Below are 144179 nucleotides of genomic sequence, written 5' to 3'. Positions count from 1 at the left end.
TTAGTTAGTGTTGGAAATTTTTATAGGTTTTATGGGAAACATTGTCCTGAGTTGTTGAAATAGTGTAGGGGGAATCAATGCTTCTCTTTTGCTCAAACTCCACCAAAACAGAACAGCAATGTAAAACATCAAATATAGTTTGCCATCTGAACAGAAACCAGCCACTGAAGGAAAAGGACAATTTTCCTGTGCAAAAAATGCTTTCTTAGTTTTAACCCTCATTCCCAGCTTCACTGGAGGAGCATCTTGCTCATTTTTACCCTGTTCTATGTATTCATTGTGCTGTCACTTTGCTTTTATTTATTACTATTACAGCTTAGCCTGTAGTTTGAATTTCACAGACAAAAATATAGTATCCTATTTTTCCCAGAAGTCCTGTATTCTGGAGCCTGAAATTGAGAGGACAGATATAAAAATTCAAGATTACTTTTCTGACACAAGATTGCACTTGGTGTTTTTTCCCCAATTTGCAAAGTATACTGCTATGCATTTTGCAGAACCAGGGAACCTTGTGGAAAACTGAGTTATTTCTCCATTCTGTATTTAGGTATATTTATGCTCATCAGTGTCACCTGTGCCAACTTACTTGTATTGTAGAACATAGGGCTTTTAATTTCACTGCACCTGTCTAAAATAGCTGTAGAGCTGCTGGCTAGAACATGCAAGGTTTAATTAGCTTTGATGGTCTCACTTGTGAGGAGATGCATAGTTGTCAATACTGTGTGACCCAAGGACTTGGACTTCCTATTTAAAACCAAACCTGCCAACTCACCCTTACAGAAACCATACTGGGAAGAAGTGAGCCCATGCACAGCATTTGTACAGTGACAGTTCACTCCCTTAGAAAATCCAGCATATAAATTCAACAGCTTTGTTTTATGGATATGAAAGATGGATAATACAGACATAGTCCTTAAGTATTTTACATATTTTTGCAAGCTGAGCCACAAAGACATCACGATACTCAGCTAGGGTTCTGCTGTATGTAAACTCCAGAAACTGGAATGGACCAGCTTAAGTAGTTATTGATCATTCTTCTGAAAATTGCTAAAGTACTGTGGCATCACTAGATCCAGATCTAAGTGTTATCTGACAGTACCATGTAAAACAGATTTTAGATTTTCACATAGTTTTTCACTTGTAGTCACTCAGTGAATTGCAGCAAAGGCAACCCAATGTGTTTCATTAGAAAATATTTCACAGAAATAGAAAATATTTCATATTTTTGTAAGCTTATTTTATTTCTTTGCTGTACAGAGGCAGAAATGCAAACCATCTCAATAAATGTACATCAGTAACTACCCAGAAATGATACAAGTATGTACACAAAGCCCAATTATTTCACTTCAGTGTTGATACCATAGTTCATGTAGAGGTGGATACAAACAGCACTTACACAGTGTAAAGCATAGCTCTTGGGATATTTACATCTTGTTCTTCATATCAAAGGCTTCCAATACACCAGTTCTTTGTTACACTTGTGTTTGACAATCCTGCTTAGTAGTGCTGCCTCAGAACTGAAAAGTGCATTTCTTCATTTTATACATTCTCATGCAGATGGTGAACCGCTCCAGAAATTGTTCTCCAATCTTAATTTTTGGAAGTAATTGATTATCTTTGTTTTCTGTCAATTAAAATTTTAAGGTAAAAAACCATTTTCCCAAAGCTCTGTAGGTCATATGCAATTAAGAAAACAAAGCTCCTAAATGCAACTCCAGAAACTGTTGTCTTTTGACTTGGGAGGATAAGCAATCCTGTGAAAACACTAAACTAATCCACTGCTGGATTTTTAAAACACTTTGGAACATTTCAGGTTAGGAAGTTTGCAGATCCAAGCAGTTTGGAAAAGCCCTATAACACAGATATTTACATTCTATATTAGATTCTTGTGTTGCAATTAATCTGGCATCTCAAATGGGTTTTTTTTCTTCCATCGGAGATCTCACTTCAAAAGGAAAGTAAAAAAGGAATATGATTACTCTAATTGTAGAAAATACAATTTTGAGTTATTCCACAAGCAAAATTAATTTAAAAAATACCTGGGATGAAAGGACAACTCTCCCCTTCACCTATAAAGCAGCACTTCTAAAGACAATTTCTTTTGCTGTGTTCTGAGCTACTGCAATTCCTGCCAGATTTATTTTTATGCCACAACATCCTGCAGCACTAGGCTTCTTCAGAATCTCTATCCCATCCAGTCCTGTTTTAGGAGACTGAAATACGACGTCCCCTCTTCTGTCTGCCCTCCCTTAGGGCAGGAATGAGCAGCAGCAGTCTTGTTTAAAACAGCATCATAACCCTCATGGCAACAATCTGAGCTGAGCAGGACTCTGTAGTGCAGCAGCTGAGAGCTCCATCCACGGGCTCTGACAGGAAACCAGCAAGGAGCAAAGGAAGGAAAAGGCCAGGGAACAAGAGTGCCTTGCTCTTTGTGCACGTGCCTCACTCTCTGACATCCTGTTGCTGTGAGGTAACACAACAGCACAGACTTCTCTTCCAGGCATTTCCTATACTCCCACACACCTTGGCCCACAATCTATGCTCTGAAAATTACACTTGTTCAACAGCACAGTTTACAGCTTTATCAGAATGATATGATAATCTTAAGAAAACAAAAAAAATACATGTGGATAAAAATGGAAAAGGAGGATGTTACCTTCATCAGGATAAAATGATGTCTCAGTTTCACTAGATATGGACAGTATCCATATCTTCACAAGTTTCAGCACCTGGATTCTCTTTTTCCACCTCACATAGATACACGTCAATGGGTCCTTTCGTGCTCTTCACATGTACTTCTATGTGATCCTATAAAACAGCAACTTGTATGTAATTCAAAGAATAAAGCTTATACATTTATTTTTGCACTTATTTTAAAGACAACAGATTAAAAACAGAACAAATACAGCTATTTAAAATTGCTACTGCTTCCACACAAATTATGACATTACATACATTTGTAGAACAACTATTATGCAGAATTAAGCTAACAAGCTTTCATTTTTAATGAATGTGCATTTAAGTATTTGTTTAGTCTTTCTATTGACCTTCAGATATATGACCAAGACTTACTTATGTTTAGGAAGAGTAACAAAATTTAAAAACTTGACAAAACATTGCCATGAATTCGACAACAAACTGGAGCACAAAGGTTTAACAAAATAGTAAAGCAACCAATCCTTATCACTTCTACTGCTTTCCTCCCACAGACACCGTGTGGCAAGACACAGAGCAAATAAATCTTAATGCACAATGGAGAAAATATTCGGTGCCAATGTACAACTTTTGAAATTCTGCCTTTTTATTGCTTCAGGAGGCATCTGGAATTGTATCTTTTTCATCTCCACTGGATGACAATAGCTCCTTTAGACCAGGGAAACTACTGGAGATCTATATAGGGGATCTAACTCTTTGGTTCTACTGATTAATTTCCTTTTCCTAAGATATCCCCACCTTTCTATCCACATAGCAAGGCAACTTCAATGACTATGCAATTGGGAAGATTATAAAAAATGCTCAAGCAAAAAAGAAAATGGAATTAAAGCTCTGTTTGTTATCTTAGGCTGTCTTCCAGGATTTGCCCTCTCAGAGCACTACCAACAGTGGGCTCCCAGTACACAGGCCCCACTAGCAGCTGCAGCACTGCTGGGTGCAGGGGGCAAAGGTCTGGCTCCTCTGTGAGACAAGAATGGAGCCTGTGTATTGCACCGTGGGGTGAGGACAGGGCACAGCCCCACTCCATGAAAAATCCCTCTAGATATCATCTACTAGAGTGACAAAAGGGTTTTCTTTTTCCAACCATACTGTACATTGCATACTTTATTACAGCTTTTCCGTTCTCTCTAACAGAACCAGGTAACTAAAGCTCAGATACATTTATGGCTTAGTAATTTAGGCAAAAAGAAAAATACAGCAACTAAGCTTCTAAGACTACTATCCCTGCAGCACTGTTCAGTGGAACACAAGAACATTTAACTACCACTATCTGCATGACAGAGTAACTGGAAATCAATTACTGACTGCTGCTGCAAAAAATCAAATTTATAAACTTTTGTTTCTTTAGGAGAAATGCATTAAAACTTACGTCTTTAGGAACTGGTATTTCCAATTTGGTTTCCTCTGGAGCTTTGATTGCAATCACAATCTGTTCCTGAAAAGCCTGAATGCTTCGGATATCCTGGTACGTCACATAAGCTAGTGTATACATTGGTCAAGGATTATGTAAAGTCATTTGCTAATGGGCACAAGCAAGAGTATATGATATGAACACATCAAGATATGTTGAGGCAGAATACCAACTTCAGAAAATTGATTCAGCAGAGGTTAATATTAGCTTTGTAAAATGAAGTATCAGCTAATGGTAGAAAAATACCTTTCTGTATTTCCAGGAAGGAAAAAAGGCTTTTAGAAATATATTCAATGTTATTAAAAAACCCCAGTCTTCACAGATGTTGTCATAAGTCTACAAAGCCGAAGGAATACTGTTCTTCAGAAATTACACTCTGTTTTCTAATTGCATGAAAATAATTTCCTAAGACACTGTAGAACTATTTTCTTAAGCAGTAAGGTATAAAGAATATGAGCACATTTCATTTGTGCACACCCCTTAACATCTTGCCAAACAAGGGAGCGAAATAATATTTTATTGTAACTCAAAGCCAAAATTCAATCTTTATGCCATATATTAAAATCAATCTCTTTTCTATTGTCAAAACCCATCTGGAAGTCAGAACTGCACTGGAATCTCTTTCAAGAGAGAAGAGTATTAGGATATAACCAACATACCATTGTATCTCCTTGGCAACAGGCCACTGGGACTCCATTCTGAGTCCTCTCTGTCATCTCACTAAGCATCTTGAGCTCACTGGTGGGTCAAAACCTGCCCCTGAGGTGACTCAAATGGAGAGAACAGGGTGATGGTCAGGGTACTAAGACTATTCCCCACTTCACTCTTCTGCAGTGGAAAGGACACACAAGCAACACTCCTCCGAGGACAGGCTAGACTCTCCATGATACTGCAAAGCAAGGCACAGGACAGGCCTTCTCAAATGCAAAATAATCAAAAGTCTGTTATCATAAAACTCATTATCAAGCAGTACTGCATACCTGTGGTATCAGCCTACACTTCTTACTAGATATGTATGTGCAACCAAAATCATGTGTTAAAATAATGCAAGAGTTGAAAGGATATTTTGCATTTTCTTTGTCATCTATTAGTTCAAATATCTGATGAGCACAATTCTTGATTAATTCATCCAGAGCTTCTTCCATGGTTGATAAGTCAGAAAGTTCCTCTTTAAGGTTCTGTGGCTCTGGTGCTCTTCCAATAAGTTGGTCAAGACTGTTACCTCTAGAAGAATATGAAAATTGTCTAGCATGTTTGTATAAATAAAAGCACATTTATCAAACATCAAGTATACTAACAGCAAACAGTAAGAAAGTCTGGCATCCTTTTTTCTGCTGAAATATGCTTCCATGTACTTACACACTTGATACTTGTTAATGTATTAGGTAATTCACATAGCATAAGGAAGGAAACAGAACTTAAAATACTATCTATGAGAAGTAACTGAATATGCTTAAAGATACTCTCAAAGTTATAAACATTACTCAACACTGTTGGGATTTACTGTTTCAGAAACTAGAAGCTTCAAAGCCAACTCACATCCACTGGATATGATTCTTAGATCTTTTCTGAATCAAGTCGATGCCATCCAACACATTGGTGATGTCATACACTCTCCGTTTTCGTACTCCTAGTGTTTTTGCTACTTCATTTAAATCAAGGACACCGTCTGGAGCTTTTCTGAGAAGAGCCATAAATTTTCGTGTCAAAAGCACCAAGGATGCATCAAATCGAGGCCTTTTGATGTCCACAGTTTCTGTAAAGATTTGGTAGAATATTTTAGAATATATTAGGGTAAGCTACTACATAAGCATGAAGTAAAAAATATGATAGTGATGAAGTAACAATGAAGGTAGAAGTCTGGAAGCACTGCAGTTTTTAATGCTTACATTGCAATGGCACCATATAAAGCATATTAACTACACATACCTTCATTTGTTTGCAATGCTTTTATCTAAATAGCAAGCATACATTTTTGTGCTTTCAACATTCATGACTCCACACTGCTAGTATGGATATTAATAACTGAGTAACTGTATGCTCTACAGGACATGGGATCAGATCACTGACCAAACACCAATGAAACCTTTGGTTAACTATAGACCGTGCTGAGGTGCAGCCAGAGAAACACAGCTCTATCTCTGCTGCATGACACTATTAGAGTATTTTTTCACATCTTTTTGGTCCAGTTTAACCAGCAGACCTCACATGTAACCATTAGGCATGGTTCACAAGTCAGCTTGGCTTCGGGACTGTTTCAGCCTGCACAGGACCTATCTGCTCTGGAACTGAAGAATTCAGTATGCAGACAAACTTTTTGCACTATCTGTTCTCAGGGCAAAAGAACTAGTCATTCCATTGCTTGATTTACTAATACAACAAAGATCTACAGCTGCCCTGACACCCTGGTTTAAGAGATCCCTGCGCTATGTGTATTCATTACCACCATATTTGCAGAAAGAGCAGAAATCCCTGATGAATAACTTGAGATTGTTATTTATGTATGCAAAAAGCACAAAAAAGCACCCACTTCTGAGTGAAAAAGTCATGGTATGCACACGCTTATTTGATACTAGCAAATAAAAGATTGTCAAATTCAGCTGTTACTTGTCTTTTCTCCTGTAAAGCAAACCCAGTATTTAATCTGATCAACCTGTGTCCCCAGCAATATTCCAGTCAAATGCTTCAAGAAAAGGTGAGTGTGTAAACAAAGTACCCTAGACAACACTTTTACTTCAACCATCAGTATTTTTCCCAAGATGAATGAGATACACACTTTTACTCATAACATATCACACCCATTCCATGGCTGCAAGTTTGTGCACTCCTTAACACAAAGTGACAGGCTCAACAACTCAGTTTTGGACTGTGCTACTGTCAAAGGTGTGAAGTAATTTAGCTGGTGAGAAAATAAACAAAAAAAACCCCAAAAAACCCAACACCCAGAAATTCACTCAAGTTTATTTCCACATTTATTAACACCAGATGAAATGCAACATTTGGCAGTATGTTGTTCCAGTTTTCCCTCACTTTTCCTGTGCACTATTTTTTATATAGCAATGGGAAGGCATACTTGCAACAGATCTGAAGAGAAAAAACTATAAAGAACCTATAGCTTCACATCTGTTATTTCAGTCAGTGTTCAGCATTCTTCCTGCTCTGCTAATATTAAATATAATTTTTCATTTGTCTACAGCGTTGTAGTCACATTGTAAAAAGGCATGACATACTGTAAGATTAATTTTTACCCATGACACAGAGCAACTTACTTTTCACAAGCTGGGTGTCCTTGTGCACATTCAGGTCAATCATTGGTGCCTGAGGATAAAAAAGGGGAAAAAAAACAACTGTCATAAAATGCTTTCTACAGAGGGAGCTTCTTTAGCAGAAATCCTCAAATCTTTAGATGTTACAGCCATCACAGTTCTGACAACTCAACAGCTATTACTGTGAAGTGTCATTAGATAAAAGGAATAAATGTTTTTTAATTCCTGCCAGAACTTTAAGCCCTTCATCTCAGCACAACTCACTCTGTTTTCAAAAACAGGAAACACCATTGAACTCGCTGATGCCCAGGCAAGCTGCAACCTCTCTTGCTTCTTCTGCTTCAATTCACGGCCATTTCCTTTCAGCTGCCCATCATGTACAACTGTAAAATACCTGGTAACCTTTAAAGTTCTTAACTTGCTTGCAAATATGGAATGAAACTTGTCTGGGGAAATTTGGAAATTAGATATTAGAAAAATGGATCTTCACTCAGAGGGTGGTTGGGTACTGGAACAGGCTCCCCAAGGGAAGCAGTCACAGCACCAAGAGTTCAAGAAGCTCTTGGACAATGCTCTCAGGAACATGGTGTGACTCTTGGGATTGTCCTGTGCTGGGACAAGAGTTGGACTTGATGATCCTTATGGGTCCTTTCCAACTCAAGATATGCTGTGATTTTACTGAAGGGCTGCAGTAGTTTAACAAGTTCTCTCAGGAGCTTATTAACAGCCTTCTGGTCCTAGTGGGCCTAAAACAGGAACAGCATTCCAAGGGCAATCTAACATATGCCAAGGAAAGAAAAACAATAATTTCCCTCAATTTACTGTTCTCCTGCTAAGACAGCCTCATATGTCTCAATGTCAGGACACAATGCAGGTGCACATTTAGCCCACTGTCCATGAGGACCCCCAGGTCCTTTCAGCAGGGTAATCCCCAGCCTGTACCACTGCAGGGTAAAGGCAAGGCTTTAACTCTTGATTTTCAGCTTCCTGGGTTTATGAGGTGTTAGATGACCCCTTCCTCCAGCCCATAAACCTCACATCCTCCACCTAACACCAGGCCCTAGGACACACCCTGCCAGGCACCCACCAAAGCTGCTCTATCACTCCCCTCCACAAGTGGTCAGGGGAGAGATGTAACAAGAAGTTCATGAGCTGAGCTACAGACCAGAAGAGATCACTCCCCAGATACCATCATGGGCAAAACAGACTCAGCTTGGGAATATTAATTAAATTTATTACCAATAAAATCAGAGCAGAATAATGAGAAATAAAACATATCTTAAGAAAACACAATTCCCCCATCCCTCCCCAAGCTCTACCCCATCCACACCAGCAGCACAGGGAGAGGGGAATGGGGGTTATGCCAGTTTATCAAATGCTGTTCCTGCTGCTGCTCAGGGTGGAGAATCCTTCCTCTACTTCAGTGTGGAGTTCCCTCCCACAGAAGAAAGCCCCCCATGAACTTCTCCAATATGAGTCCATCCCACAGCAACAGTTCACCAACTGCTCCAACATCCATCAATTTCCCTCAGGGTGCATCCCTTCAGGCACAGCCTGCTCCAGCAGGGCTCAAGGCTCACAAGTTCTACCAGAAAGCCTGCTCCAGCATGGGCTCCACAGATCCCTCCAAGGAATCTGTTCCAGCATGGGCTGCCCACAAGTTCACAGCCTCCTTTCAGGCATCCACCTGCTCCAGCCTGGCTCTCCTCCATGGGCTGCAGCTGAGGCTGCAGGGAGTCTCTGCTCCAGCACCCAGAGCATCTCCTCCTCCTTTTTCTCCACTCACCTTGGTGTCTGCAGAGTTGTTGTCTCATATATTCTCACTTCACTCTTCTCTGGCTGTAATTACAACTGTATAATAACTTTTTTCCCCGTTCTTAAAAATGTTATCACACAGGCACTGCTACTGTCTCTGATGAACTCTGCCTTGGCCAGTGACAGATCCATCCTGGACCTGCCTGGAATTAGCTCTGCAGGACATGGGGGAAACTTCTGGCAGCTTCTCACAGAAGCCACCCTGCAGCCCCCCACCTGCTATCAAAATCTGACCACAAAAACCCAATATAGATTTACACAAGCCCAAGGTTTCCTTTGTTTGGGGTCCCTGTTCCAGCTGTTGTACCAAGACTAAGATATTTTAAGGGTCCAAATGTCTGAGGCTCTGCTATGGGAAACCTGGGGTTAATCTGGTGAGGGGACCTTGGGTGTGTGAGTGTGGGAGTGCAGCTGCAAAGGGGCCTCAGTCCCAGCTCAGGTGGTGTGAGAGTGACTGACAAGAGTGGCTCTTGAATGGTCAGACAGGAAAATTTCTTCAGTACTGTGACCTTTGACATTCCTTGCTAGTTTCAACACCACAACTTTGGCTTTCCAAGCATCATATCTGCGTGTCCAGGCACTTTTTATCCTTGTTCGTTAGGCTGTCCTTCAAGTCTGTCCTGCTCTTTTTGCCATGAGTGTCATGATGAAACGTGTTTCTCCTTACTGATCCCAATCTCTTCAGCTCCTCCAGCTTCCAAAGCTGCCTTCCCAAAAATTTCAACCTACCTCTTGGCAGAATAAGCTGGAGTCTTGAAGACTGAGTAAGCTGGAATCCAGGTTCTGCACTTTACTACGAACCTTCCTTGAATATCCCACTGTTAAGAAAACTTCCCAGTCTGACCATTCATGAGATTCCCTGTAAGTCTCATGCTGTCACTGCTGGGACTGAAGCCTCTTCATGGTGGACTGCTTCAGTGAGCTACTCTTCAGTGGCTCAACCCCAGGTTTCCCACTGCAGAGTCTCAAATGTCTCTCCATAAAGCAATTTATTCACGGTGAATAAACAGCCCAAGCTGGTATCTCCAAAGAGGGATTCACAATAAAGGAAGCTCTAAGTTTTTATACCTCATAGTCTACTCAGGTAAATGTTGCCCTGAGTTCTCTGCTCCTGCTGTGTCTCCCCATGCATCTCTCTTCATCCACCCTGGCAGTGCCACCACCTCTGTGTCCTTTTGTTACCTAAAGGGTTGGCAGTTCATGGCTTCTGCTGCGTCCCTCAGTTTCCACTCACCTGGTCAGTGCCACCTTCTTCCTGCCTGCCCTTTGTCATCCCAAAGGTTGGGCAGTTCATGGCTTCTTGTCCAGGGATCCCACCCATCTGCTGCCTGCAAACCGAGCTACCTGCAGAGATGTAATTCCCACCCACTATTCCATGGCCATCACAGGCAAGGCTGTTAATGATTACCACATCTTTGACCTCCCTGTTTATAAGAAGCTGATTCAGGAAAGTATCACCCACTGTAAACTCATCTAAGTATCCACATAAAGAAGCTGTGCCAAACACTATTTGCTTCTTACAATCATCACTTCAATTACCCACCAAAAAACTTACGTGAACTCTTTCACGGCTTTAAGAAAATACTACCAAGTAACCTTTAGCCCAACTGACAAGATTAATTTAAGGAAAAATGCAATGTATTTAAAATATATCACAAAATTAAAAGCATGCACCGTCACGATAAACTAAAAAACATGTACCTTTTTTTTACAGTTTTACAAAATAGACTTTTTTGCAAAACACTTCATAGCATTGCTAAAGGTAACGGTGGCAGCTGCATGTAAGACGATCACAGACGTTAAGAGGAGAAAACACATTGTGTCCCCTTTTCTCATACTTAGCTACACCATACTTAGCTCGATTAAGAGGCTGTAAGTGACACAGGCGAGAAAAACCATCCTTTAGCGTTCCAGCACCTTTCCCGGGAAGCCCGCCCCAACGCCACGAGGGAGGGAAGCACCCCAATGCTCCTCTCGGCTACCACGCTGCCCGGCCCGTCGCATCTTTCCCGCCCAGAGACGTAGGCCGGGCTTTCGGCCGCCCCCTCACAAGCTCGGCGGCAGGAGCGCAGCTGCAGCGCCGTCCCGCCCTCTCCGCATCCCCGGGCAGCGCCTCCAGCCATGTACCTCACTTACACGCAACGCGTCCGGCTGCAGCGGCTGCAGGCTCTCCCACTGCTCGGGGCTGGCCATGTCGGCGCGGCCCCGCGGCGAGGCGCTGGAGGAGGCGGAGCGCACAGACGCCCTCACGCCGAGGCTCCGAGCCGCGGCCGGGCGCGGGGCGCCGCGGGGCCGCTCCCGCCCTCATCGCTGCCCGTCATGGCCGCGGCTCCCGCGCGCGCCTGGGGCGGGAACGGGCAGGAGCCGCGCACGCGCCCTCCCCTCCGCCGCCGGGGCGCGCGCGCGGCGCCGCCGCCGCCTTCTCCCTCTGTTACCCATCGGCCCCCGCGGCGCCTTCCCGCCCTGCCCGGCTTCTCCCGGCTTCTCCCGCCCCCCGGGACTGCCCCCGCCTTTCCCAGCGCCGGCAGGAATGCGCCAAATCAGCTCCTTTCCTCCCCTCCCGTCGGCCTGCCAGACCGGCGCAGGGAGCGGTCCCGTCGCCCCCGCCCTCGCCTTTGCGACCGCGGGAGCTCACTGAGCGCTGCAGCGGCCAGCGTGGATAAAGGCAGGAGTCACAGATTAGGCTGAGTTCGAAGGGACCCACATGGATCGTCGAGTCCAGCTCCTGGCTCTGCACAGGACACCTCAAGAGTCACACCATGCGCCTGACAATGTTGTCCAAGTGCTTCTTGAGCTCTGGCAGGCTGGTGCTGTGACTATTTCCTGAGGAGCCTGTTCCAGTGCCCAACCACTGGTTCTCTGGGTGAAGAAGCGTTTTCTAATATCCAACCTAAACCTCCCCTGGCACAACTTCAGGCCATTCCCTCAGGTCCTGTCCCGGCCACTGAAGAGAAGCGTCGGCCCCTCCTGTGCCCCTCCCGAGCCGCTGTAACTGCGGTGTGCCCTCCCCTCGGTCTCCTCCGGGCCAGGTGACCTCCGGCACACGGCTGCCCTCAAGGACAGGGTCCTCACTGGTTACTGCGAGGAGGGAGACTTCTCTTTCCTCCAGGTAACACCATGAGCTAGGAGAGAGCATTCTGGCTGAGCATTGCCATGCAAGCGTGTGTGAGAGTAATTATTATTGACTCCCTGCCAAATTATCTGGTTTTGTCAATACTTGCTAGTATGAGGCAGCCAAAGCGATGTGTGTCACTCACAGGGGAGACATGGATAGAATGCCCATGTCAGGGATAAGTTAATTACAAGAGGTTTGTGAGTGAAGGGCAAGGTGTATTCCTCTAGGGCCAGACAGGAACCATCAAATGTGGCATGTCCAAACTAATCCTGTCCATTTACCGTGCAGCAACATCCTTTCCCAAGTCCCAGTTCCATCGCTCCTGCTCTTTCCTCCATACTTCTGATAACATTTTACAAAGCACTGATGCCTTGTCATTTGCCAGCCTCAGCAGTACTCTCAAAATTTCCAATTGCTTACATAACTTTTGTTTGTCAGACAAAAACATTTCTTTAAAACACAGCTCCTTGTTAGGTAGTCCATTTGTTGCTTGATTGCTCTTCATGGCAATTAACTCTCTTCTACAGCAGGTACGTTTGTCATGGAATTCTTTTGCTTCAAGAATTATGAACTTTTTTGCTTCTCCCACCCACATTTCAGGTGAAATTTCTAGTCCTGGTTTCATCAGACATGTAAAACTGCTAGTCTGATATGAGGAATTCAAAGCCATTAAGAACTTTGTTCATATTCTGCCAGACCAAACAAGTCAACTAACACTCTATTATCATGAATAAATACTGAATTAATTTCCATTTGCCATGCGTTTCATAGCCCTTCCAGTTAGACATTTCTTTAGGGTAGCTTATGGTATCACCAATGATGTATCAGATGCCTTGATAGAGGATGGAGTTTTCTTCATAGCAACCAATTTTCAGTCAAGTACTTGCATGGTAATAATTGACCTTGTAGGGAAGTGTAGAACTAAGGTGAATTGTTCTTGTGCTCTAATGAATCAATCAGAATAAAAGAGGGAAAAATATATTACAGCTCCTCAAAGGCAAAATGTGGTTCAGGAGATTTGGAGTTGTGCATTTAATGACATAATGCAAATGCTGGTTGTCAGTACTGTGAGGCAAGGTTGGACTGATGCAGGTGCAGGTTTTCCTGTCATGGAAGGGGCACATGATTACACCAAAATGTAAAAATGCTCATTTTTACTGTGTGCAACATAACCTAATTGCTAATTTCTCTGTGGTCATATATGTAATTCCACAAGGAATGAATATTACTCACTCTTCTTTTGTATTCTGGAAGATGTATTTTATCATTGCAGTTCCAGATTGTATAAAGCCACTGTGATAGAGCAGGTTTGTTCCACCAAAGCAAAACAGTTTGGAGTAGATATTTAGAGCCATGTTAGTTTGAGGTGATGTAAGGAATGTGCTGAGCAGTGTTAAAGTCACTGAACAGGAATTGGTGGCTGTTGGCTGCTCACACACTAGGAGGATGTTAACAACTCATCATTTGAGGATGAGGATACATGAATTCCTGTATTAACCCACGTGGAAAACATTGCATCAACATTTAACTATGCTGTTGTTCTAGCCAGTCATAAGATCAAATCCTATTGTTCCCGTGCTTCTCTGTCCTTGCCTGCTGACGTTATCTGAGCGAAGAAGAGCCCCATGGGGATTCAGGTTCAGAAAGTGTTTTCTGTATTTATATGAAAATTAATAAGACTTATTATTCTTTTAAATGAAAATCAGATGTTGAAGTAACTTGCTTGACTATCAGGAGTTTTTGCTGTGGTGTTCTACTGATAAAGAGTTTTATTCTAGTATGTTATTACTTACATTTTACAAAGCTGATCATTAAACATCACACATTCTTTATTAGAATCATCTTGGAAATGAAAACATAAATTATACCCCATTTACTCTTATCTTAATGCATATTAAAATGACTGTGCATTCTTTTAACCCCTCCAGACATTAATTGTACAAGACATGATTCTTCAAATAAAATATTTGATTGTTTATCTGTAATTGGTTTCTTTTTCATTACACTGATTCTTAGTGTGCCACCAGGGGGCAATAATTCATTTCCTAAATCTGATCTTTTACCATCAAAACCTGCCAGAATAGTGAGTGGATTTACTAACATTTCTTAATGACTGTATGTCAAAGGCAAAACATGAGTTTCTTTAAATGATTCTTAAATTACTTGTGTAATTTAATATTTTACCGTGTACTACTTAGGTTTTACTTTTATTTTGAGCAGCTGAAATTTGACTGCTTTGTAAAAGTTTTTACTAGTGAACTTCATGCAGCACTGAAATGATGAATGGTTTGTATTTCATGCAGTGTGGGATTTTTTTGGTATTTTTTCTATTGCCATTGTAAAATTCAAAATTTGTTTAAATCATATTATTTTCCCATTCTTTTACTTTTTGCTGCACTAATATACTATTAATATTAGCTCATATATGTGATCCTGAAGTTGGAAATACATCCATTAAAAAGTACCTTATATCCTTATATGATTTTTTTCTTTCTTTGTGTACATAGTGGTTACAGCATTCTGCAGTTAAAGCCAAGGCTGCCTTCTGTAAAACCCCACAGCTCTGTATCAATGCAATCTTTCAAGACAATAATCTTGTAATTGGATCTTACATTATGTGCACATGTGTTCCTGAAAAGATGAGCCAGAGGAAATATATTCCTGCAAAAGAGCAAAAGTAAAATGTCATGAAAGACAGCAATTTCTGTAAATATCTGCTTTAACTACATGGGGCTATAGAGTTCTCTAATTTTTGTATATTTGTGTGTCAGTCTGTAGAAGCTTCCAGGCCTCCCTAGGGTCCTCACCACTGCATAACCATTAGGCATAAAGGTGTACATTTTATGCTGTAAAATGTAATGACTTAAATCTGTTTCTGGCAATAGTAGAATTTTTCTTCATGTGCTCAGCTTAATTTGCCTGAAAAAATTCTTCCTGTACACATGGCAAATAGTCACCCTTTAGTCTAAGAAGGCAGATCTCCTCTATTTCTTCACTTTGTTGTGTGAGTATGAGGAAGATTGAGTCAGTTAATCAGAGCAGCACAGTGCTAAACAGCATTTGTTTTTTTCACGTCCTGAATGACACTTAAAAGTTATGGATGTGGTATCACATTGGGGAATAGGGTTTAATTCATGATATAAACTGAAGCTCCTGCTTCTTCTGCCTGTAATTCAGAAAAAAGAGTATATAGATGGAAAAAGGACCCTTAAGGTGACATTAGGGTTGTGTAAATAGCAAGTCCTTGCTGTATATGAACACTGGTGTCTTACTGAAAAAGTTCAGAGAATATTGTGTTCTTAGGAAGGTTTGGAAATTTGGCAGTAAGCCATCTGCCATGGTCTGACAGAGCCTGGGGGTTTCTAGGCAAAGGTCTTCACAGAGCCTGCTGGATGTTTTCATCCATGCTAAGGAATTTATCAACAGGAGAAGATTCCTGTTGCAAAAGGTCATTATTATATTTTTTGGTTTGTATCTTTTCTGTGGCAGAGGAGGTGCAAAATTCCCAGATATATTTAATTTTGTCAACTCTAAACATATGGAAAAGTTGAAGTATGTTCTTGTAAGGCAGTTATTTTCATATAATGAGTTTAAAAGTATCCTTGAAATTAATTGGATTTTTTTGTTGTTATTGTTTTGGGGTTTTTTTAATGTGGTTTTGTCTGGGTTTTTGTTTTAATTTTGGGGGTTTTTGATATTTTGTTTGTTTTTGGTTCGGTTCCGCTTTTTTTGGGATTTTTGGATGGGGTTTTTAAAATTTATTTTATTATTTAATTTTACCTTATAATGTGAAAAAGTGTTATACAGTACCTACTTGAATTAAGAGTAGCTTGCTGTTACATGTGCAGTGAGATTTATGATTTAGCACAAAAAGCATAAAAGTAATTCAAGCCTAACACATTAGCCACTTCCATCCTTTCCTCCAATTTCTCACTCTCTAATAGCAGTGAGAACTTGAAATGGATGAGAAATGTTGGGGCACCTGTTTGTGCTGAGGGAAGGTGTAGGAGAAGGAGATTCTGAGAAAGTGGGTTACCTGCTACTGCGAGGCAAGTTGTAGACAGATGCTGGAAAAGCAGAAACCACTGGAGAACCTCAGGTACTTGTTTCCATTTTTGAGGCATCTGCATTCCTCCATGCTGTGCTAGTCCAGCCCCAGTGCTTCCATGTCTTACCATCAGGGAGCAACACCCCTTGTGAACAGACCCCAGGCCTCCAGCAAGATGAGATCACCTCCAGCCCCAGAGGAGTAAAGCTGAGCAGATTTTTCTGCCTCTCTTCTCATCCCTCCCTTCCTCTCACATTTCCACCACAAGCAAAATGGAATGTAAGTGTTACCACTGAATGGTAATACCATTGTTTTACCATTGAGGAATGGTAAAATGCAGTTTTGCCTACAATACTGAGGAACCTTAGAGATTCAGTTAGGTTGGAAAAGACCTTTAAGATCATCAAGTCCAACCATTAACTCAGCATTGCCAAGTCCACCACTAAACCATGTCCCTGTGTGCTACATTGGCACATCTTCTAAATATCTCCAGGAAGGGCAACTTAACCACTGCCTTTGACAGCCTGTTCCAAAGGCGGTCAACCTTGCTTGACAACCCTTTTGGTGAAGAAGTTTCCTCTAATATCCAATCTAAACTTCCTCTGGTGCCACTTGAGGCTGTTTCCTCTCATCTTCTCTCTTATTACTTGGAAAAAGAGGCCAACACCCCCCTCACTATGACCTCCTTACAGGTGTTTGTAGAGAGTGATATGGTCTCCTTGAGCCTCCTTTTCTTCACCTTGAGTTGGTTCTGATCAGAAGGCAAATTCTAATAAGTAATAATAAATTATTAATTGCACTGACTCTTCCTTGCCCTCACAACAGCCACCTGACTCCAGTTCCCCTCAGCCACCCAATCCACTCTTTTATAACACTCTTCAGATTGGCTACAGCTGTGGCCTGTTAACATCAGGCCAGCTCCTAATCCTTAATAATTGGCTCAGCTGCAACTCTTTAGGGGGTAAGATTACCTTCTATACTACCTTTATTTACTTATATTCTATCCCCCTACAAACAACAATTTATATAACTACAGGAAAGCAAAAATGATCAGGTTTTTACAGCAGTGACTTCTATAATTTTAACTTGTTAGAAAAAATGAAGGAATTCTTTTTTCAAATATGTTCCCTAATCATGTAATTTGGTACTCTGCAATTCCTGTATTATGGGAAACTGGAAGAATTTCTTTTCAGTGTGCTTTTTCCATATTATTCTCAACTAAATATCTCAATAGATATTTATCAGCTCAGTCACCAGTTTTCCATTTGAAGACTCTTAACCTATGTAATCTGTTTTGTGTGGAAGTTATTTCAAATCTCTAGTCACTCTTGTATGTTGCTTTTCTGTTCTGCTGTAGCCTTTTCAAATGTGACATTTGAAAGGAATAAAATGGTAATCTGAAAGGGGAAAAAAAAGGAGGGTGAGAAAAGGAATTTTTTTTCCCCAGCATGAGAACAATAAAGCTGTGGATCATATTGTCTAGAAATGTTGTATAGTCTTGATCCTTGGAAGTTTCCAAGACACAACTGGGTAAAGCCCTCAGTAACCTCACTGCGCAGCTGACTTGTCTTTGTGAGACTGGGTTAGACACAGCCAGTGGTCCCTTCCAAAAGGCTACCTATGATCCCATGATCAGATACCCAGTCAGGGTACCAGAAGTCTTAAATGTAGACTTAATGCAATGTCAAACTGATGTTTTCTTCTTTATTCTCTATTCTTTCCCTAAAACATTGTGTGTGCCTTTTTGCCAATGGGTGAGCATTGTTTAGAGAAAACTCTCTGTGGTGCTCAAGCCCCTCTTTACTAAGTGGGTAGGAGACCATTATTATGCACATAGTTGGCGGTTGTATCCAGAGCAGGGAAAAAAGCATCAAAGGGTAGTATTGTGAAGTGTGGCTTTGGGAGCAACATCCTTCCCATCTCTCTGTGCCAAGTTACTTCGCTGAATGTGGACAAAAGCAGATAGTAAGGAGAAAGTGTGTTTGGGATTGCCTGGATCTGTGGCTGCTGCTGTTGGATAAAGCAGTGGCAGAAACATTGGTTCAGAGAGGGAGTTGCCTGCTGCAAGGGAAGAGGACTGCACTTCGTGCCTCTGGCGTGTCTATTGCCCCTGGTAAGCTCCTGCACTGGAGAGACTCAGCAGAGTTGGAGCCAGTAGCTCCCTGACCATTCTTCTTCTGCTCTCTGGATAGGTGACTCTTCTGGCGAGCTGCTTTTGTTCTTCCACTGATCTCCAAATCTCTGTAGAGTACCCAGACTGTCAGCATGTTGGCTCTGAGTGCCATGGTGGCTTGTTAGAGCCACAAGGCAGATATTTTCTTGGACACCCATTGTTTTGCATTTATTAGTACTAAATTGAACCTGGCCTTTCAATAATCCACTGTTGTGAGATATGCCTGCAACATTTCACTGTCTATGTTTGTGTAGCTTGAATAGTTTTCTGTCACTTCAGTGTTCTGTGCTGTACATGGTATCAAGCTTCATTAAAGTCGTGTTCACCTCTTCAGTCAGCCATTGGTGATCCACTCTTATATAGCATACTTCTACTACTGAAGTTGGTTTAAGGTATATATATATATAGGTCTTAATCTTATAGCTGGTAGTTCAGGAGTTTTGTATTTTGTGTAAAAAACCTCTGGTCCTGATGATACGTTACTTCCAAGTGATCTGTCCGTTCTAAAGCTTCCTTTGCTTTAGAAAGAAGTTCTGACCTTCAGAAATTGTGCTGACAAATGTGACATCTCTGGAGTGTTCTAGAAAAGAACATAGATGATTTTTTTTATAGAGATATTTTAGTACCAAAATAGTTAGAAATTTTATTCTCTCTCCCTGTTTTAACTTTTTTTACTTTTGAAGTTTATCTGTTCTTAAAAGAAAACCTCTGACTTAGTACAGATTAGGAGTGCTGTGGTTTGGTGGCCATACATCACTGGCGAGAGCCAGAAGCATCTCGAGACCTCCAGAGGGAGACCCTGTCCAACTAAATAAGGTGTGCAACCTTAAGCAGTCAAGATTTTTTAGAAGTCTTCAGCATCACTTACCTCTCTCCACAGTCTTTTTAACAAACATAAACACTTTATAAGGACTGTTTTGTCATGTGTCTAAAATTAGGTCCTTAAGAAAAATATTCTGGTTAGCTGTAATTACATGTGACTTTTGGGAGCCATGTACTGATTGCCTGAAAGAGCTCCTAATCAACATAACTGCTCAAAGTGAAAAAAGACCCCTTGAACACATTTGTCATTCAAGCTGAAAAGTCAGAGTACTTGTTCTGGTGTTTTCTGTGATCTTAAAGGGGTTATTTCATAGCTCATAACCTTAAAAAATATTACTGATTACTTTTTCCCTTTCATTCTCCATTGCATCACGAGAGTATGCTGCTATTTAAGTCTGGCTTTGCAGGGGAAAAGTTTCTTTACAAAAAAGCTATTTAGCATAAAGCTTGAGAAACAAAGAGCATAAACAATAGGTAAACTGGATTTGGGAGACAACTAGCTATCCGGGGCACTTTTCTTTATCTGTATAGATCTCTTAAACTAATCTCCAAGTGGCAGGCTTTGGCTACTGTGACTTGATTTTTAAATTTTTTTATTTTTTTAACACACAGATAAACCCCCAAAGTTTCCAATTTCCCCAAAACGCTTCCACTTTCCCTTTGTATCCCCGGTCTTCCCTATGCATTTTCTATTTTACAACTCTTTTTTCCCCGGGGCTGGTGAAATTGTGTGCACTTTAGATCCCAGAGCCGACTGAGGCACGTCTGGGTGGGAAGATACCATATTCCGTGGGAAGCAGGGGTGGGGATGCCTGGGCGCAGAGGAAAAGGCGGGGGAAGGGTGAGGGCTTGTATTCTTGACCTTAGGTAGCTGGTGCTGAGAGGTAGCGCATTGTGTGGGAGCGCACAGAGAGCTGCAGCTCTCTGGGGATGGGAAGGAGGGAGCGAGGAGGAGGGAGGAGGAAGCTGGGACAGCGAGGGGGGAGGAGGAGGAGGAGGGAGCAGCATCTCTATCTTTCTTTGCAGACCACGCTGCTAAACAGCGAGGGGAGGCTCATGCTTCCCTAATGTTCATCACTCCCTGCTTCCAGCGTGGTCGCACACAGAGCAACAAAGAGAGTCTCAGAGGTAAGAGCCGTGCAACCTGCAAAGCTGCAGCTTCTGCCAAAATAAGGGGAAGCAGCAGCAACAATAGAGAGAAAAGCTTATCAGCACCTGGGAATGCTCCGAGACGGCAGGGGGGTAAGTGGAAGCGCAGGGCTCCTGAAGGTTAGGGCAGTGTTAGTCCCAGCAGCAGCAGCGGAGCAGGGCAGGTCCGGGGGGATCGGGACAGCAGCAGCGGTGCTGAGCTGCGGGCAGCTCCAGTCCAGCTGCCTGGTGGGAAGAGCAGGGAATGGGTATAACTGGTACATGGATAAACGGGACTTAGCAAGGGCTAGAAATAATTTATTTTTTATTTACCCAAAATATAGTTTTGGAGTGAACAAAACAATCCATTACTTTGTGCGTGTCCGAAAAAAACAAAAAGTGAAGTTAAAGTCTGCAAATTGTTTTGACTTTTTTTTTTTTTTTTTAACCTGAAAGTTTGATTTTTCATTTTAGGACAACGTTTCAGATCAAAAATGCACTTAATAGCAACAACAAGGAAAAAAGACAACATTCCAAAAATAAATGTGCTTTTAAAGTCAAACAAAATGGGCTGTTTGACAATTATTTTAAGAAAATATTTGTGATACCAAAACAAGGTATGGTGTTTGACTAGAGAAATACTGTTTCATTTCATTTAGGAAAAAATCAAACCACAATTTTATACTTGTCTAGTATACTTGACTAGAAATGAGATTTCTAGTTTTGTGTTCAGACTAAAAAATCAGCAATTAGTTTAGGTGTATTTGTAAAGTGAAATGTTTATTTTACTTGTGGATACTGGGATCTTAAATGAAGGAGACAGAATCTATAGCATCTCTACATTGCAAAGATTGATGTTTGGTTTTTTCTTGTGCTTTGTCTCATTTACTTTACTTTTTGAGGTATGGGCTACATTGGTTTTGATCTAATATTTCATAGACCCTTCTGAAATTATTAATTAATAAAAGTTATAGTATCAGTGCTTGTAGTTAAACATGTAGAACCACACTAACCACCAGTGGTTAGTATGTCTTATGAATGAGAGTCTTTAGGACCTAATGTTGGGTTTTGTTTTGTTTGGTTTTTTGTTTGATTTTGGTTCTGTTTTATTGGAGTTTTTTTCTGTAAAACATAGATTCATTCTCGGAAGCTGGACATTCTGCAATATTTGTGCTTAATTGGAAGTTTCTGTGTTTTCATCTCAACATTAGGTAACTAAAATAGCTGTGGTGAGTTGATTTGTTGTTTGAGGGAGGAAATTGGAGCCACCTCTCTGGTGCATTGGGAACTTGGAGGTGGTAGAGCTACATTTGATTTGCTTTTTTGTCAGTGTAAATTTACTGCTACATGTGCACATCAGATCACCATCAGGGTCTGTACTGGTCTACATTGCCTCATTTTTCTTATACATGAGAGAAAAGCCACATCACAGCAATGAGACTTCTCTTCCACCAGTTTTTACAATGATCTTAATTGCTGTTTCAGGGCTTATTTCATTTATATTATTTTCAAAATATAAATAGGAGTCTGACATTACTCACCATGTCTGGTGTGGTAGTTGTCACCTCTAGCTTTGAAATTTACTTAAGTTAGTAGACAATGAGGGTTTTATTATAAAAGAAAAACAAAATAACTTGCTTTCCTGTCAGCCCACCCCCTTGCTTATACAACTAATTTGGCTTTGTTTGGGGGGTTTTTAAAAAATTTTTTATTCTGTCTTTTGATTTTCTGACTTAGGAACAACTGATACATTTTTGAAACCTCTTGTTCTGTTTTGTCCTCAATGTACAGCTGTTTAAGAAAATATTGAATTAATTGAGGCTTTAAAAGTCATCTTTTGTTTCCTTAGAAAACCTAAATGTACTGTATACAAAATGATAGTTTTATTTTTACTTTTTTTTTTGGTTTTGACTACAGTTTTGATTTTCAGTGGCTTCTGTTAAAAACTCACTTTGGAAAGTTTTAGCTGTGTTAGATGCATAAAGAAACAGTAAAAAAGAACCCAAATGCAAATCTACCATTGCAGGTAAATTTCATTTGAAGTTAACATTCTTTTCTACTTAGACAATAGTTAGCTACTGTTCTCTTAAAACAACTTTCCATGAATTGTATTGTTCTTGAAGTGTATAAGGGCTGGATGCAAAGCTCCCTGAAGTCAGGAAGAGACATTCCATAGACTTCAAATGGCTTTGGATCAGGCCTGTCATGTGAGATTAGCTCCTGACAGAAGATGTAATAAGCACAAGCCCAGAAATGAATAATTTAGGGATGGAATTTCACTCAGGCTGTGATCATCTTTGTGTTTTGAATATCTCTTAGTCACAATGTTTTTATTTTCTGTTTTTCCTTGGTATCTGAAATATAGGGTTTTCCTTCTCACTTATGCCTCAAGTCTGTTGTCTGTTTGTGTCTGTATTTAAATTCCTTGTTAGGGTAGTCTGTCTTTGGATACAATAGCTCTGAATCTCTCAGATGAGATTTCGTGTTACTCAATAAAACTATGCATAATATGCACAAAGGTAAGGCTAGAGTTTTCTAATGTGAAATACCAAGTTAAAAACAATGAATTGAATTCTGTGTTTCCTTGTTAAACCAAAAGAATGTATTCTGTATGAGAAATTACTGGCTTCCATAGTTTCTCTTTTAATAAAACAACACCTGTCCCCAAAACCCAGAAGATACTGCTCTATAAAATGTGAAAAGTGACAAAGCAAGACATTTACAATTTTTCTGCATTTGAAGCTTGTGGAGCTTGCACTCTGTAAAAGTCACCATGAGAAAAACAGCAGAATTTTGTTTAACAAAATAAAAGGAGGGCATTTTACAGCAGAGTTAAATAAAGTGGCATTTGAATTAGGAAGTTGTAAACTTTAAAAGGTGATTCTTACTAATAAATCAAAGCCTGTGAGACTCCCAGACCCTCTAGTGATGCTGGACATAGTTATCTTTGGGGGAAAAGTGCCTTTGATTCTTATTGATTGTGGTTTTTCTAATGAATACAAAGCCTGCAAGGTGAATGATAAGTGATCTCTCACTCCTTTTTTTCTCCTTCATACAAAATAAAGCATTTACTTACTATCAGCTGAGATCAGGCAGAGCCAGAGATTTATTTCATGTGAATGAAAGCTATAAAAGGCTAGTGGAACTACAATCGTAGAAAATCGACATGAAAACATGCCTACTTTTACAAAAACATGCCTGCATTTGTATATTCCACATGTGCACAGGGAAAATATTGCTTCCTGAAGTACAGCTGAATAGTTCTTTGCTTTTTTCCCCACACAGACTATGGTTCATGTTTCAGTCAGTTGGGAAATCTGACTAAATCTTGAAAACTTCTTTTATACAGATTGTGGCAGGAAACACTATAATTTACTAAGGAAATTGAAATGTATCCCTAATGCTCATGTTATAGATATTTGTAGCTGTAACTTTATAATTATACTTAAGGATTCCCAAGATTGTTGGTTTGTTTTCAGTTTGTCTTTATTTGCCATTGCCCATGTGCTGCCTTTCATGTTTAAATATTTATGTGAGGAATAAGGAAATCTAAGAAGTAACATTGGCACTGGTGTATCTGTGAAGAAACGGTAATAGAAAATTGCCATTTGCCTACATTGTATACTGTAGAAAAAATGTTGTAAAATATAAATACTGATCTAGTGTTATATGAAGAAAATACCTTTTTTTTCTAGTTGAACAGCACAGCAGTACATCATGTACTAAAAGCAATCTATAATTATGTTGATGGCATATTTATATAATTATGCAGCAAATAAAAATGAAAAAAATATTTGTAGAAAGTTTATTAACATCACAGGAAAGATGTATAGTAAAAACATAGAATCATAGGATATCTCAGTGGAGAAGACACTCATACAAATCATCAGATCTAACTCCCTGCTCCTTGCAGGACGACCTAAAGCTAAACCACTTAAGTAAGAATGTCATCCAGACACTCCTTGAACTCTGTCAGGCTTGGTGCTGTGACCCTGTGCCAGTGTCCAACCATCCTCTCAGTGAGAAACTTTTTCCTAATGTCCAACGTGATGCTGTCTTTCCCTGGTTAGCTTCATTCCATTCCTTCAGCCACTCCCCTCAATTCTTGTCTTTGACACCATCTTGTCACCCTCCTCAGGACAGACTCTAGTAGTTTGATGTCTTTCCCAAGTTGAGGCACCCAGAATTGCACACAGCATTGGAGGTGGGGCTGCACTGATGCAGTGCCCAGAGGGACAATCACTGCCCTCCACAGGCTTGCTATGGCTTGTAGGACATGGCTGGCCCCTGTGGCTGCCAGAGCACACCCAGATTCACATTTCCATTGATCCAAACCCTCAGATCTCTTTCTGTGGGGCTGCTCTCCAGCCCAGTTTGTATGTTTAACCAGGATTGTCCCATCCTAGATGGAGAATCCAGCACTTGCTCTTATTAAATTTCCCTAAGTTGGTGACTGTGCTGCTTCCTAATCTCTGTAGGTGTCTTTCTATATTAGGCCTCTTGACCCTTGACTGATTCCACAGCTCCTCCTGTGTTTTTCAGCAAACTTACTCCTGTGTTAGATAATTTATACAAATGTTAAATAACACTGGCCCTAAAATTGAGCCCTGTTGAACCCTGCAGTTGACTGGCTGCCAGCCTGATGACACCCCATGTACTATAACTCTTTGAGCCTTCATTATGTCCTCCTAGAAAAAGATGTGATCTTACAAGGATCTTCAAGAGACATTTGTCTTCAAAATGACAGTGACTTTTGTTCTGTATGAAATAGAAGTTATGTAACTGTCTTGAGCATATTTGAAGTATCATCTGGGAATTGCACAGTATTGTAACTTAGAGCAGACAACCTGCCTTTTTCTCCATGCCTAAGGCAGCAAGGAAATCAAGAAAGGCATGAAATCAGAATTATAACAACTTCAATTTTTAGAGTATCTCCTCTTTGCCTACACTAGCCCACTGATGAACATTATTACCTATATGTTCATGTGGCCTCAACTTGATCTATACACTGTTTCTTTTGTAATTTGTGCATAAGCAACAGTTTACAGCCTAGACAGGCAACATGTGTTTTAACTTATGTAAATTACCCTGGCCTAAGTGCATCCATGCCTCTTCAGCTGCTCCATCATAGCTACTCATGGCTAAAAGCTTTTGTCTTTGAGGCCTTAAGAAACAAGGAGACCTTCAGTTACTTTGCACTAAACCACTTCTATTTTGAGAGCTGCATTTCCAGTTTCGTGCTCAACATATCTTTAATTTTTCTGCCATTTACTTCCTCTTTCATCAAACCTAATCGTAGTCTTATTTTCTTTTAGAGGGTGGGAAGGTGGAAGTGGAATTTTTGCAAAGCTGTTAATTTAATGTACTGGTCTACAATCCTACATCTACCAGTTCAGCTATGACATGGGGAGGTTTAATACAGAAGGGAAAAAAGCTCCTGCTCAGAGAAATAATAGGAGGAACAACTAGAAAATCAGGTAGTGTTGCTGTTTTCTGGGGAGATGTGCTTAGCACTGGTGACAGAATAAAAGGGAAATACTGTCTTTTCCTTGGGATTATTAAGCAGACATTGGGTTTGCTGATGCAAAAATTAGTATTACTCATACCAGTTCAGATAGCTGTGTTAATGAATTTCTTTGGTTAATGGACCTGACTTTGCTCTTCCACTGATTATTCATTTTTTTCTGATATGTTCTTGCCATATATTTCTATAGCTTAATTCACGTATGTTTTGTATGATCTAAAAGATTGCTTCATCTGGTTAATTTTGTGCTTCCATCCATCGAAGTCATGACGCCATAACATCACTATGCATATGGATGTTTTTGTATGGAGGCTCAGTCTATCTAATGGACTGCCTTCCCATATGGGGATGCCAATGATTCCAGGTACTGTACATATCAAAGTAGATACATGTCTTTATTTGTAGTTTGGTTGATTACTAGAGAGCTTAGAAAATTACAGTATTCTCCAGCTATAATGCAGGTCTTCTGAATTTCTCACTGCATATGTTATAAAATAGATGTCCCTAATGAAGACTGAGATAATGACTTTAAAATACTCAGAAAAGGCAAATGCTTCATTATACCTGTGCATTTCTAGCATTTAGTTATTACTGTGCCATAAAGGATCCATACAATCTCCAAAGGTCAGGTCACATTTTTCAGTTAAAATACCAACATCTGTACATTTCAGGCAGTGATTGTGCATAGTCTTCTATAGATTTTCATATGTCTTTCCTTGTGTGTATGTCTTGTTTTATTCAATGAAGTTTCCCAATATGTTCTGATGCTTATTTTATTTTATTTTATTTTATTTTATTTTATTTTATTTTATTTTATTTTATTTTATTTTATTTTATTTTATTTTTCCAGTATTTCATATGCACAAGGGAAAGACAAAGGCAGCTGAGGGATCCAATTGAGAGGTGTGAAAAAGAGTGCAGCAAGGGGGGAAGGTGACTTGGCTTGAGTTCATTCCCAGGTTTCAGCCCACTGACAATGTTCACTGTGTGAATTGTGTTCTCTCTTGGGTTCTCTTTAAGGGAAATCTAATGATTTCCCTCTGAGGCAAAACTTAAGCATTGTTCTGGAGCTAATTTATTTCAAAGGCTGCTCCCACTCAGCAAAGTGGATGACACAATTACCTATGACTCTCCTAATCCCACGTGATTTTCTAATACTGTTGAAGCAGGTCTTGTATCTTGTGTGTGATGTGATGCAACATCCCCATTCATGTATCACAAGCTTTTAGTTCTATGCCAAAAAATGCTGCTCTGATAAAAGCTTCCATACAGCCTGCATAATAATGAAATTAAACTGACTGGGGGAAAGACCACACAGAAATATAATGTCAGGGCCATGGAGGCCCAGCTGAGGCCCAGAGACACTTTGGCCCAGCATCAGGTGATGTGAACACGGTCCTGCATTGTGAATGCAGGCAGTTGTCCAGCCCTGGACATAAAGACCTGGCATCTTTTCCTGAGCCAGATGCTTGCAGCAGTAGAGGTGTAAGGTCATGCTGACAGGTCAGTCTGGGTGGGAAGTCATGGTGTATAGGATGGCAGCAAGAAAACAAAGCTTCATGGATGGAAGCTATTCCCATTTCAAATTAGCTATACTGCTTAACTGTATTTTCACTGCTAGGTGGCATTGCTTTTGGATGTAATTTGGTTTCTTTGGAATTGTGCTCACTTTCTAAAGACAAAAGGCTGTCTTGAATTCAAGCTAAATCTTACTCAGTTGGAATGATCCCTTTAAACCTTGCAGATGAGATCTTAATCTATAGGGAAAACTTTCTGAGGTAGGTTGGTTTGTTTGTTTTTCATTGTGTGCTTCTGTGGGTCCAGGATGAAATAAAGTTTTCTTTTTAAGGTGCAATTTTTGATACATCCAATTAGAAATTTCTTTCACATTTGTATTTTTTTAGGTTATGTAGTAAGAGTCTGGAAACTTCTAAAGATGATGTCACAATGGAGAAAGAATAGTCTGACAAACAGCAGGACTTCAAAGGAATAATCTATTTCTTGTATCTTCTACCTAGATCAGAATTAGGCGTAGCTGCAGCCACAGAATTTGCCAGCACTCAGGGCTGTGTATAAATGCATGCACATGAAAAGCTAGTGTGTTTTACTAAGGCTTTATTCACACATCCTCTTTGGACTGCAACTGTGCTGGCTGAGATGGTTCCTAATAACCATAGTTCTGTAAAGCTCTGCCCCTAATAACTCCTTACTGCACTTCTGCCAGAGAGGTGACTGTGCCAGCAGAGCTGCTCCTGTGCATGGCTCCTAATCCATGCCTCTTGAATTGAATAGAGCTGCTGAAGCTCTATTACTGTAACAGTGTTAACGTTTTTTTACTAAAGAGGGTCAGAGATTGCTTGCAAGGAAAACAATGTATATATATATATATATATATAACACTGGCAGGGCAATAATTTCCAACATCAGAGCAGTAATGAGCCTCTATAAAATAGATTGTAATCTTCAGTGGGTGCTGCCAGAAGTGGAAGATTTGTTGATTGCCATTTAATTTATGTCACTGATTTTTCAGTATTTTCCTCTTGCTATATAGGTATGACCTTAGGTTTGTATACATGTTGCTTGTTCACAGGTAATTTGTGTTAGCCATGGTCAGGATTCAGTTAAATGGTAATATTTATAGACTTGGGGTTCATTAGGTTTTTTTCCCCCCTGTTTTAACTTTATCTGTTTTACATTCTTGCCAGAGCTGCTCTGAGGGCTCTGTACTGATTCAGAATCCGAGCTCCTGTTCTGTTTAAACACATGCAATTTATTTTAAAAATAATGAGATTAAACATTGAAAATAAATCATCAGGATCTATCACTGAACAGAAATCCTTGGGGTCTGGTTTAATTCAAAATCCACCAAAGTCAGAAAGATCCATTAGAACAGCCCTTATGTCACTATTATCAGCATTTTGTCTGAGAACTTTATGAATTCCTAAACTCCTTAAAAACAACTTTTTTCCCCTCTTTGCTACTTTTTTTTCCTTGTTGGTTCATGCCCTATTTTTTATGGTAGTAAACTAATACAGAGAAGAGAGTTTTTGAAGATTTCAGGATTCTTGGCTGTTTGAATCCCATACAATTCCTTTGTGAATTCAGTTTCACTCTTTTCTGGCAGACATTAAAATAAATAAACATTGGCTGAGCTGAGTAGATAATATTAGGTGATTTAGAGCTGGCTTTGAAACAAGCATTATTAATCCCAGTGTTTGCATAACAAATGATGAATAGTTTGGTTTTTAAAATGTTGACATTTATCTGTTTTTCTCTATCTGTTGCATTAACACTGGTACATCATTGACTTTTAAATTATGAGGAATATTGTCAGTGTAGAAAACAATAGTATTGATGCCAGTTTGAAAAAAAAAAATCAATGCAAAACAATTTATCATTTGGGCATAGTTTATTAAACTAAAGATAGTTTAGAAGCTTGTATACTGTGAAATCCATCACATTTTGGACCAGACTTTGTCCTCATTTCAAGCTAAAGAATTTCATGGCAGGATAATATTTTAGCACTGTGTTACAAAAAATTGTTGTCAAAGCACAAGAGACTGAATATAAATACTAGTTTGGCTGAACTCCAAATTTGTGCATACATATGGATTGTCAGCAAGTTGGTCTTGTTAAGAGGTTTTACATGTATATGTGATTTCACTTACATATTTGGGGTGGGTTTTCAGCAGGACCTCCCAGAAGAGTAAAGGAGAGAAGGGTGTTTCTCTAGGTGTTTGCTTGACTTCCAGTGTTTTAGCTGGATGTGTACTATTTCTGTTTGACCGTTTTGTTCAATTTCAGTCCCTCAGAAAGGTGAAAAATGAAGTTGTCTAAAAGCACCCATGATAATCTCTGGTAGTTTCGTGGAAAATTATTCTTTAAATATTCTGGAAAACAGGGGAAAACTGATCCAATTATAAATCACATAGGTGTGTAGGGAGCAAAACAATTTGAAAAAATGTTAAAATCACCTTTCTTTTTAAAATATGAATGAATAGAAAATTATATCAATCCTTAACATACGGCATGCGCACCATTTAAAATGTATAAGTTAATTGAGTGAAGTTATGTCTGCAAGCAACATCTGCATGTTAGAAGTAGAAATCTGTGTGACACTGGCTAGGTAGAAATACTATGGGTGCATGTGCACATTATGATGACAATGTCAAGGCACTTTAGACAGAGTGGTTGGCTTTTAGAAGGCAGATGTTTGAGAATGGTTTCAAAACCAGAAAATCAAAGGTTTTTTTTTTTCTTGTTGATGCTTTTCCTTCTACTCTTTTTGTAAAATCTTTGGTGTTCCCACAGGTACATTAGGATACAAAGCAATTATGAAAAGCAAAATAAATCCTTAGTTTATTGGGTAAATTTGGAAACAATTTTTTTGACATTTCTGACCATCCTTCAAATAAGGATGTCAGAGTGCAGAGGTCAGGCTATAGAAGCCTTGGGATATCAAAAGGTGGTGAGAAGAATGGCTGGGATTTCCAGCAGCCTGAGAGTGCTCTTTTGTCTCTGGTGGTCGGTTGTCGAGGATGATGCCTGTGGACATCAAAGAAATGTACAAACAGTGTTATCAAGGCCTGTCCTTTGCCCCCTGCCATGTAATGGGCCTCTTTTCAGGAAAACATTGGGAAAGCTGAGAAAGCAAGCTGTCCTATCATAGTGCTATTAATTCAGCAAGAAAGCGGATCAATAACATTTGCACCAACCAGTAAAACAATCAGTTAGTTTCTAAAAATGCAGATTAGTCAAGCTTATAAATTAGACACTGCACATCCAAAAATCAATTTTTCATAATGTGTTTGTAATGAGACCTTAGTTTCAAAGAATTTTTTGCCTTCTTGGAAATATTATGGAGAACTGGTCTGAGAAAATGAAACAAAACAAATCCCCTGTCTTCCTTTAACACTTGCAAAGAGGTTTGGCTTGTGGGTTGTTTTGTTTGGTTGGTTTTATTAATGTGTTATATGTACTGAGGTATTGTTTAAAATAAAAAGGAGCCAGTATTTAATGCACTTCATGCTTGAAATATTGACTTTGATGCCTGGAAGAGTTATGCCAACATTTTAAAAATAATGTTTCAAATCCATTCAACCTTTTAATATACTGATGAAGGAACAGCTATTGTTTGTGATAAATGCAATAAAATGTTATGAGAAAAAAACCAACAAAACCCAACTGTTTACTTCTTGTAATTTTGTATTTCTTTTTAGAGATCAGAGCTTTTTAAACCCTCAGTTTTGAAAAGAAATATTGCAAATTTTAGTGGACGCTGGGGTGGTAATCTGGTCCTGAACCATGTAACAGCTTATTAAGCCTAAAATAGGGACTAACAGAGAGGAAGGCAGCCTAGAAATGGGCTTGTGCTGGTGATTCCTGTGAACCAAACTCTGGGGTTTTTTAGCTGATTCAGAGCCAGTGATATTGCCTGTGTCATTATGCAGTGCTGCTGCCATTCTTGAACTAAGTAGACACCATGTAAAATATATTCTTCACAGGACTGAGGGCTGAGAAAAATTTGTGACTATGGATCAGTCTCTATAAATATTTGATAAACTCAGTTTTTAGGATTCACTGCTGCGCACATTTTGCTAAGAGTATATTGTTAATTAAAATGTACTTGAAATCTTTAATAAAATTAGACCACATGAATACACATAATTGCATTATTGTCATAAGAAAACTACATGAAGTCAATATGAAGATAATAATGTAAATATTAGTAATGTAAATATTAAATATAATTAAGATGGTAAGGTAAATATTCAATATAAAACTGTGGTCGAATTGACAGCACACCTAAATAGAGGAAAATCGAGCTGTGACTTTTCAGCACGTGGTTATGTGACATCTTTAAATACAGCTCAAAGTGTAAGTGCAATGTGCTTTTGAAAGTCTGAAATGAAACTGTTTAAGGAGCATGTGTTTCTCTGCCATACTTCATTTTACTGTAATTTAGGAGTGAAGAGAAAACTTTTATATAAACCTATGAGTTAAGTTTAACTAGGAGAACATGGATAATAATATCATTGTTGCTGCATTAAAGTTTATAACAAGCAACAGATGTGCTGGCATAATTGTTTTTTATTTGGATGAATATTGCACTTGAAACCTGGCATTTGGGGCTGCTAATATGACTCATCATTACTATCTTCCTGAACCCTCATTTAGTAAAGAAGATGAAGAGCTGCAGATTTGCTTGTGTGCTTGAGTGACCATAGAGAGGCTACGTGGTCATACTCATTTTCCTTGCTCTGGAAAGAGAGTCCAAATGCTTTTTACTTTCAGTGTATGGATCTTGAACACAGATACTATGTATTCCATAGTTAGTATATTTTATAATAGTTCATATAGTGCTACCTCTAGAAAAAAACATGGAAAACAAAGTATTGCATCTCCTATAGCATTTGAACCTTTTTCTTACATCTGTGTATTTTTTCCTTGTCATAGTTGCATCCTGATTTTGCCAACTTCTCTGTCCTTAACTTTTCACAAGAGAATATTCTCAGTGAGTGAAGAACATCCTTCTCTGTTAATTGGAGAGGTACAGATTTGGTGGATGGAGTGTTCAATGCATGAAATGTTAGTAGGATCTGTTGTGATAGGACAAGGAGCAATAGTTTTAAAAAAAAGAGGCTAGATTAAGATTAGATATATAAGGAAGAGGTTTTTTTTTAATAGAAGTGGTGAAACACCAGCATAAATTGTCCAGAGAGATGGTAGTAGCCTGTCTCTGGAAACATTCAAAGTCAGGTTGGATGGTACTCTAAGTGACATGGTCAGGTTGGAGATATTCCTGCTCGTGGCAGGGAGGTTGGGCTAGATGACCTTAAAAGGTTGTTTCCAAAGCAAAACTTTCTGTGATTCCATGGTTCAATGTTTTTCTTCGTGAAAGAAACAGGATATCATGCTTCTGGAATTATCAGGAATTATCATGAAACAGAACTGAAACTTGCTGTTATTACTGCTTATCTTCTGGCATTTTGTTTTTCTTCATTTTTGATATGGTACAATTAGATTAAATAGTTAAATTTGAATTTTATGATAATTTCTGAGAAAGTGGTCTTCTATGGTCTGATCTAACAGTTTTTCAGAAGAGTTTGATTTTGGATATCTAGAGAGGTATTGATTAATAATATCTTTGAATTCTGTCACAAATTTATAAGAAAGAATCCTATAAGAAACCTGTTACGTACTATGGGAAAATGCATGAGAATTTGGGTAATATGAAAGAAAGTGAAAAGCAAGTGCTGCTGGATAACACACGTTTTGTGTTTGGAGAAGTTGCAGCCTATGTTTGGATGACAGTGCAACAAACAGTATCACCTCCCATTCAAGATGAAGTTCCTGTCTTTAATTTCTGTATTTTAAATTAAGGCTCATTATTACTTAGCTCTTCCCTTTAATGTGTGCTGAAACACATGTTTAGTCTGACTTGCCTCAGAAAATGAAGAGTACAGTCAGTGCTCATTGATACTGCACAGTGATGGGACAGAGTAAGAGAGAGGAAGTAAAAACAATTTAAAACATATAAACTAACAAGGATACACATAAAAAATGTGAACCTATTTATGAAGAGAATGGGAATAGCCTAAAGAAATTTGCTGCTGAGTGGCATGAGCAGCATTACCTTCAATAGTGTTGTGTGTAACCAAAGGCAGGGAGCAAACACAAGGCTTAAATTATAGTTTGGACAATCTACCCACAGCAAATCAGAAGCTGATGTAGAAGCTTTTCTATTATAATGAACCAGATATTCAGCTTGCTCCTGTATTTACTTAATCTATGAAGTTTAAAGGTAAAGAAAACAATGTCTCTTATTGTCTCTTACATGTGTATATGTGCAGCTGCAATACCATGTTTCTTTTTAGACACTCTTCATCTCTTCAACCTCTTCATCTTTTTAACAATGATAATTTTAAAGCCTAGTGGTGCCCAAGTGTCAGCATTAGTTGTTTCATTGTTGAATATTCCAATTCTTGGAAAGGAGAGGTAGGTGTAAGTGGAGTATGTATATAGTTTTTGGGGAGGGCATTGAGAGTAAAAAGTTTTAAAAAGACAGTGAGTAAAAAAGAAGTCAGAGAAAGGAGGACAAAGGAGGGAAAACTGACCAGAGTGCACATAGTCTTGAAGGCAGAGTCTGAAAAGCTAAGGGAGGCAGTTTGTGGCGGGCCTGAGCTGGAACTCCCAGTCAGAGTGGTTCCCGGTACAGTTTTGGCCTGTGGCACTCAATAGTCTTCCAGGCAGTGCTTGGGCTGGGAATGGCATGCACCAGGGACTGCTCCCAGAGCGCATGGACCTCACATGCTGTCCCAGCAGCCTCTCCCCACGAAAGCATTTCCACAGCCATTCCCTTCCACACTGAGAAAGCTCCAATGTGATGACTTGCAGCACAGCCCTGGCACTGGTCAAAGTTCTGACTCAAACCACACTCAATATGCCCACAAAGCCACAGGGCACTACATGTTTTCAGGGGAGTGGGCATAACTGTGCCAGCAGCAGTGGCCTGGTTTTATCTAGCAGTATAGACATGGCAAAGGAGCAACATTCCCTGTTTGTATGTAGCTGATAAGTGGATGGGGTTCCCGAGAAGCTGCAACCTCACCTGAGTGGGAGTGGTTGCCTTTTTGAGTAGTGCTAATGGCAGGGGCTTCATTTGTATGTGCCTTCTGATAAACTCATGTCTCTGGAGTCTATTGCTAAGGGCTGTTGAATGGGGCATACAGAGAAATCACTAACAGCAATATCTAAAAGTTACATTTCTGCATAAGGGTCATATTTTGCCTTTGCCTTTTATGCAAAATTCTTGTGAGGTCATGCAAGTAGAGTGATGAATGTCAGTTAATGAAGGAAGCAACAGTATGTACACAACTAAGTGGTATGCATTGATAGCTGAACCTCAGCCTGAGAGCACATAAGATTCTGTGTTTGTGTGTGTGTGTGTGTGTAGGTATTAATAGGTATGTATGCACAGGTATTTCCTACCCACCTGATTTATTTTTATCCATCACTGGGATGTAGCTATTGCTCAAAAAGAACTTCTTTGTAGCATACTGGTACACTATTGTGTGAAAAAAACAAACCAAAGTCATACATAGAATTTATTTGAAGGAAGCAAAAGCTTCAAAACTGCTTATAAAGTAAAAACCTATTCAGTCAGAGAAAGTTCTGTAAAGCTCTGCTTTGGTAAAGGATATCACCTTAATGGGAAGAGGCTATTCATGTAGTATATAGACTGGTAATTGAATGCAGGAGATGACGAGGCCAAGATAATTATGCGCAAATGCCAAGTTCATAATGTTAAGTACTGAAAGAAGTCATCAGTCAGAGTGTTAGGAAGAGTGACTTAGATAACAGAATTCTAGAAGAGGTAGGGTTATTTTCTGTGAGCCAGTTATTCCTACCTTTTCTTCTTCAGAAGTTTTAGCACAGGAGACAGTGAAAAAGGATAATATTTCAATCTGAAAGTGACCTGGGCCCTCCTATGGGCTTGACTCATACTTTTCTTTAGGCAGAGATGATGTTCCTGAGTCTAAGACAGCTTGTAAACAAGCAATAGTTATGATTATTCCCCAGTAATTTTTCACATATTTCCCTGCATAGGATAAATTCTTGAGAACACTTCATTTACAGTTCATCCCATATTCTGTCATAGAGGTAGTGTTTGGGTAGCTTTGATAGGATGTTTTTCTTTATTCTTCAGGCAGGTGAACTACTCAGAATCAAAGACAGTTGAAGCTTTCAAAGTTTTTATTAGAAGTTTAAATTTTTTTCCAGCTGATCTTGTGCTAACATTTCTGAATGCATCATCTTCATGCTTTCAAATTATACCATAGATTGTGATATTTTTCTGAAAGAGCCTTTATCAAATGTCTAGAAAAAAGACTGTCCTTTATGTGAAATGATTACTGCTATTGGAAAAATGATATGTGTGTGTAAAATATCCTGGATATATAATTATGGGGAAAATAGATGCTGGCAGTTGTGTAAGAGCCATTCATTAAAGGCAAGAAATTTGCTGTTACATAAAACTTGTTCCTAGCATGTCAGTTGGTGCAATCTGTCCAGCTGTGCTGTTTCAGACATACCATTTTGTACTGTTCCTGCTGTCTGTTTAGAGTGCTGTTCCATTCTTTCATCCAGTGACATGAACTCTGTTCTTTAAGTCTCTCTCGATCGTGAGAGACTGTTCTCTGCTGCAGGGACAATGTACAATGGGTAATTCTCAAATGTGAGAGCAATGCCCAGCATTTCTGAAAAATGTGAGACACTATCAACCAACTGAAATAATACTGTGTACAATTTGTACTGCTTTTTAAAATAGATCTATTCCTCTGGATTGCCTTTCCTACTAATACTTCTTGTGTATGTGTTGCAGAACATAAAATCATGATTTCAAAAAAGGACAAGGCAAAATGTCAAACGAGACAAAAATGTCATAATGACAGTGTTTGCCCTCCAGCTTCTTTTCTGTAGTACGATGTGTCAAAAATGCTATAGATTTTAACATTGCTTAGCATAATTTCAGAAATCACACATCTGTCAAACTGAGTCCTAATATTGTTGAAAATTTTATCGAAAATTTCATCATTCTGGCAGACTTGGGTCCAGAATGGCTTTTTGATAAATACTTAGAATAAAAGAGCAAACATTATACTTGATTATGTAATTATGTAAAGAATACTTGCTTTTAAAACTTTTTACTACTTTTTCCAAAGGTCAGCAGCAGCATATATAGTCACTATGCTATTGCAGCACCATATTTTGGCTGTTCAGAGTGCTAAACTAAAGTAGATTTTGTAGCACCTTTGCATTTGCAATTTGACACTCAGTATTCTGTTTAAAGTGAAGTTTTGAGACCTTGGAAACTGCAATGAATTTTATATGGTGGTAGCATAATGAAAATATTTTCACACTGTAATATGTTCACAGTAGGTAACATTAATGTTAGTTTAAAAATATCAGTTGAAAAGTGCAATTATTTTAATATATGAGAAAATTATGAAAAATTTATCCCTTTGTATTTTTTGCTTGGGGTGAATTGATAGACTAAACTTGTTTAAATGGCTGTGCTGTTTTGAATTAGGTATAATAAAACTTAAAGTAAAGATGAATTGATTCTTAAGAACAGAATGAGGAAAAGGATACAGAGTTTGCAAAATAATGTCTATAGGTCCTCCAAATAAATGCCTGTTGTTTTTATGTATGGAAAAATAGGGGCAGCTGACTTCCCAGTCCTTAGTGCTATTTATTCTATTTGCAAATACTAGACCTGTTAAAATTTTGGTTCTTAATGTTAGAAAAATCCCTATGTTTGAGTCCCTCTTCCAGCTTTCTTCTAATGCCCCTTTAGGCACTGGAAGGTATTCTGAGGTTTCCCCAGAGCCTTCTCCTCTCCTGGGCTGAACAACCTGAACACTCCCAGCCTGTCTCCATGGCAGAGGTGCTCCATCCCTCTGAGCATCTTTGTGGCCTCCTGTGGACTCACTCCAACAGGTCCATGTCCTTCTTGTGCAGGGACCCCAGGGCTGGGTGCAGCCCTGCAGGTGGGGTCTCAGCAGGGCAGAGTAGAGCAGAGGGGCAGAATCCCCTCCCTCCCCTGCTGCCCACGCTGCTCTGGATGCAGCCCAGGGCACATTTGCCTTTCTGGGATGCAAGGGCACATGGCTGGGCCATGTTGATTTTGTTACTGCAGTGCAATTAAGGAGCAGTAGAGAAACACAACAGGAGATGTGAAAACTTTATGCTTTATTTTCCCTCATCTATGGCTTATAGTTTTTCAAAAGTGACAGGGAATTTCTAGCACTACCCAAATAAGGAAAAAATATCTATTTTTTATCAGAAAACTTACTTTGAAGATTGTTTTTATGTGACCATACAGTTGGGCTTTCCAAGTAGAATAACAGAAATAGAAGGATTTATTTCTCTAAACTCAATATGTATTTCAACATTTAAATTAAATAATAAATGAGCTGCACTCAGATCTGCACTTTTCCACGGTTTGACACTGATTGAAATTTTTGAACTCAGACTCTTAAAATTATTTAGATAATATTACCTGGCATGGATTTAATTTGTAATTAGAGATTCAGATGCTCATAGAAGCTACACTAATTTCACTTCAGACTGTAAATCTGAGTGTAAGTCAGTAATATGGAGGAAGAAGATATCCTTACTTCCTTGTTGTTCTCTGGGGGTGATATTAAGTAATCACTGAAGTATTCAGGAATTGTGATGCATAATCCATGATCTGAAAGAAGAGAAATTGGAGGTTGTGGTGGCTCTCAAAAGTAACATGGTACAGTTTTTAAGTGAGATTGAGAACTATACTGTTGTGAGCATTCTCAATTAATGCATCCAATATACAGCACTAAGGTCTTTAGTATTTATAAGTGACCAGATGGTAGAATTATTAAGAAAAAATATACAAACCCAAGGTGAACTAAAGAGATTAAAACTCTAATGATTCATAGTGATTCCTTCCAAAGAATATGTGGGGCTTGGAAATATACATAAATGGCAAATTGGGAAATAGGTACATGTCGCAGACATCTTTTGTGAAAAATCTTTTCTAGGGATTTTTTTCCCTTCTGAGAAGCTGGGGCCTCAGAGACAAAATGTGAACAATGGTTATCTGCTGCTGTGGAATGCAACAGGTGGATTTTTGATTGGGTCATCTTGAATGTTTATAATTAATGGCCAATCAAGACAGAGCTATCTCAGACAGAGACTGAGAGAGCTGCCTTTGTTATTCATTCTTTTCTATTCTTAGCTTAGCCTTCTGAGGAACCCTTTCCCTTCTATTTCTTTTTAGTATGGTTATAATGTAATATATATATCATAAAATAATAAATCAATGCTTCTGAATATGGAGTCACCATTCTCGTCTCTTCCTTCACCTGAAAACCCCTGTGACCACGGTCACAGGTACAAAGCAAGGCAATGAGTGGGGATGGTATGAGTATCTTCAGTAGTTTGCAGTGGAACAGCCTCCTGGCTGGCTCAGTAGCTGGAGAGAGCCAGTGGGTTAGCACAGGCATATCAAATCCCACACCCTGAGCACAGGATTTGTTCAATTAGTTTCAGTTCACGTTCGCAGCAGAATGCAATGTGCCTGTTCCCCAGGTATGAGATGGTGCCACATCTCATCTCCTGACCCAATGTACTGTACAGCATCCTCCATCACATGGCTTGGTCTTTCACAAAGAGAGCGCAGAAAGTTGAGAGTTCTTAAGAGCTGTTTTTCTAAGCACTCAAAGGGATGTTACTCAGCCTGGAGGTTCAGAGGCTTTTTTGCCCATTACAACAATTACTATAGATGAAGGAACACTCTTAAAGAACTGTTTTGAACAGTTAGAGTCTTTAATAGCTGCAGAAGTATGGGTCAGGCTGTAGCTTTCAAATTTTTAAAAAATGGTCTGTGAAAAGTCATTTAAGATTTTTACACAGATACAGTATGACTGAATATGTGGTGGATGCTTTTGTGCAGTGTGGGAATAAAAATTAAATGTGGGTATGACATGAAATCAGCAACAATTTATGACTGATAAGAGTGATGAAGAAACAGGTGTGACATTCTGAAATATTCCTGTTGTGCCCTGAAGAAAGGAAAGATTTTTCTGGTGTAGGTTGTACTAGTTGTAAAACAATGTGTCTGATAAATAATACATTCTGTTGAAAAGGAATGGGAGGTTTGCTGAGATATGATTCATTGTTGTCTGTTGCAGTAATTAAGTCTGTTGCTTGCCTTGAGGTCAGCATGACCCTGTTTATTTTAATTTTTCAGTCTCTGGGGAAAGGAGGGCCTTATTTAACTACTTGTGGAACTAAAGCTGAGTGCACAGTGCCTGGGTGTAAACCAGTGTGTACACAGTGTGATCAGCTGATGGGGAGCTGGAAGCAAACTGGAAGCTGAGTCTCTTAACAATGCAGATGTAGCCATAGTCGTGCCAGTTTTTGACTTTGAGAGTAGGTTTTTGAGATGGAGAATGTGATTCTGTGTCTTGTTTATGTGCTTTTGCAATTTGAGATGCCCTCAGGTATCCTGCCTGGCATGGTCTCCTACAGGTGTGTTGCTGCCTCAGATACCCTGGAGCATATCAAAGAGCACTAAACATCTTTGTGTAAGCAACTGAATTGAGCCCCAAGACTCCTCAATGTAGAGGTCTTCCTGCAGCTACAGCTGCAGTGCCTTGTGGCCAGTGAAGCCAAGAGTGGTCAGTGGAGCTGGGGGAGGGAGGTTATGTTGAGCTAAATAGACACTGGCAGCTGGTCAGCTGAATCATCGTCAGCTGATCAGATCTCTATCAGATCCCTTGGTTTTATTGGTTATAATGGAAATTTCTGCCTAGTGAAACAGTACATATCTGGAGTCTCATTCACACGTAGGTGCCTGGTTTCATGGTTTGCCCGCTGGTTTACCTGAGGTGTCGGTAAAGGACTGGCACAAATGACAGAGGACTTGCTGCAGAGCTCTGCTTCTTTGGAGCAGCAGTCAGAATGCAGACAGAACTGCCCAGAACATCTCAAAGTTAGACAATGCCTGTGGTTAGGCAGCTGAATTGCAGTCTGTATTTCTAGGTGATCTTGAAGGTCTCCTTTTGTGCATCTTCTAAGTACAAGACTGAGCGTGTTTCTCTTGGAGGAGACAGTCTGGGCTCCACATAAGTACCCTCCATACCAGTGTGGTATGTATTTTTAGCTTATATGGATGATGTATTTTATGTAACATTTTATACACACTCCAGTATTATTTCTGTATAAACACAAAAGGCAGGTATGCCTACAGCCATTTTAAAAACATTTTGAGAAAAAAAATAGTTGTCTCACAATTAAACCAGTCATTCTGATTGGCAGGACCCAGTTTTAGTTCTTTCATGCACAGTCTGCATGCAGAATGCTTTAAATACTAAGTTCTATGGGACTTTTCAAGTAACAGTCTCCACTTTACCTGTTAAAGCTGCTGGCTAAACCAGTCATTTGATCATAAATAACCTCTCATTTTCTTGGGGAAAAAAAACCCCAAAACATTAAACTTTAAAATCATATCTTAATTTTCCTTTCTGATTGCACAGGGGACATCTCTTTCCTCATTCTGCCTTATAAATGCATGTCCTGGTGATGCCATTTATCATTTTTGTGCTCATGTGCTTTAGACTTTTGGAAATCTTGTAACCCTGAGGTTATAACCCCAAGATACATGCTGTGTTTCACTTCTATTCCAGTGTTCTCAATATGTGAAAAACATGTCTTATAGAGTCCTGTAAAATATTATTCTCTTCTTTAATGCCTAGGGTACAAGGTTACAATTTTACATACCTTTTGTTGGGATAATTATATGATCAGCTTTCCCCTAACAACTGTTCTGTCAATTCATCACTTACTTACATTACTGACTCATTTCACACAGATTCAGCAGCTCATTTCAGCAGGCAGAGCCTGTCTTTTCCAGTCAATGTGGTATCAGCAGCTGCATTGTGACTGACTCTTCACTGCTTCTGTATACAAAATCTCTCATACATAAACTCCATGCTCATTGCCCATTCCTGGAATTCCTGCTCTGGCTACTAATCAAACACAATAGAGCCCTTTGTGCCCTCTTGCCCTTTCTCCTCTGGAACTTCTTTTCCATGCTTATATCCAAAGCAGGCAGGCTTCCTTTCTGCATTCCATTCCTGGATATCAGGTTAGCATGTTCTTCTTTAACATCTCCCCTATGCTAATATTCCTAAACACTGATGTGGTGTTTCCAGCCACAAAACAAAGTCAGAGGCAGACACTGCATCATTCTAGATGTCATTCCAAAACCATCCTGGGCAGTGCATCCTAGAGAAATTTTGCTCATTAATGCACTACAGCTATGGGGCAAATATGTTAGGCTGGCATTAGTCAAGTTATACTTCTTTAAAAGGTGAATTTCCTGGCTTTTGTTTTGGTTGGCCTGGTAAATTATTAAAAGTGACTTTCAAAAATCACCTCTCACACACATATCTATTTCTTGCAATGTTTGTTTTCCTTTTGGATTTCTCTAAACTTTGGATATCAATATAATACTTCAAGTGCCAGTTTGGTCAAGCTAATATATTGAAGATACACAGTTGTACAGTGCTGGTAGGAAGCCAGTCAGTCATTCCTGCATTTCTTGGCTGAAAGAATTTGTACCCTACTTGCAAATGCATGGCTGAGGTCTCCTCTCTCTGGTGTCAAATATAGAACATTTATAAAGCTTCTAGTTCGCTTCCATAGAAACAGAAAAAAATACCAATCACTCTCCTAAATAATTATTTACTACTTTCTGGACAGCTTCTCTTTCAGGTTCTTCAATGGAGTGCTTTTATCTAAAATCTAAGAATAGAATTGACTAGACTAGAGTCTGTCAGTTGAAAGAGATCCACAGTGATCATCCAGTACAACTACCTGACCCATTCAGGGCCAATCTAAAATTAAAGCGTGTTGAGTATATAGAGAGAGCATATATTAAAAAAAAATTACTAAATAAACAATGAAAACTTGCAATTAATATGAAAATTGCTTTCAGTGAAAGCATTAAATCACCAAAGTTCCTAACATTTTAAAGCTTCAAGGAGCTTTAAAATTCAGGTTTTCCCCTCTTTTGTTACAGAAGAATCGGAAATTGTATCTTTCAAATTTTAAAGTGTTATTAAGCATTTTGATAGAGAAAGATACTGTTCTCACTACCCTCTCTAGCCATGTACTGGTACTTTCCTTTTGCATATATTAATGGCCATATACTTTATGCATAGCTAGATGAGGGATCTGATCCAGCAAAACATGACCCTACAAAAACTACGAGTCTTCAGTTATATCAGCTGACATCAATGCCACTGAACAACAGAGGGAATATACAATCAGCAGGGAGAGATGTTGCTTTTCAGCAGTAACCTGAGTACGGAGTAGCTTGAGCCAGTCTTGAAACCATGTCCTGAGAGTGAAGGGTGAAAATCAAGTTTCACAAGCTGTACCAAAAATACTCTGCATATAAGGTTACACAGAAATTTAATTCCACTGGGAGCCAAGACTCCCAGTGCTTGATTCAAGTAAAATCAAGTGTTTGATTTTTACTAATTTCAGTAATATTTAACTGAGTTTGAAATCAAGCATGGATCTGAACCTTGCATGACTTGGAGATGCAAGAAAAAGAAGAATTATTGCTTTTATCTTCTGAAATTATTTTGTTACCTAAAGAAATGTTTGATAAATATGTTTTTACAACATTTTATCATGTACATGTACTTTAGCTGTATCTTGAAAAGATGCAGTGTTTGTTTAAATATGATGCAACAGCTGTTTCTTTGTATATCCAGTGTTGTATTGAACATGTTCTCTCAAATATTGTTTTGACTTCCTATCCTTTTGTACAGGAGATATGGGCACAGTACCAACACAAAGATAATATTGCTACATACCTGATTTCATTCTCCTGTTAATCTTTTCTTCTCTTAGCAAAAAAAAAAAAAAAAAAAAAAAAAAAAAAACACAAAACCTACAGTGCATACTTCATGCTTTCTTTAGTGATTTTCATATCTATATAGTACAGAAGGACCCACTTATTTCTTAAAAACCCCAAACTGTTTCAGTCCTTCCAAAAGCCTCCAACAAAACTGTTGATTTTAATAATGTTTCAGACTGATAGATTCCTGTGTGCCTGGCTGGGAGCACCATGACCCAGCACAGCACTTTTGTGTTAATAAGACATAAAGTCAGACCATTTATCATTTAGTATAGCCAGTACACAAATTAGAGAACAGCTTGCCAGGGTATATTGTGGTCTCATTACTTAGTTTTTGCCACAGTTGCAGAATAGATAGCTTTGAAATCTTCTTGTGCTCTACTGTGACAGGAGAGTGTTCGTGTCATGGTGACCCGACTGGGTTGTTCACTTGCGCACTGTGCTGACTCAGGAGCCTTAAGTGTGCTCACCAGTTTGCCAAGCAGCAGACTCTCCTAAATGAAACAAAAAAGAAAATTCCACAAAGACCTAATCACTGGCAGTTAGCACAGGTGTAAGGTATTCAGCACTGCAGTCAGGACATGAAACTTCAGGAGTCATTTACTGGAAGTCGCTGAGGAGCACACGCTTTCAGTACGGTACAGTATGTTTTCTATTGTATATTTCCGTGCTGAAAAATACTGTTACTATTTAATAACAATATTAATATATCATAACGTATACCGTCTTATATTGATTACTGTTCAAATATAATATTTGTGAGACATTTTACAGCTAATGTTAATGCTTTAACTATATGAATTTTTCTGCATTTTTTGTCTCTTGTTTGCTGTTCTTGGTTTGAGTGATTTCCTCTTAGGAAAACTTTGAAATACTAAAAGTTCAGACAACTTGAATTTTTAAACCCTCAAAGTAGACAACTCATATATAAAACTGCTAAGTTCACTTTCTTAAGTGAATTAAATTTGAGGATTCTACTGATACTTTTAACTAAAGATATTTGATTAATGCTTTGGATTGCATATTTTTGTTTGCAAATGTTTCTTATTTAATGTATTTTCAACATATAATAGTGGTGCAATCAATCTCCTGATTGAGTAAACCTTGAGGTTCAGAGCTATTTGTAATGTGGTACACTCATCTACAGATGTATTTGCTATCCACAGATGGTGAGGTACATTTTAAACTGTTCCCATTGTATTTGTGTCCAATCTTTGTTCATTAGATGGAAAATATGACCTAGATACAGTAGAGTGTGCTCTGCTAGTAGAAATCAGTGAGGCTCTCTTTCAAGCAGTGGGGCCATTTGCTGCGAATGAGGTGGAGCCCCTGAACCTGAGGGCATGTGATGTGTGTGCATCCTTGGAGAACTGCCACAGGCGCTGGCTCTGCCCCTGCTGCCCTGGCAGACAGCTCCAGGGTGTGTTTAAGCTGTCCATTCTGGTATCTCTGTGTGCATGTGGCTGCTGCACTGCTTCCAGGGGTGAGCCTGGAGGGGTGGGGATAGGAATGAGTCTGGAGGCTTTGGGGAAGGAAAAGCAAAAGTCTGGTTTTGAGCATGGCTCAAAAAGCTAACCTGTACAATCAGTACAGCATTACTCTTTGTACACTCCTTTTGGACTTGGAAAAGATTCTTGGAAACACTCTATAGCACCAATAACCAAAAGAAAGAGTAGTATTGGTTTCCTAGAATTTTCTTCAGAAAATATGCATTTCAAGATTATCTCTCTCCTGACTTGCCAATCTGCTGCCTGCTGCTTTACTCTGAGATCTCAAGTGGCTCTTCTCAAAGCACTGGATGAGATGTCTGAGACAGTTCTTGGAGAGGGAGTTGTGTCTCTTTAGGTAATAGTGAGAGAGCCTTTGCACTTACAGCAAGGCCCCAGACCTGTACAACTTGGAGATAATTTTTACTAATTTCCCAGTCACCACTTTGATCATTGCTTCCTAGCCCCGATTTGTGGCACCTCCTTCCCTCCCTTTCTCCTCCCTCTACTTGACTTCTTCCTGCTGCTTAACAAGCTCAATTGGTTTTATGTATGTAATTCTTTTTTTTTAAGAGAGTTTGAAGGTGGCCTCTGAAAGAATTTCTTTCATCCACAGCCAGGAGCTGATCAAAGCAATGCACAAAAGGCAAATGGGAGCCAAGGCAGTGCTGTCTGACCAGCCACAGGATCAGGGATCTGTGCTGGAGAAATAGTGAAGCAAATCACCTGCACTATATTGGAAGCTGCTGCTAAGAGATTTTCTCTCCAGTAACACCTGCAGTTTATTAGATCCTGTAAGAAAATCAAGGAAATCTGTATCAGAATACATTGTTTCTTGCAGAGAGGAATGTGAAAGCATTTACAGGATGAAGTGCCACAGCCTAAATTTATTTATTGCCATATCATGTGTTAGGCTCAGTCTGCATTATGAATACAACACTGGACCATCACCCAGCTCACATTTATTTTTATCAAGTGGCCCCTTGGCCCAGTTGTCAGGATATAAAGGAATGACAAGTCTTTGAAAAGAAGGTTCGTGCTAAAACAAGAAGCAAATAAATGAAAACCAGTGTCATCATTATATCTAAAATAGACTTCCAGTGGAAATTAAAATATATTAATAGTAGATGCTAAGTCACTTTTTAAAAGTCTAAGATTTCTTCTGAATTCTTTTTGCAGGTACAGATTTTTATCAGACATCAGTCCCAATAGTGCTTATAATTATGATTTTTTTAAAACTTGAAAAGTAATCCAATATATAGCTTTTAACAAAGGATTTCTGTTATGAGCAATTTGAGCTTTGGCATTTTTTCTTCTCTTTAAAATAAATTAAAATATAGTGTCATTTTAGCACAAAACAGTACTTTAAATGTCTCAAATCAGCTCTGGTTTGAGAGTAGGCGTAAGAGTTACTAGGGTGAAGGAAGCTTAAGTTTTCTGTCACCATAAAGAAAGACCAAACTTTGTGTTAAAACCAAAACAGTCTTTCATCCTTAATTAATTACAGGAATCTGATTGCAATTGGAGTTTTCTGTTTCGCCAGAAATCTACAGTGTAGGCTGTTACAGCTTCACAGCTTGGATTCCTTGTCATTAAATTGCCAACATGCCTTAGTCCAGATCCCCCAGCATAGCTGTATATTTAAATGAGTTTATGACAACTTAGATTACTCTGGATTTCGTCAGGCTTTTTTTTTTTATTTTGGTTCAATGTAAAGTTGAATTTGTATGAGAAGTTTTTTTGTTGTTTCATTTTGGTTTTTCTTGGACTTTTTCCCAGACATATCAGGAAATTATTTTTCCTTTTTCTATAGAAATTATTAATTTAATTTCATTCATATGTTCCCTGCATGAATTATGGTATTTAAATTGAAAAAATGAACACTCAGAAATAATGCTTATTGGATATGCAGTTGAAAAATTTCAGCAAAAAAAAAAAGAAAACACTTTTTTTTAAAGCTGTCTTTATTATGGGCAAAATGGATGTGAAATAAATCCATAATAAGAGTGATGCATTAAAAAAAAATTATTTACTTCCTGCCTGAAAAAAAAGGAAGCAATAGCTTTTTTATAGTATTTTATTGAGGTGGTTTAACACTGATTTGTCCAAGTTTGTTTTCATCCTTTTTTTGTATTGATCAGTTAGGAAATGGACTTGATTTTTCAATAGGTGGGGGAATTTTCCTGTATTGAATTTCATTGCAAAAGTGTCTGTATTAATCTCTGCAACAATCTCCTGAGAATAAAGACATTTCCCAGTTATTTACTTGTGCAGTGAGTGAGAGAACTGATTTCAGTGATGAATATAAGGAATGTGGCTTGGAATCTAGAGTTGCCAAAAAAAAAAAAAAAAGGCTTGACACCTTTCAATCTGTGTTCTTGTTCCAACATCCTGTTGCTTGGAAACATGAGTCAGGGGAGGAAATCATCTCACTGTTGATGCGGGAGAAAATCCCTGTCTGCAGTCAGCCTGATTTTCAAAATCAAAGAAGAACTCAGATAAAAGTTAAAAGCAAACAGAAGGTAAAAAGAAGTGGTAGAGAGATCTGGCTAGTCTTGTTACAGTATATTTGTTTTATGGAAGCAGCAGCAGAATTGTTCTTGGCTGTGTGAAGGTGGTAGGATTAAATTCTCTGTGACCTGTCATCAACCTCAATCAGAGCCTCTGTGTTTCATCATGAGCTTCTAACCAAATTTTTTGGAAACCATTAAGTTTCATCTGGACTGGTGTTTAAATAACATTTCTCATGTAAGTCCACATTCATATGGAAGTTCTAAGATTTGGTAACAGAGAATGCGCTAGAATTTCTGGCAAAGGTAACTGTGGTTTTATTTAAAGGTTTTATGTTGCATTTAAAATGTAATGGGCCAAAAGGGGTCTACTGAACTACCAAACTTTTGTCATATATGAAACATGGAATGACTAGAGACTTATTCATTTGACAACTTTACTGCTGAGGAATAAATTACTTCCCTGAAGAAGTGGATTTCAATCAACAGATCCATAAGTGACTACTGATTTTATTCTTGTTGATATTGGTAGAGTTGGGCTCAGGAAAGAATTGTAATTTCATTTCTTAGCATGTTTTGAAGCTTGAAAATTTCTCTTTCAGGGTAATACTAACAGATAAAAATCAAACCATTCTTGAAGATTTTGGTGAAAATCATTTTGGTAAAGTGTTGGTCTGGAAGTAATCTCAAATGAAGTGATGGTTCCCATGCTCCAGTGTTATATTATAAACATCAGTCTTATGAGCCCTTTTCCCCCCCTCTCTCTTACTGCCAAGTCAGTCTGGCAGAACAGTGAGGAAACAGATTTGACTTCCAGAAACTAGCATTTTTCTCAGAAACTGGCAATAATCCACCTCTTTACAATGCTTTTAGATGGTTTTATACTGACAGAGAAAAAGCTTTGTAAATTGCTTCTACAAGGGATAATTTTGTGGTCCATGAACAACTAGGTTGATTTCTGGAAGAATAACTTTTAATTTCTCTTTGCCCATATGGTCTGTAGCTGTATTACTAAATGAAACAATTGAAGGAGATATTTCTGTGTGCCAGAAATCAATTTTCTGTTGTAATGTCTTGGCATAGCTCTGGTGCTTGTACTCCCTCTCTTCAGTAGTTCCCAGACACACTTCAGGAGTCACGATGGACCAGTAACTGTTCCTGAAGGGCATTTTGGATGGAGTAGCCTTATTTTGAGACTAGTAGTAAAGACATAAAATATAATACTTTATTGTGTCTTGTGGGGGCTGAAAATCGGAGTGTCTTTTAGTTCTCCTGAATCAAGAATTCTAAATATCCTGTGGGAATAGATTTTATGTAACCTATGGGAAATAAATACCACACAGTATCACTTCTACATGTGACACACATTAATATAGGAGATTATAAATAATTTATCCTTCCAAATCCAAAGCTAGAGATAACACTGTAATTACAGTTAGCTTCATGAAAATAAAGGAGTAAATTGTGATTTTTCATGGCTGGACTGAATCCACGAGGAGGATTTTGCAGGATGTATTGCTACCATTGAAGAGAATCAGTTTTGTGCTGTCTCCAAATTTATTTTTCTTCTTATAGTTATATTTACATATGAGTCCCTACCCTAAGGTTTCTTTTTTGTTAGACTGATGTTTTTAATACATCAGTAGAGACTTTACTGGACTTTACAAATATTGATGGATTTTGGGTATTACTTGATAAATATAATTATATCCAAAGGGCAAAAGGATCACAGAACTTTTTTGGTACTATTCTGTTAACAAATTGTTAACCTGCAGTAAATAACACTTTCTCCTCCTTACAGAAAAAATTTGATAGATAGCCTTTTAGATACCTAAATCCCATGTCCATGAAAACAAAACCTTTCTTTCTATGCAAGCAAAAAACTGCCTTTTGCCATAGTGATAGCAAATTCTGTTGGAGAGCATGACAACATCTTGCTATTCTCCTCTTAGAAATGATACAATAGAAATTACTCTGTTAAACTATTTCAAAAGAATGAAAGCTGGTTGCTGAAACTTGGAAAACATATTCACTGCTATAAGGCAATAATGAAAGGATTAATATAGTAAAGTAGCAGTGTAAATTATGTTGCATAATGCAAAAATCTTGCAACTTAATATGAAACATTCCCACCTGTAACAATTTGTAACTTGTATCTAAGGCTGAATTTCTTAGTAATCAACCAGGTCTTCCTAATTTCCCACTTAATTACCTTGATTATTGTTTTAAGTCAACATAACACAGCCCACATATACTCTTTAGTTTCCTCAGTTTCTGCTGAGGGCAGGCTTTATTTATCAGTCTGTTTCAATGGGAGTTGTTAAAAGCCCTGGATTATTTGCCATGCTTTAAAGTCCATAGAATTCCTTAGGATACTCAATCTGTCCTAGGTGTAGGATTAATTTTGTCCAGAATTGCTGTGCTAGACCTTCAGTCTTCACAAAACCCTAGTGCTCCTCACGGCAAAAAGTCAGTAAAATGTTGCTGTCTGTTCCGCTGTGCACAAGATCTCCCTGTGTGATCTGGCTGCTGGCACTGAATGTCCTCCTGCTGCTGGCCAGTCATTGTCATGGCCCTCCTGGAAGGGATTGCCCTCGTGGCTGAGGGAGCTCCTTACTGAAATCACAGCACAGAGGGCAGGCTCATAGCAGGTTTTCTTAAGCCCTGACTGGTTCAACTGCAGTTGAACTTGAAGTTGACTCTAAACTGACTGACATTCACCCTTAAGAAGGTCCCAATTTTTCTTAATTACACAGTCCCTGCTTACCACTGAAATGCTGATGGTTCTTTATTTGGAATTTGAGATGCTTCTTTAAGTGACTAACAAAATTTTGCTCACATTTTCAGATGCCTGGACTTAGCATCTCTCTTTACCAGCATTATCCATGGATTTCTAAGGCATTGTCCTGACCTGCTTCATTTGTGTCTACAATTTTTTCTTAGGCTCCCGAGTGGCTCAGAGTGTTTATTGTCTTTTTATCATGCTTTTATGAGGCTCTTCCTGGTCCAGCTCTTTGCCTTTTTTCTCCTCCTTATATTGGCAAGTATTTTCCTCTGCCTGCTCTCCATGGAAACTGGCCATATGACAGCGAGATGCCCTTTGATTTATCAGTAGATGGGGTCGAGGGCCATCCTTCTGTGTCAGTGTATGGGGGTTTTTTAGTAGGTCTGGTGTCCATCTATGTGCATGGCTTGGACTTTCACAAGTGTTTGAAAGTTTAGCCTGTGGCACCCTGTTGTATCCAAGAGAAACATAAATCAAGGCTGGGAGTGATGAGGTCATTGCAGCAGGGACACAGGACTCACTTTTTGCTTCCATGGAGTCAGCAATTGTCAATTCAGATACCACAGTCTGAGCAGCTCTGAAGAAAAGAGAGGATGACAACTGTCTTATAGCTAGTGGGAAATGGTTTCTCCCTTGCTTGTTTTGGAGAAGTAATTTCTTTTGAGAGTAATTTCAGTTGAGAGTCAGTGGGGCTCTGAACAGCAGAGACTAGTGCTGGCAAAAAAGCTGCTGTGATGCCCATTTTCTGGTTCCAGTGGTGTGTGTTTGATGATAAAAAAATGGCTAAAAAATTATTTATCACATCTTCCAAAATAGGTCTCTGGGTATCTGATTGTGTTTACACTGTGATTTAAGATCACACAAACACATGAGATCTTACAAATCCAGGAAGTGTATTTTTGTTTCTTTTTAACAACCATTCACAAAATTAAATTAGCTGCCTAATAAGCAAACAAACATGCTTGTGTTGCAAAGAATTCCAAAACCTGCCTCTTTCACAAATAATATAATCTTAACTGATTCCTTATCTGTAACATCACATTGATAAGATGCTGGTTTCTGCCATCCTCAGGATTAAATACAGGGTTTCTCTTCTGACCACTTGTGGGCTCTGTAAATCCCGAGCAAGCATTCAGCATTGGATAGAATTAATTTCAGAGCTGACCTGGGGTTTCCTGCATATACCTTTGATAAAGCTTGTTAAGGACATTTCTAATGTCAGGCTTTTCTCATTCTCTTCAGCTGCCTTTGGTGTAGGGGGAAGCAATACTCAAAAGGAGCCAGAGGGTTCCTACCAGTGTGGGATGGGAACTGTGAGAAGTTTTCTGTGTTGGAGAAGATGCAGCCTGATTTCCATACCAACAGTGAACATCTCTAATAGGCTTTGCAGCTTCCTGTTTGCCCCTTACCAAATATAAATATCAGTGCTATTCAGTGCAACTCTTCTGATTTTGTGTATCTACATGAATATTTTGTTGGTAGTGCCTTCTTTAGTCTAAATAATTTCCTTCAATACTGCCTCCATTGTTTTATTTTTCTCATTATGGTTCTGTTAATACTGTATATATCTATTATAGCAATTTTATATCATGTAGTACTAGCTATACTCTCTATACAGTATTAACATGATTCAAGCAAGTACACTCAAATATAATTTTATATGTAAAATATGCTTTACAAAGTCATAAAAGGATATCCAAATCAACAAGTTTGTATGTTGTTCCCTTCAAAGCCCTTTTCCCATGACAAGCAGTATGTGGTTTCACAGTGGTTTTCCTTTTGCCTGACTGATTCCTACGGGATGCTTCTCAACAGGGGAATTTCCCAAGCGGCATCCAGGGCTGAGGAGGGGCTGTTTAGGGTTTAGGAATTACTGCCACAAACAGGAAGCGTTTCATGCTTTCTATTCACAGTTACTTGAGGAGGGAAAGGACATGGGGCCCAGGGCAAGAGCTACTTTGTAATAGGGAAAGAAAGCTGACATGGCTTTTGGTTACACCAGTTCATTGTGTTCCCTGTAGAAAGTAGGTGTCAGTTAATGCCATGGAATATTCAGCTGGAATAGACTGCCTGCTCAGTGACAGATTTAATAAATTACATGGTTTCACTAAAAGTAAAGTCCTAATAAATAAGTGAATGCAATATCAATGCATGTGGATGGATACTGTTTAATTAAAAAAAAAAAAGGCAAAAAAAGCACTGTTTTTTACAAGGAAAAATACTGTTTAGAGTGAAAAGTAAAAGTTATATTTCACCCTCTGTGGATTACAGCAGTGCTACATTATTTATGAGACAGCACCTCTGAAAGAAATGTTGAACTGCTTTAGCCAGGTTCAGCCATGATGGGCCGTGCAAAGAAAAGTACACAAAACTGCTATTGCCCAGATCATTTATTCTGTTCAAATTGGTTGAAATAGAAAGGCTGTTTAACAATAGACTGATGACTATTGAAAGTACCTCACCTCAATTGCTATATAAATCAAGGAATTACTTGAATCAGATTTCTAGTCACTTTTTCAAGAAGGTGCCAAAGCTTGCTGCCTTTCTGCTGAATTAGAGAAAGCTGTTACTTTTAGATAACTTCCTGTAATTTACCAGCAGGATCTGCTCAGTGACTGCTGCAGTCAGCCTTTCTTTGTGGACAATGGAGCATTTCTCTTTCATGAGAAATGTTGAGCCTGGCGTCAGCATGCAGTGATGGAGTTCTGAGTGCTTAAATTGTAATATCTTTCTTTCTTTTTTTTTTTTCCCTCTTCCTGTCTCTTTTGCCTTTTTTTTGTTTGTTTGTTTGTTTTTGGAGAAGATGGGAAATTCTTACGCTGGCCAGCTCAAGACAACACGGTTTGAAGAAGTGTTGCATAATTCCATCGAGGCCTCTCTCCGCTCAAACAACTTGGTTCCCAGACCAATCTTTTCTCAGTTGTATTTGGAAGCAGAACAGCAACTATCATCGCTGGAAGGTAGGAAAAAATGGAATTTCTATTTCTGTCAAAGGCAATTCTGCTATTTACTCAGCCATGGCCAAGACCATTTTAAATCATAATATGGATAAGCATAAGTTTTTATTTGGATTTTTTTATTATCTGCAAATATATATGCATTAGAATTGGATTAAAAATACAAAATGCACTGTCTTTTATTTTGACAGAATTAAGCCACTTGCTCAGATTCATCTATACACATAAATTGAAGTTCTAGGAATTGTTCCGTTACATTTGTGAGAAGTCTTTGGAGATTTGGAAAATAAATGTTATCCTATAATTTATTATATACTGCTGAAAGTCACACAGTTAGTGGTAGAAAACCCATAACAGATTTGTAAAACATGTATGCTAAGACTGATTTTCAATGTGCATAAATACAGCAGAAATATTTTTTAGCTTTTGAGATGGTTTATAATTACTTCAGGCATAATATTTGTAGTTATTCTGTGGTTGCAAAGGTAAAATTTAGGATATGTACTCTCACAAACTCTGCACAAGTTGATGTTTAACGAATAGGATTTCTCACTGAATTTGTGGGTGTGTTTACAGAAGGCTACTTTCTCAGTAATGAACTGTATAGATCTGCTAAACAAACTCATGATGCAGTTTGGTGTTTGGTGTCTGTTACTTGTAGTGGTCTCATGGTTTCCAGTGACTTTTCTGATGTGTGCATAACACTGGCATGGTGGTGTAAGGTTATGTTTAATAATATGATTTATTTAGTCATTTCTGTAAGGAGAATGGAGTTTCACATCTTTTGTCCACACCTACTTTGCCTGTCATACTTAGCTGCTGTTAGTGAGAAATGCATGAAGGTCCACAGTAACACACACGCACACAAAATTAGGCCAAGGAGTAGTAACAGATAACAGTATTTTGCACAGATTAAAGTCTTTGCTATTACCACACAGTGAAAGCTGTGAATATTTCTTGAAAAATAAAATCCGCTTGCATATCATTAATAATTTCCTCTTTTCTTCTTTTTTTTTTTTGCTAATACAGGACAAAATAATGAATATACAATAATTGTTTAAATATATTTGCTGTTTATTCCCTGCACAAAATGATCCTTCTATCAAACCCTTCCCAAAGAATTTTAAAAAGTTCCGTGGTAGCTGTGATGTCACAAAATTGATTATGACATCATTTGGGAAAGATAGCACAGGAGCAGATGCATTGTTCAGGAACAAAAGTGCAATTTCGCACTTCTGTAGTTTCTTTCTTTCTTTCAAGACTTTCAAAGAACTTTGCAAGCCTTGAGGGGCTGATTCTGTGTTCGTTGTAGTTAATGGAAACAGAGTTGAAGTGTAATTAAAAGTCTCATAACAGCCTGGCAGAGAGCATTCCTTTCATGAAAGTTTCAGACAAGGGGAACTCTGAAGTGACCTATAATAGAGTGCCTCCTAGGTTGTTCCTCAGGTGGAAGAGGTCTTCAGGCTGCTCTTACCTACTGTAGCCTTGTCAGAAATTGAATCTTCCACTTCTAGCTACATGAATCCCTATGCTCTGAGGGACAGGAGGCTCCTGAATGAGAGAGACATCCTAGGGGGCTTGGGCAATGCTAATGAAACCCTTTACAGGTGGCAGCAGCTCATGCTTGAGTGCTTTCTCTTTTACTCTTTCCACTTTTGAACTGAAAATGCTGTAGGTCTCTTTTCTTAGTCTCCACTTCCATTTTCCATTTCTTTCTTAAATCACCTGTTATGGTTAACAAACCTCACAGTTTAACTCTATCCAAAAGGGAAATAAAACATATCCTGTTCTGTTCTCTCCATCTATCCATACATGCCTGTTTTCTCCCTTTTCATGAATTTTGCCATCTTTTGGATATTCCATTCTGCTAATTTAATACATAAACCCAGCAAAAAGAAAAGAGGAAATAGGTCACATTTTTTTCCTTAGCTGGATTTTTTGCTGGTTAGCAAGCTGGGATGGCTCAGGAAAGGCTACATTAAATGTCAGAGCTGGTACAAAGAGGAAGGAAGGAAGTGGCAGAAGGAAGGAAGTGGCGGAAGGAAGTGGCAAAGGAAGTGGCGGAAGGAAGTGGCGGAAGGAAGTGGCGGAAGGAAGTGGCGGAAGTGGCGGAAGGAAGGAAGGAAGGAAGGAAGTGGCGGAAGGAAGGAAGTGGCGGAAGGAAGTGGCGGAAGGAAGTGGCGGAAGGAAGTGGCGGAAGGAAGGAAGGAAGTGGCGGAAGGAAGGAAGGAAGGAAGTGGCGGAAGGAAGGAAGTGGCGGAAGGAAGGAAGTGAAGGAAGGAAGGAAGGAAGGAAGGAAGGAAGGAAGGAAGGAAGGAAGTGGCGGAAGGAAGTGGCGGAAGGAAGTGGCGGAAGGAAGTGGCGGAAGGAAGTGGAGGAAGGAAGTGGCGGAAGGAAGAAAGGAAGTGGCGGAAGGAAGGAAGTGGCGGAAGGAAGGAAGTGGCGGAAGGAAGTGGCGGAAGGAAGTGGCGGAAGGAAGGAAGGAAGTGGCGGAAGGAAGGAAGGAAGTGGCGGAAGGAAGGAAGGAAGGAAGGAAGGAAGGAAGTGGCGGAAGGAAGTGGCGGAAGGAAGTGGCGGAAGGAAGGAAGGAAGTGGCGGAAGGAAGTGGCGGAAGGAAGTGGCGGAAGGAAGTGGCGGAAGGAAGTGGCGGAAGTGGCGGAAGTGGCGGAAGTGGCGGAAGGAAGGAAGGAAGGAAGGAAGGAAGGAAGGAAGGAAGGAAGGAAGTGGCGGAAGGAAGTGGCGGAAGGAAGTGGCGGAAGGAAGTGGCGGAAGGAAGTGGCGGAAGGAAGGAAGGAAGTGGCGGAAGGAAGTGGCGGAAGGAAGGAAGGAAGTGGCGGAAGGAAGGAAGGAAGTGGCGGAAGGAAGTGGCGGAAGGAAGTGGCGGAAGGAAGTGGCGGAAGGAAGTGGCGGAAGGAAGGAAGGAAGGAAGGAAGGAAGGAAGGAAGGAAGGAAGGAAGGAAGGAAGGAAGGAAGGAAGGAAGGAAGGAAGGAAGGAAGGAATTCAGCCCTTTTGCATTGCATTGGGATATTAGTCAAGGTTATGTCATAACACATAACTTACCCGTTACTTTAGTAGCATAGATGAAGAGTTTCATTCTTCCCTTCATTCAATTGCAGCATTTTTGTCTTTAGACCATACCCTTTAAATAGTTGTGTTTAGTGTTCTGTTCTTAGTTGTGTGCACCACAGAACTGGAGCTTAATATTCAGAGTTCAAAAGTAAACGTACCCTTCAAATCCTCTTCTAGATTGGACTGTAAATCTGAATGACCTTGACAGATAAATCTTTACACTCCAGATTTACTTTCTCTTCTCTAGCTCTCATTTATCCTATAGTAGTTATTTAGATGATTGCACAATAATTTGTCAATAAAATAAAAGCATATTCTGAGGAGAGTCATAGGAAAGGAAAGAGAAATCCTTGATGATATCCTATGGGATTCTGAGTACCTGATCCAAAGTCAATTGAAGCAAACAGAGTACGTCCAGTTGTCACTGGGCTTTGGAGGATGACTGCTCTGCTTCACTTTTTTTCTGTTTCAAGACTAAAACCTGGATCAACGGTGTAATTTCAGTGCCTAACTGCTCTTTTACTTGCCCAGGTACAAGCAGCTATTCAGCTTCCTGCTGGTCCTCAAGTACCTGTAGCCCTTCATGACCCAATTTTGCCAGGGGAAGCTCTTGCTGTGTTTGCTGCAGGCATGTCCATACTGACCCCTAGAAGCCTACAAGCCTAAGACACAAACCCCACTGGGTTCACTTAGTACTTGTGCTCTGTCTCTCGTGTGTAAAATGTTCCTCAGTCCTGTCTGTGGAAGTGTTTTCCCCTTCTCCAGTTAATTGCTCTCCTCTGCTTGCAACATTTGTCCCTTTTTCCAGGAGCATGTCTGAGCCAGAAGAGGGGATAGAGCCATTGGTCAGTATGGTCAGTTTTGCTGGAGCTGTTGAATCATTCATGAAAAAACCTCTTTGGGTGGAAAGAAGAGGCAGTCTCTAGTTGAAGGGGTGAAACACACAGCAATAAAGCCCTCTGAAAACACCTAACACATTCTAAAAATTGAAGCTTACATCATGTATTCCTCTCCAGCTTTTAGTACTACCTCCATAGTGCCTCCTGGACTAGCATGGTCCAGGTACAAGAGCAGGCTGGAGTGAATCATCTTCCTGAACCTCTGCCTTCCCTTGACACTGTACAGAGAGTGTTGGTGCATTACTTGGAGCTCTGGATTCTGGTAGGAGACAGACGGGCTGAGAATTAGGTGTTCTTGTCATGGCATCATCTGTGGTGAAACTAGTTTCTAGCAGGAACTGTTTTTTCACTGTCCTGTACAAAACCAAGGACATGGTCAATGCCTAATTAATAAATTCTGTACTTGGACTGTAGCCAGGACATTCTAAAGTGCCAAGAAGTAATGACTTTGGGTTTTATTGCCTGTTAATATTCTAAACAAAGGATACAGTTACACTGTTTTGATCAGCAAGAGATCAAGCATTAGAAGCTAGTCCCCTAAAAATTGTGCACTTATATTAAAATAATATGATTTAAAAATTAATACGTTGAGACTTCTTCTTATCTGTACTTAAGGGTGTTTTACTTTCTCAGGTGCAGCTGAGTCATGTTTTTTAACTTGTTTTGCACAGGAACTAACATCTTTATTTTCTTGGTTAAAGACATTCTATTATAAGCATGACTGGAAGTTGGAGCTTTAAGGAATAACAATTATCAAGAGTTGGCAACAGTAAAGTCATTGTCAAGAGAAGAGAATCCAGTTTGCTGTAATACTTTCTGTAACTGGGTCACCCTGTTCACTCACTGGTTTGTTGCCAGCATTTTCTGGTGTCCAAGTAATTTATACTATGATAATTTGCAGCAGGCAGCAGAGCAGATAATGAGGAAGAAGAAGAAGAGGAGGAGGAAGAAGAAGGCTCAGAATCAAGTAGTCCTCCTGTTTCTTACCAGGTGAAGCCTCCCCCAGAAGGATGTTGCACTACTGATGGTAAGAATACCAACTGTGCTGTCAGAAGCATTTGCCCTACTGAAAAGGGTAGAATTTGGGCTATTTCCCCTATAATTTGTCAGAATGACATAATCTATATGATACAAAAATCCTAAAAATGTCAGTGTTCATTACCTGCCTGACAAGGCTGGATGGGTCTCAGTTGCTCTTCTGTTTGACAGGGTCTTTGTTCAGTGTTAGATAAGCATTTGTGTTGGAATGCCTGGCACAAGGACAGAACTTCTGTTCTCTTAGGCAGCATAGCCTTTAAATTGCAAAGTTTGCAGGTATAGCATTTGCTAAAATGACTGTGATAATTCTTATTGCTTTATCACCACTCTTTCCTGTTTAAAGTGTATTAAGTGTCAAAAATATTTGAAAACCCAGGAAAGGCTGGTGAAATTGACCAGATTTTGAGACCTGTTTTCTCCCTTTTTGAATGTCTGACCAAAGTTATGGTGTTAGTGATGACAGTAGTCCTATAAATATGTTGGTTACAAACTACCACCAAGAGAAACTTCATTGTGCGTTTTGTTTATGACTGACCAAAACGAGGAAAGAAAATTCCCTTTTAGCATGCCCTTGATCTTAGAGGGTAAGCCTTTGGCTTTCATTAAAAATATAGGAAATTCTTTAACAAAGACAACTGTGAGCAGGAAACAAAAAATTAAAATAAGTTGAATTTTTTTTCTAGGTTTCTGCCAGGCTGGTAAAGATTTGAGACTGGTTTCAATTTCTAATGAACATATTGAGGTGCCATCCGGATTTTTACTTGTTGGTGCAAAGTCACCAAATTTACCTGATCACCTGTTAGTGTGTGCTGTGGATAAAAGATTCCTGCCAGATGACAACGGGCGCAATGCCCTGCTGGGTGAGTGTCTGACTGCAGTAACTGGGTTCTTCTGTGGCTTCAATTAATAGCTACTTGTGGTTTTGAGTTCAGCAGGTCTTATTTCTGTTCCACATCTACAGCAATGCTCACAGGTCATGCACAAGAAGATAACAGGTCAGAGCTGGCTGTGTTTGCTTTGGAAAGATACAGAGTGAGCACTTCATTAGAGATGCTTCATCACCTTCTGTCCATCAGTCCAATGCTAAAGTCATTATTTGGCTGGTGCATGTCTGAGTTGCTGGAACTGCACATCTGGTAACTGGACTGGTTAAACTTCTGCCTGTGTCTATTGTGGCTTTCCAAATATGGATGTATACATACTGTAGGCCTGTCAAGTGGAAATTTCAGGCTCTTATATACATATAAACAGTTTAATGATAGTTTAGACGACAAAAAATAATGACCCTTTCAATTTACCTCTTTGAGATAGGGATAACATTCTCCCCTGTGTTTGAACAATAGCCTGGGTTCTGTTCCTAACCTATGACTTCTTGCTATCATCATAATATAAAAAAATGAGTGATTATAAGTTAAAATATTCCCCATATGTGCAATCAGTTAACACTGTGTGTTGGAAAAATACTCTTAGGAGGATGCTTCAATTTATTGTGTTTAATCTACTTAAAAGTTTAATTTCTGACATAAAAAGAGATCCTTCTTCTGACATAAAAATAGATCCTTCTATCTATTTTTATTATAGTCATTCTGATTGCCATTAAATTTGTCCAAATCAAGCCAAATAGGGAAAATCTCAATCATGTGAATTACTTAAATGAATATTAATGTTATTAAAATGGAATATTTTTTATATTGGAAAAGGTGGTGCATAATTGGAGGGGGAACTCATTTTTCAATCAGGCACTCTCAGATATGTGTATATTGTTTTCAGAGTTCACAAAAAAAGATGCATCATATATTTGTGCATCAGCCTGAGCTTTGAATAGCAAAAGGGAAACATTTCCCAAGAATTTTAAGAGGTTTCTTTCACAAACACTGAGGGATATGACATGAGCTCAATTGTTATCTCAGTTTGAGCAAGTCTCCAAGGCATTTGGGTTGACAGTGGAGTGTGAAGGTGCATAATGTGATCCTATGTACAGTAATTTCTTTTCCTATGTGATCTTGTAGAGTTGGATTGGTCACAGTGCATTTGACCAGTGATTGTAAAAGAATTAGGAGGGTTGTAAATCACCCACGTGTTGTCATTTTAAAGATAAAGACAGGAATGTTGTACCACTCAAGTCATTCAGTGCTAGCACTATTAACAGCTTAAGCTCCTTAGGCTGTTAGCAGAGAGGAAGTAGTGTATTTGTTAATTGCATGCTAAACAAGAACAGAAAAAGGCAACAGGAACATAATTGGGAGGGTTTTATGCTACTTGCATCCTCAGTTTGCTTATTTAATACATTTTAGTTTCCTGAAACCATTTAAATGCTTATTTTTGACTGTTGTTATACACTTAAACCCCAGTTAACCATATTCTTTTGCAGACAATTCTAGTAACTCTGTAGTATGACTTTTATGTGTTCTACAAGCTCAAATACAAAAGAGCTTACATGCTTTAAGATCTGAGGTCTTCATCTGGAAGGTGGAGATAAAATAATGTTCCTGGTCCCTAATCTAATGAAAAAATTATGTATCATAATATATAATTTAATAAAAAAATATCATGCTAACATGGGGATAGTACACCATTTGTACAATAGGTCACACTGTGGATAGAAATGATTGTTTGATTCGGGTTTTCATATCCCAGTGCAAGTCAAATCAGGGGAAGTAAAATTAGAAGTAGACATGAGTATTCTGATGGTTTTGGACAATAGTGGGATATAAACCAGAACCATCATTGCTGTAAATAATCTCCTAATGTAGCACAGTGATCTCTGTCTGGCAGTAGATTTAAATTGAAAACACGCCTTATGAAGAAGGGAAACAATTTAGTGTCTTGCTTTTCAAGACAGCATAGAAGCTTTATTTTTGGTATTCTGAGTTCTGTCAAACATGTTGGCCTTTTGAAACAGCATGGAAAGTGGTCCCTTCAAGCCTTTTTAAGTTTAGAGGGAAATTTATTTGGATTAATTTTGAATTGAAATTAACTGTCATGGGTCAGAGTATATATCCCACACTTTTAGTAAGGCTTGTTGGTGATATAGACACAGGATTTGTAACCCTTCAGCCTCACTGTTTTTTTTTTTTTTTACCTAATTTCATGTTTTTCCTCTTAATATACTGTATTTTTGTAAGGCAGCTGTTCCTCAGTACTGTCGACTTTTTCAGAAGAGTTTATTTAAATAGAGAAGACACCAATGAGTCACCCAATAGTGTCCTGGTTTCTTATGGGTGTTTGTGAGGCTGCCTGTGGATTGTATAAAAAGACCAGAAGAAAGCAGGAAATATCTTAGTAGTTTCAGGGCCAGATTTTGACTTCAGATCTTGTTCCCATTTGGGAATGTTGATATTCCTCTGAGGCATGTGCCATTTTATTGACAATGCTACCAAGTTGTCCCACCAATCAAGGCAGATGTGCTTCCGATTTGAAAGTAATTTCTGTTGGAGGTTGTTTTGTTTTTTAGTTTTTACAATTAATGTATTGTTCCATAGGAAGACAACCTCAGCAGTTTCTGGAAAAGACTATATTTTTGATAAGGAAAATGTCTCTAGGCATGTTCCTCATCTGATTCTGTTAATCACGTTAGATCACAGATTTAACTGCTTTGCAAAACAGATGCAGGTTTTTGCCTTTAGGAAGCTGTTTCTTGAGTTTTATGCAGTCTAAAGGAATGCTTAGATGGAGGAAGTGATCTGTGATAGTGAGATATTTATTATTTCCTAATTAAAGCAGCAAACATGTATCAGTCCCAAAGGTTTTTTTTCTCTTCTTGTTTTATTTTTCTTCCCTAGTCTTGCTATTCAGGAGTGTCTCTCATGATAAACAAAGCAGCTATTCACCTATCATCTTCCAAAAGACCAAACAGCTGCCTACTTTCCTATCAGGAAACAAGAAATGTTTGGGTTTTTTTTTTTTTTCTGTAGGACCTTGAGGTCAGAAGGACAGAGGAAAAGATTAGTTTGCTTGCATTGTAAGCTGTATGTAAGAGGAAAACATTGTAGTATAAAATACTGTGACTGCTTCTTATAAATATGCAATGATCTGTTGGGCTTTTGTAGCAGTACTGAGTTGCCATACAATGGAGCTCTCTGCCCTGACCATATTGATTTTATTCATTTTTTAAACTTAGGACTTCAGTCTTCAAATGGAGTGGTACTGAGTAGGCGGGAAAACCATTGAGCACTGTCAGTGTTTGAGTACCTTTTTCTATGAGTAGAACTGAAAAGAAGAAATACTTGTGGTGAAAAGTTGAAAATACAATTATTCTTTGTTTAAGCAAGCTGCAAACTTTCCACCAAAATACTAATGTTAATTAAAAGCCTATTACTCATTTAAAAGAAAAACACAAAGGAAATTTTCTACTACTTTGTGAAAAATTTGACTATGAAATATCAAGTGGATGTCCTTCCATTCTGAACTCCTCTCTTTATCCCCACACAAGCTCACCGTTGATCCAAAGGAACCATTTTATCAGTGAGAAGGTAGCTCAGGTTTCACAACCTTTTGGTGCAAGGTCCTTCTTCAGAGCACAAGGTCCCTGCTGTGGAAGAGCTTTTTAAATTATGGACAATTGATTATTGTGATGTGAGCAAATTCAAGCAAATGCATATGACAAATCACAGATGCAATCAAGCACCTTCTGATTAAACAAACTTCAGAGGGGAACAGCCTTTAGTCACAACTGAGCCGAGCTCAGTATGAACCAATGACCGAAAGGTGAAAGGCTTTTAGCCCCTAAACTCCAGGCATTGATTTCTAATTCTCTTGTGAAATCAATCCCATGACATAGATATATTGGGTCACCTTATGGCTGACCCAAGTCCCCTGACCTTTGTGCTCTCTGTAATGTATGGAAGAATATTTAATGCAGCTTGTTTATGAAACAAGCTGTCCCCTCTGTCAGCTGCTGGCTTGGGCCATGGCATGAGCAGGGCATTCAGAGGAGGATGATGAAATGTTTGGGTTCTCAGTGTTACTCAATCTGCCACATGAAATGCTCTGAGCAGGGGTGGCAGAGCCCAGCAATGAGAAATGACTGAACAGCATTTTATTGCACTGGAGCTGTAAGAGCATGCTGTGTTCTATCTGTGGTTTCAGGGCTGAGCTGCATTAATGAAGCAATGGCTGTGACCAAAGAGTGTCAGTCAGAGGGAAAGGATGGAAAAGGATGTTAACAAGAGCTTCCAAGAAAGGAATGGGTCACACTCAGAGGGCTGGCGAAACTTGACATGAAAGATGATAATTTAACTTAAAGGAAAATTAAACAAATAAACTTTTAAAATGTCCTCCAAGGGTTTTTCAAAACAAGTGGACAGTTTAGATCTGTTTAATCCTTACTAGCCTCACCTCATGCTATATAGAGTGTAAACTAATTTTCCTGTAGATGCTGCAGAGTTAAGAATAGGTGATAAGGGCAAAAGGTTTTTTCAGGTAAAAGTTATTGCTAAATCTAGTTTGGGCAGATGTAATTTACAGAAGTAATCTGAAAATCTGAAGTCCAAATGACAAGATTTTCTGTCTGCTATCCAACTTGGATTGAACAAATACTTTAATATATGGCTTTGTCAAGTTGCTTTTTCAAGACACTGCTAGCAAAATGGTAAAACCTAAAAAGTGTACTTTTGGGAAAAAAAAAAATAGTAAATTTGAAAACATGCTCAATCTTGCAGGTGGCCACCAGGCAAAAATTGCAGTGCTGCTGCTGTGATGATCTGTGTGCTGCCAAATAGATGGGAAGTTTTCATTTACCAGCAAAAGCATTTTTGATGATTTCTTAATCTGCATAAAATGCGTGCAAACTCTACAGCTTTTGCCACATCCGTTCTAATTTTGTTTCCTTTTGTTGTTGCTTTTATTGCAGCTACTCAAGGCTCTCTGATGTTAGACAGATGCTTTTGTGCTGACTGATATAACACAGAGGATTCTGCAGAGTCATGACTTGTCCTGATTTTATGAGTCACAATGACTTTTATCATCCTACTGACTAGGATCAGAGAGATAATGGGCAGCTTTCAATGGTTGTTAGCCACTTGTTCCCATTGATACCAGACCAATCTCCACATCAACTTTAGTTTTTAATAAATTCTTCTGAACCTTTTGAAAATTAATGAAAGTGCTCGGGTTGAAAACCAAACAACAGGTGTTTACAGAGAATTATGTTTCAGTGTTTGTACTTTCCAAAAAGAAAAAAAGCGTTGACCATTAGTTTGTAAATTTAATTGTTTGAGTTATGTGATAGAAATAATAAATTTCATCAATGTCTCTTAATTTGATTTACCATATTATTGATCCTTTATTCCACTTTTTTTCTTGGACAATGGTATTGTCCACCTTATGTGTAATACATTTCCTTTATTTTTACCATGTTTCAATTAACTGAATAGAAAGGAATGCCTAGATGGAGGAATAGAACCTGAATAGACGCTTTTCAATTCCTGTTATTACAAATAAAAACGTACATTACATATGATTAAAATTAAAGAAAAGTTCATACTTCAGGTCATGTGTAGGGAACAGAGAGAATATTTCCATGGGGTAGATTATCTTTTAATTGCTCAGTATAGGAGGACGATGATGATACTAATACTAATACTAATACTATTACTAATACTAATACTAATACTAATACGTATTTTCAGATAGTTGCATTAGTCTGATGAAGATGAAAATGTCTTAAGAAATGCTTTGTAAAATGGGCAAAAGAAAGAAGAATCTTGAGGCAGCTGTGTGAGCAGAGCCCTTTATTTACGGTGCTAATGACATCAGCACATGAGCCCCTTGCTGAGGTCCAGGCTGTGTATCTCAGAATGAGAGGAAATGGCAGTATCCCTGGAAATGCCCCATCAAGCCCGAGTACAAAAAGCTTTACGGGGAAGGACTGTGTCTCTGTTGTGTCTATAAAGTTGCAGACACTTTGTTCCTGTAATCATAAATAGTTTCAACTGCTGTGAAGTGCTGACACAGTCCAGCCATAATTTGACAAAGCTATTTTAATTTAATAGCCCAGGAATCTTTTAGTAGTTTCTCCTCTCTAAAACAGTGTCTGTAGTAGGAACTTGGTACTGAAATATGTTTAGATCTATCTAAATATAGTAGGTTATATATACTTAATTTCTTGAGACTTAATTTCATGTTTCATTGAATTGAGTGAAGTGAAATTCAGTGAAATTGAATGATATGTCAATGAAAACTGAAAGAGAAGTGAAGCATGTATGTGCTGTGGTGCTGAATAGGGCTGGGGTTAAGCAATTGACTCAGAGCTCTTCAGTCAGACACTTTTCACAGGTAGGTAATAAATAGGAATTGTGATATTTTTCTATGGGAGAAAATGAAAAATATGGCCCATTTTATTTGTTTTTTAAATGTGGGGCTGTATTTTTGCAGTCTGTAATCTGAAGTGCAATACACTTTGTGTACAAAGTGCAAATACTTTTTTTGAGGAAAACAGTAATAAAAATTTCACTTTCTGAAAAAACCAACCCAAAACCCCAAACCTAAATACAGCCTTTCCTCTGGAAAGAGTCATGTTTGAATGTTATTAATAGTGACCCACCTATCTCATTGGATTATGTGTATTGTTTATTTTATCAGGCTTCTCTGGCAATTGCGTTGGCTGTGGCAAGAAGGGTTTCTGCTACTTTACAGAATTCTCAAATCACATTAATCTTAAACTGACCACTCAGCCCAAGAAACAGAAACACTTAAAGTATTATCTGGTCAGGAATGCACAGGGAGCTCTGACCAAAGGATCTGTAATCTGCTGGAAAGGGGCAGGTAAGATAATGAAGCTGTCTTCCTCGAGCTCTGGTTTTCATCATCCAAGCTTAGCTATTATGGGGTCTGGTGTCTGTGTAAAGCCTAAGAGATCCTTTGAAAGACTCTCTAAAGCCAGGTGACTGCTGGAGCAGCTGTAAAAGCCATTGTCTGACCTAATACAAGCCTGGCATGTCTGAAGACATTGGTTCCCTCATTTCAAGAGCTGTAACCTCTAAGCAATTCATGTGTGAAATTATCAGAGAGATAAAGTAAGTTCTTTTTTTTTTTTTTTTTTTTTGTTAAGAGTTCAGAGGCCGGCAGTCTTCAACCAGTACCTGCTCAAGCACCTTGTTCCAATTGCCAGAAAGCTCAGGCCTCTCAGGAAGCACCTCCAGTGAGCCTCTCCCACCTGCAAATCCCAGTGCTCCAGCTGGGACTCAGCCAACAGGTACCTCTTGGAGGGAAAACATGCTGGGGTTCCACTTCCACTTAACTCTTCTGTGCTTGTGTATTTGGGACCTTGTACTTGTGTGAAAGCAAAGACAAACAAACACGTGAGCACATTGCCTAATAAAACAAGCTGAATAGAATCAGAGATCTATTACAAACAAAGAAAGCAATTATTCTTTGAAGGCTTCTCGCTGTCTATTTTCTCACATCAGGTTTGTGTATAAAAGGTTAGCAAATAGTAAATAGGTGTTCTGCAGTTCACTCACAGTTGAACCAAACCAGAATGTTTTAAAAAGGCTTTATTTCTGAAGTGTTTTTCCAGCTGTCACTTGTCTGGTCACAGATGACAACTGTTACAGGATCCTCTGTAATCTTAGCTTTTTGTGTCTGATCCAGTTTATTTTATGCTATGACCAGAATCCTTTTCAATACAGACAGTATATGGGCATCAGCTTGAAAGCTTCTGGATTTTTTCTTCTGCTGAGAAAAGTGACTTTATATTAAAAAACAAACTAATGGTCAGTATCTGTAACTTTCTTTGTATTAAAAATTCTTTTTGTGACCTTTACTTTTCCATTAATTTGACATAAATGAAACGTGATAGATGACAGAGGCTAGAGTGATCTCTCTGAGCTTCTTATAATGAAAACAGCTCTTTAGTGTCTTGTGACTATTACAGGTTTTTCCTGGGTTTTTACACAGGGGAGCTGAGCAGGGCATCTGTGGTGGTTATATTCTGTATTCTCTGTGTGAGATAGAAGCCTGTTAAATAGTTGTGATCTGGAATACTGGTGCCCTTCCAGAACAAATCATCAATCTATGATGACAGATTGCCTTTTTTTTTTTCCTCAGATTTTACAAAAAACGCTACATTAATTACAAACATATCAAATATATTAGTCTTGAGAATGCCTCCCCCCCTTTTTTTTTCTTAATGCAGCACAGTTCAAAAATCTTAGAGAAGGATTGGGATGGAGGCTTAGTAAATTTTAAACATGTCTCTTTTGCCTCGTTCTTGAGTAAACTTTATGTAAGAGCCAGGGTCATGCAAAGAAGCTACAGCTCCTGACATATGCATTTAATTGAAGAATCAGATTTTGCCCAGGCACTTAATTGGGAGTAGGAGGTCAGAAGTGGATTGTTTCATTCAGCAATGTATTCACTCTTGAGCAGAACCCAATGGCTCTATTAAAATAAATGATGAAATGATTGGTTTGTTGTATCAGCTGAGGATCTTGACTTAGAAATGTTTAATGTGAACACTTTGGGTTTTTTTCCTTTTCAGCTGCAGCTGTAGATCACATCCCTTCAACAGCTGCATTCAGCTCAGCAGTTTATAATGGCAAGGAATCACCTAAACAACAGATGATGAAAAATAACCTGTCTGCTCTGACAAGACCTTCAGTGCTAGGTATTTGTATGGATTTGCTGTTTAATAACCCTAAACTCTATGTGTATAACAGAAGCATTGAACAAATGATATCATGATTGTAATTTCCTGAATGAATAGAAATTACCATTCCCTTCCAAGTCCTTTCTGACCACAATACAATTTTCTGTATTAATTTCCAGGGAAAAATTTTCTTTAGATGTTTTCAGCCACAGTTTTGTTACAGTTCATAATATTAGCTGGATGTTTTCCTCATATTTACAGTTCATTAATTTCATAGAGACACAGACCAGATTCTGAATCCAGGTTCTTAAGGAATGTGTCAGTTTGCATCGATTTCACCAACAGATTTTGTAAAGGGAATAAAGGAATATTTATTAGTAATTACTCATAGGATGATTCCTATTGCAGTTCCTATTGAACTGTTGCACCTCACTTTGGGATGGAGAGCTGGACTTTGTCAACCAGCTCCAAATTCAATAAATTGTCCTCACTGTAGCATTAGTATTAGGATTTTTGTTAATTGTTTTCTGTCACAAACTGTGTCACATTGTTTTCTGTCACTGTGTCACAAACTTGTATAAGGAAGAAAATTAGTTTTCACTATGGCTAGAAACAAACTATAGCTCTATTTTAGGAAAAGTCTTCCCAAGTTTCCCTGCTGACATCACAGACAAATTCTCTGCCCATTCAGGCTCTTAATCTCTTTTTTCCATGCAGCAGCACATTATTGCTAATTCATTTCAGAAGGATTTATTTCACATATCAACATATCTGCACGAAAGAGCACAGCACTGTCAAATAAAAAATCCTTTGTATTGCCCTCAGTATCTTGTGACTTTGTCCCAGGCAATGCCAGGAACGCAAGTGAAAGGATGAGCAGCAAAATGGCCAAAGGCTGCCCTCGCGTGGCAAAAGTGTCAGGGACAAACTCGCTGGAAATCTGTGTCTGAGGGTCTGCAAGAGAACCGTCTTCTTCTGGATCTGAAGGCCTCGTTTTTTTTTTTTTTTAATTTTAATAATTTTTTAAAAATTAAACCCGCACTTTTTATATTAAATTCTTATGTTGCCTCGCATTTTATGTAGCACTAACTGTTCTGCCAGGAGGTGCAGCCTTGGCAGGGTGAAGCAGTGCTATGACCTTTGGTAGTCATGTCCAGAAACAGAAATAGCTTAATCCTGTGAGTTTCTGAGCAATTCCTGGAGGACCATTGACTCCCAATAATTGTAAATACTTGGTGTTAGTGGAGGCTCATCATTCTAGGAGTTTGCAGGAGTGCACAAGGAGACTCAAGAAAATGATGGAAGAAAATTAAAGAAGTTAGTCATCAGGATGTCCTAGAGAAACTGTAAGAAAATTGCTTTCACAGGAAAAAAAATTGAAGCTATTCATCTGTAGGAGGAAGGTGTAGAAGTAGTTTGATAGGAGTTAATATGGAACAACAAAAAACCAAAGGTGGAATCAGCAAGAAGTGGCAAAAATCCTATAAATGGGGAAATTGTTGAAAAGAGTTCAGATGTTTATTACTATTACTCTGAAACCCTTGGGAATATTACTTTTCAGTTCCATGTAACACTGTGTCATGTGTTCAGAAATAAAAGGAGCAAAATGCCCACAGTCTTGACTTCAAAATATTAGTACTTTTAAGGATTCTTAGTATGTCTCTTACTGTACTTATAATGTATTTTTCTTAGTAGAGAGAAAGCAATGGTATAAGATAAGGAAAATCTGGATAATTAGGAGTTCTCTGCTCCAGAAATTTCCAAGAAATTTAATCAGGACACAACAAAGTAAAATAAACCACACAAAATTATTATTTTCATAGACGTGACCTTTTGTACTACCATACTCATTGAATACATTCAGTTTATCAAAAAATATTGAATTACCATGCACAAACCTGTATATATTTTATTCTAATATTTCTCTGAAACATTTAGGCACATTAACAAATTCAGGGCCTCCAAAAAAGCGCCATAAAGGTTGGTCACCAGAATCTCCATCATCCACTGAGACCTGGAACTTGCAGCTCAATCCACAGGCTTCAAACAGAATTAAAAATGGTAAGCTATACACAAAGTAATGATTTTGTCTCATTATTCAGAAAATAATGGGGGGAGAGAGGCATTATTTTAAAGACACATGCAGATTCATATGAGAGATTTCTCTGTGCTTACCTAGATGCTTTATTTCCATTGGTTTTGAGGCTCTGAGCCTAACTCTCCTTAGGTTCCAGTCATTAACAAATCCCAACAGATGCCTGGATCCATTTTTAGACACCAAAACACCTTTGGAATATTAAAATTAGTATAATAACTCAAGTCCATGATAGCAGTACCATTCATTGTTTCAATTATTTGTCAAAATATTTGTGGCACTTGGATTTTAAAGTCTAGATACAGACAAGAGTGACATGCAGTGAAATAAACCCAGTTTCCCCAAAATATTTTCTTTTAATGTACTATTTTTAATATTAAAATTACCATAAAGAAGTTATGCCTGAGCAAATATTTAATCATGTTTTTTTCTTTCTTCTTATAGCAATAAAAACTGTTTAGAATGAGTGAAACTAAATATATCACATAGAACTCACAAATCATAACTATACATGTAGTCACAGCTACACAATATCACATAGGTCTCTCTATTTATGCATTCATACCTGGAAGTGTTTATTTATAAACATTTCAAAATCTTTAGATGCATATGTGTTGTCCAGTGTTGCAGTGACATAATTAGTCCTCCAAGACACTGAGCACAATAGTGTGGGCTGTAGTAACAGGTCATGGGCTGTTTGATGGAGCCACAAAAACAGTTAATGCTGATAGCAAATGTGGATATGAGATGATGCTGAATAACTTATCTTTGAGGAAATCCTTACCAGACCTAACCCCAGTAATAATTTGTCTACAATCTCAGATGGAGGAAGCCTGTCATCTTTACCACATTCTGCTTTGGCGGGACCAGCCTCCTCTCCAATGGTGGGCTCGGGAGAACCAGTCTCAGTTCCTGACAACTTGCTGAAAATCTGTAAAGCAAAACCAGTTATTTTTAAAGGTAAATCCCCCAATCCCACAACAAGGCCTCTATTTTTTGCAAGAGATGTAAAGATATATCCCACTCCTAAACACTGTCCATTTCAAGAGGGTGACTATTAAAACTGTTTACTGCACATATGAAAAATGACAAAATTAATGTGATGTGTACATACATTTATTTTGTAGGTCATGGAAACTTCCCATATCTTTGTGGGAACATTAATGATGTGATAGTGAGTCCTTTGCTGTACACCTGTTACAGAAATTCACAGTCTTTATCTAGAGCATATGAACAATATGGTGCATCCACAATACAGCCTATTTCTGAGGAAATGCAGCTGTTACTGACTGTCTACTACCTTGTTCAACTAGGTAAGATTGTTCTACATCCAGGCAGACTACATTGAATGTTTTACATGCAGGCAAATGAGAAGGGGAATATTAGGGCAGGACAGTACTAAATATGTGTGTTTGATAATATGATATTAAACTATTTCATTCATGGTTATGGAACAAAATGAAGTGACTATGTTTTGAAGGCCAGACAGATTGAGTTATAAAAATACAAAGTTTATTTTCTGCATCTGGGACCTCAGCAATGAAAATTAAAGGAAAAGAGCTGTAATTCACTGTTCTTGCAGACAATCTGTGGTTTAGAAGTATGCTGAGACAGGCAGCACTCAACCTCTTAAATATTTCTAATTACTGGTGCTCAGGTTCAAATTAGGGCAGCTTTATCTGAGTATCACAAAGGCATTTCAAAATGAAAAATTTGCTTTTCATCTACTTAGGGCAACAGAGTCCTGCATGCAGAAATCTGAAGCATGGTTTTAAAAAAAAAGAAGTTTTTAACTCAACAGTTCTGTTTAATTGTTTCATAATCTTTCCCTCTTATTATTATTTTTTCTTTTAGCTGCAGACCAGGTGCCGTTGATTGAGGATCTGGAGCAGATATTCATGCGCTCGTGGCGGGAGTCGCACCTGTGTGAAATCCGCCAGTACCAGCCGGCTGCTCCCCAGCCCTTCCCGCAACTGCCCGGCCCCATCGCCCCGGTGAGCTCAGCCCAGCTGCCCTGGCTGGCAGGGCTGGCAGCCAGCTCCTGCAACGACAGTGTCCACATCATTGAGTGCAGCTACTCCCTGGCTGAAGGGCTCTCAGAAATGTTTAAGCTCCTCATGGAAGGAAAGCTAACAAAGACAAACTATGTGGTGATCATTTGTGCCAGTAGGAACCGAGCCATTGACTCCTGCATTGTGATTACAGGTAATATCCCAAGGATCTATCTCGTGGCAAACCAGAGCAGTTCAGTGCTGTGAGGGCTTTGGTTGGAGTTCCAGTGAGCTGCCTCACAAAGCAGAGCTTTGGCCAACCATTAGTGGGCTTTGATGAAGCCAAGCTGACCCTGCACAGCTGGGTCTCTCCCCAGCCACCTTCTGCCTGCGTTGCCCATTTTCTCACCAGAGCATCTCAGCCAACAAGGCTGCAGACAAGAAATAGTGAGTTACAGCACACACAGTGGATATGGCTCTCCTGCTCTGTGCAACTGGGATATTGCTGCAGGGAACCTTTCCTTAGCTTCTAAAAGATGGTCTTGCAATGTCATTCCCTTCAACAACCTGCTCACAATTAAATAAATTATCTGAATGGCCATTCAAAGATTCAATATGATTGTAAGATAATTAGAAATTCCTTCCAATATTATATGGTCTTTTGATATCCTGTATCAACAAATACTTTCCAAACTGGGAATGAAATACAAAGAATTGTAAAATATGAATCTATTTTACATGTGTCTGGTGCATACATGTGTTGGAGATATAAAAGACTCATCTCTGCCATTTTTTTATGTGTGGTATTCATTTAGTTGTAGAGTATTTTTATTATGACTTAGAGGAACATTCTTAACTAGTTTGAAGAGTTTTCAAAATTCCTTTTTTTTTTTAAATTTTTTTGTCTTTTAGGAAAGTATCAGGCAAGAGTTCTGTCTGAGAGCATGCTCAGTCCTTCAGACTACCAGAAAGAAGTTAACTATCAGCTGGTCACAGGGAAGGTGGAAACTCTGGGGTCCTTCTTTAGCACACTCTGCCCAGGTACCTAACAAATTGTAAAGCGGCATGTTTCCAAATCCCTGAAACTCTTAAATTAATGAAAACATCTGTGCTCATTTCCTTACCAGAAGGAAGACACTCTTAGAAGTACATGAAAAATGCAGGATAAAGTTATGAAAGTATAGTTGAATTGAAATTCCTCCTAAAAGTGTCAGTTTCTAAAATCCATTGGTTTCATAAAAATAGGCCAGCAAACAGCTGAGCATATTATTCTTAGCTATGCAAATCCATCCTTACATTACATAAGTCCATATGCATATGAATGTATAAATTCTTTTACCCTAAGCATTTAGAGCAGAATAGATAAGAGCTATTTCATGAAAGGTGGGATTTGCCCCTTCAACATACCATACTTAAAACCTGATTGTGATGCTTGGGACAGAGAGGAAAATTGCAGAGAGACTGGATCATTTGTTAAGTGAGTGTACTGAGAATTAAAACAGGCAGGATTATCTGGGGATAGATCAAGCTGTGTGGAAAGTTAAACCACAACTAGGGCAAATGCAGCATATTTGTCAGGATTCATGAGATGTCAGTCTTCTTTGCCTTTCACATCATGTTAGTAAATAGATCACAAGAACCCTTCTGAATGCGTCATGATATTTTGAGTGGTCACTTAAGGGAATCTCATTTTCCTTAAATCATCTTGCAGTCATATATTGTTTATCTTGGTATCTTCAAAGCATGGTTCTCAAAATCAGAGAACCACAGAGAGATATAGAGCTCTCTGCAGCTGCTATTGTTTAGCAATATTATTGTTTAGTTGTTATTGTTTAGCTGTTGTGTAGCAGAACAAGTAAATGAGCATCCTAAAAATAGTTGCCACCCATATTCACTGGACTGCTCTGCACAGGACAGGCCCTGTCTTTCTGAGCTCACTGCAGACATGCTCAAACATCTTTTCAACTGCTGAGAAAATACTAATGCCTGGATCAGGCAGATTGTACTCTCTGCATAGCTTTCATCTCTAAGTAAGGCCCTTGCTCTATAGAAATGGGTATGTTTGCAGATATTCAATATTTCGATAAAATACACCTTGCTTGCTTCAGCATTGACTCGTGTTTTTCTTTTGGCTGTATTAGAAGTTATTTTTCTTTCTGTCTCTCAAAAATGTTAGAGTTTTAAAAATGTTTATCAGATGTTTCTCAACTTCCTTGTAATCCTTGTTAATGAACAGTATGGATCCATGGTCTGAACATAAACCAAGGCAGTTTCATGTCATTGTTGTTGCTGGTTTGCATCAATGCCTTAAGGTTAGTTTTCTACCACATTCCATAAATGTCCTAGCTGGTCTGCAGAGAGGGTTTGTCATTCTCTGGTCTGGTTTTCATTTTACTAGTGATACTCTGTAAAAAGAGATGCAATAGAAAATAACAAGAGGGTTCCTGTATAAAACAGCCAATAAGCCAAGGGCAGGATAGCTAGCAAATATATATATATATATATATATAAAGTTTTTAAGATTTACAAAACAAAATCAATATGAAATGCAGATCTTATTAACACGGATGTTTATTCCACTATCCCTTCCCTTTGACAGAGGGTGACATTGATCTTTTGCTGGAAAAATTTTATCAAGAAAACCAAGGGCACATCTCTTCATCACTTTCTGCTTCAGCGAATAAACCAACAGCAGTGAATGGAGCTGGAACAGCTGTGTGTACAAGTGAGTAAGGAGGATGTTCTAAAGAGGTAACAGAGTAGGGCACTGGACACCAAGTTCTGGGTGCACAGTGAGATCCCTCTGGGCAGAGCCCAGAAAGGAGAGGTCCTGAGGCAAACTGCAACTCATGTCTTGGAATATTCAGATTTACACTGATGGATGTTCTGCTTCATTCCACTGGGTGTTACAGTGTTTGAAGCTGTAAGTTTTACTTCTTTGGTACCAGAATACTATTGTTTCAATTCACTTTCAGGTCTCAGACACTTTACAGGACCAGTACGTCCAAATGCAGAAAGATTTCTTTGCATATTCTCTATAGATTTTCATAAATGTACTCCTGTAAATAAGCAAAGTACTTTAAAGAGTAGATAAGTTATTCTTTGCCAGACTCTTAACATTTTACATTAGATTAGACTTTGGGCATATATCTAAACAGAATTTTGCCTTTTTCCAGGTTATGAGATTGAACGACATCAAATCCGTCCATTCCAGCTAGCAGTGGCTCAGAAATTGCTGTCTCATATTTGCTCAATTGCTGACTCCAGTACTCAAAATCTTGATTTGGGCTCCTTCGAGAAAATTGATTTCTTGATTTGTGTTCCACCCTCCGAAGTGACTTACCAACAGACTTTGTTTCATCTCTGGCACTCAGGTGCTCATTAGTTAGCTTTATTTTAGATTTACACAATATTCTTGGATGTAGTCATATCCAGAAATACTGACACTTGTTCTGTTCTTTTAGGTATATTATTAGAACTTGGATTAGAAAAGGAACACCTTACAAAGCAGAGAGTGGAGCAGTATGTTATGAAACTAGATGCAGAAGCCCAAATTAAATTCAAAATTTTTTTACAAAACTCTATGCAGAATCCACACACACTGTTTGTCCTAATCCATGATCACGCACACTGGGATCTAATGAGGTAAGAAAACTGTAACTTGTTTTTAGAGAAATTATTATTATCTGCATTATCTCTAAAGATTAGTTTTCAGATTTATCCCTTCCTTCATATTTGTTTGCAACTTTCTGCTAACTCTGCTTCCCCATGCATTGAATAAATATGTTTTAAGGTCCTTCATGATTTAGTCTTACCCTGCTTATTGTATTGTGCCTCAGCGGAACATTTCAGCTTTTTTTGCACCCCATTCTTATCTATCTTCAGCACAGTTATTATTTTTTTGGCTGTTTGTCCTTTGTTCAGGGGGAAGCTTCCTGTGAAAGTACACAGAGCTCCTCATCCTCTGTTACTGTCCTCTGGGCTGTAAAATTTGCAAAACCTCAACCCAGTGAGTAGAAAACTAGTGACCCAACACCGCTGCCTATGTTTTTAACTGACTGGAAGTTTTGCAGTTCTTTTCTATCCAAAATCAGTGACTTGTAAGAATTGAAAGCTTCTGTGGATTCTTAGTGATGCCAGGTAGAGTTTGAAGGGAAAGAGAATGGTTCCTGTCCAGTGTTTACCAAGTTTCCCATCAGCTCACTCATGTAACTCATTGCTTCCCTCTTCCCTCACAGAGCTCTGTTTCCATAGATTCTCAACAACCTGCCTGCTGACAAGTGGGGCTGCTTTTGCTGTCTGGTTCTGAGGCTCTTGGGGAGGTTGGAAAACATTCAGAACTCCAGAAACACCAACATATTCCAACTTTGGGATGGTGGTAGTGTTTCTGAAACCAAACACTGGAATCTTACTTGTGAATGCAGGTTAACAATGATAACTTTCAATGAAACTGCATCTGAGGGTTTCCTGTTCAGCTCCCCTGTCTTGGGAACTTACATGGACTTTTACAGCTGTCCCAGCCTTTGAGGCATTTCATATTCCTTGAGTGGTAGGGAAGTACCTATGTTGCTGCTCAACTCTGTTTTCTGCCTAATAAAGATAAATAGGCAGGTAAATGCCAAAAATTCAATAGCATTAATTTGGACTGAAATTTTGCTCAGGAGCAAGGAATTGACTGTCAGTATTCCATGATACTGTGATTTGCTCTAAGAATAACTATTCATTTTTTCTCTTGTTCTATCATACTGACTTATCATCTGTACTTTTCTATCTTGATTTTGTAGGTTAGAATTATCCTTTGTTAAGGGCAGCACTAACAATCTGACCAGAGTTACTACAGGACTATGTGTCTATTGGTAACTGCCACGTTAGTTTCCTTTCCTACTTTATCTCTCATATTCTGGTAGCTGCAAGGGATTGGTAATTTGCTAGTTAGAGAGCTTATCAGACTCACCAAAATTTTTACTTGCAGTGAAATAATTTGCATTTTCTTCTCTGCAACAATTTCAGGGTCAAAGAAGAGTCCTAAATTCCTGTAACTTTGATTTCACATCCGGGTTTAAGCTATTACACAGACACAAATATTGCCTTTTGCTGATCACTTTGGAGAGTTTTGGGTTTCTTTTTTTGCAGTGCTATGCATAGTCTTTATCCTCAAACAGAGCTGTCGACGGGACTTGTTGATAGACTGTTGAACTGCAGGGAGGTGAAAGAGGCACCAAATATTGTGACCCTCCATGTGACTTCCTTCCCCTACGCGCTGCAGACACAGCACACTCATATCAGCCCTTACAATGAGATCCACTGGCCTTCTTCATACAGCAATGTAAGATGGATGCTTTGAGGTGCTTTTCTGAGCTTTTCATGATTTATTTTCCATTTATGTACTTAATAAAACAGTGAAGTCCCCAAGATTTTTGTAAACAAGAGTGAAGTTTGCATGACATCCTGTTCAGTCTGTGGCAAGTTCATTTTTCCTTTTTTATCCTTTCTAGCTTTCTTTTTCTTTATTCCTTTTGTATTTTCCATAAACTTTAGTAGCTCTGCTAAATATTTTTGAGCTACATAAATGGAAATAATCTTCAGTTCTGTCTCTAGTGCATTGCTGCATAAATATATGTACATACATGGATTTTATTCATATATGTGCATATTTAGTCTATATACCTGGTCTGTCTGTGTGTTTGGATTTATGGGGAGAGAGAAAGAAATGAGGAAAAATTGGGTCAAATTTTCATCGTCTCAAAATGGCTAGTTCTGTTTCTTTCTCTTCTTGTTTTAATATGTCTGAGTAGATGTATGTTTATTAGAGAATGTGATTGTAAGTATATCAAGATACCAATGGTTAATCACTCATAAATTAATTATTTCTAGACTTTATCCTTGTATTTTTATTGCTTCATTTGCTCTAGGGTGTAGATTTATACCATGAAAACAAGAAATACTTTGGACTGTCAGAGTTCATTGAGTCCACCCTCTCTGGACATAGCATTCCACTGCTCCGGTATGACAGCTCTTTTGAAGCAATGGTCATGGCTTTGGGAAAGAGGTATGGGGCCCTCCTTTGCTTAACATGGGAAACTTAGGAAGTCCTTTTTATGGCCTTGAGTTATTAGCTAGAAGACCATTTTATTTATTTATTTATTTTACTTCTCTCTGTCTTACAGATCATTTACATATGCAAGACGTTTCACCTGCTCTAATTTTCTCCTATGTATTTAGTATATACTGGGCCTGCAGTGTCATCAGTGGAGGCTGTCTCTTACTATGAGCATGCACACTGCTTAACCCAATTTACAATGTGTTCTTGTTGTGACCTGTAACTCCTTTATATTGTAATAATCTACCATTGTATCACCACATAATTTTAAATGTGTTATTACTTTTGTCCAATATTATCACTTGCTGGCCCTGGCTGATTTTGATTTTGAGTACACTGCACTTGGAACACAAAGAGAAGTTAGATATATCACCATGGCAGGTACACATAAATCAGAAATAAAATCTTCACAGCAAGCCATAGTCACAATTCTGAGCAAGCCATTGCTGCCTACATATATTCAGTCCTCTTGAACACAAGAGTAAATTGGTTCAGGGCTTCAGTAATAAAACAAGAGAAACACCCAATCTTTCTCTGCCCCTTAAGAATGGCACACAATGAAGAATACTATTCTTATTGATAAGAAAATGTAATTTTGTTTGATGCTATTACTGAGTTCCTCCGCTAATATTGTGTGATAAATTTTGTAATAACAGTAAGGTATGGATAAACTAAAGTGATGTAACTTTACTGGACTACTTGCTTTGTAAACTTTTATGAGGAGAAATGATGAGACAACATCAGTTCTGATTGTGAAATGGTGCCTTGCAAATACTCTACAACTGCAATTGATGAGATTCTGTTGTATAGTCGATACAAAGGATTCATTACAGGAGAAAATCCTGAGTTTACTATATTTTGTAAGTTTTTTCACATCACCCTTTAATACTCTTTAATTCACCATTTATTTCAGGTTCCCCAGATTACACAGTGCAGTGATAAGGACTTTTGTCCTCATCCAACACTACTCTGCAGCTATGATGGCAGTGTGTGGTCTTTCTCAGATGAAGAATTACACCTCAGTTGAAACTCTGGAAATCACCCAAAATCTAATAAACTCTTCAAGGCAATGTCCTAGTGGCCACGGCCTCATGGTCGTGTTGAGAATTCCATGTGTCCCTCTGGCTGCAGTGGCATATGAACGTCTGTATAATGTAAGGGAAAGACTAGCCCTTGAAGATAACTTTGAAATAATCCTGGGAAATCCTAATTCTGGAATCACCATTGGGAAGCACTTTGTGGAACAATTGAAGGTAAATTGCAGAATGGCATGTGCTGGAAGGTTCCTTAGATGGGTAGGTGGGGAGACTTTACTGGTGACAGTTATAGCCATGAACTGAAGTGTGCAGTCCTAAAGTAAAACCAAAAACTGCAATGAGGAGCATGACTTTTACCTTTTACACATACTCTCTGTGACACCTCTCCTGTCCTGCCTGTGGTTAATGCTCAGTGAAATATTAACTAATACAGTTAGCACTTGACTTCCAGTAGCAACCCTCAGAAACAGCTGAAATGCTTTTATCTAAAGGGACTATGAGAAAGGGACTATAAAAAGCCAAATAAAATGTTCAGTTTTAGCTGAATTTTCTCACAAAAACATCACAGTGCAAAAAGGTTTTAATCAGTGACTAGTTGATAGTTAAATTATTCTTGTCACCAGCAGGGGACTGAAAGACCAATTTGCTTGATCATGGATCCTAGAGCAGCCTGGTGTTCACAGTTTGGGATTTTATGCTTTCTGAATCATGTTTTGGTTTATGGATTAATTTATATCCTTTAAATCCAGAATTGTGGGTCATCTGTTTAAAAAAAGTGTCCTTTGCTCTTCATAAAATTACCATCTTCTGATCTCCAAGGCAAAAATGTATTTCCTCTAGAATGTTGTAATATCTATATGTTATACTGTTTACTCTGTTTGATCCAATACATTATATTAAGTCATTTGAGATCCAGAGCCTAATGCTGATCTCATTCTGCTATTAATTAGACACCACTTACCCTGAAAAATCAGAATTAGTTCTGAGTCACATCCTGATTATGTTCTCTGACATGTATAGAGGGGAACATAAGCACATGTCAGAGGTGAGTTGTTGTACTGTTGCTCACACCATAGATGCTCCTTATCTGTAGATCAGTCTCACAGCAGAAAGGACTGACTGGTGAGTAAAGCAATACAGCCTGAGCCTGAGCAGTCAAACAATATATGGACATGTCAGATTTCTCATAAAGTTACCAGGAAAACTGATAGCTTTAGGGGAGAGTGGGAGACTCCAGAGGGTTGTAAATAGGGACAGTGGTGTGTGTTGAACACTTCCAACTTTCTCCTGTTCCTCTAAGGTGGAAAACTCTCATTTCTAGCTTATTTTCTTCCTTGGACTCAGACATCCATATATTATCTGCCTAGAGAAGCCTCTGTATTCTCTTCCCCAAAACTCCAGCTCAGCTTCACTCTCCATTGTGCCATATTTGCCATATGCCCTGGTCTCAGTGCTATCTCTGCAGGCTGGAACATACTGTCCCAATGTGCTCAGACTAACAGCAGGCAGACTGCTGCCTATAATGCTCTAGAAGCTGTGAGAGCTTTCTATTTGGAATTGGGCTCTGCATTGTGGCTTCTCTTCCACTGCACAAGTGGGTTATTATAATGGATGATAAAGTATGTCTTACTGTCTTTTTATTTGATATAGATATATCTCAAATATATGTATATATAAACTTCTTATATAGTTACAGATAAGTCCAACATATAGATATGTCCAACAGGGTTTCTCTACCTTGTACAGATCTGGCAGAAAATTGAGGATGTAGATTGGAGGCCACAGACCTATTTGGAACTGGAAGGTTTGCCTTGCATATTGATTTTTAGTGGGATGGATCCACAAGGGGAGTCTTTGCCACGGTAAGAAGATCCACTCTTTTTTCAGTGGCAGTGTTTTATCCATTGCTTATCAAATAGCTAAAGATTAACTGTGTGATTACTTGTGTGAGAGGAGAACAGATTTCAGTGTCAAGGTGTTTCTTTGCCATTTTTGGGGCAGTTTTTGTATCATAAATGCAAACTCCATGTTATTGATAATAAACTTCTGTTTATACAAAGACATAAATAGCTTCAAAAATATTATAAAAGTTATCCCAGTTTAGAGGAGAGAATGGGTATGTTAAAAAAAATAAGTATAGCTGCTTAAGTATAGCTGCTTAGGTTTCTTTAGGGTAGCTGAGAAATCTGCTGATGATGGTTGTATGTGTGCCCCAGGATGTGTGGAGTGCCTTCTGGAATGGCAGCTGGAAGAGAGACAGGATGCCCTGGGGCACTAAATGCTTTCGTATGTTCAACTGAGTCCTATTCTGTGTGTGTTAGGTTTAGAATCCAAATGATTATTCTTATGCTGATGCTAATGTTCAGTGCAGTAAATCAAGTTGTGTAATTGGGTTAAGAGAAAGAAAAGTGTATGCATCACAGTGGTAAACTTATTAAGCACAAAATACCGTGTTCTATCTCATCCCTCATTGAAGCTAATTGTGAAAAATTTTCCCTTTGGCTGTGTTTCTCAAAGAGATAAGGCAGTAGATTACGGTGAGTTTTCATAGTAGCTCCTCCTGTTTCTCTCCAGATCACTGAGATACTGTGACCTACGTTTAATAAATTCATCTTCCTTGGTACGGACAAGCCTGGAGCAAGAACTTGGTTTGGCAGCATACTTTGTGAGCTCAGAAATTCACACAGAGAAACCAGTTGTGAATGATGTGTTAGAAAGTGACCCAGAGAAACTAAGCAGTACTGACAATGAAGATGAAGAAATAGCAACAGAAGGTATTTTTTATTACTGGTAATAAAATGAGCTGTAAAATGAGTGAAAATGATTATCAAAAGCAGCAATTTATGGGTGAGGTTTTCTCACTTTAGTCTTACTGAGTGAGCTCTGCTCCTTAGTTTTGTTTCATCTCATTGAACCTCTGTTTCCTCACCTGCTGCTGATGCATTTTAACTTCTTGCAGTTCTACTGCTGTATCTGTTTCTCTCTCTGTTTTCTGGCTCCCTTCTGTGTTCCTCCTTTGCCCTATGTGTTCTGACAGCCACCAAGTGGAGCTCGAGTACGAGCACCAGGTGACACTCACTGTTCAGGTGACCCTCACTGTTCAGGTGACACTCACTGTTCAGGTGACACTCACTGTTCCAGGACCCTCTGCATCTCCCTCCCCAGCAGGGAAGAGTGAGATTTGCTGTCTGAGAAGCAGCAGCAGTGACTGCATCCCTCCCCTCACTGGCAGCTCCAACTAAACTGTTCCTGGTGCTACTGAACCTATCCTTACAATGATGTCAGTGATAAAGATTCCTTTCAAGGAAACAGCTGAGTAGTCCCTACCTTGTAAGGGGTTAAATAGTATGGATGGAAAATATATCTCAACATAGAAACTTCTGAGTTCTCCTTGAAAATGCCCATGAAATCAAATGAACAGTGTAGAGTTCGTGAATTCATAATTTCTTAAGAAACCAATTGAGCACATACAAATATGCAAAACCCAACAATAATTTACCCAGGAACAATTACTTTCTGCATTGTTTGAGTTATAATTGATGGACATTATCAGTTTTTTATTAGTTCTTTACACTTTTCTTTACTATCTATGGTGCCTATGGAAAACAAAGGATTTTTATCCCTGTAAAGTATTTTAAATCTCAAACAACTTGCCTTCATTTCTTTTTCTATACTATGAGGAGGAAGAAACCCAATTACCTTCCAAGTTCACCTACGAAGTTCTTACTCACTGAAAATGACAGCAGAACAAGCTAAACAAAAATACTTTCTTTAATCCAATATGGACTCTTCATAGAGGAATGAAATGCCTGAGGTCATACTCAAACTGTGTTCAAGAGATGCCTGCTTCAGATGTGATGGGTACTCCTTGCAATGAGCAGTTCTGTCCATTTAGTTGAAGTATGCTGAGATTGTATGTGATCTGAGTCAAAAGGGCTCCTGTGGTCTCCTGGTCCATGAAGTATGGTGTGATCATCCAGAGTCCAACTCAGAACATGTGAGATAGGCTTACAGTCTAAGTTTGCTGATGGCAGTGCTTATCTCAGTTTATCACGTTAATACTGTACAGAAACAAGCATTTTAACTTAGGAGCCTCAGCTAGGAATCTCAAGTGAATGATGGCCATCCACCTGAGGATTTTCATCTCTGAAAACTGAGATATAATCTGGCCATAAAGCTGTGTGGGGTAGGAGGTAATTTCATAACATACTGATAAAATAGAGCTTGTTGCCTGCTGCTTTTCCTGACACTGGATTAGTTGGGAATGTAAGACATGGGTTGGAAGAGAAACCATGGTTGAGACAGGCCTAGATATTACCAGCTCCTGGTTGCAGCACTGATTTTTGTGAAGCTGTTGCAGCTCAGCACAGGTAAATTAGACCATAGGCTGATCCGATATTCTGTGGTGGGAACAGATACTCTCCATATTGGAAACAGTGTCAGGATGAGGCCAAATCCCACACAAACCCTTCTGTACTTCTCCTTACTTTGACAATATAGCTGTCACTTAGAGGCTTACCTAAATTATATTTTGATTTTGTTTTCCCTTACTATCATTCATGAAACAGGTTCTACTTCAGAAAAAAGAAGTCCTATGAAAAGAGAAAGATCATGTTCCCATGACTCTGCATCTTCATCTCTCTCTTCAAAAGCTTCCAGTAAGACCATAAGATCATCTATGTTAAATTTAGGACATAAAAGAGACCTTGGCTTATTTATTTGATAAATAGTATAAGGCATAAATCACTAAGGTTTTGATCAAGCCTATTTTAATGGGATCACTTAAGATGACTAGAAAATATAGGGATTAGACTTCTGAAATATAGAAAATAGGATCTTTTCTTTCTTGAAAAATTAACATGCCATGGGGTGCTCAAACTAGGTGCTTCCATGTGGTCTGCCCATAGCTCTGTGCCCTCAGTACATCTGTGGTCAAAGAAATATTTTTATTTCACTATTTTCTGTGCTCCTGGATACTGGTATTTTGAGGGATGTCGCACTGGTGTTACTTGCAGCCATTCACAGTGCTGGTGACACTTTTGTGTTTGTTGCTAATGGCTATTACTGACTACTTCAGATTAATAGACAGAGGATAGCATTTCTTGAAATCAGCATTCTTCTTTCTACTGACTTTTGTTTGTTCAAAATGTGGGGGTTTTTGAGAACCAGCATGATTGTTTTCACCATGAGGGGAAATCTGGTTTAATCTATGTTCAGCCTTAGGTAGATATTTCTTATACCTTGTGTAGACTGATTCCACAAGCAGTTCTCTGTCTACTTTAAAGACTGTGACATATTTGCATGCCCTCTTTCACTAAGCATTAAAGATGCTCAGAACCATTTAACATGTGTTAAACTTTCAAGAAATCTTAATAGTTAAAATATATATAGCGTAAAAATATATAGCTTTCAGAAAATGCACAGTTACCTGCAGGGTGTATCTACATCACATATTCCCAGCCAATATCCATGAATTCAGTATGTTCTCTGAGCTGACCCAGAGCTCTGTGAATGCACTAAAGCATTCTGTAGCACCAGGTGCTTGAGGGCTGCCAGGTTTCATTAGATCAGCCTAAGTGCTGCAGTGACCCAGACATGGGTGTCAGAGCAGAGCTGACTCAGAGGACTGTTTTTAGATGTCAGTCTGAGTAGACATTTCTGTAGTGTGGTGGGGTAATAGCCTGGAAATACTTACTTCCTTCAATGCATTTAAACAATGGTTTTAGTAATTTTGTATTTGTCTTGAGTGAATAAAGTATCAGGTGAGCACCTTCAGCAAGAAGTGTATGAGGGAAATAGAGGACAGAGCAATCACTGACATCTTTCCTATGAACTTCAGGACTTTAAAAGCCACTTTCTGCTTTGAAACAAATACTACAAACTTGTCCCATTATGGCTTCCTGTACGAGGAAGGTCAAATCAAGAGGAGGAGCCATGTTTGCTGGACAATGTATCAAGAGGATTATTTGTTGTGTTTTGTTTAACTGTGGCATTGACTAGAAGAGATAGTTGCACTGTGTTGAAATACAATTTTTCTTTTAATTACAGCATTTTGCACTGAGTCATCCCCTCCCCAAGCCCTAAGTAACAGCACTGAAGAAACTACAAATAACTATGAAAGGCAGAAGCAAAAAGTAGACAAGGGGGCACAAACAACAATCAGCAAACACTTGCCACCAGTAACTGAACAACTGGATATGAAACAAAACATAAAAAGTACCCAAGTCTCCATCACCTCATCATCCTCCCCACCTTTCTCCTCCTCTTCTTCCTCCTCTGCACCTACTCATAACTCCTTCATCCTACAGACGTCTCAGTGCTCCATGACCAAGGCATCTAAACAGCCTCCCATAGTTTTCCTGCCCAAACTGGTTTATGACATTATTACTTCTACAGACAGCAGTGGACTTCCCAAATCCTCTTCCCTCTTGCCTTACCATTCTGTTATGTGGGCAAGTTCTTTCCGTCCCCTTATGAGCAAGATGATGACGTGCACGGAGCAGTCCCTGTACTACCGCCAGTGGACGGTTCCCAAGCCAATCCACATGGACTACAACAACAGAAATGAGGGCAGAATGGACACCTTCCACCCAAGGAGACTGCTGCTGAGTGGGCCACCACAGGTGTGTAAAAAGAAAAAGGTATTATCACTGATTCATTTTGTTTATCATAATCTCAGAAAAAATATTTAGTCATTATTATTCATACTTGCAGGGGTGGGGTTTTTTGTGGAGAGTGAATTACTTATATTTTATTTCTTAATCCCTTCTAATAAAAACTATCTTCCTTGCTTTACTGTTAGTCTGAGTTTCAATACAGAGACGCTGCAGCAATATTCACTTTGTCAGTCTCTCTCCATTAAAATGTTTTAAAGACAGTTTGCTCGAAAGATAGATTTCATGTATAATTTCAGTTGTTAAAGTTGCATATGCATTTATGTTTTAAATAAAGATCAAAGATCTTGACAAAGCCACTTTCTTATGCTTTCAATGTGAAAGCAGCTGAGTTTGTAATGAAATTATTTTGTTTCCTTTGCACAGCAGACAGAAATAGAAGCTGTTATAAATAATACATGCAAGAAGGCCAGTTCAAAGTAGCAGAGCCATATTTAAAAGATGAGTAGCTTACCCGGGAGTTTTTTTACATTACTTTGAAAATATGTGTGAAAATGGATCTAGTTCTAAGAAGTTAATTCTTGTGTAAATTCTCCAGGAATGTTTAGCACTTATTTCTGAGCAAGGTATCTCCTAGTTAAGTGCACGTTACAGGCTAAAGGTAGAATTGTGCCTCATGTTTTACTGCAGTATGAAGCAACAAGATAGGAAGAGGCACTGTGCCTGCTGAGAGCAGATGCATTTCCTGTCAACCTCACAGTCAAACAGGATAAATGCAAACCAAGACAAAGGTGTTTCCAGTTACTGTAACATCAATCCAAAGAACTAATCCAAAGACAGTTACTGAATTAGATTGCCACATGATACACTCTTCTATGCCCATCCATGGCAAAAAGCAACTCCATATTGCTATTTGTAACATTATTGTTTTCCATTGTATATGCAAATATATGGGGCAGAAGGAGCATAAATGAACTCTTCATATTGGGAATTCTCACAGATGTTACTCTGAGTCACAAAGGATTCCAGAAACTGAGGATCAGTTTTTCACTGTCCATTCCTTTGATCTAAATAGTTTGTGTTTGCCAAATATTGAGGTGTTAAGTGATCAAGAAACTGAATTTCATATCAGCTGTAGCATAAAAATGAATACAATGTGGAGAGAGATGTTCATTTTCATCCCCAAAAAAACCCAAAATGACAGGCTGTAACAAAAGGACAGGCTCTAACTTCTGTTAGAATTTTATATTGCATTCACATCAAACCCCATAAAGATATGATTCTGAAAGCCATCCTAAACATTCAGATTAACCAATAAGAAATTTTTTTCTTGGTATTTGAGTCCCAAATGTAAATTGTGAATCTCAAAAGAGTCATTCAGAGACTTCTGACAGCATACTACACATGGTGAGAAGGCTTTGATAGTTCACACACCTGATATTTGCAATTTAACTAACTGTTATCAAACAGATAGCTTGTTTATTTGTCAGCCCACTTTTCACTATCAAATCTCTCTGGTTTTTTTTCCAAGTATGGAATAGGATCTTGCTCACCTCTGTACAGCTGTGAATTTCAGCCTTGGTAACAATTCTTTTACTTGAAACTCCATCTCTTTTTCAGCTGTCTTCACAATGCAGGTTATTTCCTAGTGTTGTATGGGGTCCTACAGTTGGCTTATTTCCTAAAGGATGCTTTTTATATGTTTATTCATTTTATATTCCTCAGTTCTTTCTGAAGAATATACCTGTTTCACACAGAACAAATTCATGCTCATCAAATCAGGAGTATATCATATCTTCTCTCAAATTCATACTCATCAAATCAGGAGTATCATATCTTCTTCCTAAATAAAAAAATGTAGCATTATATATTAATTTAATAGAATTTTTTACTTATTATTCGATGGAAATCTCTTAATTTATTTCTATCTTCATGGAAAAATCCAGCAACTTTTCTACCTTTACTATTTTAACCTCCCAAAGTACTTAAAACACCCGTAAACCAAACAAACTGCTTTAAATGTATGTGGGTTAATTTAAGGTATAACAATGCAGTGTTTTTGAAGGGAATAGTAGCAATAAAATATGCAGTAATTAGAATTGCCTTTCTCTTTTGAAAAGAAATAATTTTCCTTCCTGAAGAAGGTTTTATTCTTTTTTTTTGATAATATTAACATTTCACGTGGACTTAATACTTACTCCATCGAGAGGTATAGGCAGAAATGAAAACAATTATTAGACAGCTCATATCTAAATGTTGATAACATCTCAGCCAAAGTATAAGATTTCCAGAGTAGTATCTTCCCAAAAATTAGTAATTACTTGTTTTCTTTATAAGGCAGTAATTCCTTTACTAAAATTTAAATCAGGAAGCAATTTTCTGATTAAAATGAAAAATGCTAAATCAACAGAGCAAGAAAACATTAGAGAATCAAAATGACAGTTCTCACTGTCAGGGAAATTAGAAACAAAATATACTCACCCTTCTCTCATGGAGATATTTTACCCTATGTGCTGGTCAAAATATTTTGCTGGAAGACTTGTCAGATTTTTACAAGGACAGTTATGTACATTAGAAGGCAAGAAATGTCTTATTTTTACAATAGGCTTTAGGAAATGCAGTAAAAACTGGATAGGTATGGACTAATTTATCTGTAATTAGCTCATATGATCAAAGTGAAGCCATTGGTTAGTGAGTATAATTCAATATACATCACCATGAGCAATACATATCGTATCTACGGCTCAACGTCTGTTCCCTGGTACTCCCATGCAAATGCCTATATGGAGTTCTAAATTCCCTCAAGTATTTTTTCCTCAGAAAATTCATCTTAAAGTTCCCCAAACTGCAAATCAGGGTTTTGTATGTTCAGTTTTTAACTGGATTTTACAATTTAGAACTGGCATTTTCCTGAAGCGTGGAAGCTGCTGGTGAGCACAACTCAGTCCTGTGGCACCACATCCAGGGAATGGAGCAAGCATGTCTTAAGACACTTCCTGAAGAAGAAAACTACTGCCCATTTTATTACTCTAACTTTATTAAAAACTCATTACAATGAACGTATACACCATTCAGCTTATATAAGAAAAATATTAGGGAAATATTTAATATATCTATTATTAGCTGTATTTTAGAAGAATGTAGCATTTGGAAACATGGAGAAGAGCCATCAACATTTGACCAACTGTCTGTGGATCATCAGCATGTTTTCTGCAAATCATCATTGATTCACAGGCCTCAGTTTGAAAACCACTGTCATGGTATGTGAAGAACCGTCTTTCCTGGAAATTAGAATAGAGAACTTCCCCTTATGGAATTATTTCCCCTTTTGCCATATTTCTCCAAATGTGAGGCCTGAAATCAGATGATGCTTTATACCAACATGTAAGAATAATAAAATACTTCTAGTGGTCCTGGTGTCCAGCATCTGGAACAAGTTAAAAAAGGAAGCTCATTACTGTTGCATGTTCTACAACACCACTTTTGAATGTAATTCTCTGGATGCATGGAGGGACACATGCAGTTTATCTCACTGGAATGCTCTCTCTCAGATTTTTGGTTGGTTTGCACCCTATGCTTGATATCTATGGCAAGCAGAGTTCAGTGGTCAAAAACTTTGGAGAGTTTTCCCCTTCTCTTTGGTAATATATGTCTTTCATATAAAAACTAGACCTTCATATATATGTCAAATTTTCTTTAGGAAAAAATTTGAATTCATATTCCTTCCTCTTCCTCATAAATGAAGAGCTTCAGAGTAAACATATTCTTAGTATTTTAAGGACTAAATAATCCATGACATTAAGGATGAAAATAGAAACAAACCCCCTAAATCTCATCAGGCCCCAAATTCCCTAGTTATCATCAGTTTTCAAAAGATTTGAGATTTTCATTTCTTAGTCTTCTGGGATTTTCTTCTTCCAAGTCTGATTCTTCAGACTTATGTCTTCCAAACTCAGATAGACAGGAACCAATTGAGTAATACTTCCATTATTTGGGCATATTGCCCCCCAAGTGCCTTATCTAACAAAACACTGAGCACTGCCACATGTTTGAGGAACCTTTTTTCTGGAAAGCAGAGCTGTTTGTCATAGTGGCCCCTCTCATGTACATTTTGTTTCAGAAATTGTAAAAATACACCCCAGTTCTAGGTTCCTTCAGTCTTTTAATCTGTTTGCAACTTTGGTATCCAGAGCAAAGACAGGATATGGGGAAAAACATCTTGCTCAGAGTGCTTCCTTACCAGTTCTTGACATTACTAATATATCATGCTTAGCCCAGAGTCACTAGTTGGGATCAGCACAGCATTGTGCTTGACTTTCCCAAAGCCATGTAAAGCTGCAGACCAATCAGGTATCCACTTTAAATTTTCTTTTCAGATCTCCTGTTTATTGCAGTTAGGAGATAGGGGATGGGCAGGATCCCCTTATGCAGAGCATTATGCTTCAAAGGTGTGCATACCTTGCTTGCAGGATCTCTTGGTAGCTTCTTACAGTGCACAAACTCTTGGAAAAAGGGGTAGTGACAGATGGGGCAAGATGGGGAGATGAAGAAGTTGTGTTTTCCGATTGTTATTCAGTTTATTTTCACATTTTATTTTCAAACAAAGAAAAAGTCTCTGTGCTATTCCATTTTGCCTGGAGATGGTACGCATATAAAACAGTACAATTAGTTTTAGAGGTGCATTTAGCTATCTCGGGATGTTACAAGTTCACTTGTTCAAGATTCTTCCCTTCTGGAGTAAATGCTGATTGTAAATGAGATGTCATTAATTTCTCATTTTCTTTTTGAAAATCTCAAAATGACCTGAAAAAGGTGTTCTCTCTTTCACCAGTTCATTTCTGGAGCAGTAAATGCAGGCAAATGTGCTAGTGAATGGAGTCCAAATATGAATGCTGCATGTGCTCAGCCCAGTCTCTGCAGGGAAACATTCTAATAACATGGAGATATTTCTGAAAGCTCTCAACAGCTTTTTACACACAGCATTGCTCATATCTAGCAGTTCATAAAACTCACAGTACTGAATTGGAAACTTTTAATGTGACAGATAGAGATTGGGTAAGATCTAATGCATGCAGTGGCCTAAGTGCATGTATTAGATTAGCGGTGTAGCACTTGTCATCCTGTGGTTTCCAGCATTTTTGAGTCGTGACCCTACAGTTTGTGTACCCTTGAGCCTGGTGACTAATGCTTTTCATCTCAGCACCACACAGCAATAGCCTCATCACTCCCACACACATTCTGAAATACATGAGTTTGATAGAACTTTTTTAATGCATACCAAAAAGAAAAAGTAAGGCTTTCAACATGTTGTTCTGTTGACAATTCTAAGTATATACTTCAAACAGATTAAGAATTAATTTTTATATAGATATCTAATATCAAGGAGACAGGTGTGGTTTTGATAAATGATCTCTTGTTTGAAATTTGGAAACTTAATATGTCAGGCTACCCTGTGTTTAATGAAAAGATGATTAGAGGCACTTTAAAAGAGTATGTTCATAACAGAATAAAAAGGTAATCTCAGACATGAGGAAAACAAATGAAAGTATTTTCTTTGTTTGCCTCAGATGTGGGAAAATAAGATGGTTTTGTTTTAGCTCCTCAATGAGTAGCCATTGCTTCCAAGTTTGTTCCAGGGTCAGAGTAAAAAATTCTCATCAGTTTCAATGGAGTTTAGATAAAAAACAAAACTGGGAGTTAGAAACATCTGGTCCATGGGCTGACTATAGTCCATGCTGTCATTTCCTCTACTTGAAGTTACTCTTTTTTCTGTGTTACTCCAGGATGACAGAGTTGTGTGCTGACATCTGATTCTCAACAGAGAATAGGGATAATGAGACCCTTATCCACCCTGTGCAAGCAACTGTTCAAACTGCAGTCTGATAGGAGAAACAGATAATGAGCAAATGTCTCTTGCTTTGAATTTAAAGCCTCCCTTCCTCAAGTGTTGAGAGAAAATGAAAATTTTTCTTGTCATAGATGGAAAACAGTAACTTAAATACTCTGTTTAGCAATTCCAACACCCTATGCTTCTGACATGTCCTAGCAGTAATGGAAGTGAAGCTGGGTTTTCAATTCAGTAGTAATATAGACCTAATCCAAAATCTGATGCCCCTTTGTGAAATCAGACATTTGCTGTCCAATGTGTTGTAACTGATCCATGTGCTAACCTCCCCTGTACATCCTGCTCACACACAACATCATGGTTTTTAAAGGGGCCTGCTTGGATATGGCCTTATTTACTTGATGCTATCACCAGCAAACTACCTGCGAAAGACAGAACAACCCACTGAATAAATCACTGGCTGTGGCTTAAACCTTTCAGCAATACTCTTGATGTAGTGAAGGGAAAATTTATACACTGTGTTGATGGGGTGAAAAAGAAAGGAGAAAGTTGTATTTTAAGATAATTTTAAAATGGACTTTTAAACGATAATTTTAAAAGATTGGAAAGGAAATATTGTATTTTCAGCATGAAAACAGGACATTTTTTGCACATACCATGTCCTTCAGGAGTGGAAATGGCCAGCAGGAGCTCTCCCAGGGATGTGTTGCCACTTTTACTCCTCAGGAGAGTGACTGAATTCAGTAGCAGGCAGTGTACTGGTGAATCATATAGAAATGAAAGGCTTGGGATAATTCTTTAGTTATCTTGTAATTCGAGGGTTCTTTGTACATTTTATGAGCCTATGTGATTTTTAAATGTTCATTGCCTGTGTAGAACCTATAACATCAGGAGAGAAAATTCTTGTCTCTGGGCCTGTAATTAGACCTCTGATATAAAATGTGTTTTCCAGCTAAGGTCCTGCACAGAGAGAATAAAACTGTTGAACATTATGCTCTTCATTTATGCCAAGGAATATACAAATAACAAAGATATCCAAGTCCTGATTATTAACATTCAGTTTCACCACAGCTGCAATTTCCAGATATATGGAAAACTAACATGATGAAAAGCAAAATTTTACTTTTTTTTTTTTCTAATTTATATGTTTACAGATAGGGAAAACAGGTGCCTACCTGCAGTTCCTCAGTATTTTGTCCCGAATGCTGATTAGACTGACAGAAGTGGATGTTTACGATGAGGAAGAAATCAACATCAGTAAGTTCCTGGTATAAAAATATTCTGGAGACAATAGAAAATTGTTATGCTAAATTGAAATATAGTTGTCTGTATATTCTATGCCTATTCTATCCTCATCACCTTTGCAATTGCTTTACGTTATATAAATACTGTAAAAAAATTTTCTGAGATCTTCAACTGATACTTAAGAATATTTCATTATTTTATTCATTGTTTAGAATTTAAGCAAAGAACATACCTCTGGTTTTTGTGGAAAGAGATCGACAGCATTTATGTATATTAAATGATATCCAACCATTGGTCTTCAGTGTAGAATTGGAATTAATTTCTGTGGTAAAGCATAAAAGGAATCATTGAAATTTTGCCAGATTTATACCCTGAGGAGCAATGTCATGTTTTCTTATTACACAAGATTACCCGAGGGAAGGGAGTTTCTGCTCTCTAATATCTAATTTTGGTCCAAACTTGCTTTATTTACAGTGTATTACTGCTTTGTGTTCCCAGATGTATTTCTGTCAGACAGGACATGAAGATAATTTTAAAAGGCAGAGTTGCATTGAGGTGCAAGGTTCATTTATGCAAAAGTTTACCTCTTGGTGCATAATGATATTGTGCCATCAGACTAATGAAAGAAAAAATGGAGCAGGAATAATAGGTACAGCAAAACCATCTATAGTAATATAAAGAGCTTAAAAAAATTCTGAATTCTTATTTTTCGATATATCATAGACATAAAAGAAGAATCTGATCAATACTACCATCAGCCTGGAGATATGTGGCCAGATTTGGAGACATTTAAGAAGATACCTTTTGACTACACCATCCATGACCCAAAATATGAAGATGCAAGTCTGATTTGTTCAAAGCTTCAGACTATAGACAGTGAAGGTTAGAATTTTAAAAATCTGATTGGTACACATTTATGTATTTATTTGTTTTTAATGTGAGAATCCTGTTAAACTTTTAAGCAGAGTTAAAATACCAGAAATGCTTTTGATTAAGTAATAGTGAAAAAAGATTTCAAGTTTTCCAGATGAAGTACCAGAGTATGACCCATATAAATTACTTAAGGAATATTATATGGATAGTCTTTCATTAAAAAAGCTCTAATTCCTCAATGAGTTTGTGCATTTGAATGATTTTATAAAGTAGCATTGCCCTTCTCTGTAGCAATGCAATGATTTCTGTGCATAAAGTTAGCTTTGTATTTAAAAGTATCTATAGGTTTATTTTTTAGATTTTAGGTTAGGTTTGGAAAGCTTGAGATGAACATGCTCAGACCTAGATTCCTGGAGTATTGGTGTGAGAATTGGTGCTCTGAATTAGCCAGCTGGACATGCACAGGCCTGTGGGAGTGGGTGGCAGGGAGGAAACCCTGCTGTTCAGAAAGGCCTTGGCAGGCTGGAGAAGTGGAGCCTCAAGAACAGTTCATCCAACATGCCCCTTGCACTTGGGATAGAATAACTTTATTCAGCTGTACAAGTTCGGGACCAGCTCTAGAGACAGCAGCTTTGATAAAGGTGACTTGATGGTGCTGGTTGACAACAATTAAACATGAGTCACCAGTTCTCCACTGGGTCAATGGCTCACTAATAACCTAGCAACAGGTCAAGGGAAGTGATTATTCTTCTGTGATGGCAACTCTAAGGCCACATCTGGGTATTCTGTCAAGTTTTAGGCCTCCCAGTATGAGAAAGACGTTGACATCGAGAAGTGAGGCCAGTGAGCAGCCACTAAGATATGGAGAAAATTGGAGTGAATTGGGTTAGTTTCATCTAGGGACATCAAGCAGGTGCATCTGAATGCTGTCTTCAATTTCCTAATGGGCATTTGTAGAAATAAACTATTATAGATACACAGCATAAGGACAAGAGACAACAGACACAAATTGCAACATGGGAAATTACAATTAGATTGTATGAAAAATATTTGCCGAATAAAAAGTAGTCAAACTATGGAGCAGGTTGCCCAGAGAGATTATGAAAGCTCCACTCTTGGTGATTTTTGAAACTTAACATGACAAGGAAAAGCTTTGAGCAACCTGATCTGATGCTGAAAATCTGAGTGGAAGATTAAATAAAAAAGTCCTTTTCAGCAGAAAATATACCTCATCTTCTCTCAGTCTCTCACAAAGAGAATCCTTTGAAAAATATGGATATACATGAAGGAACAACATCACTAAATTGCCAAATTAATTTCACATAATCTACTGTGATGTCTGTCACAGAATGGCAAATGTCATAAGGGTCTTTATTACTATTTATTGCTTTGTAAGCATTCTACCAATAATAGCAACAATGAAAATTTTAATGGTCAGGCATTGCTTACATCTCAGCCTTATGTGAAATCTGTAGTGAATTACCATAATCATGAATTTGTAGCTAATTCCTTTTAGATGTCTTTGCTGTACGTAGTAATTTATAAAATATGCTGTGCTCGGAATGAATTCATGGTTTGTTTTGTAAGTGGTTTATATTGCCATTTTCCTAGAAGCTGCTTTTGGTGACAGAAACAGTCTATCACAAGAGAATACATTCTATCCTTGAATATATGTTACATTTAATTTGTTTCTTTTCTCTATAGACATATCAGTGAGCAGGAGGCAGGAAGACATGTACACGTGCCGGCAGACAACCAGGATGAGAGTGTCCAAGTACGCAGCGTACAACACATACCATCACTGTGAGCAGTGCCATCAGTACATGGGGTTCAATCCCAGGTACCAGGTGAGGATTTCCAGGAGTTACTCTGCAGATGAGAAGCTGAAGCATTCACAACCCAAACACAGTTTGTGTACATTCACTGTATTTTGATTGGCTTGGAAGTTGTCTATGTGTACAAATACAGCCGATTTACAGATTTTGTTATTTCTTGAGGTTTGCCTGCCTTGGCTAGGCTGCAGTTTGGGGGGCTCAGAGGACCGACCCTTGTGTCATTCATGCTAGTTTATTTGGTGCTGTGATCTGCGTATGTACTACCAATTAAAACTACTTTCCCAGTAAGATTTCCACTGGGCTTTGTTTAAGTGGAAAAGTTTGCACCTAATTGACTGCAACAGGTGCTACTTCTGACACAGGAGTAGTCCAGCACAGAGTAGTCTGTGTGTGGTATACAATTTGCTTTTGCTCAGAATGACCCTCTAATTTCTTGCCTGTTTTAATGTGAGGAAGAAAGTGTCAGCAATGCAAATGCTGTTTTTTATGTGTCAGTATTACTGTGAAAGCCAGGAGGGGCCTGTAAGTATTGGTGCCATCTGTAAGATGAAACTGAAACAACAGTTTCAAAAGAGGGAACACTTTAATCTGTATTTTTTTAGTTAAGCTCTAGCCTAGGGATTATTGCTTAACACTAAAATAATGAAGCTAAATCTAATGTCATACAGTAAGTGACTGTAATCTGTTCAGCAATGTAGTAAATGTATATAAACTGCACTGAGACCTTGTGGTTTGACTTTAAATGGAATTATCATATTTTTTCTCATCCTTAGATTTATGAGTCGACTCTGCATGCATTTGCCTTTTCCTATTCTATGCTGGGAGAAGAAATACAGCTGCATTTTATCATTCCAAAATCCAAGGAGCATCATTTTGTCTTTAGCCAACCAGGAAGACAGTTGGAAAGTATGAGGCTACCACTAGTCACAGATAAGGTAGCTGGATTATTTTTATTTGTGGCTATATATGGGAGAGAGACACCACCAATTTCAAAGTCTGTTGAATTAGTATTCTCTGTACTACTGTTGCTACTGTCGAGAGACAATGAGTTTGCCCTTATGCTAAGCTTGTATTTTCTCCCAGAAAGGGATACGTGAAAAAAAATTTTGAGACACCAAAAAGCTCCATCTTTTGGTCAAAGTCAAGGTTGATCCTTTGGTATCAACAGTCTTATCTGTGACAAAAGGTCTTTGGTTATGGGTTTAAGATATTAAAGTGAGAATAGTTTCTGCAAAGAAACTCAAAGATATGATTTCATTTATCATACCATTAGTAAGAGGAAGCATTTTTTTCTGTAGAGAAAAAGCAGTGGAATATCCTGTTTTATGCTGCATAAATGCTTAGTTACTTTCATATAAAAATAATGCTTTTAAAGAATCTTAGCTTCAAGACTGTATAAAGAATTACATGTCATGCTTGTAGAAAGGTATCTGTTTGACAAGCTCCAACCACAGAATCACAGAATAAATGATTTGGAAGGGACCCACAAGGATCATTGAGTCCAACTCCTGGTCCTGCACTGCACCATCCCCAGGAGTCCCACCATGTGCCTGAGAGCACTGTCCAAACACTTCTTGAGCTCTGGCAGGCTGCTGCTGTGACCACTTCCCTGGGTAGCCTCTTCCAGTGCCCAACCACGCTCTGGGAGAGGAATCTTTTCCTGATATCCAACCTAAACCTCCCCTGACACAACTTCAGGCCATTCCCTCAAGTCCATCCCTGCTCACCACAAAGAGGTCCTGCCCCTCCTCTTCCCCTCATGAGAAAGTTGTAACTGCAGTGAGGTCTCCCCTCAGTCTCCTCCAGGCTGAAGAGAAAAAGTGACCTCAGCTACTCCTCACACAGCTTCTCCTCCAGGCCCTTCACCTTCTTTGCTGCGCTCCTTTGGACACTCTCTAATAGTCTAATATTTTTCTTATCTTGGGGTGCCCAAAACTGCACAGAATATTCAAGGTGAGGTGCAGAGATGTTGATCTTAACAGATATTCCTGATGCTCACACCTAAGGTGAAGCTGTGCCTTGCTCAGGCCACACTGCTTGGAGTACTGAAGCAATTTGTGGAGCAGCAGTAAGCAGTATAGCACTTCTATCCTGGAGAAAATAAGCTGCTTCCAATAAACACTAATAAATCAATATCACCCTCCAGTTCAAGTTTTAAATAGAAGAACCAAGACAGTAACACAACAGCAATGTAAGAATGACATCTCCTGCTCTCCCACACCCAGTAAACTTGTGCTTGGCTACATGGTCAGAGCTGTGTGCTGGGTCCTTGTGGATTCTTTTCTTGCTTCTGCCATTGGCCTGGTTGAGGCTTTGACATTTAAGGACTATTCTTCCTTTTCTTCTTTTTCTATTCCCTTGCTCCAGTCAGAAGAGTTGTACTGTAGTTTTGGAGTAAGGTGTTTCTTGCAGTCCTATATCATAGGGACCTAAATCTTCTTGCAGATCTATCCTCAAGGTACCTCTGCACTTGGCAGGCCAAGGTTAGCAGTCCTGTCCATCCCACCACACTCTCATTGTCAATTAAGCTAAATGATAGTTTTCTTTTTTCCAATTCTTATAAAAATTTTATTTTCCTGTCAAGGAATTTTAAAATGTGTCAGTTTGTCTAGTGTTAGTGTATCTGAATTGTTGTCCTGAAGAATCTATTTCTCCTTTTTCTGTCCAGATTAATACAGAAGCTCACACTTCTTTTTACCTACAGAGTGAAGATTACATAAAAAGCCCCACTTTCACTCCCACCACTGGCCGTCATGAACATGGACTTTTCAATTTATATCATGCAATGGATGGAGCCAGTCATTTGCATGTTTTAGTTGTCAAGGAGTACGAAATGGCCATATATAAGAAGTATTGGCCCAACCACATCATGCTCGTTCTTCCAAGCATTTTCAACAGTGCAGGAGTAGGTAAGTGTAACAAGAGGTTCTAAAAAATGTGGACACACAACTTGGGTCCTTATGTGTTGCTATTTGACAGTGAAATGTAGACCCACAGCTTGCAGCTAGGATGTCTGAGCTGGTGATCTGCATTCCCTCTGAAGACAATGTGTCACAGTTGAAGATACACTTCTCTTAATCCAGGACACCTAGAGCAAGCTCAGTGAGTTGCACCCTAGAAATACTTAACTCTTCTATTGTCTTTGAAAGAAGCTGAGGGTGTTAAAACTCAGATGGAGTTCCACAGTTTCCACAATTTCACTTGTGGAAATAAGTTGCGTGCTACTTGCATGGGCAATGATGCTCTGGTTGGGTCCATCCCTCAGGAAGGTTCTGCCAATATAACTTCTGTGAAATATTCAACCCTTTTCTTGTGCTGCTGGAACACCTTATATACAGCAGTAGTGACAAACATTCAGAGTAGATCATCAGGGACAATTTCCAGTGTCATTCACTGGAAAGCTGGTCAGTCAGCATCTCTAACTCTTTGCACCTAGAGATGCTAATGAACACAAATATTGTCATGTGAAAAGAAGTAGTCACTAAATCCTTAAGACACTAGAAAATCTTTACTACAGAAGTCAGGCATCATTTTTCATCCTTGCCAAGGTGGTTCTTTAAGTCACTTGCTTGGCAAGCTGGCTGTGGGTGGTGGGGTTAAAATCTTCAGAGTGATTTATACCCTTGTCTGTGCAGAAATATTCACTTCAAAAGGCTTCTGAGTTAAAAGCAAACGGTTTCTGCCCCTATTTTTAATCTGGTGGTTTATGCCCATGGTTTCAGGTGCTGCACACTTCCTGATTAAGGAGTTGTCCTATCATAACCTGGAGCTTGAACGGAATCGGCAGGAAGAGCTGGGGATAAAACCCCAGGATATTTGGCCTTTCATTGTCATTTCAGATGACTCCTGTGTTATGTGGAACGCAGTAGAAGTTGATTGTTCAGGAGACAGGAGAAGGTAAATAGTGAAATATATGCTTTTTCATCTGATCTCTTTTAACCTTTCTCTGCATGTAATTTTGAAATTATGTTTGCTACACTACAACTTCTACCCTGTACAAGCAGAGAATTATGTTTGCCCAAGGAGAGCACTTTCCTAGGTATCTGTCTTTGCACAGCACGTAGTGTAGTGCGTGTTGCTCATTCGTGTCCCCTGAGGATTTATGTGCCCTGCAACCGTTGCTGTTCAAGCTAGAGTTACTTGGACTGCAGATTTCAGACTCTGTAAACACTCCCTGATACACTGGACAACATGTCAATTTTTCACCAGATTTTTCTAGGGAAGCTAAATGACAGTTCTGTGCAAGTTGTGCAACTGATTTCCTTTGGCTCTTTTGTCAGTCCCAGTCTGTGTGTCTCCTTTATGAGTTCCCCAAATTCCTGAACTAGCATTTTTGTTTTCATTGCTTTAGAATAATGTTTGTGCTAGATTTTTTATCTATTCCATGAATAGACTATGCAGAATTTACAGCAGACTTTCAGAGAGAATGACACTCGATGAAAACTGACATTTATGGACTCCAGGGGTGGGCTAGAAGGATCTTAATACTTTGTGCTCAAGTTATGGCACAAGTCAGCAACTCTCCAAGATTCATTGGAATATTATCTAGGTAACTTTAAAAGTTTACATATCTGAGTGAATATTTTGAGAGATGTAGACTAAATTACAGATCTGTCATACCAGTCCCTACCACCTAAGCACTAGTTAATTTTAACTATAGTGAGAGACAAAAAAATACAGTCAAGTAAGACAACACTGAAGTTATCTACCTGAAAGTCATAACAACTTCCAACTGTTAAGAATTGCTCTTCAGCAGAAAGAGATTCCGAATGTTCTCTATATATTTTAAAATTAACACATTTTCATAATTATTGTAGTGACTATACATGGACTGAAAGGAATGTTTCCCTGAAGCAAATTCTGCAACACATTGAAGCAACTCCCAATGTCACTCATTATGCCCTAATTGGAATGAGGAAATGGTCCAGTAAAACAAACAGTGCTGAGATCAAGGAACCATTCTCCTGCTGCCACGTGCATGACTTCATCATGCTGAATGTGGATCTGACACAGAATGTACAGTACAATCAGAACAGGTAAGTGAATCAGTAGCACTTTTCAGCAGCAAAGCTTAAACAAAGCTCTTGTTTTTTTAGGGAAGTTGTGAATGGCATACAGACAGTTTTTGTTTTCTTACTGGTGATTCAAATCCTTCCCAGGCTGCCAGAAGTTGGAAAAAGACATTAATTTCTATAGTTCCAAGTAAAACAGTGATAACAAAGTGACAGGATAGACATAGAAAGCAGTGTACTCTGCAGTATTGGTCTACTCCAAGTGGCCTTTGGTCAATAATGTACTTCTCGTCTTGTCTGCCTAACTGCTCTCCCTTCCAAAGGCAACAGGAATATATGGATGATTGGTGCATAACCAAATCTCATTCAGATATATATATCTGGGCTTTTTACCCTGAGTAGCACAACAGTGCAGCATACCACATAAGTGCTCATCGGGACAATCAGAAGAAAAGAATAAATAAGTCTTGTTCACATTGGTGGTTGTTTCTCACATTCAGCTGTCTCAGAAATTCCACTTTTTCAGTTATTGTGCCACTGAGGACATATCAGATTTCAGTTTTGTCATGCACAGCATTACCACAGTTGACAGAACTGTATTCACTAGGTTCATAGTCTCACAGAATTTCACTGATCTGCGTGAAATAAACTATGCGTTTCCTCCCGTTTCTGAGGGACATGCATTTATAACAACAGAATGAAGTGTATATATATCACTAGAGGCGGGATTCACTTGTCCAAAACTGGTCTTTCAGTGCCTTAGAATATGGAAGACATCCATATGGGGCTGGCAGGTATGACATGAAATGTGTGGTTTTCTGTAAGCTGTGTGGGACAGCCCAGGTAATTAAAATGGCTGTAAGTTACACTTGGGTAACTGAACATCAGTCACTGTGCTTTTCAGAGTCCTGCTAACTCAGGAAGATATCTTTTGAGGCCCAAGCTTACTTCTAACTGCAGAGAAGCATTCTGCATTCTTTATTCTCTGAATAAACAGATGTTCTATATTTCTATTGTCACCAGCCTGACATCTTAAAAGAACAAATTTGCCCCTGTGCATCTCCTATTAGAGAACTGTGCTCCCAGGCTGCCTAAGTGTGTTACCTTATGAGGCATTATGCATGAAGGGCATATGGAGACAATGACAATAAAGCAAAATGATATGAGTACAAGCAACAATGTTAAAATGTCAGGAACGCCACATCACACCACCCATTTCCTGCCTCTGTCTTTGAACCTCAGGAGGCTCAGGGTAATCCTGTGTGGGTACTGCTGACTGTGAAGTATTGTATGGCATTCCAAGCCTGGGCAAGGAAAAAGGTACATTTTAAAACCCAGAGGCAGTGACAGTCAGGGATATCAAATAACCATGTAGATATTGCTAAGATCAAAGAAAAAACTTAAAAAACTTATAACTGAATGCCATGTTTCTCACTGGTGTTGGCTGTTGCACTGGTTGCTCAGTTAGCTTAAATTCAAGCTCTGGTTGTCAATCCAGTGGTTCTGTACATCATCTTGTTTCCTTTGTAAGAAATATATTCAAATTGAAGAACTGATCCTGAATTTTCCAGAGATCAGAGTATTTGAATTTAGTCATCTTTAGGAGTTTACCTTTTATTCTGTTCCCTCATATTTTTAAACGGGTCAAATTTAGCTGAGGGATGTTTGCCCTCATTCTGCTTAATCTTTTCCTGTGTCTCAGCAGTTCTCTTGTATAAAGACTACCTGCCTTCAAATAGTTTTTGTTTCTAAAATACAATTACATTAGTTCTGTAGAGGAACATTGAAAAAATTGCTAGCTATTCATATTCTGAGGGGAAAATGAGTACTCAGATACTTCTGTGCATTTGATAAATCAAACATAAGGCTTGATCCCTTTCCTTGGAAGTCAAAGGAATTAATTTCCTTGACTTTATTTGGAGTAGTAATGTATGTAGCAATTTCTTATTACTCCATTATTGTAGTAAAAGGCAAAAAAAATGTTTTAACTCCTGGGTATTTTCCTTAGCAATTTACTGCCTTTCCACTTTATGCTTTTGATCCTTTCCCTCCCTAAGTGCTTTCCTCCCTCATTCTGGTCTTCTCAAACTGATGCTAGCCTAGTTTATTACTAGAAAGCTGAATCCCCTTTCCCTGACTGATAGGGTGGGTCAGTATGTTTGATACCTGTCCTTTCTGTGGTGCTGATCAAAGGCTCTGAGTGCTTGTGTTGGTCAGTGTGTGATGAGGAACATTCCTCTGACCTGCTATGATTTTTTTCTTTCCAGATTTACATGTGATGATGTTGACTTCAACTTGCGTGTCCACAGTGCTGGCCTTCTCATCTGTCGGTTCAACCACTTCAGTGTCATGAAAAAGCAAATTGCAGTTGGAGGACAGCGATCCTTCCACATAAAGTCTAAGGTGGGCACTGAGACCTCTGTTGCGCTGTTGTTAAAATTGTGTTTTCCTTTCTTGTCTTTTTTAACTAGGAGACCTGAGGTATTTTGGTGCATCATCTGTTGCCTGTAATGGGGTATGTCTGCCATGTGGGGCTTTTTTCAGTATTTTTTTTCTGAAATCCAAAATATTCTTGCCATAAATAAAATTTTCCTTAATAGTTTTCCTTCAAAACCTTGAAAAACACATAAAGTGTCTCTTTGCAATCCAAGTACCCATTCAGTATGTGGATTTTATCTACAGCTATAGAATTGTGCAACTTCATGTGACTTCATAGGTAGGAGTACTTTGAGTTCAAAGAAGAAACCTCAAAGTCTATAAACACAAATATAATTTTATGAAACTGAAACCGTTTTGGTAGCAGATATTTTTTGCAGAATAACTTTTCTTCTTAAGTAAAACTTAGATTTGTAGGGTAGAAATGTATTTCATACAAACCAGAATTCACGCAGCTTGATGGATTAAGATTGATCTGTACAAGAAATATTTTTTCCTCACAGGTGTCTGACAATCCAGTTTCAATCTCCCCTGCTCAGTACATTTGTGCTCCTGACAGCAAGCACACCTTCTTGGCAGCACCTGCTCAGTTGCTCCTTGAAAAGTATCTCCAGTACCACAGCCATCGCTTCTTCCCTCTCTCACTGAAGAACTATAGCCATCCAGTGCTGTCTGTGGACTGCTACCTTAACTTAGGACCACAGGTACTGAACAAAACAATCTCCAAGTAGCTCTAGAAATGTGTAGGCTCTGTTTTGGGTGGGTTATTGATGTATTCCTTTGAAGAATGAGGCACATTTCTATAATGAATTCTTAGTCTTGTAGAGATATTGTCAGAGGCTTCAACTAAAGTACATGGAGAGAAATCCCAGAATTGTCCTAAACACTAATATAGTCTATGAAGTGCTTTCTCAATCTGCTATAATTTGGCTTTTCCTACAGAAAATTATTTCCACAAGAGGGTCTTACAAATACTAGATAACTCTTAGAAAGCACTTCAAATATACAGATGTTTTAGTTCACTTCAGACTGATAAGCTGAGGCAGAGAATCAAATATTAAACAACCAGTGGGAATGGGAGATGCTGACATTAAGTCTCAGGAGCTGTTGGCTCTCTCTGATGAGTCTGGATCTAAAGCCAAGGTCGTAATTCAGCTCAAATATGTCAATAGAAATTTGGTACTAAGGTGGTGTGGTTCAGGAGAGAGGAACTGTGTGGAATTTACATTATTTGAACAGTAAGAGACATAATTTTATCTCTCAGGTTTTTCCTGGAAATCGCAGTGAGGAACCTCAGAGAAAGAGAAAACAATTCTTATCTCTATTCTCTGGTCTTGTTTTTGCACATGTGGAATGTGTTAGGAAGATTGTTTACCTGAAGAGATTTAGTAATTAGATTCTAGTGATGGTTGCTTATGTTAATTGGTCTATTAGGTCAAATCTGTGTCCTGGCTGTCTGGAGACAGTCACGGGTTTTCCTTTAGTATGTATCTTTGTATAGTATAGTACAGTATAGTATCTTTTTAGTATAGTTATAATATACTATTAATGTAATATATAGTTTAATAAAACAATTGCTCAGCCTTCTGAATCAATAGAGTCAGATGCTGATAATTTCCTTTGTCGGGGGCACCCTGCATAATAAAATAGGACTGTTTTTATCTCTTCACTGAATACTAAATGAAATTCAGTCTTTCTGGGTTTCCTGAACTTCTCTTCCAAAGAGCTGTGTAATAACCTTCCCATGTATGCTGTTCCCACAACATTTTGAGTTCTTAGGCTTTTGTTTCCACCATGTTTGGAAAAACAAGCTTTGTGGGAGGGCATTGTACTGTTACTGTCTTCATCCATTGCATCCTTTCAGCTCTAACCCATTCAGCAAAGGAAATTATTTCACTTTCATTTGGAATTGCTGCCTGAATTGTAATATGATACAGCAGGATTGAAGGAATATGGAATAGGAATACTGGTACAGAGTCTTAGTTGCTGAAGTTCAGCCTTCCTCCTCCACTCAGTCATGCTGATCCATGCCAGATGAGGATGTATCCCGGCTAAGTAGTACAGTGGCACTTTTGAAACTAAGCCATGTGTGGAAGATACCCTTAATCTGAATTTATAAATCCTGAAAGAGTGCTGTACATATTCCTGTTCCTAGTAGATTTCAGGAGTAGCCATAAAAACAAACTAGGCAAGAGGAAACCTCATAAATTCATGTATATGAATAACTCTACTGACTTGAGTAACCCTTGAGTAATCGTAATGTAAATGAAATTTGGAATTTCTAGGGGTTAATTTCATGTCTGAATGTAGAGTTATTGTATTTACTCACATATAAATAAAATGTGCAGGGCAGGTCACAGCATTATGGTTGTGGAGAGCAATTGTTACTGCAGCTTTCAAACTCTATCACATCTAAACATAACAACAATAACGATAACAATAACAATAACAATAACAATAACAATAACAATAACAATAACAATAACAATAACAATAACAATAATGATGATGAATTGTGCTTATGTATATTATTAATAAGTAGTGCTATGTTTTGGAAGGAACTATAAAGCTCACAATATTTGGAGTTGGAAAGAAAGTCTGAATTTGAATCAAGTGCAGATACTGGAAGCTTCATATGGAAGCTCTAAAGATGTTAATGTTTTTCCACTCTCTCCCAATCAGATTGCAGTTTGCTACGTGAGTTCTCGGCCTCATTCTCTGAATATCAGTTCCTCTGGTTTGACATTCAGTGGTCTCCTGCTGTACCTCTGTGACTCCTTTGTTGTGGCTAGCTTCTTGAAGAAGTTTCATTTTCTTAAAGGTGAGCTGCAATAATTTTATTACAGAGAATTAGGTGACATGGTCTCTGAGAATGTGGGGAAAATCTATTTTATCTGTGTTTTAAATCTATTATATTTATTAAATATATATGCATTTATTCATGCATGTATTGATATTCTTCTTTATATGTCCCAACTTTGATGCTTGATCATGCTGGCTCTGCACTGTAGTAAACTGGTATATAGCAGTGCTATAAGTTCTGCAGATTTCTAAGTGAGAAGGAATGTTGGATCCATATCATCATGCCTAGAGTATGTGCACAACTCCTTACTCTGTTTGAAAACTGAGTATTGAAGATTTATGCATGAAGCATTTACCTACTGTGATCTTACAGCTTTTTAAAATGTTGATGGAAAATAGGTGATTGACAAGCATCTATCAAAATCTATTTCCTATTTTTAGAAATAGAAAGTGGCTCATTTACTATTTATTCCTGATACCCAGTTTCTCCATGCAAACCTTATGATGCTGTGCAGCAGTGGAGACAAGTAACTTCCACTTGTGTTGCAGACAGTCCCATTGCAAACTTCCTTTGGATCCTCCTGCTGCTATCCTGGGCATTTGGTGCTCTGGGGCTTTGTTTCTCTCAGCTGTCACTGGGGGAAGAGCACCGTGGTTAGTGCCTCTTGAAACTGGCAGAGTTGTTACAGACTGCTGTGTTCTTCGTTGCAGCTAAAACAGAGGCTACCAGTCAGTCTCATTTTGCATAAACCAGTCCATTTTTATATCATGTAGCATAAAGTATGTTTGCTTTGGGATTTCTCCATCTCCCCTGGCAGTCTGCTTGATTTTCTAATGGGTCACATAAGAATTAAACACCATGTGACTCTCTGTCTTGTTTCTTTTTATTATATTCACAGGATATTTTTTGTCTCAGCCATTACCACTTACCTCACCATTTCTCATTTAGATTACTGAATGCTGGTGAGGTAAATATTTTCTCTTAAAGGAGGACTTTTCTCAGCAGCCATGAAGCCATGCATGCAAGTTAAAGTGGTTATCAGCATGCCAGAGTGGACAGTTGGCATTGGTTACTGAAGTATCATTTTTTTAGTTTGGCATTCTGGGTTTGCTTGTGACTGTAGCCACACAAACCAGATTCTTTCTTGCCAGGACATGAGTTTACCAATCCAAAAGCCACTAAAATTTGTGATTAGTTTTAAAGACATGTTTAGAACATTTCTGGGCAGCAAAGCACAAAGAGCTTAGTCAGCCATCACAGTGATTGCCGTGTGGGTTTTGCTGAGTGAGGGTTTCACGCAACAAAGGTAATGATCAGGAGGGCTACAACAGGAATGGATGTAGGGCTTTTATCTGGTTTGCTGCCAGGACCTTTAGACCTCCTTAGACCTGCCAGTTTTACTTTTCCTACCCTAGGGATCCTGAAAAGTGCTTCTAGTCCTGTTACTAGGTGATTATGAGGTGCCTCAAGTTACACAAGAAGATCCTGACAAATAGGTAGCTGAACATAGCTCGCCTCAAGTCCTACCTGAGCCGTTTAATTTTCTCCCAAGCTCCTGATGTGAAATTTTCTCCTGATGTGAAATGAGTGGAGTTCTCCATGTAGGGGGGTGGGAGATGGGTGATCTGAGAACAAAGGGGATACTCATGAGAGTTCCTTTTGAACTGTTTGCCCAGGTGCCACGCTGTGTGTGATTTGCCAGGACCGCAATTCTCTCCGCCAGACTGTCGTCCGGCTGGAGCTGGAAGATGAGTGGCAGTTCCGCCTGCGGGACGAATTCCAGACTGCCAACGCCAAAGAGGACAGACCACTGTTCTTCCTGACTGGACGACATATTTAATTGAAAAGAGACACATTTCCCCAATGACACAAGACACTAATTGCCACCATCTCATGAAATTACTTTTGAGGCACTCTGCTTTCAAAACAGAAACAGGACTGTTTCCTGTTGTTTATTAGAATGATATCTAATCAGACAGCTTAAGATCATATTTACAAACATTGAAGTGACTTTTCTAATTTAATGTTCTGATGGAAGTCATCCCTAATTCTTGATAGAGACACAGAGACTTACATGGTGGAAAGCATTTCATAGCAGAAGAGAGGTCAAAGAGTGCACTTCTGTGACAAAGAAGACCACATGCAAGTTCATAAAGAATCTTTTTGCACATACCAGAAATAGGAAATGTAAATTTAGGAGCAGGTTCTGGTTTACAAGTCCTATTTATCAAACAGTCAGCATAGGGCAACAGGAGTTGGTACAGTTCAGTAGTATACTGCTTCTGATTGATCCAGATAGGCTTTTTACATGAAGATTTGTAAAGTGTATTTCTTTAACAGCAGGAACTCAGTTGAAGCTTTAATTTTTGGAATAAGTGCCACACTGGATAGTTTTACTGTGCAGGACTGTTGGAGTAGAAGACTAATTATATATCTGGTTTTATTAGCATAAGGAAGAGAGTTAACAAGATGGTAAAATGAGATCTGAACATTTAAACCTGAAACTGATATTAACTTGAATAACTGAAGAGATCAAATGATGGGACTGACCTGCAAGTGATTTATTTCTAGAACAGTGACATTTTGTGACTAAATTGTAGACTGGCTGTAGACTTCAAGCTGAGGCAAGTGCACTCAGGAAAGCCTATGAAATGGTTCTAAAACACTCCCAATACACTTTCTGGGGATATTTTCTTGCCAAGGTGCTTCAAAGGAGTGAGAAATGGAGATTACAATGCTGAGAAATTCAGGTGAAAATCTAAACCCATGTTTTTGAGCAGCACCGGGCATTGTGGTATTTCGTACGCTGTAGATGTTAAATCAGTGGTCACTGTCCTTGTCTCGGTGTTTGGGAATGCTGTCGAAGCTGCAACTTCCTGTTTGTCTTTATGGAATCAGTGTTAATGTCACTCAGTCAAGGTGTAGGAAGGATGAGTATAGACATTGTCAGAGGATATCTAATATTTGGGCAGGCCTTTCTTGCTGGATACACCAATGAGGGGATCGTTTGCTTTATACAGATGAAATGCCATTAGTGTCTAAGTCTGTTACAGTGCTGGCCTTGAAATGCAGGCATCCCTATGACTGTGCCAAAGAGATAATTTAGGTTAATTTACAGAGGAAATGTAAGTTCTGTAAGTTGTGAATTCTGTAAGAGATGTGGATTGCTATCTACAAGGAAACTGCTGGCAATCAGTGTGCTTCTATATTTCATTGTTTGTGTTTCAGAGTGAGAATTCACTTTAAGTTTTGTGAAGGAAGGTGAGCATTGGCCTATGTAAATAGTATTACTGTTCAGTTTTCATCAGTTGATTAGTTAATTTAAACTTTTTTTTAAGGAAGTGTGACATTTATGTCTTTATAAATAAAGTTCATGCTGCACGGACGCCTGTCTTGGTTATGTACTGGGCCAATAAGTACACACACTTTTGTAGTGGAAAAAAACAGAGGGAAAGCACTGGCTGAAAGGAGTTAATATAATTAAGGAATGACCTGAACTGATCAAGAGAAAATACAGGACTTCTTAATGGCCTACATCATAACACAGCCTCAAAAGTATAAGGATTTTCGAAAGAACTCAAATTGAAAGACAGTGAGTTGAAATTTCCTTTCCTGTAACCAAATATTTAAACAACTTATACCAGGTGTCCATTGACTTTTTTCTGTGTTTTAGGTCTGACATTTGTTTTGTCAGCCTTTAGACACCCATTTTCTCCAAGAAACTAAAAAAGCCCTAAAGTACAAAATAATAAAGAAAATAAATAAAAAATAAATCACATCCTTTCTTAACATTCTATTCTGCCACAAAGTTTCCAAAACTTTGACAAAATACAGCTGACAGTTACCGGAAGCCATCGTACTCCTGAGTGTTGTTTCATGTTACCCTTTTTCTCCATATGGTATCCTGTATACCTGACAGGAGTCCCAGGGCCTGGCCTCAGCAGACCTGGGTCTATGGTGTGACCCAGTGCAATCATTCTCCATCATGGACTATATTTATGAGCAATTGTATGTGATGAAAGTTGCATGCACAGCCCATTGCCTTGGAGAGCATACCCTGTAAAAAGACCAGATATGCCCTTACTCTGACCAAAACGCAGGTAATTCCTGTCATGCTGTGGGAACATCTGTGCACCCACATGGCAGAAAAACACAGCATTTTGCCCACAGGAGGCCAAAAAATGATGGTGGATGACTCAGGGAGAGACAGCCTCCAGACCCCCATCCAAAATTTTCCTTATCCCTGACCTAGTTTACAAGCTAAGCCCCCCTAAAGTGTAAGGCTTTCATGGAGAGGGCAATGTAGGTTTTGTGTCCAGCTGGGACTCTGAGATGAAGTAATACAGATAAATAATAATGATAAATTATTGTTTGGGTGGGACTGGCATCCTGTGCTGCTACCCTTGGTGCTATAGTTCTTTACTGTATGTGCATGTGTAGGGGCTGGGAACCCAGGTCCCAGGTCCACACTTCTCTTGTCTTTCTTTTGTGAGAAGGAATCACTGGCTTTCAGTCCCCATGACCTTTGTGAGAAAACTTGGCCCATGCCCATTATGCATACAAATCTTTTAAGCATTTCCTTTCTGGTTTTGGATGTGGCAAGAAAGCAGAATTCTGCATTCTGTGGATTCACTTGACAATGTGATAGCAAACAAACTTTTTATAGCCTCTGCCTTCTTCTCTAGCACCTTCCATGCTTTCTGATTTAGTCATCCACTATTATCACCTGCAGATAGTATTATTAGCATGTTCTGAATTGTCAGTCAGAGGAGAAGTAGTTTATGATTCAGCTTCTGTAAAAGACAGAGTCCAAATATAGAGAAGGTTATTGGAGAGGTGACATTATTTTCCTTCTTACCATCCTCTCTTCCCTGTTAAAGAGCTCTTCACAAGCACTTAAGCACTAATATCTGGTATCTAATCACTGGAGGACGTAAGGGATTTCATCCCTTCCTGTTGTGGTGACAGGGAATGTACAGATCTCAGCTCCCACTCTGCATCTAAAAGCAGTTGCTAAACATTGCTTGTGAGGGGGTTGCTTTCCCAAGGCTGAAAAGCACTCTGTGGTGGAAGGTATCACTGACACAAAAGGGAAGGTACAACAAACCCAAAGGATGGGTTAAGGGACAGGGTAGAAATTGAAGAGCAAGTGAAATGGGGACTGTGAATCGATCCAGCAGCATGGAAGAAGTTGGGGGGAAAGTAGAACTCCTGGCTGCAGTTGGAAGTGTTTGCAGGGGATCAAGGACCCTGGGCAGGGACTATGTGCAGTGTGAAAGAATCTGGACTTCCATGGAAGTTGGAATTCATGTGGGTGTCATCCCAACAGGACCCAGCTATCTGCCATGGGCTGCTGCTCTGGTCTGGCTGTGAGGGTGAGTGAGGATTGTCAGCCATCCCTCCTTCCTGGGACCATCCCCCAGCCACAACCCAGTGCCCGTGCCAGATATGACAGTGCTAGAGCTGTTTCTCAGGGTGGTAAAGCACTGCAATGACCATAAAGCCCAACCTCTGCTGGCATCCCTCTGCCATGCGTGGCCTGCCCAGAGAGCAGAGCCCTGCACCCTGGTGGGCACCCACAGCCCCATGGCACAGCCTCTCACCACACCACACGAGGCTGCCATGCTGCCTTTCCACCCTCCTGCCACAGTCCTCCTCTCCCACATCATCCCCTCAGCAGCCAGTCCTAATAATTCATCAGCTACCACTGAAATATTGCGGATATACTGGAGTTAAAAAAAATCCATATTCTTCCCTTTTTTCTTACTTCCTTAAGGGTACAGCTCTTCAGTGAAAATTAAAACTAGCCCCATCCATCCTCTGCCTGGTGACTCTCTTCTGTCCCTTATCCTTGCTCCAGTTTACACCTGAATAAATACTCAGTGGCTCTGGTAGTTTGCAAATGCTTTTAAAACATTTCCAGTCCTGTTTTGACAGCTCCCAAAATAACCATTGATGATTGTGAAGGACACAACTCCGGCAGTTCTGAGGCAATAGTCCACACGCTGACATTGTCCACTGCTGACATTATTTGCCTAGGAAGTGCTGGGGTGTCAGATATATCAGTGAGACTCCTGTGCTGTGAGAAGAAGGCATTGGGAATCAACTGCCATGATTTAAAGAAAGAAAGATCTCATAAAGCAGCTTCATACATAAATGTGGTTTTGATTAAAATCCTCAAGGAAATTGAAATTTTTGATTTAGATTTACATAGGAATATAAACTGAAGGAAATTTCTCCTCGCTTGTTACATGACCAATGTATTGATTATGCACTTAAATGCTGAAGTATTATGAACTATTATTATTCTGTCAGTGTGAGCTGTTATGCTGTGGAAAATGATGACTGGCATCATTAACAATAATTAAACAGTATTCTTTATACTTAGAGACAACAGGACTGACAGGAAAGTGGGCTTTTACTTGTTGCTACCTATCAGAATAATCAACAGCTAGGAGGACAGATACTGCTCAGAGGTTATTGCAGTAATCACAGGGCTGATTCTGCATCATAAGATACACTTTCATAAATGTGCTTTTGCAAAAATATAGAACATTTCTTTTATGCTGATGGTGTGATTTCTCTCTACTAGGCCTTAAATTATACTTGTAAATACTGTTTATTTATCAACCATAAATATTGAAGTTTGGCACCTGTGGTGGGGCAGCTGGCAGCCCTGTGTACCCTTCTTAAGTCCCCCACTGGAATAATGTTTGGTCTGCATTTGTAGGATCTTGAACTTTACCTCTGCAGGAGATGCAAAAAGGGAGAGCTATGACTCAGTATTTCTGTTAGGTAGATTTTCTTTCTGCTTTCTCAATATAGCTTTCTTAATATACATGATGCTATAAATTTCCATAGGCATTTATGAGACAAAAGCCTTTACAGAAAGAAAACAGAGAGAGAGAAGCTCCATAAGATTTGTCCATGGAAACTATTGTAATGTGAAAAGCAACTATTTTAGGAAAGTGATGCTGTTCCAGTACAGTAGAGTTGAGATTGTATTTAAAAATATCTTAAATTACTATTTAAGTTGAAAAATTATTCTATTAAAAAATAAGATGACAGTTATCAGTTCAGCAAAAGGAAGTTCACATAGAGGCTATCATGAACTAATATTTCTATATTTAAATATTATTTTCATTATTCTATTAAATTATTCTATTAAAAATAAGATGACTGTTATCAGTTCAGCAAAAGAAAGTTCACATAGAGGCTACCATGAACTAATATTTCTATTTTTAAATATTCTGGAGTGATTACAATTTTTTTTTTCTTCTCATAATACAGCACTTGCAAATGCTGTTTATAAAAAGCAACTTGCTCCTCTTTAACCTGTGTCATGTAGTGAAATCACAGGACACTGCTTAAAAGTGGCATCAAAACTTCTGTTTATAGTGTTTATCCAGTGAAACCTGTTGTTAGAGGGTGTCACAGAGGCTATGGGCTGAGGAGGAATCAAAAAACTGATGTGAAGCCTACATGAACTGTGAGTCTTGAGAACATTTTCTGTGAATTTTGTGTCAGCTGTCCTTCCACCTTTGTCTTTGGTTGAAAACACCAACTGGGGAAGTAGCAACAAAGCTGTGAAATCCTGAGAGTGCAAAAATGGAAAGGGAGTGAGGGAAAAGCAGCTGCTGAGGTCGTTGGGGAACACTGTGAAGAAAGCAAAGAAACTGTGGCCTGGCTGTGTGGGTGTGCAAGCAAGAAGGTGGGATGGGGAGCAGGTAGTGGGGATGAGAACCTTGGGAAAAGTCTGGGAAACATTGTCATCATTGATGCAAATTATGGAGAAAGGTTCTTTTACATCTAGTCATTATTCCATTTGTGGGTGTATTGATCAGAAGTGTTTGGTGATGGTCACCCTTGGACATGGGTACCAGATGCACTGATCTAGGAACAGCAGCCACTGGATTCATCTGCGTTGCCAAGGGGAAATGCCCACACTTGTTAGTGCTTCCTGGGGAAAGCAGGAAGTTCCTGAAATCAGATGGTACAGAAAATGACAAAGGCTTCAGGAATACAGTGTGCTGGGAAAGATGCACACCCACTTCTTGAAGAATTTGATAAATAAACATTATGTAGCATATAACAATTATTTAAATGCTATTTCTGATAGATTGTTATACTTACCCATCACAGCTTGAAAGAAAATTTATCAGAAGAAATGGGTGGAACAGTGGAAAATTACTCCAACAAACAGTGGTTCCTATCTTTTAAATTTGGTGAATAGACATTTCAGCAGGGGCAGGAATGCCATTGAAATTCACTAGGCGTGGCATTTCCCTGTTTATCTGAAATGAGAAGAATTGTATTGAATTTCCTTCCCCAAAATTGTTCCAGAAAGAAAATGTGATTTGTGAGATAGCTAACAAATGAGTTTCTGTGCTTGCAGTCTTAATGTTTGGTGTACAACAGAAATGAGTAACTTGAGCATCTTGGTAACTCAAGTGCTGTGCTATTTTCTCTTGGAAGAGTTCCTCTGCTACCGGAGGGTGACTTGGCTATTGGGCCACTTCAGATTCCGATTTTCTAATGTGAAGGATGAAGAGTCTAAGTAAGCATCATTTTTTCTGATGGTTAGATCTCTTCCAGATGCCTTTCACATCAGTGTTTTGTCATCCTAAGACACCCATCAGGTGGAAAGTCATTGCATCAGGGACTGGCTGCAGTGGGGCAGTGCCAGGGTTTCAGGAGCAGGAGCAGGTCAGAGCCAGCAGCAGGAGCTGTGTGACAGTGCTGGAGGGATGCTGAGGGAGCCCAGCACAACCCCATAGGCCCAGGGAGCAACTGGAGTGAGCTGAGACTGGGTTGCCTGCATCTAGTGCTTGTCCTGTGATATAAACTGGCACTTCCCTTGCCATGCCAGGCATTCAGAGCAGTTTGGCAGCTGTTAGTTTTGGTTGATACACAGGAATAACACTCATTCCCAATACTCCCAAAGCTTAAAGGCAACTCCATGCAGCAATGAACTTAACTCTCAGCTAAATACCACAGCTCTTCTTGAGACCTCAGCATACATTGTTTTAGGAAAGTATTTCAGACTTTAAACAGTCTTGCATGTTGTATTGTGGGATAAGGAGGGTGACAGAGGCAAGAACAGCTGATGCTGATGCTGCTGTTGAAACCAACACACTGTCCAGCCATGGCTGTGATACCCTAATCCTCCAGCTGACAGTGCCTGGTGGGCTGCACAGAGGACTGTCACTTTTTAGTCCTTTCTATCTGTTGCCTACTTTGTGACACTCACAGTGGTGAGAGACCACATGCTGGCAACAGGCTATTTCTCTACTCTATGCCTTATTTCCAGTGTTTTTCCATTGATTGATTATTTTCCTACTCACTGAATTTGTATATAGCCTAGGGTTAAGTGTAAAGCATAGCTGGGCATATTTGTTCATTTGATAACTGTTATCAGCTCATAGTTAATGCCAGGACTCTCCTGCAGTGGGGTGCTATAAATAGCCCATTTCATTACATAAGAGTGGAAAGATTTAGAAGCCTTTGCCCAAAGCCGGACCTGTAACAGAAGGGTTCAGGGATTTGGATAGCAACTTTATTTCACCAGCTACTGCAGAGGGATGATAAATAACAAAATTCAAGCCACAGGCTGTGAGTGTGAAAGTGTATCATAGCTGTGATTTAGTGGTCAGTTTGAACACAAAGCCTCAGGCTGTATCTTGGTGGCAAGGCTGCTATTTCTGCCAGCTGCCAGAAGTGATTTCAAGATGCTGGACCCAGCTGTCCTCTCAGACAGAGACAGAAGTCTCAAAATTCAGGACAAGTTTATCTGATAAATAAATAGTGTGTGATCTGTATGGATCTGTGTGGATTCTACATACTGGTATCAATCTAGGCACGAACAGAAAACCAAAAGGAACAAGTGGAAACAAAAATTATCCTCTTTTGAATATTATTGCACAGAGGAACAGGAAAGCTGTGCTTGTCTTCTCACTCACACAGTTACGGTTGTGGAGTTGTGGAGTTGTGCAGCTGTGCAGAAAGGCAGAATTAGATTGTGGCATTAAGAACCTGTCCTGAAAAAAATTAAGCTATGAAAATCCATACAAAATATGATCAATGATAGTAACAAAATGTTGGCAGTAAAAATTCCTTGTATTCTTTTTCTGGAACTTATAACTCAGTAAACTGTCTGACCATAAAATCTTATATGAAAGTTAGGGTACTGACTCGAAGTGAATTTGTGTTTGTCAGGCTCTAATTTTTCCCTGAACCTTTTGACTGAGCAAGAGCACTTGAGGAGTCAGTTGCAAGGAAAGTGTGCTCTGGTTTACTGAGCTCAGGTTTCTTGCTCTGACTGTGCTTCCAAGAACTTCGGCAGGTAAAATTAGCAAGAACATGATCACTACGAAATTATATTCTCTGGAGCTTTGTTGTCGGCAGCTAAAATCTGAAGGCAGCTTTTTTGTATATGGCAGAAACCAGCAGTGCCTTTAGAGTGTATGTGAAGAACAGGGAAAAACTACCAGCTCAGGATGTCGTCTGAGGAGGAGGAACATCCAGAGACCCCCATTGGCTCCCCTTGGTCTTGGGTAAGAGACTCTACCCTAAGGTGGCATAAATAACACTTAAAGCTTTAGAAAAAAGTAACAAGCTGTGCTGTGTGACCCTCAGTAGTACTGAGTATCAGTATTTTTAGTCTCCTGTTAAAGTCTGTGTTTGATCAATGGTTTGGTTATCTCTTCTAGTTCAGCTTGTGGACTTAAAAAAAAAAAAACTGAATGGGGAAAACCTTATTTTGCTTCTCCTGTGTATGTCAGGTTCTACAAGAAAACCTGACTGATTCTGTATTGTCTGCTTTGCTGTCTCACTGGCTGTGCAAAGCCACACTGTTGAAAGGTAGCTTTTAGGTATAATAGAGGGAAAGGGATATAAAGAACAGTGTTAATGTTTGCTCTGGAGGTCTGCATTAAAAAAAGAGCCAGTGAAATACAAATTTTTTTCTCAGTAAGACTGAAGCTGCCTTAATGAAATACAATCTGCACTGATGCCCCCCTAATAGTGGCTTCATGGTCCTGTGTTTTAAGGTCTGGGCTGATGCCTAATGCTGCTGGAGAGGATGTGGGTCAATAGAGGTTTCTGGCAGGAAGACAGAGGATGAATTCCCTCTCAGGAGACTTTGGGTAGAAATAGGAACAGCTCTACTGAATCTCCTAGCAATTCACTAAAAGTTTCAGGAAAAGGCAGGATGGGTTATAACCAAGGCTTTAAATTACTTTTAAAAAAGCATTAAAGTGGTTTAAAAACAATTATATGCTTTGAAATTAATATTTATGGTTTCATATATGGTTTTCATATATTTTTATAGACACACACATCTACTATTTTTCAGGGAATGACAATATTTGAAATGGTGTCTAAATATGGCCAGGCATGAATGTGTGTCTAGAACTAATATGTCCTGCAGGTACCCAAGGATTATCTGAGACTTTTGCTTTTTAAGGTAGAATACATAGAATAAATTGGTTAAGCTAATGACAGAAACATTCATTTAAAGTAGTTTCATATTTGGAGGAACATGTAGGGAGGGTGAAAATGAGCACCAGTTGTTCTCACTATGAGCACACAGGTTTCCTGGTATTTGTGTGTTGGTAGATGCCTGTTTTTGACAGATAGGAAGATAGTTTATAGGTATTGATTTCTCAATTAAACATAGGTGGCAACTTTCTATTTCCACAGAAAATTCCCTACAGACTGAGCAGAATGGAGGCTGGGTGGGAGAGATGGGACTGATTAGTTCAGTGATGGTTGGAGCACTGAAGGAACATCAAGAATATGTTCAATATAAACCAAACTGAGAAGGAACAAAGAAGTCAGGGATTTTATTTTTTTCTTTAAACTTCAAATGTCATTAAACTCCTGGCTTTCACCTGTATTAAAAATTAAGACATCCTACACAACACTTTAACTATTGCATTTGTATGATGTGCACTTTAGCTTTAGCTTCCTTCTAGAAATTTCCTTCACCTATAAGTCTCTTAAATTGCCAAGGAAAGTCATGGATCCTACTTCTCCTTTGAACAATCTGTTTTGCAGTGAATTTGAAATTTTCATTACAAGTTCAATAAACAATGTTATTCAGCATATAAAGAATATCAGATTTCTGATCAAAATAGATGTGCTAAATATCATTTGAAACTCTTGCTATTGGCCTTTAGGAGCTGCTGACTCTGGGCTTCTGCTGAGGACATCAGAAAAGAAGAGCCACTTACCTCTGTAGATTTACTGAAGTGGTTCTGCCTATCAGTGTGTTGCAGAGTACAGAGAAAATTTTGGTCCTTGAAGACGATATATATATATATAGAATACATATATTAGAGAATATTAAAAGCTCATCACAGAGAGCCCCTTGATAAAAGGATTCCCTAGGTATGCCAATAAAAACATATGGGCCCCAGGCTCTGAAATGCAGCATGTGATTAAAAACTTACCTGCTTCCAGAAGCAAAAATTTGTTTTTGTAAGCATTTAGACTTTAAACTTCCTCTGATTTATCATGATGTTGCAAGAGGACCAAACAAATATGATGTCATACAGACATTTGCTTTCCCTATGGTTAGGAAAAAGATTGTGAACTCTCGTTCTTTCCAGAGGAGGAGTAAGTAAAAAATAACAAATAAATTAAGCATCATTGAGAGAAGCTGATATAACATGTGGGGATGGTGGTCAAAACTGGGACTATCAAAACATAGCAGAAATCAAGGAGAACTCTGCAAATTCCTGCCTCAAATACAAACTATCTATACTGCCCAAAGCAAAATTCACGTTTTATTTGCTAGTGTTTCAAATTATTAGGTAGCTGAGCTCTAAGAGCTCTGCTCGAGATCCTCATGTTCAGAAGAATTTTTACAACTTTCACCTCTACCACAAGGACCATTTGTAAAAATACTCCCAGAGCCACTTGCACTGGGTACCCAAATTAAACAGGCACACTAGAAAATTGTAACTTTCATTTTCTTCCTACACGTAGACTTTTTAGGTTCGTTTAACCTGAATCTTTTGTTGTGTTTAGAGACCTTTTGGGAGAAGCCTTCCAGAAATTCAACAACTAGCTGCAGTCACTGTCTGCTGCCAGTGCTGCTGCTGCAGTTGATGCTGCTTTGGGAGAGGGACTCCTCAGGGCAAGTTTCCATCATTCTCTTCCCAGTTCCCAGTCCCAGTGACAAACCACTGGTCATGACAAAGCACTGGCATTTCTCTGGAGCTACAGACAGTCCTAGATTTACCAGAATTCCAGTAGCAATTTAAGCAGCATCAATTTCTTTGGAGATGGAAGAACTGTATGTTTCTCACTGTGAGGCTTTTACTGCACTGAACAGCTTGAACAGCTGTCCTGGGTAAGGCAGAAGGAGCAGGGCTGGTCAGAGGTGCCCTCACCCCACCATAGCTGTGCTGCCCCAGAGCAGCCAGAGGCAGAGCCCACTTGCCCAAGGGCTGCAGTCCTGCCCTCCACAGCCAGGACACTCACGGCTACTACGACAGCAAGGCTGTTCCCAGCTGTCCCTGCAGATGGCAATGCCCTGGCCTCTGGGACTGCTCCATCCCATGGACCTTTGCTGGGGAAGAATCTCTTCCCATGGGGCCTGATTCCTCCCCTGTGGCTGATCTCTACCACTTCGGGCACAGGGATCAGCTGTACCTATGCACCCTATGCACAGGGGCCACAGTGTTGGCACTCCTTCTGTTTTATTTTGGTGGCCTTTTTGCAGCCATCTCCTGCATAGACTCCAGACTTTTCAGGGGCAGGAGCATCTTTCCCCACAGTGGCCTTTCCCTGCCATGCCTGGCAGGTTGGCAGCAGCAGCCAGGGGAGCAGGTGCCACTTCATTGCAGCTCCTTGCTCCCATTTTGGAGGGCTGACCCTTCAGAGAGTAGAGGATGTATTTTTGCAAGGGTAAATAAGTCTCAACTTCACTGCAGATCTGCTTTCCTCCAGCATCAAGCACGTGTGCTGCCTTCCCACCTACTGAAAAACAAACAGTAAGTTGAACCCGGACCCTCCCGTGTGGTTCACTCTGGGGAAGCTGACTGCAGGCCAAGTCCTTTTGCATTTTATTTAGGGCAGGTTGTGGGAGGTCATTCTGTATCTGGAGATCATGTCTCACAGATCATGCCCTGTCTTAATATAGATCTGAAAGTTCAGCTTGGTCCACGGGGATGAAGGGCAGTGAGGGCCATGAGTGGCTGTCAGCTGCTTCACCCCCCAGCTCCTGTCACCTCACTGCCTTTGCACCATAACAATGTGCACGATGAGTAATGTTTTAATAGCACTTATTTATCTCATGCTGCCATAAAGGCAAACAGAGTGTCAACCTCTCTGTTTCTGACTCTCCTACTCTTTAAAGTGGTCTGTGACAACTCAATCTCTCCTGGACAGGAGTCTGCACCTTGTCAAGGCCACAGTCCAAGGACTGGTCAGCCCAGGGTTGAGCTTCAGCAGCTCCAACTGAGCAGCTAAACAAAACCTACTGAGGTCTAGGCTGCAAATGTAAAACACTTTGAATAATGGAGCAGATTAGGAAAAACCCAATCCAAACAGACAGAAAGCACAAACACATCTCCAAGTACCAGAGCTGTCTTAAACCCTGAGGTTTTTGAAAGTCGTGATAGATGCTTGTTTTTTGCTATGGGCTTTTAGATGTCTGCATTTAAAAAATTACCAAGCTGTTACCAGTCATGGCAAAGGTTAAAACTCTTTTCAATTTCAAGTCCCCTATCTCTGGGAGCTAAAAAAAAAGCTTCATGAAAGCCAGCAGAAGACACTGCCACTGCATCTTCCCAAAGAGCTTCTGCTCCAAATAAATGAGCAGATACGGGCTGGGCTGTCATCAGCTGAGCACTTCCCACAGACATCACCCAGGGAGCCATAACAGGGTTTGCACCACCAGGGACCATCATGCTGGCACCTCAGAATGTGTCCCCTCTGTTTTTAATGTGCACAAGCTGGGGAGATCATTGAAAAACCTGCATGGCAAAATGGCTCAGAAAATAAAGAACTGTCTTCTACTTCACTAGAAATAACATATTTGAGGTGGGGAATATGTTAAGGAAATGGGATCAAGTGAGCTTGGGGATCTCATCACTTTTACAGAGTTAGAAATAATTTAGAAATTGCAAATGGGGCTGCATATAGTGAAGCCCTGACGAGACAGGAGCAGAAAGTGAAGATGTGCTTGCCTGTGGAGCAAAGGAGCAATGGGAAGAGAAGGAGATGTTTTACTCAAAGCCTCATGCATGGCCATCCTGTCAGGGCACACTGCCTCACTCTGCCCCATGCTCCCAGTTCAGATGCCCTGTGTATTAGAACTGAGGTAAATGCCACCTGGGATTGCAGTTCCTGAAATGAGGAATGAAGTGACCCCAAGACCATCCTCAGAATCAATTTTCTCTCTTTTGGTACCAGTAGCCACACTCACAGGAAAATCAGCCACTAATTTTATGAGAATTTACCACTATAATATCATATATATTAATGCAGAGAGAAAATAAGTTCCTGAAACTGTTTCCCCTTTGATTTATGATCTGTATCGTCCCAAATGAAGCTGGCAGTTTCTGCTGTGACTTCACCACCATCCCTGAGTTCTTTACATCTGTGCTGGTGCCTGCCAGTGCTGTACTGGAATGGTTTCCCTGTAAAGCGGACAGCAAAGGAGAGCCTTCACTCAGCTTTGCAGAGCCTCTTTGTGTTCTGTCCTGTAGGGACGAATTTTGTGGGCTTCAGTGTGAGTTTTTGTTCAGTTTCAGCTTCCTGTGACCCTGCCATGGTGCTCAGGGGCAGGAGGCAAAAGCCTGTTTATCCCTCAGTAGTACCATTTAGAAGTTACAGCTCTTTAAATCTTCACCAAGTACCAAACTGTGATTTTTATCTTTACAGTCCCTCAGGAAGTTCATCATCAGAACCACAAACCACAGCACAAACAGGCAATCATTTACTCTATATTACAGGCACTGTTACCAGACAATGGAGACATGCCTGCTCACAATAAATTCTTCATCCTCCATTCAGAAAAGCCAAGAACAGAGAACCTGATGGAGGCATCTATGCATTTTTCATTTTTTCTTGTTCTCTTTTCCCTCTTTTCCTTTTTGCCCTTCTGTCTTCTGAATTTCACAAAAGCTTTGGTCTGATCTTATAGAAATGCTGGGTTTGTGGCTTTGCAGAGAAATGCTCTGCTATAATGGAAGCAAATTGCTCTTTGCCCAACCAAAATGGGGAACAAGGAATTGCATGGCTACTTCCAAGCACGGGAGGCCAGGCAGGAAGCAGCCCCCTTTCAGGAAGGTCAAAGTCAACAAGGAAAAAAAAAACTGCAAAAAGACAGACTGAACACTGGCAGCTGGTCTGATAAATCTTTTTTTCATTCAGGCCCACTCTCCCTCTGAAGAGATCTATATCAATCATCTAAGAAAGACTGCTGAGGGGAGAAAGTTTGCAGGATTAGCCTAGAAATGAATCCAGTACACAGAGAATTGCTACTTTTCTTTGCTCCTTCTTTACTCCTTCAGTAAACTCAGAGTCTTTGAACCAAGTGGCAGATATCTGATCCATGGATCAGGTGAATAGTTTTAGCATATTCTTCTTTTAAATGCAGAGCTAGCAATGTGTCCGCATAGCAACACAGACAAAAAATACAGTCTTTTTTATTCTAACCCAATCTATAGTAGTTGTTTCAATTAAGTGACTCATTAATGTTATGTGATCTAGGCCAAAACAGTCACATTGCAAAAATCTGTAATAAGGAAAAAAAATTAGTGTGAATAGATGTTTCATAAAGGTTATTTGTTAGAATTTCCTCAAGCTCTTCTGGACTACAAAATATCTTAAAATGAAAGAAATATCTTCCTATAAATTTTCATGAACAAGTGATAAGCTCCAGTTCTGCTCTCTCCTGCATTTGCAGAAGTTGTATTGCTGCCAAAAGACTTTTAAAGTGAGGGATTTTTAAATCAAAAGTGCCCTCCAGTGGTCCCACATATTATTTTTGGCTGACACCTGATATTTATCTTCCCCTTCTTAGAAATGAGGCCATATGATATTTAACAGCTTGTAACAAGTAAAACAAATTAAATTGGATGTACCCTTTAAAAAAAGGTCAGATAATTTGGATGTATCCTTATATTGAGATATTTTGTATGCCTTCTAACCAGTTTGAAAGCTTTTAACTTACTCACTTTTAATTTTTTTCATCTCAGGAGTGTTTTTTCCTGCATTGTGTGGGGGTTTTCTCTCTGCACGTGGTACAGCTTCAACTCTAACACCATCCATACTGCAATCTGCTACAGGACAGAGGTGACCTTTGCAAAGCAAACAATATATCATCAGGCAACTCAAGGGTAATTTTTACTTACACAAGCAATAAGGAATTCAGCATAGCTTTGTTAATAAAATCATTAATTTTCCTTTAAAATATGGAAATTATGATGGATTACCCTATTTTTTCTAAGTATTTTAGATTCCATGAACTCATTATTTCTTGGATATTTTAATGCAGAAAAGGATTTAACGCAGAAAAGGTACAAACTGAGACTTTGTGGGATTTCCATCTCAGGAAATATATCTGAGAAATCCCTGGAGTTCAAGGATTTTCTTTCATTATAAATTTCTGAGCCCCTCCACTCTGCCAATTTTGCTTAGATGTTTTTATGAGTCAAAAGCATCTGAGGGGCAGCATTCCTTCAGAGGGACACTTTGGAAATTCAATGGAAAAATACTCTTTCATTAAATAATTTGCAATAAATATTTTATATGAAAACTCTTTTGCAAAACAACAGTTTCCTTAATCTGTTTTAGCCTTATTAAAAAAAAAAAAAAAAACAAAAACAAACATGAAAAACCCAACAAAAAGCCAGACTAAACTTGAAGGAGAGTTTTCCCAATGGGTATTTAAATGTCCTTCACCATCAATTCCTTATTGGATTCACTGTATGAGTCCTGGTGCTTTTGTAAGGTCAGTGGAAATGCATCAGTCATTGCAAGTGAGCTAACTTAAAGCAGTTACAAACATGACCTTGGATAGAAAAAGTTTGAGTGCTCCCAAATCCCTTCTCCTGGAAATCTAATGTTGTCTGTGCAACAGAGGCCAGAACTTGAATATAAGTGAAGGCAGACTTGACTCTCAGCTAAGGCTGAGAAATGAGCTGTGGCTCTTGCCCTGGTCAGAGCAGTGCTGGCCCCAGACAGGATGACAAAGCTGTTTTCCCTCGTGCTGCTGGATGAGTTTCAATAACCTTCTGCAACTTTCTCAGCTGCTCCATCTGTTGCAAGGGGATTATGCTAATAACACCTTTTGCAATATATTGCAACATTCACCAGGCTGTGCTGTGTGTGAGCTGGGTAATGCAGTTTATAAATAAACACAATCATACTTTCCCCCCTTTCTATATGAAAAGTAACACTAAGTGAAAGGAATTTAAATTAAAGAATATGTTAGCCCTATTTTTCATCAATTTCCTCTCCTGCTTCCCTCCAGCAGCTGTATTAGACTTGTAAAGGACAAGCCCATGAAGATGGGCACAGACCATAGCAACACCTGTGTATACAATCCATGCTAGAAGGTTCATGTTTTCTTCAAAATTAATACCCTTTCTATCCTTTTTCCCCCTAGGATGGCAAGTTTTAGATAGTCAGGACCCAATGGTAAAACTGAGAACCAGGTAGTTTTCTTTAACTCCTACTTATTTGACTAACTCACTAGTTTTTTCTTCCTCTTTTGGTCAGTGCTCCACAAATTTCAATAGATCAGGAAATAGTACAGAAAAGAGAGCTCTGCCAGGACCTGTGAAATAAAAAGAAGATGGATGGTAGAAGGAATGGCATTTTATCTTGGCATAACTCTGTGACAGTCAAAAAGGTGGTTTATTAATAGTGATTTGGCAGACATACTATACCAACACTTCATGACTGCAAGAAGAAGACCAAAGCAGGTGTCTAATTTCCTGCAGGCAGCCTGTGCCTGAGGGGTGGCAGGTTTTTTAGCAGCAGAGGCAGTGGTCAAGTTTCCTCAGTTTTCTTGGCAGCTCTGGGCAGCTGGGTAGGAAAAGGAAGTTTCTGCAATGGATGCAGAACTATGAGGATGTTCTGGACTGAGAATTAACCCAGTCCTTACTGCAGGATCCAGACACTTGGCTTTTGCTTGGGCACTTGTAGCCTGTAAGCAGGAAAGGACAAACAAGCAGGACAGCCCATGGGGATGCAGCCAGGCTTGGCAGAAAGGCTGGAACAGAGGGGGTTAATGGTAGAGGGTGAAGCAGAGTTGGAGGGTGAGGGTGGACAGATCCAGGGCCATGGAGACACTGGCTGATGGGGAAAAGGCCTGCCCTGCACAGAGCACCCACGTAAGCTGTAGGCAAGAGCTGGGCTGCTTTCAGCCCGGCAAATGCTTTTCCTCAGCTTTTGGCAAGAACTTGAAGGAGCCTTTGGCCTACACTGAGAAGGGCTGCCAAACACCAGAGACATCAGCATCCAGCCCTTCCTCACAGGGCATCTGAGGAAGAAACCTCAATCTCATCCACTCCAGGGATTCCCACAGTTTCCCTGGGGCTCCCACCTCCCATTTTCCTGTGGGTTTACTTGATCTCCGCCCACACCGGAGGAAAAAAAAGTAACAAAATAGGATGCTGCAGGTTTGTTATCTCATTTCAGTGAAAATAGGAAAGATAGGTTTTGTTTGAATCCACCGAAGGATTTATTCCTACAGTCCAAAGGCAACAATCCTGTTGGAGTAACTCAGTCCTTGGAATTGCGTCTGTCTCTGCCCTCCCTACAGAGGGAAGAGTGAGCTCACTTAGGTTTCCTCTAAGGTTTGGGAAGATGTTACTCACTAGGAATCTGTGCAACATGTACACATGGGAGAGGCAGTTCCTCACTTTAACTGGCTTGTCTCAGTTCAGAGCCTTTGAACAGTGGTCTTAATTGCTTGGCAACACCAGTAGTTTATTTTCTGCTTTGTAAATCCTCAGACAAGCATTCCTGAAAGCAGGCTGGAGCAGACATACCTCCTGACTACTTGCTGGCCTTGTGGGAGCTGTGCAGCATGCTCCTGACCCTGCCATACATGTCACACAAACCCTTCAGCTCATCCTAGGCTGCCTACATTAATGATGACTTGTTCCTTATTATATTAATAAAGTTGGTGGCAAGTAGCAGAGAGTCAATGACTGCCCAGACTTTTGAATGCTAAGACTTGGGAAAACTTCACTTAAATGAATGAGAATTTCACAAAAGAGGCATGCTGTCACAACCTTTTAATTTCCTCCCTGTACACTGTGTGACAAAGTGAGCCCCAATTAAAGCTTCAAAGCACTGTTGAAGGCCAATAAACAGCAGTATAGAATGTGAGTCTTAGTGAATCTTCTTTTTCTTTATAAACCCTAGGATACTTTTATACTTTCTCTATAAACTCTGTGATAATTTAATGCTGCAACAAAGGAAGCTCTTTTGACTGCTAAAATGTTTTCCAGGGTGTATTTGCACTTGTTTTCATTTTTTCATTGACTATGAGAGCTTTGCTGAAGAGAAGCTGATTTTGATGGAAGTGGTATGCTCTAGGTGAGATACAAAAGTAGATCTATCCTGTGAGGAAAAAAGATGGAAAATTTAATGGGAAAGAATAGCAGGCAGTTATGAAAACGATCTTTCCAAGGCAGCTCAGAGTTACATTTAGAGAAGAAAAGTTTGCATTTAAACGCTCTGTCGCTCTGTGTCATGCCATGCTAAGGAAGCTTAAATGGACCATGCTCTAATGGTGCAACACTCTCTGTGGATTAATTAGAAAGGGAATCCAGGCAATATCATCTTTCTTAGGACTGTTTAAGGTAAAAAGGGCAGCTCCAGGATCTAATCCCACTTAAAAAGGTGGCCTTGAAGGGGAGCTATTCTCTCACCTTAAAGTCAGACAGGTACATCTGGGTTGAATATAGTAGGATTCTTACATTAAATATCTTTGAATTAGATACCATGGGGACTCAAAATCCAGTGCTATCTCATTAACAGAAGCACTAACAATCCAGCCCAGAAAAAGGATATTTTTCTATTCAACTGATGCCACATAATGAAGGCTGTGGCCTGGGTGAAAAAGGCTCTGAAAAGGTCAAGTTGGCACATCAAGTGGAATAAGAACAGCTGGACTTATGTGCTTACCCTCTGCAGGAATCCCTACACAAAGGAATAATTACATTATGGGCACTGCATAATGAAGAGAAAACAAGTAAATATGCAGGAGCCTGCTACAGTGAACAGATTATTCTTGCCACCATCTTTCTTTTTGCTGACTACCTGATCTGTGAAGTTAGTTTAAAAATTAATCCTGCCAGTCTGGAGTCTCAGGGGGTGTTAATTTTGTTAATTTCTCGCAGAACAATTAACAATCCTTCACCCACTGAAGTCAGGAGTACCTTTAAAGTCCAAAGTAGTCAATAAAAGATTATTCACAAAATGGAGCTTTGAATGTTCCTGTGATCTAACTTCTGGGAAAATCATTCCAGTGCAGGTAACAGAAACAGCACTTGGAATCCTCCAGTGACACTGGTGGACCTCTGCTGGCCTTGACTGTGTTGCTACATGCTGGGGGAGGTTTGGAGGTGGAGGTCTGGTAACTTGTCTCTCCATATTGTCCTTAAACAATAAAGGCAAAAAAGACAGTCCCAAAGCATTCCTGAGGGCAGCTGGTTGTGCTCTATCAATCCAGCACTGCTTCATCACCAGCATAGTTGCAGTGGCACTTTCAGGAATGTAAAATAAACACTCAAGGTTGCTCTACTCTTGAGCCAGCCAGCCCTTTGTGGAGCATCCACTGACTACAAACTTCATTCTCTGCAGCCAGGGATCTGTAAAGCTTCACCCATAGTGCTGTCCTGCCTGGAGAAAAACTGTATGACATTTAACAAAGAGACTGATGGCTGCCAGGCCACTGAGCCTTGTTTAGGCAAAATACTGAAGAAAGTAGGAGGAGAGGCAGAAAACTTCTAAACGTGTGACATTGTGACATGGCGAAAGAATTTCAAAGCCAATGCTGTTATTTTAGTATTAATTAAAGCCCAGTCAAGCCCAAGGGATTATTAACATTTAAAAAACATTTCTAAATACTTTTAAATCTTTCTGTGTGAACAAGTACTAAATGTACACCACAGAAAAAATGTTCCTGGCCCACTGCATTCTGAGATGCTTCTTTCCAAGAATTTTATTCAAACACTTCCTCTTGTTCTGCACATGCTGTTTTTCTTCTAGTCAGCAATGTTGCAGCATATATTGATTGGATTTTATGACTGCCTTCTTCCTAGAAACAGTCCTGAACAATTTGTAGCATTAGTGAGAAAAACAAATCACTTGCAATGAAGAGGCACGCTCCCCTCCTCTTTATTTTCTTCCCTTCTGGACAAGAGCCAGCAGGGAGCTGCTTCCAAAGTCTATTTATGAACATGTGTTTACTTTTGCATACACGCAGTCTTTACTACATGTGAGCCCTGTGTACTGAACCAATGAAGTCAGGAACTGTGAAAATTGAGAAATTCGCTTTTGTAACAGTAGTCTGAGTTGATAATGTTTCTCTATTTTATATTAAAAAACCAGAAGCAGAGTGAGGTTAGCAGGGTTGTGCAGCAGAGCACAGACAGCCTGCAATAGCGCCAGGCCCAATGGAAGTTTCCAAACTTCCTGACCTACCCCTCAGACGCTGGATTGTTTTTCCTCCTCTGTTCCACTCCAGAAATCTGATCTTGGGACACAAGGTCTCTTCATATTACAAACATACCTATGTCCCACAAAATGACATAAACTTTCTCCCTCAAAAGCTGTGACTAGCAAATCTCTTTTAAAACCCCTACAAAAACTACACACAATACAATTTTTTCTGCTGTTAGGAATTTGCATGTGAGGCTTTCATATTTGAATGCTTGAAGGGTTTCAAAGAACAGCAAGCCTACGTGGCTTTTTTTCCCCTAGATGGACAAAGTGGAAAAACCCCCATGTATATTTTAATTCACTCACACTTTAATGGAGGCTTGTCATGACTCTATCAAGCCTGTCATGAAGCCATACATTAAAACCTCTTTTGCCCGTCACTGTTGGTGCCCTTGATGACTCTGGACAGCGACTAATGTGCAAGTACTTACATATCAGTACTGACTTGATGGAACGTCCCTCTGTGGCAAAATATAATATTCTTTGAATGAATTGCATTCTGATGGGAGGCTTCCCACAAATCAATGGACAGGGGGATGGGAAGCATCACGGGCAGCCTAAAATAGCTATGATACCCATAGGGAAGACCTCTAAGTCTACAAGCAAACAAAGTAAATAGACAGAGAGAATAAAAAGCCCAGCTAGGTTTTACACGTCAGGCCCAGATGTGGCTATTACCTCCCACCTGCCATGACTTTTATACCTATGGAGGCAGCTGCCGTAGGCAAATGGATAAAGGGTTCAATCATAACATTAAAGGCTCATGCAGCTTTTCAGTGTACAGCACAGTTTTTTTGCTGCCATCTTCCTAACCCCATCATCACTCTTGAAATTCATGCCTAAGATTGCACAGAAAACAAATGGGGTGAGGGAAATGCCCCTTTCTGAAGGCTCCCCACAAGCTTCTATAAGGTATTTGTACAAGGTGTTTGTATGTGACCCATGACAAAGTTTGCTAGCAAGCAGAAGCACAGTCTGTGCCTGGTACTATTTGAAGAGCAGGCACAGCACAGCAGCAGCAGCTTTGCTCTGTGTACTGCTGGGTACTGGGAGCCTGGAGGTCCAGCATGTGGCACAAACCCAGTTCCTCAAGTCTTTAACAAGCCTGCTGCCAGTTCAGCTCTGCTGCCATACCTGTTTGACCAGAATCCCTCTGAACTAAATCAGGAACTTCTTGATAGTTCCTTCCTTTTTTTCTCTTCAGAGAGTCCTCTGTTTACATGACTGAGCATGTATCTGTGTCTCAGACTGAACATCAGTGGGCTAGATGAGCTTTGTTTGCTCTGTATCATGAAAACCCAAAATTTATAGATTCTTTGTGGTTGCAGATGCTACATTCAGCCAGATCTAGCTCTGAACTCCTTTGCCTTGCACTTAACAATCAGGGTCTGGATGACCCAAAGCCTCACCAAGCCTAAGCCATGGGCAGCATCAATGCTGCTGTCACGGAGCTCGACCACCCACCAGCTTTCTGCTCCTGGCTGTAAGGGGGAGCAGCCATTTTCACCCTGCTCTGGTGAGGGGCATGTATTGCCCTCCTCTGTGCTCTGGGGAAAGTTGTGGGCAGCAGCTGCCATGTCCAGGGCTGATGGAGAAGCTGCTCAGGGAGGCCTCTGGGTCTGGAAAGGCTGATGCCCTGAGGGAGGGTGGGGTGAACATCAGGTGATGTGGACACATCACCTCATGAAACACCTTTTGGTAGCCTAGGGTGGTTCCTAAGGGACACATTCCCAGGTGCAGTGTTAACTGCAGCCATTAAAATACCCGACAAAAGCAAGTGCCCGTGTGGTGGTGGGGCCACCCCCTCTGCCAATGGTGGCGGCAGCCAAACAGGCCCTGCCCTTCTGAGCGGTCTGCGGGAGGTGACAAAACAGCCTTTATCAGCAAGCCTTGCAAGATGTTAGATAAACAGCTGATAATTCTCTCTGTGAGCGACTAGGGTGAGGTTAAGAAAAGGGAGGAGCTCAGCAGGAAAAATACAGACCTGGCATGAGGCCCTTTCTGGGTGTATTTCAAAGACCAGGGTTCCCTGTGTTAACCCAGCCCTGGGATGTTCTCAGTGAGGTTTCTGGCTAAATGAGCAGCTTCATAGTGTCTTGCTTGCAGTCCTTAGTTCTACCTTTATTTCAAAGTCATTTCATAGTGTGGTGAGCAAACCAGAATGCTTGAGCTCTCCTGCAGTTTGCAGCAGCTCCAGGACAGAAATGCCATGGATATTCTCACTTTTTTTTGTCTTTAATTTATAGGCTGGATTATTACAAAGCATTCAGCTTACATGTGGATTTCAAAATCATTTAGGAAGTTGGTGTAGTACACTGGGAGATGAACTCATTGAGAGCAGCCCTGCAGGGAAGGACTTGGGGGTTCTGGTGGATGAGGGAACTGGCACAGGAACTGGCACTGCGAACTTTCAGCCGTGAAAGCCAAATGTATCCTGGGCTCTGTCAAAAGGAGCTCTGGTGAGACCCTGCCTGCAGTGCTGCATCCAGATCTGGGGTCCTCAGTGAAGGAAAGAAATGGACCTGTTTTTGCAGCAAGTCTAGAGGAGGGACATAAAAATGCTGGAACACATCTCCTATGAAGTACTGGCTGAGAGGGTTGAGATTGTTCAGCCTGGAGAAGAAGAGGTTCTGAAGAAATATTAGATTTGCCTTCCAGTACTTGAAAGGAACTATAAAAAAAGAGGAAGAACAACTTTTTGCATGAGCAGGCAGTGCTCAGATAAGGGGGAACAGTTTTAAACTAAAAGTGGAGAGATTTATATTATATTTTAGGAAAAAAAATCTGTACTGTGAGGAGTGAGGCACTGGCACAGGTTCCCAGAGAAGCTGTTAATGCTCTGTCCTTGGAAGCATACAAGGCCAGGTTGGATGGGAATTTGAGCAATCTGGTGTAGTGTGTGACATCCCTCCCCATGGTGGTAAGGGATTGGAACTAGATGGTCTTTAAGGTCCCCTCCAACCCAAGCCCTTCTATGATTACAATGCAGGTATCCATGTTTTCAGCAAGGAAAGGACAGGGAGAACACTGCTCATGCTGCAAGAGCTGCCCTGGCACCCACGCTGTCTCCAGAGAAATACAGGCTGTGAGAGCTGGGCAAGCAAGAAGACTCCAAACTGCTGTGATCTTCCCACCCTACACCTGTTCCTCAGTCTCCATGTATGCCTTGGGACCCTGGAGCTGCTAGAGTGCTTGAGCATAATGGCTCCTTTGACTTTGGACCAGGTTTGAGCGAGGCAGTTAAACAGAACTGGTTCCTTGTTGTGCTTCCTCTGCTTCACATGATAAAACTCGACTTGGGCTTCCATATTCTTAAAGTTCTTAAACTGTTCGGTGGTCATCTCCATGGGCAGCAGCTCCCATGTTGTCTCCTACAGACCAGTGGCTTTATTTCGGTAGCCTTCTTATAGAAGATAAACATAGACAAGGGTGTTTTTGTTTGGAGTGTTAGAACATCAAGCCATTTAACTAGGAATTCATTACTGAAGTTTCTGACAGAACTCTTGGTAGTTACATTTTTTCTTCCACATTATTTACTGATGTCCCAAGCCTTGTCTGACTAGTTACAACCTCTCCAGGAAAATTAAAGTTATCAGTCAAATCTGACTTATTTGAGAAGCTAGGAAATGGTTTTCTTACTTTAGGTCACTTAGAAAGGCATTATGATCATGTGGCAATTGGATTGTCATCTTACCTTGAAAGAAGGTGGCCCTCCTTCCTCTTTGTTCCTTAAAATTACTCTGTAGTGGAGATAGCATCTCCTCCCAAAAGGTACCTACTCTGGTTCTCTGTGAAAGAACAGACCAGATGCACAAGGCACCCATACCGCAGGGAAAATATAACTCACTTTGGGCATCAGATGCTCCTCAAGGGAAGTAATAGGATGTTTCTATCTGGTACTAGCAGAAATAAAGCACTCAATGTGTACTTAACTACATTTAGAGGTGTGATTACCGTAGGAACCTGATTTAAATTACTTGAGTAATTCACAAATTACTAACTTTGTTTACAACACCTGTTGCATCAGTGTGATGAGCTAAACACCAGTCAGGTGATGTCGTGAGACTGAGTCAGAAGTTTGAGACAGAAGAGCTGCTTAGGTCACCCTGCCCATCCCTTTGCTACTCTGCTGTGCTTCCCTATAACTTGTTTCTGCACTACTTTTTTAAATTCAAAGCATTTCATGTAACAGGGTTTTCATCACCAATTTCTGTATTTTTTCCCACTGTGAGATTTCCTTGCCAGGAAAGAACTCCTGAAAATGGATTCTCATTCTGCCACATCACTTTATCATAGACTAACAGAATTCAAGGCTGCAAGAGACTCAGAGATCATCCGGTCCATCTCTATGCCTAGAGGCAAATTCAACTATAATTAAAACATTTCTGTCAAATGTGTGTTCAGCCTGCTCTGAAAGATCTCAGCCTCTTCCGCCAAGCCATACCAGAGCTTGGGTGCTCCTACTATTATAAAGTTTTCCTAATGCCTAAATATTTCCTGTTTCTTTTCATGCTCACTGCATTTCCACATCTCTCCCAAGGGGGCATGGATTACAGTTACTAGTGCTATCTTTTGCTTGAAATATTTTTATATAAGATATATATTTTCTCTCTAAGTGAGAGTATGAAATATAGACTAATCTGTTCTGCAAATATCAGGCCATATCTGTTATCTCTGAGTCTTCTGTTTTACTTCACCTTCTATCAGCTAAAAGAAATATCTTCATTCTTAAACATTCCATAATTAGTTGGGAAAAGTACAGTTTGGCTTAATGCTAACAGACTGGGCAATATAGGGTCATAAAGACTCTCTTTAGAGGTCAAAGGGCAAATTTTGCTTTGCACCACAAATTAAAGTTTTCTTATAAATATTATTGAATTTCCCCTGACAGTTTAGGAGCATATTATTTATTTTAGACATCAGGAGAGCTGTTCAATAATGTCCACACTCCCAGAAGCAAAAAATCTCAGATAGCTTCTCAGGAGATCTGGATCTCTTGGCTACACTGGTGATAGTAAACTAAACAGTGACAGTGCCCATTCTCTGGCTTTGATGCTACCTGGGGTGATCCAGTCAGCTCCTGCTATTATTGTTATTAAGCTCCATCAATGCTAAAGACCAGTTGGCCTCCTTGAGAGGCCTGTTGGAAATGCTCGTTCCCAAGCTGGGAGCTGCCAGCTGGCTGTGGCAGCACCTGTGCCAAGTGCTGTTTTTCCAGCATCAGGGCACAGGCCAGAGTGTCCCAGTGCCTCCACCTGTGCCTTGACTCTGATTGTCTTGTACAGGAATAGCACTTGTGCCCTATTTCACTCGCTTAAGTGCAAGTGAAATAGGACACAAGCATCCTTTCCCCACATTAGCTTGTTTTCTAAGGTCAGCAGGGTGCCTTCTGAGGCTGGTACAACTAAAGGAAAGATTTAATGCATTGTGTCTGCTTTGAAATTGTTGTTGCTCATATCAGTTTGCCTTTCCAAGACTACTAAATAGGAAAGGCAGTCGATTTACAACAGTTGCTCAAAAGAATGGACAAAATATAATTCATTAAATTCTGAATTTTTCCATTAATTGCGGGTCTGAATGAAAGTTCCTTAGGGTTGTTTTTCAAATGTGAGCAGGAACAAGAGATTAGACAAGTAAAAACATCAAATACTTAACTGCAATATTAACTGTACTTTCAAAATGTTGGCAGAGATCCTGGAGAGTCGCGTGGTTGTTGCACAGTACACAAAGAATGTTTTACAGGACTGTCTCTGATCATTGTTTTTCAGAGGAACTGAATGCACGGGCAGCAGCACTCTTGTAAAATTACCAGCTCTGTTGCAACACACTGTTGACTTTTCTGCTAATGAAATGTACTGTTTGCCTGTGGCAGTTCCTATTATCTCAGATGTTTCTGAGATTTATTTTTTGGATCGTGGAATTTTGATTGTTTTTAAGAAAGAAAGAAAAAGAAAGAAAGAATGTGTGTTTGCAGCCATGAAAGCCAACTGTGTCCTGGGCTGCATCCAAAGCAGTGTGGGCAGCAGGTGAGGGAGGGGATTCTGCCCCTCTGCTCTGTTCTCATGAGACCTCATGGGGGCTGGTGTACCTAACTCTGGGGCCTTCAGCACAGGAAAGATGTGGAACTCTGGAGCAAGTGCAGAGGAAGCCACAAAGGTGATAAGAAGGCTGAAGGACCCATACTCTGTAGACAGGCTGGGAGAGTTGGATGGAGAAGAGAAGGCTCTGGGGAGAGCTTATGGCACCTTCCAGTACCAGAAGGGACAACAAGAGAGCTGGAGAGGGACTTTTTATGAGGGCTTGTAGGACAAGAGTGAACATCTATCAGTTGAAAAGCAGTTTCAGTTTCAGCTGAAAGAAGGTAGGCTTAGATTAGATACTAGGAAGAAATTCTTTACTGTGGGGATGGTGAGGCACTGGAACAGGTTGGCCAGAGAAGTTGTGGGTGCTTCATGCCTGGAAGTGTTGAAGGCCAGGCAGGATGGGTCTTTGAGCACTTTAGTCTCATTAAAGGTGTCCCTGCCCATGGCAGGGGGGTTGGAACCAGATGGTTTCAGGTTATTTCCAACCCAAACCACTCTATGATAGCTCTTAAACACAAACAGGCACATGCAGCAGGAAAATGCAATTATATTGAATACAGCATTTGCATACAGCATGCATCTGTATTCCAATTATTAATTTAGCCTGGAAGAGTATTTCTGATCATTTAATTACCGGGGCAACAGTGCCAGTATTTTTATTCTGCTTCTGAGAATAGAAAAGATAGACCACTTGTTAAAATAATGGACCATGTGGAAAGAGCTCTGTTCCTAATTGAGATGCTAGAAGTCCTTTGTAATGCCAAGTAAGTAATTTAATCAGTGAGTATTTCAATTTCTTAATTTGATAAATGGAATTTACAATATCTTCTGGTCCATAAGGTTGTTGAGAGGCTTGGTAAACTCAAACTTGTTTGAGTAAATTCAAACTTGTTTGAATACTGTGGTGCAATCCTTAGTGGAATGTTCCAAGTGCAAGACATTGTCATGAACAGAGAAGGCCTGTGTGCCAGACCTCTGTCTTCCTCTGATTGTGCCACCTCAAACTTACTTGTCACATCCCCCACATGAAATTATATCCTAATTACACATGTACCAGAGTGTGTGAGTGTAATTACCAGTGTAATTAACAGTAATGGCACCCTTAAGAACTGGACGTACCAGAACTAGGTGAATTTCTTTCTGTAGTGCTTGTTTTGCTATTTCTGATTGCTCCCTATTTGTAATGGTTTCATAGTCTTTATTCAAGTGGAAGAAAATTCAGAAAAAGTATAATTTTATACCTTTTCTATTTGCTCAGTAGAATTCCACAGAGTATTCTGAGTGTCATATAACTTGTGAATTATAGAGAGCAGAATGTTTTTCCTTTTTTCCTGATAAGCATTTTTGTTTGAAAAATGTTGAGATTTGAATATGAAGGAATATGGGTGTTTTGAGAATACACCACCAGCAAATCTGGCCATAATTTTTCTAGGCAAGAAAAAGAAATCTTTCAAATTATTTGTTCATATCATCATCATCATCATCATCATCATCATCATCATCATCATCATCATCATCATCACTGTATTTATTGATACTGTAGTGTTAGTCCTTACAGTACAAAATTTCACTATGGCATAAGAAGTATTATAAAATGCACTTCAGAATTTCTCCTGAATAACTTTTCCTTTTATTTATATGCTTCCCTTCATCTCCAGCAACACTGAAAGCTTACCCTACTTAGTGGGTATTAATTAATGTCAATGTGTCTTGCAACTGTGGCTTCTTTAAAAATGAAATCACCATTCCCTCCTACTTCTGTGCATTCATAAAGAGGTTGTCACAGCAATTGTCACCTCAGCTGTGGGCTCTGTCTCTGAAAGTCACAGCAGTCACACTGCTGAGGCCCCTGTGCTGACTGTCTGCAGAGGAATTACTCATGGAATATACTCATGCCTCTGCTATGCAGACCCTGAGCACCAGGCTGCTTCAAAGGGGCTGAAGTGTGCTCCTCTTGTTCTACAGAACTGCTTTTCCTGTCCTACTGGGTACTAGAGGTCTTCCTGTACCATGAACACATCTAGGGATGATGCCATATGAAAAGATCTTTGGCATCCCCATCCTGCAAAAGAATAAACAGACACTGTTATGGTCTGTGCTTCTTCAGAGCTCACTGAATTTGCCAGCTTTCAGCTTCTCTCCAGCTGATGATACAGATCCCACTAGCAGAGGACTAAATCCTTCTGCAAAACCCCTGAAAACTGAGATGGTGGAAAAAAAATTTGAGAAAATTTCTCAGTTGAGATAAAAAGTGAAGATGACACAAAGGCCATGTGGCTTACAAAGGAATCTTAGGAGAGATATTCATTGAAGCTGGGTTTCAAGGACCATGACTGAGGCCTGTATATATTAACTTTTGTATATACTAACATTATTTTTCATTTTGTTTTGTTTCTTTCAGATTCCATTGATGAAAGATCCTGGTTGGATTAGAAATGTCTGGACACGCAATCTAAATGTAGGAATTTAATTGTTCATTTGCTTTCTAACTCCTGTGCCTTAGAGCAGGCCCAGCTTGAAGCCCAGTGGTCTTTGGTAAAGCAGGATGAGGAGTGGTTAATTCTTGCCCACTTCCTGGTACCCAGCGCAGAGTGTCCAAGTGTCACTCTTTGGACACTGTGTCACCACTATGATGTGATGATATTATTCCTGTGAAAGGCTGGGTAGCTCTGTGAAACTGGTGGCCCTCATATGTGGGCAGTACTAGCAGGATAAGGATGGAAAAAACATAACAATTTGGAAATTCGGCACTTGACCTGGACAATAAGTGCAGAGTGATCAACCCTGTGGCAAATGTGAGATGCAAGACATGTCCCAAGCCAGGGAAAACATGCCCAGACATCCCTGCTGCTAATTTCCTGGAAGGCAGAGAGCACATCTGTGAGGTGGTGGTCTTGGGACACAGCCATGGATTGACTCAAGAACCACTCAGGAGAAGGAATGAGAGGGGGAGAACAGCACTTCCCATCCCAGTTATAGAACTGCCACTGCTGAATGATTGGCTGAGGAGGCAAAAGAGGCAGATCCAGGGAACAACCTGATGCTTGTCTAAGTGACTCAGGACTCTATTCCTCAGAGTGACCTACTCTCACAAGTGATGGTGGGGCAGAGTATTTAGAGGCTGACTTGATGAAATCACAGGTAAGTCCACAGCATTTCTACCCAGCACCAAGCAGAGCTGTGCAATCACATCCGCCTAGTGAGCTATTGGAGCCCCTGTCCAGCTCTGCGTAGGCTTCACTGAGGTATTAGCCTGGGTGGAGTGTGGTGTTAGCATAGCTACACTGCTAGGTCATGTAAATCCCACCTGGGGCTTCCAGACAACCTACACAGTGCAGTGTAGGAGATTCTCCATGCTTTCCAGAGGAATCTTCCTGATCCAGGAGCCTGTGGAGACTTGCTTGTAGCTTGTTGGTGTGGGAGCTGGTTGGCAGAGCTGGGCAGCCTCTCAGGTGGGTCTGGCACATGTAGGAAGGTATGTCAGCTTCAACAAACTGAGGATCTAACCTTCATGCTGAGCTCGATATTAGCAATGTCACGTAAACTGGACAGCTAGAGAAGCCAAGCAGGCAGTCTGAAATTAGGGATTGCTGTTGGCAGTAATTGGGTTTGGACATGCAATTCAGTAGCTGTGCTTTGCAGACAGAAAGGTATTTGGGAGTTCAAAATGCCAGTAAAATAAACAGAGAAGGAACTCCAGTTAGCAAAGGACAGCATAAAATGTGAAAATTAAACACATGTGAAGCGATACTGCAGATGTGATCTTTTCATTCCAAACTTTGGGAACATTCAGATCTGCATTCAGGTGAGATTCTGAAATTTACAAGAACATCTGCTGGGTAATCAAAACATGCCATGCAAACTTGTGATGCAACTTCGAAAGAATGGAGGATAATACATACCTGCAGTAAGATTATACTTTAAGAAGCATCAGGTTATGGGTTATTTGGGCAAAATTTTTAATTTTTAAAAATCTATCAGTACTATGGTTTTTGTCCTATATTTCTCATAAGCTAGTACATAAATACATTAAAAAGAGGAGGAGGAAGAATTTTTTAATTCTAACCACTAATGATTAAAAAAATCTTAGAGATTGTGCAAATAAAAAAGGTGTTTGCACTAAGCTGTGCCAATATCTGCAGAGAGAAGTCAGCAGTATGAAACAAAAAGTGAGAAAAACATATCAGGCTGAATTTGTCACAGGAAGCAGAATTACACAGAACAAATAACAACTGACCTGGACAAGGTAGATAAGCAATAAGCATGATCCCACGCAAGCAACATGAAAAAACATGCAGGGTGAATGAACTGGGCTGTCATCTAGGGCTGCAGGGGAGTGACATCTGATATCATTGGGATGACTGCACAGCGAGGCTTTTTGTTAGTGCCCAACTGCAGTGTGGGGGTTGGAATGGGGAAAACAGTCTCTGAAGAGTTCACATCAGAAGCAGACATGTACCTTGACATGACTCTGACCTACCTGTGGGTATGACTTTGTTTTTTATTCTATTAAATAGGATTATTTTCTTTGTTTTCTGACCAGTCCTTTGTCTCTTCTTGTACTATGGCAGAGCTTGATAAAAGCCACTGCTTTCCTGTTCCTAGTCTTGCTTTTTAAAAAAAAAATCTTCACCTGTTTGGAACAATGAGCAAACCCTTTGCTTGTGTAATACAGAGTTCACTGGCTTGAAGGGGATTATATTGCTCTGTCTGAACTGAGCACCAGGATTGATACTTTCAGACTCTAAACTCACTGGGATGGGAATTCTCTTTGTGCATGATACGACCAACACAATGTGGCTGATGTGTGAGTAATAAAACAAGCTGATGTTGTTTTTGTGGGCAGAAGCTGCTGGCTTTGAGAGACTGTGCATGGTATGAAGATTTGTCTGAAGTAGATATGAAATGAGGGTTGCAGGAATGAGGCAAAGTACCTGATGAATTCTCACATTTGCATAATGGAATATGGAAAGCATACAGGCCACCAGGACAAAGGTTTTCTGTTCCAGGACATGCTGTACCTAATGAAATGGATTTCCCTAATTTCACCAAAGTATATTATTTCCATAGAATTACACAAAGTCCTTGTTTTAACACACACTTCTGCTGTCTTTATGGAACAAGGCTAAATTATTTTCACAGTGTGTTAATTCTTGAATGCACCTGTTTTCGCAAAACAACTCTGAAATATAATGTTTTTAAATAATTCTTGCATGTACGCACAAGAGCTGGTGAGCTTTATTCAAACAGTGAGGAGGAATACATGGAGACATAATTGACCCATTTATGTAAGGGCAGGATCTAAAGAGCTACATGTAGAGCAGGCAGGCTTGATAATACATTCATTTATAGTATCTTTATACTGGAATAACTAAAATTGGTTCAACTTTCTCAGTTCAACAGTGAATTACATTTCCTTCTGATGGATCGTTGTCTCTTGAGAGCCATTCAAAACACATCATCCTTTGTGACCAGATTACACAGACATAATAAACACCCCTTTAAGACAAGTGTGTTTCACTTGCAAAAACTGCTGTGCATTTTAGACTTCAAGACTCTTTTATACTGAAGTTTTCATTACAGTAAAATTTTAATTTTTGCTCAGCTTTCAACATACTGGCAGAAATCAGAGAAAAAAACTTTCTTTCAAACCACAGACTACAGTTCCTCCATTGGTTAATATACCCTTTGTCACAGCAAATCTAAATTTAATTTTCCAAGTAATTATTTTTAGATTGATGGAGATGAAGTGCTGTTTAATTATAGTTTTAAAATAACATACACTACTCTGTTCAGGAATTTTAGTGCTATAACACTTCTGGAAAGACTACACTCATTTGGACACTGTGAGTATTTTGAGGGAAGGATTTACTGAATTACCTGGGACACTTCTACTGCTCATAGAAATTTGAACATGAAACTGACATAAAGTACCATTTGGATGATTTTGCAAGCTAAAGACCAGAAATAAATTACGAAGTTCCTGCTTTAACGTAACTGACTTACAGGTTCCAGATGGAGTTTTATACAAGTTTTCAGCCTAAATCAGGAGAATGATGTGCTCAGATAAAATAAAGAATACAATATTTACTGATTAATTACCTAGGCTTGATGCACATAATTAAAGAGAATTTATTGTCTTGTGATGTGCCTCAGCTTGTTCCTTGGATTTTCACACAATTTTATTAATTGTGATTATTACATTTATATATTATTGTGATAAATTATTGTGATTAAATTTATATATAATATATTTTTAAGAACAAAAGAGATGACAACAATAAGATTGCCAGCTTTACAGCAACCAAGACTGAAAAGATTATTTGCTTAAGCAAAATATGTTTTTAAACATTGCAATTGTTCCATTTAGCTCAAATTTTGCCTGATAAAAATTTATCAAAAGAATTCAATGGATGGATACTTTTAATTCAAAACAAGCACAGTGGCTCAAACTGTAACCACTAAAGTCCTCAATAATGGAATTTAAAGGAAAACATTTCTAAAACAGATTATCCAAATCCAGTATCTCACCTCTCCCCCCGATTCACCCAATTCAGAGCCTTGAGGTTAAAGACCAGAGAGATCTGAAATCTGTGCTCTGAAATCTGTGCTGCCAGATTAAGGTGTCTTCAAGTTTGGCACAGAAGAAAGAAAGAGGGGACAGTGTGGAAAGATCTTAGGGCCAGAGCTCCCTCATACCTCACTGTTACAGAAAGCCATGAGATGGGAAAGCAGGAGCCCTTCAGGTGGGGCACACCTGCTGGACTCACACCTGCTGCAGAGACTGAACTGGGAAAAGTATCTTTTTAAATGTTACACACAGTTGTTTTAAAAAACCCAAAAAACTGCTCTAACCTGGTTATATTGTCACTTCAAATGTTCAAGAAAATTGAGCATTAGTGAGAGAGGAAAACACTAAGTAGCACGGGGTTGCATTTTCTCACTTTTTTTACAGCAGAAGTAATAAACCTTTCTTTACTTTGGATGAAGGGATGAAGATGTGAACTTTTGGGCAGTACCTGCAGAAGCCTTCCCCATCAGTTCACTGGTGAGGGAGACAACAGCCATAGTCTTCCTCTCCTCCTGACAGGCTGCTCAAAATCCTCCTTCTGCCTCTTTCTTGAGGAGAGAGTAAAACCCTTTTCATCCAGGTTTTATGACAGCCAGAACTAACTACAGTACCTGGGAGAGTACAGAATTATCTCACTTCAAAGCCAAGCAAACCTGCTTCTTGTAACGCCAAGGCAGGGACAGAGAGCCCCTGCATTCACCAGGAGCCACAGACAGCACAGCCCCCCCTCTACCCTGGTCTGCACAGAAGTGAAGAATTTTTCTCTCACACAGAAATGGCTAATATGGCTACTTGTATTATAAAACACATTTTAGATACTTCACTTTCTCCGTGGAGTTATAGAACGAGCTTCAAGCTGACCTTTGTTAGCACTTAATTCTTAGCCCACCAGAAGAAAAAGCTTTATACACAATATCTATTAATCCTCTTATTATCATAAGTGCAGCTGTTACATCTTTGCTACCTACAGTTTCCCAGTAAGGTGGAAACAACACAGTGTACTAATAAAGATGTCCAGTTTTGCAGTCCCCAAGTGATAGCTTTCAGAACCTATTTGCAAGGATAATTTGATATCGGTAGGCACTCTGGTCTGGAAATTTCAGACATGAAGCTGAGAGAAAAGCAACAAACTTCTCAACAGAAGGAGTTGGTTTCCAAATATCTTTCTCCTCTTTGGGATTAAGATTGCCATTTTAGTTTCTAAGCATTGCAGGTACTGTGAAGAAAAGATTACACCCTGGGAAACAGACCAGCTTTGTTTGAAGTACTCAAAGCATGTTTTGTACTATTTTGTTCTGAACAAATAATACCAACGATTTTGGTTTGCTGTGCTTTGAAAACAGTATTTTGAGCAGAAGCTTTGCTGATCATGCACAGATATATTGGACTGATGAAAAGCTAGATTTTGGGCTGGAAAGAATTTTGTCCATGAGAGGATGGACGAGCTTTGTTATGATCTCTCATTTCTTGTATGCATGTGCACTGAGACAGCAGTTATATATTTTACCTGAGCAGGATACAGGTCTGTGTTTGAACAAGCATATGCAGGAATTGTGGTCTTGGCTGAAGAAAGAACATGTTGATGATTTCACTGTTATGTCTTTAACCTCACATTGCAATTGCTTTGCTTTATCAGGGCTCAAGATTTTCTAAGCTTTTTAAGATTATATTTAGAGAGCTCAACTGTGGCTGTTTACAGATTTCGAGCTAAATTGCTTTCTGATGAGATTGGACTGGTACAAGTGTAGCTCCAGCAGGGTTGATATATTTAGCCTCTCTTGTTCCTAATTTAAATACTCCTACACTCTTCTGCTTTGATGATTTTGGATCATAGGAGTCAACAGAACTTTCTGTTTCTCAGTAGCCAAGTATTTTGTAGCAAAGAAATGACTTTTGACTGGGGAAAGAGCTGCTAGGATATAAAGGAAGCATTGAGGTTCTCATGGGTTTGCATGGTTGGATATGGATCTAGAGGAAAAAGATAGGCTTTTCTGAGAGCCTTCACCATCAAGACTTGTTATATTCTGAGAAGCAAAAAAAGACTTGTCAGTGGTTCATTTGCTAGAGATCCCCCTTTTTTTTTTTCAGTGAGGGGGAGGAAAGGGTGTATCTGTCACAAAACCAAGTCCAAAAGTACTTGGTTCAAAATCAAGTTTGGTTATGCAATGCACACACTGATGGCACGAGAAATGTTATCATTACAGATGAGCATTTTGGTACATGATCAATGCTTCCTGCCCTGCCTCTAATTCCAGCTGCAACAGTTCCCGGGCAATTGCAATCCCACATTTGATCATTTGACAAAATAATCCTCTCAGTTTTGCTTTTCACTGGTCACTGCCGTGCCTGATAATGACTGAAACATTATTCTACTTCGGATGACATCACAGTCCTCCTGAGGATGATGTCATCATCTCACCTCATAACAAAGAGGTCAAAGAAGAAGGGTAAGAAATGATGTCAGAAGTGTATTCGTTGTGCAACTGTCAGCAAATTATTACAATACTCAGGAACTGTGATGATACAGAAACCAAAATCCCAAAGTTAAAGCTGTCAAACTGCAAGGACCTTAGGGGGACAGATACAAAGAAAAAGCAGCAGAACAATCAAATCTGGCAGCACGTCAAAGTCAAAGGGGGGAGGGAAGGAGTGTTTTAGAAATCTCTGCAACTAAGTAACATCTAGATGTACTTTTAAAAATTGGTATCCAATCAAGCACTTAGAGGCAGATTAAATGCCAGTATTTACAAGCTGCAACAGCCTGCACTACTTTGCCTTCAAATGAAGGATGAATTGAAGTAGTAGATAACTGAACTTGAAGGAAAAAGGAAGAGAAAAAGAAAGGGGGGGAAAAATTCAGTAGCTTACCAGAGGCAGCTGTAGGTACTGTATAATAATATCTACTCGTGTTAGGAGAGAAATTCCTTTGTTAGGATGGTGAGATGTTTAATCAGGTAATTACAAAGCCAGTCAAGCTGCTTTTTGATGTTTGCACTGGAATAAAACTAGATCAACTCTAATTTACACTATGTGAGCTACTCCGAGTTTATTACTTATATAAAGAAAGTCAGCACGACTCCAGAGCCATCTTTGCTCATGAGTTAATTATAAAT

The 144179-nt window shown here is 39.3% G+C and overlaps 2 protein-coding genes across 5 annotated transcripts; one reads left to right on the top strand and one right to left on the bottom strand.

Moving 5' to 3' along the window:
* Positions 1–1233: 1233 nt before the first annotated feature.
* On the bottom strand, positions 1234–11544 carry E2F6 (E2F transcription factor 6). 3 transcript variants are annotated; one of them, XM_058802103.1, is made up of 8 exons: positions 11344–11515; positions 10442–10551; positions 7396–7444; positions 5666–5882; positions 5192–5350; positions 4085–4199; positions 2657–2808; positions 1234–1945 (listed from the first exon to the last, which is right to left on the bottom strand). In XM_058802103.1, the coding sequence occupies exons 1-7, from the start codon at positions 11513–11515 to the stop codon at positions 2689–2691; spliced, it is 942 nt and encodes a 313-aa protein (XP_058658086.1). In that variant the 3' UTR covers positions 1234–1945; positions 2657–2688. The 3 variants fall into 3 exon arrangements, with proteins under 3 accessions (XP_058658086.1, XP_058658085.1, XP_058658084.1); XM_058802102.1 differs by lacking the exon at positions 10442–10551 and having other exon boundaries at positions 11344–11544; XM_058802101.1 differs by lacking the exon at positions 10442–10551 and having other exon boundaries at positions 11335–11541.
* A 41534-nt stretch (positions 11545–53078) lies between these two features.
* On the top strand, positions 53079–109012 carry GREB1 (growth regulating estrogen receptor binding 1). 2 transcript variants are annotated; one of them, XM_058801853.1, is made up of 32 exons: positions 53079–53235; positions 58103–58228; positions 58923–59099; positions 65821–66003; positions 66290–66433; positions 67721–67846; positions 69767–69889; positions 70746–70883; positions 71051–71236; positions 71778–72128; positions 72827–72955; positions 74514–74639; positions 75091–75288; positions 75379–75559; positions 77048–77240; positions 77827–77963; positions 78928–79267; positions 80798–80913; positions 81626–81825; positions 83620–83707; positions 85092–85674; positions 92665–92767; positions 93479–93637; positions 95333–95475; positions 96237–96398; positions 98168–98372; positions 99186–99360; positions 100281–100499; positions 102743–102878; positions 103415–103615; positions 105594–105732; positions 107391–109012. In XM_058801853.1, the coding sequence occupies exons 1-32, from the start codon at positions 53079–53081 to the stop codon at positions 107552–107554; spliced, it is 5808 nt and encodes a 1935-aa protein (XP_058657836.1). In that variant the 3' UTR covers positions 107555–109012. The 2 variants fall into 2 exon arrangements, with proteins under 2 accessions (XP_058657836.1, XP_058657835.1); XM_058801852.1 differs by having other exon boundaries at positions 83620–83709; positions 85100–85674.
* Positions 109013–144179: the final 35167 nt, after the last annotated feature.

Source organism: Ammospiza caudacuta, chromosome 3, assembly GCF_027887145.1.
Source record: "Ammospiza caudacuta isolate bAmmCau1 chromosome 3, bAmmCau1.pri, whole genome shotgun sequence".
Classification (NCBI taxonomy): domain Eukaryota; kingdom Metazoa; phylum Chordata; class Aves; order Passeriformes; family Passerellidae; genus Ammospiza; species Ammospiza caudacuta.
Note: the sequence above shows the minus strand (reverse complement) of the source record. Positions and strands in the feature narration are given on the sequence as shown.

Coding starts and splice junctions, on each gene's coding strand:
- E2F6 (XM_058802103.1), bottom strand. CDS start 11,515: ATGAGGGCGGGAGCGGCCCCGCGGCGCCCCGCGCCCGGCCGCGGCTCG. Junction 4,200..5,191: donor GATGACAAAGAAAATGCAAA/ATATCCTTTCAA, acceptor ACCAATGTATAC/ACTAGCTTATGTGACGTACC. Junction 2,809..4,084: donor AAATACCAGTTCCTAAAGAC/GTAAGTTTTAAT, acceptor GCTGTTTTATAG/GATCACATAGAAGTACATGT.
- GREB1 (XM_058801853.1), top strand. CDS start 53,079: ATGGGAAATTCTTACGCTGGCCAGCTCAAGACAACACGGTTTGAAGAA. Junction 53,236..58,102: donor GCAACTATCATCGCTGGAAG/GTAGGAAAAAAT, acceptor GATAATTTGCAG/CAGGCAGCAGAGCAGATAAT. Junction 69,890..70,745: donor TTCAAACAGAATTAAAAATG/GTAAGCTATACA, acceptor CTACAATCTCAG/ATGGAGGAAGCCTGTCATCT.